This window comes from Paramisgurnus dabryanus, chromosome 4 (assembly GCF_030506205.2).
Source record: "Paramisgurnus dabryanus chromosome 4, PD_genome_1.1, whole genome shotgun sequence".
NCBI classification, from domain to species: Eukaryota; Metazoa; Chordata; class Actinopteri; order Cypriniformes; family Cobitidae; genus Paramisgurnus; species Paramisgurnus dabryanus.
This window is the reverse complement of record NC_133340.1, coordinates 20,308,616-20,410,713: the sequence shown is the minus strand read 5'-3', so window position 1 is coordinate 20,410,713 and position 102,098 is coordinate 20,308,616. Positions and strand designations below refer to the sequence as shown.

The window sequence follows — 102,098 nt, the reverse complement described above, 5'->3', positions numbered from 1 at the left end:
GCATTTATAGGCTGCATACGTCATCAAAACTTTCTTATTTCGTAATATTAACGATTATAAAGTGAACTATTATTCTGTGTTAATCGTAAATTGTTGTAATATGCTTATGAATTGCTAATGTAATGTTCAGTTAACTGAAATAAACCAGGCTTGATGACGTATGCAGCGTGCATATGCGACCTTGCGCAGGCTGCAGCCTTCGGATTGAGAAACGGCCAGTCAGTAGGCAACTTTTGGAAATGGTCCCGAAAAGACAGCAGGAGTCAGGATCGGAAAAAAGAAAAAGGAAGAAACTGCGGGATGATGCCCGTGCATCACTTGCAGGTAAGTCCATCATGTTTAATCACTCTTATATAAGGGAAATGCGCATGGGCTGCAGCTGCTGCTAATCGTAATGCGCCTCGAACTTGCTGTGCTGATATTAATGTTTAGCAAACTATGTTGTTATAATTTATAACTTCAGTGCAAGCTAAATTGAGAAACATTACTGTAAAACATTACCTATGCATATGCATTTTACAAATAACTGACGCTGCTGTTACTTTCTTTACTACGTTTCTTTAGATATTGAGCAGCAGTTTATTTTGTGGTTTATTTTGACGTGACGGTGGTTAAAACTTTCTCAGTAAAAGTTAACGTTAGCAGTCAGTGCACATGTTACAATTCATCACTTTAAATATATATAAATATAAAACGTCATGATATGAAGCAAACATTACTGTGGCACTTAGTTCTCTGAATCTTTGTTTTATTTAAGAATATTGAGTATTCTTGTTTACTTATTGATGTTTATTTAATGTAATTTATTTAAAGTGACATTGTACTTGGGAAAACCATGTCTGGATTATTTTGATAATTTAAGTTTGGTAATTTTTTTCTGTTTTGCTATTCTATAAAAGTTTGCACTTTCAAATGTGTAGTGTGTGTTGGCTAAAGCTGTGAAGATTTTACTTTCTGCTATTAAGTTATATGTTTGGCAATAAAAAATTAAACTGGCAAAAACAAACGTTGTTTTTCTCAGGGTCGGGGTGGGGGGCATTATAAAGGAATTATGCTTAGGGCACCAAAATGGCTAGCAGCGGCACTGTGTGTGTGATAAAGTGGATCAAAAAAGCCCATAATCGTGATGCCCCCAGTGGCATGTTGATAACTTTATGGTTTAATAACCATTGTTATAAAAAACAGTATACTGTTGAATAATATCATGAATTAGCCATACACTTTATATATTTAATCATACTCTTTATTATTAAACGTATAATATTTTTAGAAGATCAACAGCACAATACAGAGAGAATAGGGCTGGATTTATTGGTGCCCCACACCTCAATGTGCAGAAGCAAACAAGGTTCAAAAAGATTTATTGTCATTTTAACCATATAGCTGATGCAATACACAGTGTATCAACAAAAATAAAATATAAAGTTATAACATGCAAAAAACTAAAACATTAAATTATGCCAAATTGCTTGACTGCTTTATAATGATATCATACTTTATTAGCAGAAAAATTAGGTAAAGGGTTTTTCTTGTTTTTAATTCTGTTTTAAAGTTTTAGTGTCGCTGTAGTAAACTGTGTTACGTGCAAACAGTCAAAGATAATATCTGTAAGACTACATGACTGAACACGACACTTCCGAACCTAAAAGAGAAACGCTGGTTTTTGGACCAAATGAAAATCCAGTTCCCAGGACTTTTACCTCCACTCCATTCAGACCAACAGATGCACCCGTATCGACTCCAAGTCCCACCTTCACACCAACTGGACCGGCTTTGGCCGATGCACTGGCAACTTCGGCCCGAGCCATCGCGGCGACTCCAGTTACATTTGCTTCGGCACCGGCTGTGGCGTTTGGTCCTTTGGCTTCTGCTTCTAATACACTGAGTTCAGCACGAGCTCGACCAACTCCTGCTTCTGCGTAAACACCAGATCTAGGCAGTCTCTTCCCTGGTTCGTCTTTACAACCTGACTTATATTTTCCACGTCGAGCATATTTGCCCTCTTTTGTGGTGTCTTTTGCTCTGTCAAATGTGTCGATTATATTTATTGTGTCTACCAAATCAATATTAGCTGAGAAAAGTTGCACACTTGGTTTTTTGGAGGTTTCCATCTTACATTCCCATGTTTCTTTCCTGCATAAGTTTCTATTTATGTCACTTGAAACATTGAAATCTATTGGGTGTTTTCCTTCCCGCAGGCGTTTGGTGAAAATTATATTAGGGTCTTCATCTGTAAAAAAGACAAATCAACTTTAATGCAATGCTTTTAAAAAATTAGGATCAATCACAAAAGACATACAGACATTGGAAGACATGGCCTGAATAAAAAAATGCCAGTAATTATCCTATACAGTCAACATTTAAAATATCAGTGTAAATAACAATGTCAAACAGAAACCAGCATGCATGTTTCTTATAATGAAACAAAACTTCAAGCATTTAATCAATGTTAGTATTAACACTACTAAAAGCATGACTTACCATGTTCATGAACTCTTTTTACTTGTTTAATAGACACAAGTCGGCAGGAAAGATACAGAATAACCACGTCTGTCAAACAGTTTCACTTTAGGATTTTTATACTCTTGTGGTGGCGATGGGAGGATTTAAAGTTAAAGTTTGATATGACAGCCACTTTGGCAGATACAAAGCAATTCGGTTTTAGGGCTTAACCATAAAACTAACTGACCTGAGTGCAATTCAAGATCTGAAAAAAGAAAAACGTTTGTTGTTTGAAAGCAACAGGCAGAACAGAGAAGTGCATGTAAAAAGTGTGCCACATAGAAGATTTGGAAGTAACCGCCCACTGTTTTCATCGGGTAACAGTGTTACATATGTAAAAAAGTTACATTGCCCCCATCTGTGCATGTGTGGAATGCACATTGTAATTATTTCAAAGGGGTAATATTGAGATTTTTTTTAAAGATGTAAAATAAGTCTTTGGTGTCTCCAAAGTGGAGTTTTAGCTCGAAATACCCCACAGATAATTTATTATAACATGTTAAAATTGACACTTTGTAGGTGCAAGCAAAAATGTAATGTTTTGATCTCAGTGGTGGTGGTTTGTTAAAATTGAAACTCAATTATGTTGTCAATTATCTTATCTCTCTCTTTCTTTTTGCACTAAATGGCACTGCAGTGGTTGGGTAGTGCAGATTAAGGGGCGGTGTTATTATAACTGACCTTGATACCTACCTCACAAAACAGGCAAAATCTAATTTTCACATGGTTGCAGAAGAATGGTTTACCAAAATAAAATTACTGGGTTGTTCTTTTTCACATGTTCTAGGTTGATAGGAGCATTGGGGACCCAATTATAGCACTGAAAAGTCAGATTTTCCAACTATGACCCCTTTAAAAGGTTTGGATATTCTCCTGTCTTTCACATTACACAATTTTCAAAATGAGTTGTAGTCTGACCTTGGTTTAAATAACAGCAGTTTTTGAAATAACAAAGAAGTGTTTTGTTTTTAAACTTACAGGATATATACATCAAAGTAAAAAAAAAAAACACTTTACTGTTGTAAATCTCATAGTAAACTTTATAGTAAACTGTTAGTGAGGAGAGTTAATTCTTTAGCTAAAATATTTGCAAGAGACAAATTTGGTTGTTAAAATTTAAAACAAAATAATAGTAATAATAATAACATTTATTTAACATTTATGTTTTTTTCTGCCACGTCTTCTTGCACTTGTTTTATTGGAATTATGGACACACAGTCTCTTAACAGTCAGTCTCAAAAGATGTGACTCAAGACTCGTGGTTTTAAACACTTTTCATACTTTCTGTTTTACTTTCTTTCTGAGCAGAGCTCAGCAGCCCATATTTAATCTTCTGTTTGATCCTTTGTTTGAGATTTATTTCCTTTTGACATTTTATCTACACTGAAAAAAATGACTTTCTTACTTACTATTTTTGTCTTGTTTGTATTACAAATATTTAAATTTCTTAAATCAAGTTGCATTTTAAGTTTCATTTTAGACAAAAAATATCACATTTTTGTTAATTTCCCATTGATAGAATTTTTTACTTGATTTATGCACAAATTAAATTAATTTTATATTTTTTGTCTTAAAACTAGGATTATTTAACAATGTAAAAAAAATCTGTAGAAATTACAGTGGCAGCTGGTTGCAACTTCAATTCAAATCAAAATTTTTAATTTATTCACACTAAGCTTAAGTCTCATATAAATTAAATTGTTTAACTTAAATTACAGTAGTAATGTTAATTAAATATTTTTTAATAAGTTTCCTGTACGTAAAGACTTACATTTTACAATTTAACAGCAAAACAAATCATATGACTCCTTTTATATATTTAATACCAGTGAAAGTGTGTTGAAACTGAAATCAGTGCTTACTTTCACAAATGTTTTGTTTATATGATAAATAAAAACATTATTGACCTACAGGCACTACACTTCTGAACAATGGTAACACAAAAATAAAAAATAACAAACTCTTCTAAATCTCCAACAAAAATAAATGTTTAACACTACTGAGTCTTTTTCTTTACTAAAAACCACATAAAATATTACTTAATTTAAAAAAATGCTGGCGTATTGCGGGCTCATGCAAATCATGCTGGGAACTGGAACTTCCTCAACCAATCATGTTGATTTAACTGAAGTAAATTGGCAGTGCCAGACTCTTTCTTAGCTTACCTGTCAAATTGAACTCATCACAACCAAAAGTTTGTAATATTTGCATGGCATAAATGGCACCACATTTCTAAACTGATTTCAGATAAGTTAAGTGAGAAACCGAGGTCAGCAGCTGGAACAGAATTCAAATCAAGCCATGTGTCATGAGCTACTGAGCAGTCAAATTCACTGCATCTCATCATGCCATTTATGGTGTCTGTATACGTAAAAGTGTCTTTACGGATTTATAACCAACTACAATGCTTTCTTATTCTTTATTATAAACAATATTAATAATAATAATTCACTTATATAATTAAGTATAATTTCATTATAAATTAACAGTATTTACATAATGAGATGTGCAAAGTGAAATAAAAATAAATACATGTACAATATTTACAATAGCACAAACCACACATATGAGAAAGGGGACATAGAGTTATTATAAATAACAAATTCATAACTATTTACAAAACAAAACTATCACATTAACACAAATCTGAACTGCTAATGAAAGTCTTTTAAAACAATGAATACAAACATTGTAAGTGTTCTTAACTATTACCTTAACAAGACCATTTTATCTAATGCAACAATAAATGCCTTGATGTTTACTGTAGAAATGTTATATTGTAGCATTGTGATCTCATTGCCTTTGAGTCAAGTAATGATGTTTGTCCAGACTCCAATGCATTTTCTCCATTTCCATTTCCCCCATTCATTTAGTACAGATTAAACACTTGAGAGAAAAAAAAGATTCAGTATTGACATTTAATGTTTGTGCTCATAACATATTTATTGTCTCAATAAACAATTAAAATAATAAAAAAAACATCAATAAAGAAGAACTTTATGACAATAATTCACTCACCTATCAGTGCAACATTGTATAAGAATTTCCACAATGTCACAGCATCCGGGACAACAATCTGTGCAGAGTTCACATATCTCACACAACCCTGGTAGGCCCCAATGCATAGCTTGATGACAATGGCACTTGCAGTCACTATTGCAATTTTCATTGCAATTCTCACATATTGTTTTGCTGCACCCACAGCCCATTGCCTATTAAAATTAGATGATAATAAACTCCACCGGTCAATCTCCAGCAACGTCCAGATTTGAGTTTTGTTTGCTTTTTGAACGTACAGAGCAAGTCATACAGATGTATGCATTGTCACACAAAAACCAAAGGAAAAATCTCAAATACTTGAGTCTTTACTTGAGTGATCAGAATGTCATTTGCATCTAAGGGCCTTCAGAAAGTTCATGAGGCACTGAGCATGTGCAACAGGACTGTACAGCCAATCAGCTTGCATCACCAAACTGACATTTGCATGAAATGTGTGTCTCCCTAAACTGTATGCAAATGATTTATTTGTGCACAGATGTTTGGTGTGGAATAATACAGGTAACAAACATGAACTACTGCAGAGATTTTTCGGTGTCTCTTATTTTATTTTTTAAAGGACTTTAGTCATCTTGACATTACGATCTTGTTTATCAACATTAACTGACTGTCATTTTCCAATTAAACATGGTAAATATTAACTTGCAGTTGCTTAACAAAGCCCACAGGGGGCAGCAGTGTACTTTACTATAGTTTTTACATGATCTCTCTTATATACTGCCATCTCTCAACACTGATCCAAGAAAAATGCAATAATAAAAAACATTTCATTTAAATCCTGGGAAAGCTAACTGAAACTAAAAGTGAGTTAAAAAAAAACAATGATACTCAACAAGCAACTGACACATAAAACTTAAAAAGAAAAAAAATGCATTCAACAGTGAAACTTTTTTTATGCTGCAGTGCATGCTGGGAACGGAAGTCCTGCCTCTATAGTAAATCAGTCATGCAATTATTGCACATTTGAACAGACACAGACCAATTCCAACAGTATCACAATTATTTCAAGTCCTAACAGATGGACTACACAATCTCATGTAGGCCTAAACAAACACAGAAAGTCAAACAGGTTTCCTACAGGAATATTTTAAAATATTCAGAAATAATGTTTTATAAGAGTTAATAAAATAATAGAATCATAATAAATATGTAAAATAATAAAGGCACAAAATTTGTAAAATATGCAAAATATAACACAATCACATGGAGATTCGTACATATTTTACGAGTTGGCTAACCACACTTGTAAGTTTTTGTATGATTTGCCCTCGCCCCTGTGATGTCGGGGTTAAGGGTGAGGTTTCATAATTGTTTCGTTGTTTTATGATAATCCAACAATTTTGTATGATTCAGTTCGTACAAATTGTATATGAATTAGCGAACTTGTAAAATATGTAAAAATTCCTGTCAAAGTAGGTGTTAAAAGGGTAACAGAACATTAAACATGACATTGTCATAATGTTTGATAATGATAGAAAGTTACCTTACTCTAACTTTCACAGAAACGTTCTGAAAGCATTACAAAACTGGATGTTTTAAACGTTCACATATTGTTAATGGAAACTTTCAAGGAACGTTCTTCCACACTTGTAAGGAATGTTAATGGGAACTTTTCTTGAAAGTTCTTCAAAACGTAGTTTTTTTAGCTGAGCACACAGATATTTCAGTGTTGCGTGGGTGTACAATGGCCCTGAGGTGACGGGTGGTGCGGAAAGGGTGTCGGTGTGTTAAATTACTGCCAGCAGGATTGAGTAGAAAAAAATGAAACAAGTGTCAATCATGCTGTGTGCTGTGTTTTAATTTCTGTGTTCCCTCTAAGAGGATTAAAAGATTGTGTACAGTCTACAAAAGTAAATTAAATTAACTTCATTGTGATATTAACTAAGGTTTGCTGTGACCAGTGGACGCAGTAGGGACAGATGGAGGGTGAAAGACTGAACACATAAAAATCCTCGACCAAAAACTAATTTTGAAATCAACACCAGACCTTGCCATCAACAGTATATGACTGAAGTATCAATCATACTGTATATACGTGTGTATAATATTAAAGTGCCAGTCAGGTGCAATTTAATGACACTATTTTTACACCTATATCAAGTATGTAAGCTAAACAGGCCATAGCAAAACCGTAAACAGTAGTGCAACATGCTGTGGGCAGGTCAGAGGTTTCGTTTTTCCTGGGCAGGGCTGTAGGCGGACATTATTATGCAAAGTGTTCGTATCTACGCAAATAGAGACAGGCAGAAGATTCAAACTATATGACAAATCATTTCAGCGATTCATGGTCGACTCCCTACTTTAGAAACCAATAGCTTTATTAATCATGCACTTTTTGGTTTAACTATTTTGCGCATCATTTACATTGATGGACAGCTACATGATACACTGCTATAGGTAATTTTCGATTTTGGATCTGTCTGGCACTTTAACTTAAGCTTGTCAACTTTTTAAATGTCAAAAGCACCCAATATAATACTGTACCCTGTTACTTAAATATCAGCTGTATGAAGAGCCATTTATACTACTGGAGTAGAACATGTATTAACATACCTTATTTGCTAGAAATAATTAACTTTTACATTGTTATTGTATTAATATTATTAATTATTATTATAAAGTTACTATAATAATTTTGAATAAAATACTTTATACAATATAACACAATACAATATAATATTGCATTGTATTGTAATGTGTTGTATTGTATTGTATTGTTCTTATTATGTTATGTTATGTTATGTGTTATGTAAAAAATACAGTGGCAGCTGTTTCCCAGTAACTTGTTATTTACTGGCAACAGTTTGTTCAAAGTTAAATGAACATTAACAAATCTTTATCTTTACAGAACAAAACTACAGTATAATAACCTCATGCAAATCATTCTGGAAACCAAAATCTACAGTAAGTTACTGGCAAACAGCTGCATAACTACAGCAAATTATTATTTTACATTACATTACATTATAAAGATAGAAAACAGGGATCAGAGAACCACTTCTGACTTTTAACCCCCCAAAAAGGGCATCCATCATTCACGAAAGTAATCCACATGGCTCCAAGGGGTTAAAAAAGGTCTTCTGCGGGTAATCAATGCGATTGTAAGAAAAATATCCATATTTATAACTTTATAAACTATAATAACTAGCATTTGGTAACAATGCCATATTGGACTCACGCAGAAAGTTTTAGCGTAGTCATTTGTTGCCATATGCACTGAAAAAAATAACTCATTGAATTTAATCATTTTTTTAAGTTAAGTGGTTGCAATCAATTTATTTAAGCTACATTTAAACAAAATTTTTATATTTTATTTTACTTTAATTATCTTTTTTGTTTTAATGTAGCTTAAAAAAATTGATTATATCCAATGAATCATTTTTTTTAGTGTGTACGAGAATCACAGATACACATTAAAACAAATATCTGAATAATTATTTTGTATATACTTGAGTGTAGGATTTTTTAAGTACACTTTTATGATTTTTAAATGTAAATGTTTTGACAGACAGGCAGAGACAGGAGATTTGTCACATATTTAACTTTCTTTCTTTTTCCCCCTCGTACACAACCCCTTTTATATTCATTCTAATAGCATCATTAATCATTAAATCTTTATTAAGCAGTCAAGTTTAAATATAAGCCCAGGATAACAGCTATTAAATTCACAAAGACATCAATCCATCTTTTCATTTTCCAAAAACCTAAATCACACACATACTGCCACCATCAACTCTCATTTCATCAAATCTTTGTGCCTTTTTTAAATACTGCCATTTTGAAACCAAATGTTTGACAAATATCCGTTTAAAAATGTAGATTTAGCAAAATAGACAAGTGTCTTCTTTCTTTCAGGCTTACGTCAGGTCACTGATCTTATTTTTGTTCATATGCTTCACAACTGATAATATATTTTACCCACTAGTCTATAAACAGCCCTTCAGACAGCCTCGCTCCTCAAAGAGGGTGTTAAAGAACAGAACAAGTTAAAGAGTTATGCAAAATATTTATTATAAGATAGTTACCTAACAAATAAATTGTTTTAATAAATAAATAAATATGCCCTTAGGTGATTCTTATCTGCTGAAGCCCAAATAAAATAAAACTTTGGCCTGGAGTTAACATATTTATAAAGTTATGAGCTGATTATAAGCCATTGGAAAGTCCAAACCATAATAGAAAAACAAGATGTGGGTGTATGTGTGTGTTTGTTACTAAGATAAGTGAGGTGCAGTTATGAGGGTGAAATGAGAAAATAATACTTTAATCAAGAGAGAAAATGCACTCATTAATATTTTACAGCTCATTCACAGAGCACAAACAAACAAGCACACACAAATACACGCGCCATCCAGAAACTCCACCCTCTCCTATTAAACAGCCAGCATGACTGTGGATTCTTTTCTCCAAAGGAACATCTGAAGATTCCACTCAGATAATGAGGTCATTAGCTATATTTTAACTCATTCACAGGATTGCAATAAACACAGAATTGCGTTTCATAGGCAGATTGAAGTGTCCCTAAAGGCTACGGATAATGTTCTGTAAATCTACGGACAGTGTTCTATAAAACTACAGAATGTTTCGTTTTTGAATAAACGGAAATGTCTGTAAACATAACAGAAAACATACCTGTAATTTTCTACCAGGTCATTATCCGTTTTTTACGGATTATTTTTTTAGAGGGAAAGATTGCTTTTTATTATTTAAAAATTGTTATAAAATTTTTTTATTGTTCTTTAAAAATATTGCTGTAAAAAAACACAATTTGCTTATTAGGTTTTAGGGTTGTGACAATTAACCGGGCAAATGCGCGTTTTCTCAATGAATGAATTTGAATGAATTACGGTGAAATGCCACCACATTCAAAAGCCAGAGGGCGCTTTTGTGCAGAAACTCCATTTGTGCCACAGAAGAAGTATCATTACAAACACTATTCCAGGAAATGTCTTTAGGAATATTTATATCGCTGTTCTTCAGATTGTTTCAGGTATTTTCATGATAATAGAGAATATTTTGAATGATTGTGTTTGACGAGTGTTGCTTTTTTAAATGCACGTTATAAACCACTCAAACTCGTAGTGATTTTAGATTGATAAGGACTTCCTACTGATCACAAGCTGTGCATGAAACACTGAATCGGAGCCTTACGATTCAGAATCGATTTTAGACAGGTATTTTTAATGGGAAAGCGATGCATCGATGCACATCCCTATTAGGTTTAGATGTTGATGTTTTGTTTAATTTTAAGTCACCATTATGGTGATCAGTGTTTGTTTTAGTTGGACTCTTGTATACCTACAGGGTTTAAAACATCTTCTAATGCACATGAATATAAATGTTTCAAAATATATTTATTTTTAATATATTTTTAAATATACAAAAATAGCCAAAATAGATATTGGTGAAAATACATTTATGCAAGCATATTTCAAAGAATACTTCAGTACCAAGGTGAATTGTGGGATTGAAGGCAGCGCTCTGGCAGTATCAGCATCATTGTGCATTTTTCTTTTGTTACCGCTTACAGATACAATTGGAGGAGGCGAATGTATTGCAAATCCAGACTATCAGATAATTGATTAACAATTATATTTGAATGCCAATTTCGTAAATGAATATATCCAAATATCATACAGTGAATAAAACAATAATAATGAAAAAAAAAACTGAATGGCAGTGGTGCTCCAGACGGCCAGTCCTATGCTCACATATAAATCATGTTAAAGCTCATGGCACAGATGCAGCAATATATCCACAATGTCAAGAGCTGCCATGGGGGGAAATATTTTGAAATATTCATGACTTAATGTCTCGTAATAACCAAGCAAAAAGTTAGACTACATAAATCAAAATTGTGTTTATTTTACACTTCATCTTCTTGACTTACCTTGAAACAAAATCCTTTAAACATGAGGTCTGAATTGTAGTAAAATGCACTTGGATGTTAGTATTCTTCAGTCTTTGTGTAAAGGACACATTGAAATTATATACAGCACATGTACGTCATGAACCGTATACAAAAGGTTATCAGTGGTTAAATCAATAACGCATATATGTATTTACAATACAAACTCAGTGATTCAGGCGGGCAAAAGCTTTCAGCTCTATAGATCAGGGGTCCCCAACCTTTTTTACACCGCGGACCAGTTTCAGCTTTAAAAAAATTTGCGGACCGGGGGTTGAGGTTTGGGGGGGCCCAAAAGTTTAATGTCTTCCAGAAAATGTTCTTCTTCATATATATAAACATACAATATACCAAATGAAAGAACAGACCCTCTGCTTTCAAACAAAAAAACCGTTTCATCCTACCTTCATTAGTTCTTTTGTAATCAGCTTTTGAATATGGGTAGGTTTCTGCAAAAACACCACATTTTGAGCAAAAAGCAGAGATAATTCCATTTTTGTGACGGACTTCTCATAGAGATCCCACTCAGAGCGATTTTTAAAACAGACACGGACATGCAGCAGCTTGCCATAGGGCAATACTTCCAGGTTTAAAAAGTTGCGGATAATAGTGGTATTACCTAGTGGATAATAGCGGTATTGCGGAAAGACAGGAAAACTCGTAAATGGCGGGGAAAGAGTTAATGATGATTGACACAGGACAATTTAGGTTCCTTTTAAACCTACGTTAAAAGTGTAGCCGTTAAAATATTATTAATAGTTTATTTTGATCATGGTGCCACGTTCGCTGGATAATTCTGAAGTTTTTTTTACAGAAGAATAAAATAATTACTTTTCAGACATTTTCGATGTCACACAGCTGAACATCTCTGCGTATTTACATGATTTGCGTCGTACCCTACATTTGCAAATGATTCATAAGGTCATACCTCTGCAATTCTTTGATCGATTGTGTTTTAGAAGTAGCCTACTGTATGCTGGACTATAATGACAGCAATGTGATCGCCGACGCGCTGGTAGAGATAAAGAGAGACAAATAAGAAAGTGCGGCTCTGTACCAAAGTTGGTTACACTTTATTTTGATAGTCCACTTTAGACATTCTACTAACTATAAATAACTTTGCAACTACATGTCAACTAACTGTCAATAATTAGAAACTATATGTCAACTAACTGTCATTAGTGTATTAGTAGACTGTAAGGGTTGGGGTTAGGGAAGAGGTTTGGGTTAGTGGAATAAGTTGACATGCACCTGCAAAGATACTTATAGATAGTTGAATGTCTGTTGATATATCATCACAATAAAGTGTTAGTAGATATTAAGCAGACAGTCTACTAATTCTCTAAAGATTGGTAGTTGATAAGTAGTTGCAAAGTTACGTATAATTAGTAAAATGTCTAAAGTGGACTATCGAAATAAAGTGTTACCCAAAAGTTGAAATGATTTATGTTATTTCAAGTCGGCTCTTAAAGTACAAAATACCCGATTAAGCTATTACGTAGCTATTATTAAAAAAAAATTCAGGACGTTCTTGCGACCCGGTGGCAACTTGTCCACGACCCGGTACTGGGTCGCGACCCGGTGGTTGGGGACCGCTGCTATAGATCACATCTTTCAGAAGTAAAAAAATAATAAATTAAAATCATTTCTGCCCACATATTATTCCTACTAAATCTTCCATGCAAAACAAAATAAGTTATTGTGGAGAATATTTCAAAATAAAAGTTGGTATATCTCTTTAAATTATTAGGATTACACACCAGCAAACAGAAAGGCATTATTTTGTGGTAGCTCCTATTGATTTAAGTACATTGACAACATTGAATAGAATTGAATATCAGTGTTATTTCCTACTTGTTTACACAGTTTTATTATTTTCTTTGGTTGACATATATTTTCTTAATGGACACCACAGTGCTGTAAATGTATTGTGAGTGCAGAGCTTCTGTCAAGTATTGCAACATTGCATTTATAGCTGAAAATGTAAAAAAAAAAGATTGTTAAAGTATTTCATCCTCCCATATCTGTCTTTACTTTCTCATCCTGTTCAAGTCTTCTCTCTTTCTCATGAAGTGTGCGTGTGAATGACTCTAAATCACAGTCATTACACGTCCACTGAGAGCAAATAAACACTAAAGCTTCTCTTATCTCATCTCGGAGGACAAGAGAAGGAAGCTGAGAAAAAAAAGAGAGAGAGAGAGAGGTTCTGCTCTAAAACCTTGTGTGCTGCCTACACAAGCAGCATTTTAAGACATCATATGTGAGCTCCCACTGCAAAATGTAGAAAACTGTGTTGCTTTCTAAGATACGTTCTATAAGATAGATTCTAAGGCAACATTGCATGTTTTATTTTACATGCAATCCAAGAATTCATTGTTCTTCAGTAAAAGAAATCCACCCAATGTATTCCTTCAAAACTTATTACTAAAAGACTGTTCATTCCATTCACATATCCAAATCTTTCAAGGTATACATTTTTAATCAATATGCATGTTCCCTTGGTTGAAACCCATGACTTTTCGCGCTGCAAATGCAATTCTCTAACACTGAGCAATAATCAGACATTACTGTCAATGACAACCTCTGAATCAACGTCAATAAGCAACATTTATGAATTTCTGTGACCTTCAATGAAACAATGCATGATTTAAAAATATGTGTGCATAATAGTGTTATCATGTTCATATGAATCGTGTGCTCATACTCACATTTGCATAATTATGTGAAGCCACAGGCCAAGAAAACTGTTTATCATCAATTTTAAACAGTATAAACATTGACAAAGCGTTGGGCAAACACGAGGGAAATGGGAATATGTTGGGATTTGTTTACGTAGCTCCATGTTTTGAACGATAAGAACAGGAACATAAATCAGTCAGTAATTGGGGAATTTAAAAGGAAAGATCACAGGGGTTCCTATGACACACAGCTCTTTCTATTTTCATTGTTTTTAAATTGATTTTACCTCCTGCGATGATAAGAGGATGGGCATTGCTCCATTGGGCATTTGTCCATTCAATAAGGGCAAATTATTTACAGATATACTATAAACGATAACATTTATAAAACTATAAAATATAGTAGCGTCTAGACCTGCCACAAACTCATTATTCCAACCCGTTAACTCAACACAAGTTTGTGGTCTGGTGTAAATGTGTACAACAGCAAAATGACACAATCTTGTTCATTTCAATGGAAGCCTGGCGACATCCATGCAACAATAACCATTGCCGATAAGAAGTGGCCGTGTACAGCTACATGACAAAGTTGAGAAGAGTTTAACTTTATGCAATCGACAAGTGACTGTTATTTATTTATTTATATATTTATTTTTATGATAGGTGGCTTTCAATAAAAGTGAAGCAGTGGAATATACAGAGAGGATGCGTACTCATCTGTAGTTGTAATTAGGACAACCAGAATTAGGAATGACTCCTTATGACTATGAGTCATTTTATGAAAGTCGCATCACTCCGCCGCCATATTTGCAACACCAGGTATTGTTAGAACAAGGCCCTGTTCCAAATGGCACCCTCCGGACTTGTGGACTTTCTCAGGGTCCACACTTTGATGACATCATGTAGTGCAGATCTTAGGGACCCTTGACATGAGTCCACGAGGGCGCACTGGAGTCATATTTTGGGACAGACTCGAGTGTCACGTCAGAATTAGGAAGAGAAGTTGCCTGTCAGTGTGAACTGCTCTCATCCGTCGTCTGATTGATCTGATTTGTCTGATTGCTCTTTCACAAGGACTTCTGGGTTGGTAAAGTGCGTGTAGCCTGCAGCAGTGTGGGCTTCACCGAAGATCGCATCAAGGGGGCACAGGGGGCGCTGATAAGCACACTTTTAGAGCGTAGAAATGACAGATGGGACACCCTACGTACTAAACGAGCATACCCAATTTAAGGCGACCGGACCGAAATTCCACATGAAGTACACCATTTGGGACAGGGCCAAAGACAAACAAAACCCTCCCCCAGGGGATTCCGATTGATGATTGGCTCTTTTCTGGGAGGCAGGACGAGTGTCCAGTTCTGAACATTCTGAGTCGACAGTAATCTGCAGTAAAAGGAACAGTATATAAGCAATTTATATTGATTAATCTTAAAATAGAATATTGTCATTTAAAAAGTGGAGTCCCAGATAGCATGCAACCATTGGAACAATGTTAAAAATCGTTGATTTGTCAATGTTAAAGGGCCCATGGCATACAGAGGTTAGCATTGCTACTTTGTAGGTGCGAGCAGAAATGTGTCGTTTTGGGTGTGTCCTTTAAAATGCAAATGAGCAGATGAAGCGCAAACACTGATCACAATGATGGTGGTTTGTTGTAATTGAAACTCAATTGTGCTGTCAAGTCCTTCTTTTCTCTCTCTTTCTCTCTGCACTAAATGGCAGTGCTGTGGTTGGATAGTGCACATTAAGGGGGCAGTATTATTATAATAAGAACTCCTTATGAAATCATAAAGAGGGCTAAATTTCAATGACCTATTTTTTGCTCACAGCTACAAAGTAGCAATGCTAACCTCTGTATGACATGGGCCCTTTAATACCATTGAATCAATATCACGTTTGCACCCTCCATTAATATTGAAAAAATATTGACATTTCAACAAATCACCATTATTGTGATCAGTGTTTGCTTTAGTTGGGCCCTTTACTCTTGTGTTTTAATGGTAAGTTTTCTTTGGCTGCTGAAGCAGTGTTTTAAGATACATCTGCTATTACAAAGATAACAAAGATCTAATATTGTCAAGTAGTTTAATTCTTGTATGTATACCTAAATGATATTAATACAATATGGTTCAAGTTATGCAAAAAATTTATTTTACAGTACTAGTTGGAAACAGTGTCAGGTCTGTTATTTTGAGGATTACAAAAACATATTTAAAAAGCAGAGGTGTAAAGTACTTGAGTAATTTTACTTGATTACTGTACTTAAGTATTATTTTTGGGGATTTTTACTTTACTTGAGTACAATTAAAAATCAGTACTTTTACTTTTACTTAATTACATTTTTTAAAGAAAAAAAGTACTTTTTACTCCTTACAATTTTATTTACAGTCAAAAAGTACTTCTGTTTTAGAGATCTATTTTTGCTTGCTCTGTCAAACCAATTGAATTGCGCTGATGGTCAGTTTAATTAAAATGTTATTTATTCTGGAGCCTTTGGACCACACTGAGGAATTGGCCAACAGTTCATCTAATGATGAAGATTTTTTGCTTCTTTGAAATCGACAACACATGAAGTGTGACACGTTTCCTGCTGTTAGCAGCCTCTCTATCAAGACTTATACCTTGTTCACACTGTCAGTCCAAATTTTGATGCATATCTAATTTGACAGACTCACTGTCCACATTGTGTTTCACAACTGTTCAGATCCGATCTGTTCATCCTGTAGCCGTTTTCCAGATTATCTGCACTGTTTCTATGGGAATGACGTGGCGCTGGAATGACAATCTGCCTCGACGTCTGACTATTTTATGTTACGTGACAGCATGAAGTAACCGAAAAGCTACACAAATGCGATCAGGACGGTAAGACTGAAATGGATTTCCAACCACCTGTGGATGTAGCCTGAAACGGATTAGAAAAACAGATTTCATGTGGTTTTTAGCCGTTCACCGTTCTAAATGTGATTGGATTCCTATCGGATATGCACCAAAATCGGATTTGGACTGACAGTGTGAAAAAGGTCTAATACACCTTATCCTGCATCGGCTTCGTGTAAGAGGCTGGATAGAGCTTGAAATTTAAGTTAAGTTCGAGGTTTTACAATTTTGAGCAGCATGTTGCATACTAAAATTCATTGTCATTGTCACGGATCTCTGCATTTTTCTGTGTCTGTACCACAGACTTTCTTTTCCGTGTCAGTTTCACGTATTGGTTACTCAATTGTTTTTCCTATTTTCTTACCATTTTCCCGTGGGTTTGGGGTTAGAATGACTTTCTGCAACATAAAATGACATCCAAACCCAACTCCTAACCCTAACGTCAGGCGACAATTGTTTAAAAGTATGGAAAAAATAGTCTAAGCCAATAGCTAAAGTGACATCCTAACCCAAAGCCCAAATCTAACCCCAAACCCACGCGAAAATGGTTTAAAAATAGTAAAAACAATTGAGTAATCAATACGTGAAACTGACACGGAAAAGAAAGTCCGTGGTACAGACACAGAAAAATGTGGAGATCCGTGACAACACGGATAAATGAGCAATAAAATTCTGTGACTATACCACTGAACTTTGTGAGATCATGTTGGAAATTATGTAGTAGTCTTACAGTTTGATAATGAAATACAATTAAATACAAACAGTTGTAAAGGATAAAACCTTGTATGTGGTTCATTCACTTCATGTTTTTAGAGAAAGCTTAAACATGAATCTCTCATTTTCCTCCTTCCGGTTACTTTTACTTTTTTGATACTCAAGTACAATTTTAATGTGGTACTTTTTACTTTTACTCAAGTATAATTCTGGCCAGATACTTTTACTTTTAATTGAGTAAAATTTACACTCAGTACTTGTACTTTCACTTGAGTAACATTTTTGAGTACTTTTTACACCTCTGTTAAAAAGTTAAACTACTGAATCTATCTCTGACATCATGAATCGGTCTATGAATCTCATCAATGGTGACGATCAACAAAAGTAAGCTTCATGCTGCAATGCATGCTGGGTATCATCGTAGTACTAAACTAATTTATAACTCCCAGCATGCATTGCAGTTTATATGAATTTGTTTGATGATTGTCACCATTGTCGAGATTTGTAGGATGATTAATGATGTCTGAATGTGTCAGTAATTTTTCTGTTTGTCTTGTCACAGTGTGTTTACAAACCAAAACAATTATAAATGTCAAAACTGGATCAACATAATCATGTAAAGCAGCTTAATTTTATATATTCTTGACTTCTTCACATAAAGCAACCATTTTCAACTTAACTTTGAAACACATCTTTCTTTTCCAATGCAGATGTTTTTCTACATAAACACTAAAAAAAAGAAAAGAAAGATTTAACTTAGTGAATAACAAGAGTCAAGGACCCAACTAAAGTAAACACTGATCACAATAATGGTGATTTGTTGAAATCTCAATATTTTTTCAATATTTATGGAGGGTGCAAACCTGATATTGATTCAATGGAGTTAACATTGACAAATCAACGGTTTTTAACATTGTTTCAATGGTTTGCATGCTATCTGGGGTTGCAGCCCTCAACTGATGTTGATGTTGTCATGTTGTGTATTGGTCACCAGTTGTGTGATTGCAGTACCAGTTTTAGCCACATGTTTTATGATTGCAGTACCAGTTTTGGCCACAATCTGCCACTAATTCGGATCTCAAAAAAATGTCATGTTAGTAAAAAGTATCAGAACCTGGACGTACTAGAATCCCGCAGGCTTCCACACCAGGATGAAATAAGTTTGTAGACAGAGAAAGGGCCTTTAATGATAACAGATCTCTGTGTCACACATCATCTCCCCCCAAACACTGAAATATTTATTTCTCCTGATGATAAAATAATTATGGTTTGAAGTCTTAAGCTGCATTTTGATGTCTGAAAATTAGACACAAATTACCACCTTGTAATTGTGTTTTCAGATGTGTAAATGTGGCCTAATCTGCCGCCACAGCTGTTGTTGTTAAACTGATGTGTAATAAACAGTCGTGTTATAAAAGAGGATCATTTAGTGCTGATGAGCTTTTACATGATACATTTGTAACGCTAATATGTACAATGTGAAACCTTATTAATAACAAACGTAATTGTCAAAGTCTGACTTTTATGTTGAATGATGAAGATCAACGCAATTGGTGGACACATGCGTTAGCACCACAAATGTCATGGGTTCGGCAGGGAACACATACTGATAAGTTGCTTTGGATAAAAGTGTTTGCCAAATGCTAAATGTCTTGAGAGCTTTTAAAATGTGTTTTAAAGTAAACATCTTTGCTTGACTGTAATAAAATCCTCTGTAAATGATTGTAGGTTCTCACTGCTGCCATTATAATCAGACTATTTAAACTTTAAAAGGCAGATGGGTTAATGTCACACACAGACGTAGAGCAGCAGAGTTTAGGTTTAATTTAACTAAAGAATCTCCTTCTGTGTCTTCAGGCCACGGTCTGACAGTTAAAGAGATTACATCCCATCATGCCATTACAATCCCAGAGTCAATCAGTTCAATCAAACTACCCATTCAGCTGCAAATGAGGGTCGTAAAAGATGTCTTGTGGAAATGATGATGGAGGGATTGTGTGGCAGAATGTGAGGCTGTGTGATAAAAGAGATAATTCATAAGGCTACACGTTTACACGGCCCGCTGGAACATATGCGCTGAAAAGAGACTGCATCATAAATGAAGAACAAATCTGCTATAAATATCCATCTATTGCATTTACTATTTTGGCTTTCTTCATCATTTTAGTATTGATTATTAGTATTTTTAGTAGTTTCTCCAGAAAAAAAAGTTATCAAAGTCAAAAAATTTGAAACAGGAAAATTTCCAAAATTGAGTTGATTTGACATAGAATGACCCAACAAGTGTTCACCATTAATGACTCAATCATCACTTCATTATCTTATTAACTTCAACACTGATTCAATGTCACTTTTTTAACACTAATCTTTTTTAACATCCATCTGAGTGTGGATTATATATATAACATGGGAATTTGTGTTTACACTACAAGGTTTTCATCTGAAACTGGTAAAGTTTTTATGTGGATTGGCTGTTCGTTTACACGTCACTGACATTTATGGGTCCTAAAAACGCAAATCTTTGAAGATGCTAGTAAATTACATAAAACGCAAATGTGATAATGGTGACATCATGCGCATGTGTTAATTTAGTCTATAGGCATATGCCAGTTTAACCAAACAACCCATTATCACGAAATTACGTACCTATAGTCACGTAATTTTGTGAGTGTTTTCCGTGACACTGACACATTTTTTCCGCCTTTTTGCGTGAACATGTCACGTATTTCTGTGAACGTGTCACTGTCACTTATTTGTTACTCAACTGTTTTGTCCTATTTTCTTACCATTGTCGCTTCGGTTTAGGATTAGATTTACATAAAATTACATCTTTACCCAAACCCAACTCTAACCCTAATGCCAGGCGACATTTTTTTCGGTTTAAAAATCATAAATTATAAAAAATAAATCATGAAAAAAAGGTATAAACCAATACTTAAAGTGATTTCCTAATGCAAACACCAAATTTTACACTAAACCGAAGCGTCAATGGTTTGAAAATAGGACAAAACAGTTGAGTTACAAATACGTGACATGTTCACGCATATAAGTGGAAAAACGTGTCAGTGTCACGGAAAACACTCACAAAATAAGTGCCTATAGGGACATAATTTTGTGATATAGGGTTGAACTTAAACAGCATTGGTCGCCTACAGGGGCCTGTTTCAGTAAGGCACTTCAACCAACTCTGAGTTAAAACCTGGACTCTGAGTTGACTTACTCTGAGTTTTTTGTTACAAAACAGCTGAAATGAGTTAAGAACATGCAGGTAAAAATCTAATTAGGCATAGGACTTTGATATAAAAGGCTACGGACTTTACAAATGTTTGTCATTAATAAAACCGAAATACACCAAGCCATTATTCGAACTCAGATCCCCGAAAGTACATCTGCCCTGACCACTGCGCAAAACACTCCACTAGACCAGCGGCTCTGATAAGTGAAATCATAAGAAACATAAAGGCAACTGTTCGGATGTATGAGCACGGCCACAAAGGTTGGACTGTTGTTTATTAAAGCTTCTCCAACAAAGTTTACAAAAATTTGCCGCTTTATAGTCGTGGGTCACTAAACTTACATTATTGTCTCTTTAAACAAACCAGCTTGATTGCTTTTACTGTCTTGTGTTGCTGTTTGTATTTGTCACTCTGTGATGAAGAATGTGTATATGTACAAGTGTGTAGTGTCTTTTACCAAGAAAAATCACTATTTTTGGCCTGTCACGCACAATACAATATCACAGATCTGTGTAAACATTGATTTTTTTTGACAAGTTTGTTGTGTCTACATGTAATTTTTCAAAAACGCAAAGCATCCAAAATCAACGTTATTGCATCTTCAAAGTAGCCACCGTTTGCCTATAATTTGTGAAATCTTACATTTTTTACAGTTCTCCGTCAATGGGGCAGTTCACATTTCGCGTCTTTTGCATGCGCAAAAAGACATTATTTTGAATGTACTGTAGATACTGTATCAGGGGATAAAGTCTGTATATTGTTTTAACTATCATGTTTTAAAAAATCTTTTATTTTTTAATTTCTGAACATGCAAAATGCTTTACGTGTGCATCAGTTATAATAAGCTGTACTGTATATAAAAACAAGGCGTCTGTGGCATGTCCTTATTTAGACCATAAATTGTGTGTATATGTCAGTGGGCAATCGATGAAGGATGGATTTTTATTAGATGTTAGTAATAACACAATAATTTGTTTGTGTGTGTTTGGTGCTCAGTGATTTATGGAGAAGAAGTCCACAGTGGCTTTAACTCAGTGATTCACAGAGACCTCCATATGAAACAGTCATTACAGTAAAAGCAAACATATTTACTGTACAGCCCAAGGCAGGGAGTTTAATTTGTACAATCTTTCTTTATGTTTCTTCTTTAACTCCTTCTGTTCATCTTCTCACAGGCAATAGCGATATACACATACAGTGGGCCATATAAACTCTTTCATTATGAACAAATGTACATTTAAATGAAGCAGGACTCCAAACATAGCAAACTCCATAATATATTACAGACACACTTTAGTACGCTGTTACACAAGCTGAACAACATCAAACCTGCCAAACTTTTCTTTTTCATTTCAACAACTCAAGCTTTACATTTAAAAATGGTTGGCAACATTTTTAATACTGTCCATAATGCATCATTAACAGGAATGTAATCGGATTTAAAGTAAACAAACCCGTTTCATCTAAACATGGAAAGATTAGGCATGTAATTTTCCATAAGTAATAATTCTTACAGTCACTCTGAATGCTGTCTGAGGTTTTCCATAATCCCACGAGCCTTCCTGGCTCACGAGGGAACCATAAGGAAACATTCCTGAACAATCTCAGTTGAGTTATTTAAGGGGATCTTTGTGTGTTGAATGGCATACTGTTACTGTATACTGTATGCTTTACAAATGTCTTCCAGAGTTTACTCATGTATAAAAATGTCTGTCCATAATACAGTCTAATATCTCATATGAAACTTGAATCACAGTCGTATTTATCACGAGCATCCGATGATCGTTGACTGACAGCACTGTAAGCTGGTCTCTCGTCTGAAGATCTGACTGCGCGTGAGGTCAAATGTTCTGTGGAAGTGGATCTGAATTATGGATGTTCTGTCACATGGCTCAAAGTTTATTCCCTTCTGCTTTATTTGAGCATGAGAGGTTTTGGTGAGCAACTTGATGAAAGCGGATTTTACTGCAAGGTGGGTAAATAGCCGAGAAGCTCTAACCTAACCCCAACCCTAGTGCCATTTACTCTACAACCCAGCATCTCTAAAATATTCTGTTGGAAAGATACAGTATGGGTGACGAGGACCCAGATAGCATGCAAACCATTGAAACAATGTTAAAAACAATTTATTTGTCAATGTTAACTGCTTTGAATAAAAATCAGGTTTGCACCCTCCATTAATATTGAAAAAATATTGAGATTTCAACAAATCACAATTATTGTGATCAGTGTTTAGTTGTGTCCTTGACTCTTGTTATTCACTAAGTTAAATCTTTCTTTTCTTTTTTTTTGTGTTTGTATGTGTTTATGTAGAAACACATGTGCATTGTAAAAGAAAGATGTGTTTCAAAGTTATGTTGAAACTGGTTGCTTTCTGTGAAGAAGTCAAGATTATATAAAATTAAGCTGCTTTACAAGTTTATGTTGATCCATTTTTGACATTTATAATTGTTTTGGTTTGTAAATACGCTGTGAAAAGACAAACAGAAAAATTGCTGACACATTCAGACATCATTACTCATCCTACAAATCTCAACAATGGTGACAATCATCAAACAAATTCATATAAAACGATCAACTGCAATGCATGCTGGGAATTATAAATTAGTTTAGTACTACGATGATACCCAGCATGCATTGCAGCATGAAGTTTTCTTTTGTTGATCGTCATCATTGATGAGATTCATAGACCGATTCATGATGTCAGAGATAGATTCAGTAGTTTAACTTTTTAAATGTGTTTTTGTAATCCTCAAAATAACAGACCTGACACTGTTTCCAACTAGTACTGTAAAAATAATTTTTTGCATAACTTTGACAATATTTCATTAATATCATTTAGGCATATCTACAAGAATTAAACTACTTGATAACATTACATCTTTGTTTTCTTTGCAATAGCAGATGTATTTTAAAACACAGCTTCAGCAGCCAAAGAAAACTTACCATTAAAACACAAGAGTAAAGGGCCCAACTAAAGCAAACACTGATCACGATAATGGTGATTTGTTGAAATTTCAGTATTTTTTCTATTTTTATGGAGGGTGCAAATGTGATATTGATTCAATGGTATTAACATTGACAAATCATGATTTTTAACATTGTTTCAATGGTTGCATGCCACCTGGGGAGCTTTAACATGGTTACTGGTTTTAAGCATCAATTTCGCAAGCTTTTATAGCAGTAACAGCCACCAATAATGCTATTTTTGGTGGGTAATTACTAGGGGTGTCAATCAGACATTTCATTGCGATACGATAACATATCGGTCATCTCCGCCAGCGATGCAATATTTACCAAAACAACAAATATTTTGTAGCAATTACGATTTAATTTATAGATACTTTAATATTATGTGCCTCGTTAAGCAGTTACATTTTTAATAACTCATAAATGCAACCAAAATATATAACATGAATGTTTAATTAAATTCTTTAAAAAAGGCACAATCTCTGTCCCAATTGGGACATTTACTGTACAACAACAACAAACTAAACAAAAATACACTTTTTTTAATAGCTAAAAATAAATAATAAGGGAAAAATGTCACATAAAATCAAGCTTATGATGGCAACAGTAAATGTCTTTAGTTTTTAGTTGGTGCTGGCAACGGTTTTCTGTTTGTCCAATCCATTTTGCAAATACAAAATATTTCCAAACCCACGATTTGCGTCCGATAGCAGTCACAACGTCTTCTGTCTCTTTTGCTGTGTTTTTGCGGATACGACCACTTTGATGCCACTAGCACACGAAAATAAACAAAAATGCGAGATTGGAAAGAAATGCGTAGATAGACGTTACATCAAGAAATGAGGATGCGAGGAGTTTCAAAATAAAGGTACCTTATATCAATATTTTATGTGTGACATTGATGCATCGTATTGTAAAAAAAAAAATGTAATCGATGCATTGATCCGTATCAATGTATTGTTACACCCCTAGTAATTACCAGTTATGGTGAATGAAGTTTAACTTTAAAGCTTACTAGATATACAATTCACGGTTGTTCCCTATGTTGCCATGATGATTGGGGTGGAAATTGCAACATCTTGAACGTAATTTCATCTCATGAATTCATCATACTAGTGTTGAAAAAGCCGCTAACTCTGAACCTCAGTGAAGATATCATTTCATCAACATGTGGAGATCCTTCAGACCCTGGTTTCCGTTATCAATTCTTTAAGCGGGCGCTCTTCCATACAAACATCTTCCGTCAGAGAGCTGCAGTTACTACCGCCCTCCTCTGGCCCGGAGGACAACTGCAGCCTGACCCGGCTCTGGCTCGCCCCGTTCTGAAGGGCGGCCACCAGACGCTGGGACTCTGCAGAGGGCAGAGCTGAATTCGCCTGTTCTGGGGTGTCAGGACATTCATTTGCCATGGCCAGAGCGATACTGCCACTTTTGGCTTGGTGCGTCTGGCTGTGGGTGTGACGGTATTCTTCCTCAATGTCGTGCCCGAGTTTCCACCTCTTCCACTTTTTCAACATCTCACTCTGAACCTGTAATGAAATAATTTAGGGATTAAGTTCTGTAAGTTCACATCAAAATTATTCATAGTGATTAAAATCAAACTTTCATGTTCATAATCTTATAATCAGATTATAACCAACTGTGGTTTTGTGTTGGGGCACCATCTGATGTCCACCTTAAAGGTGCTCTAAGCGAATTCACGCGTTTAAGACCATAAAACATTTTTTGTAACATACAGCAAACATCTCCTCACTATCTGCTTGCTGCCTGCTTACTGATCAAACTGTAAAAAATGTGATCTCTGTAGACAGCCCAGGCTCCACAAACTGCTATAAAACAAAGTGGCCAATCCTACAAACAGAAACCATAACAAAGTGTTCCAGCCAATAAACGACAAGAAGGATTTGAGGGTGGGGGTTGGGCGCATTCATAAAAGCACAGAAGGGAGGGGGGTGGGGAGGAGTTAGCTACGCTCCGTTTGTTTGAAAGCAGTTCAAACATCAACAAAAAGTGACGTCACACAGATTCGCTTAGAGCGCCTTTAACATCCACAAGTTGTGAAGCTGCTTTGATTGTTGTTCCCAACTTTTTAGGGCCCTCCCAAGTACATACTGTATACAACAGTCTGAGCCCCCTCAACCTCTACATCCATCTTTCCATTTGATTTTGCAATTAGGCCGACATGCAAGTTGAGATGGAGTGAGAGATTTATCCTCAAATTGTAAGCATATGATTAAAAAAAGTAAAATATCTTTTAGGAAATTGTTTTTTGAACATTTTATGCATATTTATTTGAGTTCAAAGAATATCGGATCCTTCAAACCCCCCCCCCCCCATATGTACACTGGTGCCACCCTTATGGGGGACGGACCCCATGTTGGGAACAACTGCTTCAAGGCCTGTCTTCGTGATTTTTGTGGTGATTTTAAGCCGTCTTGCCACAAATGTTTATGTGAAAAATCAAATATTCCTCACCTCTTTGTTGACAAAGCAGTACAGGATGGCCACGAGAAGACCCTGCGATTTCAAACAAAACACAAGACTTTAAGAATCCCCATGGTAAGATCATATGATTCTAAAATCTTACTAAAATAAATAATTATATATCAACATATATCACTCTCACTGCTGTTAACATCGTAGATTAAGACTGAAATGATGTGAATGCTAATGTGAAGCTGGTGGGCTTCGCTCGACCTCTGACCTGGAAGGAGCTGAAGAGGAGGTCGTAGAAGAGGCGGATGAGCCTCAGAAGAGATTCCTTTGGCACGGACTCATCGATGACGAAGGTGAAGAGGATGGCGTGAATTCCCAGCAGCGGGATGAGGGTGAGAGTGGACTTCGCCAACCTTTAAATAAAAAGAGAGGGAGAGATTCGCTAAATGAAAGATCGCCGTCTGTCCTCCAGATGAGGATGAGAGGATCAAGGTTTTACCTGAATTTATAGTCAGTGTATCTCATCTGATGGGCCTTCAGCTTGGACATCAGAATCTTTATTATACGAATGAATATGAAGAAGTTAATCTATACACGAGAGAAAGAGAGAGAGATTTAGTTTGAGTAAGTACTGTATGTATTACATTATATCAGTACAGCTATAATGTGAATCTTTTATATATCTCATGGGCACATGAAAACTGATTTTAAAAGACTTGATGTTTTTGCCATTTTGGCACCACAACGGCATTAGAGTTTCACAGTTTTGTTTTATTATGTCCCTGCAGCAGTTGTATGTCTGTTTGTGAGCTCGCTGTACAAATTCTCAGTGACATGCTGAGTTCATAAAGCCTTTCTGAGCCTGCGGCATTCACAGTACGTGCCTTACAATATGACAGCAGAAAACCGTAAAAACACACACACACATACACGCAATTGATTTTGTATTTGGATCAGATGCAGATGCATTATTTTTTTTTTTTTGGATGAATCAAATCAGATCAGTATCTCTTACCAGATATGCAAACAGAATCGGAGAGCGGATTATCCACCAATAACCCATGTTAATATTTCTCTCCCAGCATCTGTATATGATACAGAGAAAAAAAAGAGTGTTTAACTTGTTTGTTTAAAGTCAACATCAATATGCATTTGAAACAGAAAATGTGGGTTGTTATCTTTCTGAAAATGACTGGATGTTATAAAGTAATTTAAAAGTCATTTCAGAGCCGAAGGAAGTTATTACATTTACACAAACCTGATTCAGTTTGAATGATAAATCATGTGCAATAAAACCAGAAAAGTGCATTAGGTAAATTAAGCCCGTTTTAATTTCGTTCACTTTAAAATGCTTCACCATGTCCTTTACTTAGATTATTGTGGATTCAGGTGTCTTAACGTGTTACCATGGTAACAAGGTGATTCATTTCTATGTGAATAGAGTTTGTCTCATAAATACACCGTGTATATGAGTCACTCGACTAATCTTATTAGATTTCTCAGGTACGTAAATAGATTATTTGACATTTTATTTCTGACAAGTAAACACCTTAACATACTGTTTGCAAGTCCTCAAATAATAGGGATGAATTTGCCAAAGCCTTTTTGGGGTTAATCGACCGCGTTCAATATTCAGTCAATCCTGACTGTTATTTAACAATGAAAAATTAATTTTGATAGCATCATTATTTATAAATGAATTAATACGGAGCTTATAGAAGCGGCACAGTTTGTATGGCACAGTCATAAATGCTCAACAAGTACCTAGTTATTTACTTAGCTATCTTTAAAAGACAAATTTGTCTGAGACGTTTGCTAAATATAAAATAAACGTCTACAACATTTAAGAGCTGTGAGTCAACGAGTCTATCTCACTTCCTTTAAAACAGAACAGGAAAACAATTGTTAGGGGAAATCAGCAGGTTAAGTGGGTCATAAAAATGATAGATTTACACCTGTTTTTATAGATCCTTCACAAACACTTTTACTACTCTATACTCAATCGGGATTTGATATGTTGGGTGTCTTTTACAGACCTGCATTGTACACTGGTGAGAGATCTGAATATACACCAAAAATCTTTACATTAACTGTCCTTTAAGAATACTGTACAGAGTATAGCATTTGCAGTAGGGATTTCAAATGCAAAACCCTCTAAGTGCATTCAAGCTTTTTTGCCTAAAACTACCACTCCTTTGGACAATTCATAGGAAACAGTTGCAAAATCACTACAAACATTGCATTTAAACAGTAGCCCCAACACTCGTTAAGATCACTTAAGATCTTTGCACATTAACATCCGACATTTTCACATATTTTTTCCTAAAAATGTGTTATGCACAGAATATGCACATTTTGTCAGATATGTATTAATTAATCCGGGGTGAAAATTCTGCAAAAAATAATCATCTGATTCAATTGTTTTAAGATGGACGAAAGTTTTGGAGGCAGTGTGTAAGCATGATTAACACAACATGTGGTCGTATTTATTTTTTAACGTGCAAAAATTTCGTATGCCATTTTTTATGCGCTTGTACGGTGGCCCGTAGTGGTCAAAACACCTCTTGAAATGCTTACGACAGATGCAAAAAGTGCAGAAAATTAAACCGATCCAATTTATGTAAAGGGATACTTCACCGATTTAGCATTCAGCTTTGTATCTGTAGAAACCCGGCAGTATTACTGAATGACCATGTTTCCCTCCCTCATTTCCCCCTGAGAGGAGAGATATCTGCATTTTGGTTCTGCAAAAAAGTCCTCCGATGATGTAATATGACGATTTTTGCATCATCGGAGGACTTTTTTGCAGAACCAAAATGCAGATATCTCTCCTCTCAGGGGGAAATGATGGAGGGAAACATGGTCATTCAGTAATACTGCCGGGTTTCTACAGATACAAAGCTGAATGCTAAATCGGTGAAGTATCCCTTTAAGACAATGAAGGTTTCGGAGGCAGTGTCTAAATGACGTCGTATTTATTTTTTAACTTGCATAAATTTCTGTCAAGAATTTTGAACACAATTTGCAAAGAGCTAATTATTTATTTATTTAAAGATAGTTCACAAAAAGAAATTTGGGTTGAACTAAAACAGATTTGTAATGTCAATGATAAACTACACCTGTGTGAAATTAAAAGCAACTAAAATCACCAGCTGGTTAAAATTCTCTGCAAAAATAGCTAGATTTTTGTTTAATGCAATGGTATATTCACTTCATGTAAAAACGAAACAAATAGCGACCTACTCTTGATTCTCATACAGGTATTTGACTGCGACCCACGGTAACACGAAAAAAAGAGGCGCACCTGCAACACAGAGACACAAGAGTTACTGCAGCAGATGTTGTGTTTCAGTGAATGATAACACTGACAAGCTCAAAGTCTGATTGGTGCAGAAAAAATAGTGTGAAAAGAATAACTGCATGTCAAGCCTCACCACTTACTACTACCACTCAAACTGATCCAGAATCAGTCTGAGTACAAATACATTCAGTTTCACTCCCTGGAGTGGTTTTTGGGAATTTTAACCAGTACAGATCTGATTTGAAAACCGAATCAGATTTGTGTGCAGTGTGAACAATATTTTAGTGGCTCAAACACACCCCAGCCGATGCACAGATATATATAGAAGTAATTCTTCTCGGAGAAAACGGCGATGACCAGGAGACTGTGTAGATACAAGCCCTCCACCAGCAGCCAATAGTTATTTGCAATGACGCTGTACTGCATCATCACCACGGCAACACGACACCCAGTGACGGTCTGAGAAACACATACAAGAGATACAAGTCTGCATGTGACCTGCGACAAAACATGACATCATCACTATTATTTCAAAACGTCTAATCTATGGCGATATATATCAAATTACAAACATGTTTATTTAAAATGACTGTTTAAAGCTGCAATCTGTAACTTTTGCTCTCTATTGCCATCTCTGTTCAAAACTTATGATTGCAGGTTACTTTACATACTTAATGTGATTTAAAGTCAAATGGACATTTCCTGTAAAATTATACCGATATCATAAATATATGCTTACTGTTTAGCCTGGAGTATAGTTGTTTTTACATGTACGCGAATGTACGCACAGGGGCGCATGCACTAGCCTGGCTCCGCCCTCCTACGTGCTTCCGCTTAATTTTCATTTCGCTTCAGTACTACGTCTGGGACTGCTCTATAGAGTTTAGTTTTCTCCTGCAAAAATCTGCAGGACCAATCAGCTAACAGATGGGGGTGGCTAAGAACGATGACGTTGAGGTCGTGCGTCAGTTTGAGTTGTAGTTCAGTAATGGCAGCGGAGAAAGACGTGAGAAAAGCTATTCGGTCCGTTGTTGCAAAACTGCCAAATATACAGAAGTTAAAGCCGGAGCAAGAACCAGGTTTGCTAAGTTTTGTTTGTCTGATTATTCATGACCAAACATTCGACACACATACACAGTCAAACAAAATGCAATGCATCTCTTGAGCTACATACAACATTATCCTTTACATGCATGCGTGACCTACGCATAAAAATTATGCGCGATTACAAAAATCCAACGGTACTATTTGGATGACGAAATTTTCGTAACACGCACTGTACGTGGATCTTCGTATATGCATAACATTTTTTTTAGATTTGAAAATTATGGATTGCAGCTTTAAAGCAAATGTAAATCTAGGTCACATTTCATGGTTTATTGATTTCAACCATCATGCACATTGCAAAAATTTATTTAAAACCAAATAATAATAATAAAAAAATGACATTACAAATATAATAAAATAAATTAGCTATAAGAACATAAATAAGCTTGTTCTTTACTCATATGATAGCAAATATAATAGTATGTTGACAGAGGATGAATCATTACTGAGTGTTGTACCTGCATGTCGACCCAACGCTGGCCCTGATAATGATGTGGTCCGCTTTGAGCGCTGTTCATTTGATCCAGCAGGGCGTCTTTGGTGAGAATGGAGAGAGCCCGCAGGATGAAGGAGCCAAACAGATTCATGTGGATGTTGTTCCTCATGCAATGCAACTTTCTGTAGAGGTGCATTATAAGAAAGCCATGGTTTCAAACGTGTGTAAATTTCATTGTACCACACTTTAAACTTATTGTCTTGTACATGCCGATTCGTACACATGGTTTCAAAATTAATCGTAAGGTTCATGAGGACCATGTCATTAACGTAGCAATATGACTCAATATGTACTATTTCATCTGGACTGGTTGTACTGGTCCTTTAAGAGCATAAAATTCACATTTGAATTAGTTTTTTTCAGGTAGTTACCGAAAGGTCACCAGAATGCCGAGGGCAAGAATTAGCGCTCCCAGAGACAGTGAGTATCCCACGGTGTACATGGCTCTGAATTTACTGAGAATCTGACCGTACTGCCTCTTCACAGAGAAAGAAGAAACGTTTCATCGTCCATTAGCATCAACCCTCGAAAACAAGCCATTATAAGTGACAACAAAAGCAAGTGTGTCACCTGTCCCGGATCATCTTGTTCACACTCGCTTGTGTTTTTACTGTGAGTCCATCTGCCATCAGCACCACACAAGCGATACACCAGACCCTGCCGAACTGCTCCAGACACACAAACACATGCACATAAACACACACACATTATTATTCAGATCAGAGAATTGAAATGCATACATTATTAACAAGCCTAAAGCTAAACAAATAAATCATTTAAACATATTTTCACCACATTCCCATGTGATCTAATTAGTATTTATAAATATTTGTTATTTATGTTCGGATAATCACGATGTGTCATATCGCTAACTGTATGAAAAGATCCTATGCCATTTGATAGACTGTTACAGAAACCTCCAGGACTAAAATAATGCAAAACAAATAAATACAAAGTTATTCAAATCTTTTGCCATAGATAAAGTCTGGCATAGTGTATTTTTACTCTTATTGTGCTACACTTCTTACACGGGCACAAGTTTAATGGCTTTTTCGCTTTGCATATGGAGTACATTTATCCATCCTGTGAGTCTCTTACCTTTATGATACCAGGGTAAATACCACGGGCAAGAAACATTAACAGTAGTGCCTGGAGAGCCATCGGGCCAGCACACATATTGATCAAATGTTCTGTTACAGACCAACCCTGAGCGAGAGAGAGAGAGCGAGTGAGCAAAAGAGAGAGAAAGAGCGAGCGAGCGAGCAAGAGAGCGAGGCAACGATGGCTTTTAGCATACTACTTGTAATATATGTGTAACAGTGCATTTCAATTTCATTTATGATTTTGCATGAATTATACAGACGCAAAGTGTGTGTGAGTCTTACCTGAGGCTGGTGGAGAAGTGATAAAGCTCTGAATGCATTCATTCGTGTAGCTCCTCCATTGCTCGTGCAAAGACTTTCCAGAGGACACCTACACAAACATTACACATTCACATCACACCTGTGTATGTATTTTATTACATTACATTACAGGGATATATCTTCAATGTAAGGTAAACTTAGTTAAAAAAGAATCAATTATGATCAAACATTGGCTTTTCTCAGCACAAAGCTAAATGAATATGTCATGCTCTCAATCCAACGTTTCTTTGATGTGAGAGAGACTTACTGTAAAAGAAAGATGATTATAATTGACTTTCATGTAAGAAAACCTTTGCGGTTATTAGACCTTGCGCCGAACACAGGCCAAGCGTCTTATAAATGCTTGCCGAGCACATAATCTAGTGCTCCTAGATAAATTACCTTTTACTTGAAAGCATAATTTTCATATAAAATCTCATTCAGGATAATTACGCCGTTTTAATCATGCGGGACCATTAGATGTACTTTGATATTCAAGGACGTAGATCAAATCCTTTGAAGAGGATAACACTCAAAAAGATTCATTTTGTGTTTTCTCATTTTTTCATAAATAATATTAACATGATACTTACAAAGAGAAAAACTGAGAGTTTATGTTTGCAAAGGAACAGCAATCCATTTGACTGTCATTTAGCTCGATTGGTAAAGAAATTATTCTTTTTAAGTCTTTGCCAAATAAAAGTCAACACCATTTTAAAGAAATATACTGTACTTTGATAAACAAATAAATCGTTATTGGAACGCACAAGGGTTATTTGAATAAAAGAACAATAAACGTAAAGTATAATTATTATATATTTATGCATTTGCAGATGCTTTTTTATCCAAAACAACTTACAGTGCATTACAACCTATACATTTTAATCAGTACTTGAGTTACCTGGGTTCAAACCCATGACCTTTTGCAATGCTCTACCACTGAGCTATACAGGAACACATCTAATATTTACTATTTAACATATGCTTCATTTTAAAGTAAAATACAAGTTACATTAACATCAGTATGTGTGTTTCCTGGGAATCGAACCCACAACCTTTTGCACTGCAAATGCAATGCTCTACCAATTGAGCTACATGATAAATATTTTAAATATACAGCCTCATGGGTGATTGTGTGTATGATGGTGGTTTCACCTCAGTGTGTGTGGTCAGTGTGAACAGGGCCAGGATCAAACAGACAGTCATTCCTCACCAGCAACCCGGCATCACTCATTCCACTGTCACACCACCTACAGAAGAAAACACACAACCATAACATCCATCACATTGATTACTTTCTTAAGAAAGTGTCGCTGCTTTCCCTCGATAATGTTAGAGTGTTCTGTGGTTGCTAAGGCTTTGTTAAATGGTTGCTAAGGTGTTCTGTGTGATATTTAGCAACTTGCTACAAAGTAGCCCCCAGGTCTCTGATCTTTTGGGACTGATGTCTCTCCTTTAATGTAAGCACACAATGTTCATTGCACATTTTATCCCTGACAACCAAAACTCTGATCCTCTTCATACTCACCCACACAATAATAATAAGATGATCCAGCTCATCAGACATCAGATCTATTTCAGTTTTTTAATGAGCGTTCTAACATGAAAGTTATGTAAATGTAAAATGTTTAAAGTCCATCAAAATAAAGTTCATTAAATTTTAAAGTTGGCAAAACCAACAAGCAAAATAAGATGCTGTTTACACAATAACTATTAAAACTGTAAACAGGAATGTTTTTTATGTGGATTGGCTGTGAATTGAGTTTTGGGGTCATTTTGAAGACGGGTTTCAAAGTGCACATGATGGCTTGTCGTCTCCTTATTAACTACATGTAAAATCGTGTATCTGTGATAACAGTGACGTCACGCTCATGTGAAAATGTAGTCTAAAGGCATATGTGGGTATAACCAAACAACAATGGCTTCCTACTGGGGTTGTGCCGATAGATGATAGTATCTTGTATTGACGATCATCAGACATATAGCCAAAATAAGCAGGCTTTCATGACGATAGTTGGCGATGGTTATTATTATTATCATCATAGTTTCACATTAACATGCGCATTGCGTGCTTTTCCTTGCATGAGAGGGTTTGTGGGATTCACTTTGCACCTGGACTAAATACGTGTGTCTTGGACTCTTCTTAGGATCTGAATGCGTGCGTCAAGGACTCCTTCTACCCACTGAACTTGTAATGCGCATGATTCGGACTCTTCCTCGCACATGAGCTTGTAATACGCACGGCTCTGATATTTTCTTGCACTGGAGAGGTTGTTAGCGTGCAAAGGGTTAAAACCAGTGAGTGTGTTTGTCCCGCTCCTTGACACGGAGGAAATTTCAGAGCGCCAGGGTTTTAATGACACGCACAGATTAATGGCACCAGTTTTAAAAAGGGTGGCGTCATGACAGTGTTACCCTTGCTTCTTTTTTGCCATTGAGTAAAAAATTAACAAATAAATAAATGAGTACTACTTCCCCCCCACGATACTATCATGTATCGTCAAACTCACAGGCTGACGATAGGATGATCTCCAAATGGGGCATATCGCCCAACAGATACTGAGCGCTTATTAGCTTTTCTTCAACAAAGTTTACATTTTTGGTGCTTTGTAGTCGGGTGTCACTTGTAGTAATTAACCTACCTCGTCGTTTATTAAAACAAAACTTTATCTTATCACTGAGGAATGAAGGATATGTGAGCAGACATAGTGTTTCTTTACAAAGTAATATTGCCATCTACTGGTCAGACATGTTAATGCAGGTTTTTTAGTCGTTTTCACAGAACCATTTAAACACAGATCTTTTTGACAGCGTTGTTGTGTATACGTAATATATTCACTGCATTGTTGTCATGTAAACATACATACCACATTTACGACTGATACAATCTGTATGTAGTGACGTTTCTCTAAGTCCTGGAAGAAAGGATGGCCAACCACAGATCCCAATTTAACCCATAAACCACTCACTGTAGATAACTTATCATTGCTTTCGTGTGATAATCCATTAGTGAGCCAGCAGGGTATGGTTTGAAAAGATGTAAATGTATTCCAGGCACATGCAAAAACTCTCCCATTCACTTCATGCGTCAGAGAGGATTTGTGATAGTTATGAATAAAACATCTGAATTAAACTGATTTCTCCATTAATGGTTTCTCCATACAGAAATGATCATGATCATCATCATAAAGAATAGACTAGTACCACAAGCGTATGGTTTACGAGATATCTGTAAACTCCTTTTTTTTGGCCGAATCCCTGTGGACCAATCCAAGAGGAAGAGATTAGCTCCTCAGATTTCCCACACTGACATTCCTCGGGTGACATGCCATTATTTTCCTCCTCTATCCCACAAACACACAAGCACACACACACACGCACACACACACTATTTTGTCTGGAAAACGCCAGTGATAATCTGTTCCAGAAAGATCCTCTTGCTCTGGTTTCCCTTCTTCTGAAGCAGGAGAACAGAACGAAATCTGAAACGTTTCTGCAAAAAACACCTTTAGCATGGCAACATTTTTAGCTAAAACGTTTCAAATTCCATTCTGTTCCAATCTCTCTACTGGATTTAATGGAGGTGATATTCTCAATCCAAAAGGCGTGTGTTTACATTCATCCTAAAATGAAGAATGTTAGAATGTAGTTGCACACATCGGTTTGTCTCATTTAGGGGACATATTTCCTTCCAACTGTCAATGATCTGTCAGAGAAATGATGAACTCATCCAAGTCAAAATGATCGGAAACTTCATTTTCAAAGATTTTTTCCTCATGTAAGTTTTGGGAAAAAAAAATTATGCTGCATTTACACTGCATGTTTGAAGTGACTTGTTTTTTTCTCTCATGTGGCACAGATCGGATATGACCCATGACAGTGCATCAAGATCCGCATTGTAAATGAAGAAGAAATGAAGATAGTAGAGAGGAACATGTCAGAAGTTAGAACGTTTAAATATGAAAATCTGCTTTTCGTTTTCTTCATTCAGTCCATCTTCTCATTATATAATGGTAATGTTTACAACATCAGCGCTTGTCATTTAATGAGCAAGACTTTTAAGTTTTACAGTTTTTTTCGATTGCTAAACGACAGTGGGCACAACTGGAGCTACATGTGCAAAACTCTAACTACAGTCTGCACTACCAAAAGTCACCTGAGCACAACTCTTAACATATGGCTCAAAACAGCTCCGTGCAGCCAAACACTAAACACAACCCTCACTGAGATAACACACACTGTCACTCACAACACACTGAGAGGAAAAACACTAACATCAAACACCAATACACAAAATACTAACTTTATATCTTTACAGTTTTAACAATTTCAGTGATATCACACCAAGTAATGTTTTCTTTAAAGAATGATTTATTTATTGATTTATCACAATATTTTTTTTAGAACATCATAATTTTTTAGGGTAAATGAAAATTAGCAGTTTGCTTCAGTTGTCTGTAGTAATTTACGGAATTACAGTAATGAGAAAAAGGTAGAAACTTAAAGTACATGAAAGGTAATATTATATATAAATGAAATATATATATGAAATTGGAATTTATATTTATATGAAATTGCAATCAGCAGTGTTTGAAAGGCACAATGCTGAAATCAATTGTGTTTTGAATGTGTGATTCACAGTTTTGACAGCAGTGTGTTAGCATTTGAACAAAGTGCTGTAAATCCACAGTGTTGTGCAGGTTGTGGTTAAAGTCATGGGATAAGTGTGTAAAGTTTTGAAAACTGTGTTCAAGCAATGAAAAACGAACTAGAGTTTGGTCCACATGAACTGCTGCTGTGCAGACTGTAGTTAGAGTTTTGCACATGTGACTCCAGTTGTGCCCACTGGCGTTTAGCAATCGAAAAAAACTGTAATGAGCAAGTTTAACTACAGTATTATTGCTGCTTATATTCAAACCAAAGATTTTAACCTGTTAGAAGATTAAACAAGTAAACACATTTATACTGGAGAGAGTTTCTGTCATATCTAGAGACCAGACAGTCTTAGCATTACCCTCACAACACATCAGAAAACCTTGGCAATATACCATACTATGGCATGGAAAGTTAACACATGGTCACATTAAATTGTGTTGTATTCTTATTGTGGTTGTGTTTATCTAATGGCTTTGATTGTGTTTCTGTACTGTCTGTATTTCTTTGTGTGTGTGTGTGTGTGTGCGTGCGTGCGTGCGTGCGTGCGTGTGTGTGTGTGTGTGTGTGTGATTATTGCAGGATGTTAATGCAGTATTGATCAAGAAATTGAGTCGACCTGAGCAAAGACAGAGTCATTAACTGGCGGTTTATTTTCTGTGTAATCAATCACATGATTTACACAGACCTGTTCACTCACTTGAGACAGAGAAAGAGAGATGGACAGAGATGAAATGAAAACAAGAAAAAAAAAGAAATGAAGAGAGAAGAACAATTGCCAACAACACTGAATAAAGCTTAATGGTAAAATGTGCTGGCAGAAAAAACACTGTTGTTGTAGTTTGCCGTTGTGTGTGTGTGTGTGTTTAATGGCTTGAGGTTGAATTAGGATTGATAAAATGAAGTGGACTGTGTGCTGAGCCTCTTAAGTTCATTGCATTTTAAATACTCCCATTAAAAGTTAATTGGATTAATAAATTAACACCAGGACTGAACGCTTGCCGCCTCGTGCTTAAGGATTATTCACACAGTGTGTCAATAAATAGCAAATAAATCAGTTGAGTATTGAAAACACGTCTTTCTTTTACGGCGGACATCAATAATCATGTTGCATATATTTGTAACATGGTATGTTTATATGATGAGATAAATTAAGGGACGTCACCCTGTACCTGTCTGTGCAACACAGCTAAAGTCATTTTTCGATATAAAATCATCTCTCAGAAAAAAAAGTACAAAATGCTACCTGGGATGTTAAAAAAGGTCATAATAAGTACCATATAGGTAAAGAGGTACCTTTGAGGTACCAATATGCAGATTTTATGTACAAAAGTACTGCCCCAGCAGCAATTTTTGTACCTTCATGCACCTTTTTCTGAGAGTGTAATATAAAGAACATTCTGTGAAAATATAACCTTGATATATTAAATATTGACTGAATAATCTCATCATTAGATTATAAGACTTTAGCTTGGATGTCACAGACAGAATCACATATTATTTTCATCACATAACAGAGGCCGATGTACTTTAATTTTGGGAATTTGTGGGAATGTTCAGGCTTCAGGGAAGGCCATTGCTCAGCATCAGTAGTGGGGTTTTCATTCATACGTGAAGTAAATCTTTCCAAAATTAGCAAAAAATTCAAACAAGCAAATGTGAATTAAGTGCATTTCCATCAAGTTGTTTGAGTGAAAAACGGGTATTTGTAACCTAGTAAGCAACAGTAAATAAAACAAGGCACGCTTAGAAAATGGATACAGGGCTGCATGTAGTTACGATTTGCAGGCATTAGCAGGAAGGGCATTGCCATGACGTCAAGCCCCATATATTGGTAAAGACAATGTCAGCTGATACGGCTAGACGATCAGTCACGTGGGTTTAATGTTCACCGTATATCATAATATATTCGACAAATGCATTTCCATCTCCAATTATTCACATTTACTCTTTCTCGCACAAGTCAAAAACCATCTCAAGCGAGTGTATAAACTTTTTTTGCAAAATAGGGGTTTTTAAAGCAACACCAAAGAGTTTTTTTTTTACCTTAAAATAACGTTTCCAAAAAAGTTTCAGTGGTTCATCCACTCAAAACAGGGTGAATGGCACTTTCACATTCGTTTTGCAGCCCTCTATCGGCCAAAACCGCACTAAAGAAGTTTCCAACCGTCGGGTAGTGGTCCTGTAGTTCGAGTGATAACTACAAAAACTTGCTTTACGGCAGACCTACAATCCAATCAGAGCCAGCTATGCTGCAGTATTTACGACAGTGGTAATGAACAATTACACTTCTAACCTGTAGGGGGAGCAAAGAGCAATAAGTCTTTAGTGTTGCTTTAATTCAAATTGGCATTTCCATCACTCGTTTCCTATGCGATACTTAAAATGTATCTTCACTGAACACGATCATTTTGACCTAGACAATGTATTGATGGCTTTTGCTACAAATATGTTGTTGTGGTACAGACTGGCACACATATTTTATTTAAAGGTGCCATAGAACCAAGGCATAGATGAATAATAAGAGTTCTGTTTAAGTAAATGACATATTGTGAGCCTCAAATGCATTTGTTTCCTCATTCTTATGCATGCAAAAAACTGGAAAACAGGCGAATCTCAACATAATGTTATGTAACAGTCGAGATGTACGTTTACTAATGTGAGCTACTGGTATGAGCCATAGAGCTGAGCCAATCAGAGCAGACCAGAGCTCAACATTATTATTCACCACCCTTCCAAATAGTGCAAAAATAGACCATTTCATTCAAAGGACAAATCTTAGGGTGGTAAATGGACATGCAAAAACGTTTCTGGATAATTTTTGCACTTAATATAACAACCATATAAACCATCTATGTAAATATAAAAATTTATATTTCACACATTATTTCCATGCATTCTTTGGCACCTTTAAATATATATTATATTTATACTTCCATGATATTATTTTGTCTGTAACATTTTGAAATCCTCCTTTCTCTGTTTCACAACATGCAGAATGCGCTTTGCTTACTTGATATGATATTATAAACGTATTTAACCTTTGTGTCCTTGAATGATAACCTTTTTTTCATTCTGTGAGTTTGTTTACATGCTGTAAACGCTCTTGAGATTTGTGTCCATTGTGACCACATGCAATCAATCACATGATTAACTCACATGAAGTGTGTAATAGTCTAAACTGCTAATCAGCGCTAAAACAGTTAGTTTTGCGAATGCTATTTGCGTGTACGAAGGATGGAGGCACGGGCTAATTTGCATATTCATAACCGAGCTGTGCATATGAGTAGAGGGCCAATTTGCATATTCATATATCCGCATATACTAAATGAGGGAATTACATTTAAGCAGTTTTAAAGCAATGACTGTTATAGTAAAAACATTTCAATATGCTTTTAAAATGCTTAAAGAAAAGTTTTAAGTTATACAATTACAAATGGCTGCAGTGAGACTTTAAGAAAGAAACTGTGATGCATCTGTTAATAAATGTTTTTCCCATCACTACCACTATGTAAGCCACTTTAGATAAGGCATCTGCTAAATAATTACTGAAAATGTATCATAATTTCTGTAGTGCCACATTACTGCTCAGATGTTTCGAGGGAAGACTAATGTATGTCTATCATCTGTAAAAACGTTAAAAACATAGTTTTTCTCTCTAAGTGCTTTATTGGCTTTATTCAAGCCTCTTGTAAATAATCCAAGAGCTGTGTTTCTTCTCCATGGAGGTTTCTCCCTGCGGTTCATCAAAGATTCACCACCATTAGGTTTCGTTTCGCAGTCCGAGTCATTATTTAATGGATCTTGTCTTTTAATTGAATGTGAGACCACTGATAGTCGTAATGACTTACTGGGTGACTGGTTAAACCACGTCTGGAAAATTGAAAACTGTTCTAGTCTAATATTCTGTTCCTGTACGCAAATGAAAATGCTGTGAAAGCCCTTAAAACTGTAACATGCAAATAGTTATAATTATTATCTTGCACTTAAATCTGTATTACTCAGAGACATCTGAGACGGAGCTTAATGAATAATCTAAAGCTATAAAAGTTAATGCCCTTTATACAGTTTCAACTTGACACCCAGTTTCCATTTCCTTTAAACAGAGGTTATGCAAGTCGTCTGCGAGGAAATCTGGACATATAAAGTGCAATTAATTGAATGTTACCTGACTAAGACTGTACAAACGTCTGGCACTACAACATTTTAAAAGCTGCTCGTCTGTGTCATCGGGTGGCTGTAGTTTTTTACGAATGGTGGTGTGAATCAAAGGTTATTACTTTAGAGGTGAAGGTTAAAATGATGCAGAGAGACATCATTCAGTTTAATTGGATTTAAAGGCAAAGTTCAGCTAAAATATACAGCTTAGATTTGTGTGAGGAACAGACCAAACAGTAAATCATTATTTATCGATAATTTCCTGTCCATTGCCCTTGAATCTCATTTACACTTAAACATATTTACATTTAGTGTGATGCAATCATTCACGTCATACGTAGCAAGAAATGCCATTTGGCATCATATTATATACAGAAGAGCTGTTCAGCCATGATGTATTTACATGCTGTCTTTTCCCCCCTAAAGGCAAATTCACTATAAATAAAAGTTTTTAAAGCAGGTTCAATCTGAAAAAAATAAGGTTATGGTAAACATACAGTACACAAAGAAACATTCATACTGTATATCACAAAGAAGCTTTTTGTCTTTGGTTGTTTAATGTCTCTGTTATATTCAGACTGTGAATTTTTGTGGATGGATGCAGAACAGATTGAAAAACAGTTAAAATCAAATGTATATCCACTTCTAGACACCACCAGAAATCTTACTTCTTCCAGGACTAATCTCACACTTCATTTGTCCTGTGAATAAACACTTATAAATGTAAACAAATGCCATAAACTGAAGTAAAAATGATTCACCAGTGAACTCTGAAACTCTCTCGGTGTGACAGAAGCACAGGTCAGCTCAAGACCGAAACGCTCAAGACCAAAATCAGTCACCGAAACGCTGATTGTCTATACATCACTGGTACAAGGTTAATGTGGGAGCTTAGAGCCAGAAACCGGCCGCAGGACAAGAGATGAGAGAGATGAACGAGCTGAAAGTATCAAACGTGAACAGAGATTAGACAACGAGGACAGCTATTCTCTGTTCTGGGATGAATGATGAAGAAAAACATTCAGAAGTATGTTAATGTGCAAGTTTTTGTTAACGACGTCTTGTCGTCCATGTGTAAACTATTAAAACATGAATCTGTGATAACAGACACGCATGTGTTATTTCAATCTATAGGCATGCGCGAATATAACCAATATAACAATGGCGGCCTACAGAAGTGTCTGTACTGCTCAAGGTAACGCATTTATTAATGCTTCTCCAACAAAGTTTACAAAATTTTGGTGCTTTATAGTCAAGGGTCAACTGTAGTAATAAAACTACTTCATCATTCGTCTAAACAAAACTGGTCAATGCTTTCACCAACTTCAATGTTTGTATTTTTCGCTCTGTAAATAATATTTATGTGCGCAGACATGCTGTGTTAAGCATGAAGAATAATTTAGTTTTTACACAAGGGTACGCGTAAAGTGCATGTGATGCAAATTTCGTCATCAGAATAGTCTGCACACACTATTCATGTACGACCATTTTTTTTTAACCGCACACACATTAAATGTGTTATGTACATGTAGTATGTAGAATGTATGCATTTTGTCTGCAATGCGCATGCGGCGAACGTCTGCGTACACTTAAGATTTAAATAAACTAGGTTTTGCAAAGCTGTGTGTTAGACCGTGCATTTACAGTCTCGTACGTTGGCGTACACGTAAAAAACTATACACCATGCTTTATTTTCGGCATTTACTTGCCTGCCCAGATAGCATGCAAACCATTGAAACAATGTTAAAAACAGTTGATTTGTCAATGTTAGCTTCATTGAATCAATATCAGGTTTGCACCCTCCATTAATGTTGAAAAAATATTGAGATTTCAACAAATCGCCATTATTGTGATCAGTGTTTGCTTTAGTTGGGTCCTTGACTCTTGTTATTCACTAAGTTAAATCTTTCTTTTCTTTTTATTAGTGTTTGTTTGTGTTTGTATAGAAACACATCTGCATTGGAAAATAAAGATGTGTTTCAAAGTTAAGTTGAAACTGATTGCTTTTTGTGAAGAAGTCAAGATTATATCAAATTAAGCTGCTTTACATGATTATGTTGATCCATTTTTGACATTTATAATTGTTTTGGTTAGTAAATCCACTGTGGCAAGACAAATAGAAGAATTGCTGACACATTCAGACATCATTACTCATCCTACAAATCTCAATAATGGTGACAATCATCAAACAAATTCATATAAAACAATCAACTGCAATGCATTCTGGGAGTTATAAATTAGTTTAGTACTTCGATGATACCCAGCATGCTTTGCAGCATGAAGCCTTATTTTGTTAATCTTCACCATTGATGAGATTCATAGACCGATTAATTATATCAGAGATAGATTCAGTAGTTTAACTTTTTAAATGTGTTTTTGTAATCCTCAAAATAACAGACCTTACACAGTTTCCAACTGGTACTGTAAAATCCTTTTTTTTTTGCATAACTTTAACAGTATTTCATTAACATAATTTAGGTATATCTACAAAAATTTAACTACTTGGTAACATTAGATCTTCGTTTTCTTTGCAATAGCAGATGTATTTTAAAACACTGCTTCAGCAGCCAAAGAAAACTTACCATTAAAACACAAGAGTAAGGGGCCCAACTAAAGCAAACACTGATCACAATAATGGTGATTTGTTGAAATTTCAATATTTTTTCAATATTAATGGAGGGTGCAAACGTGATATTGATTCAATGGTTGACAAATCAACGATTTTTTACATTGTTTCAATGGTTGCATGCTATCTGGGTGACCATGTAAACACACATATTTTTGACAGTGTTTTCGTGTATGTGAATTTTTTTATAAACGCAAACGAAAAACATTTAATTTTTTACTACATTGTTGTTGTGTACACAAAGCCTAAGTAATTGACTTATTGTATAACAAACAAAACAAAATTGTGTGTATCCAGATTATTAAGTGGTCTTAGCGATGTCCTCAGTTTCCCAGTATTCCGCTCTTTTTAATATAACCTCAAAAACTGCATTAATCTTGACATTTTCTATCCCCCAAACATGACCCTCGCACATATCGTATAGCATTTTTACATTAAGATACGTTTAAAATGTTTATTGACATAGCCCACAATTATGTTTGGAGACTTACTTCCAACCTTTCAACATCAATTAGAGAAACAAATTAATATTTTGGAATAAATATCAAAATAGTGCACATATATTTGAAAGCACGTTTTAAAGGTAATCGTTGCAGGCTTGTGTAAGATACAAGAGTTAATGTGCTGAACTAGACCTGTGTGATCTTGTGAACAATCAACTTCATCATCTACATTACCTTGACACCAGTTAAAGTCAATACAAAAACATTTAAGCATTCCCTTGATGAATCACTGGCTTTGAGATTTTGTTACATACCGCAATACCATTCAGATATTTTGAATGAGTTAAGTGCTGAAGTACTTCTCAAGGTCACTGTAGATTGGATTTTAAGTACTAGAAGGGTGTGAGGTCATTACCTCTCTGTTTGTTTGTGCATTGATTTTTTTCAAGCACGAATCGGGAAGTTTTTCTCTGTAAGCTAAATACTAAACTGTGTGCATTCAACTGCTTGTTTAGGAGTGTGTGTACAGATGGTTGGAAGATTCTGGACTGATTCTCAGAGGTTCTCATGGGTGTTTGCTGAATACAGTGTGGGCATAAATCCAACAACACCCAGCTGAGAGCCATTAAACTGCAGCCTCTACTGTATATACCCGCTTCAATTCTCTATGGAGCACCTCAAGAATGTCCAGTGTGTATAAACAACTGTACACGTCCAAATCCCATACACATTTTACATTAGATACGGCTGGATATGTGATGCTATCCCATACACATAAAATCTGCTAATTCATATATTATTATAAGTAATGTATAATCATTTCCGAGAATTGTTTCGAAACACATTATAAATGTTAGAAATGTATTTCTGAAACACTTTACAAGACTGTGAACTATGTAGTACTGAATTCTGGACTTAAACTGTTTTTCCACATTTGTGTATTCAGAATTATTTGGGCGGGGCTAAAACGGTGGCTTGATGATGCACTGGAGCCACAGAGCATGGCCCCGCCCCTTAAACAATTGCAAGCATCCATTCAAGTTGTAGCGGCATTTGAAAGTTAAAAGAGACGGCAGCTTTTCTGTGAGTGTCCGTGGTTTCAGAAGCCAATCCTGCCTCTTTTTCCAAGACTGTTTTTGATAACTTATTTTATTTGATAACTTATGTTTTTTTAATCATTCAAATTTGGTAGTTGGTTAATCAATTTTTTCTGTGGTGAACACATTTAACATCAGACATTACTTTAATGATGCGTTCAAATCATGTCGAATATATTGTATTAACGAGATGAATGCCATGAATGACACCACAAAGGCGTCTTTAAGCCCAGAGTTTACAAGTTGGGGACGTCTCAGCAAGAAACATATAGGAACCAATAGAAGCAACGGCTGTAGTTGACAGATGAAAGGCTTTTATTTACAGCTAAATATAAGCTGTCTATACAAAATATGATACACTGTAAAAAAATTCCGTAGAAATTACAATGTTATTGCAGCTGGGTTGCCGGTAATTTACCGTAGATTTACATTTATGTTATTTACTGGCAAGAATTTGTTCAAAGTTAAATACATTTTTAATATTAACAAGTCTTTATCTTTACAGAATAAAACTATACAATTACAGCCTCATGCAAAGCATTCTGGGAACCAGAAATCATCATCAAACTTTTTCTGTTTTTTGCTTCAGATTTTGTTTCCCAGAATGTTTTGCTTGATACTGTTTTTGTAGTTTTACTCTGTAAAGACAAAGACTTGTAAATGTTTAATGTTCATTTAACTTTGAACAAACTCTTGCCAGTAAGTAACATAAATGTAAATCTACGGTAAATTACCGGCAACCCAGCTGCAATTTCTACGGAATTTTTTTACAGTGTAGCACTGTAATATAACAGTTAATATGTATAACGCTACAGTTTACAGTTTTACAGTTAAATGCTTGATCTGCATACAGTACTTTGTTTTTTATTTTATATAAGTAAAGTTAACCAACCTTGCTGTATTTTGGTGTCATTCATTAAAATCAGCTACACGCCATCTTGCGGCAAAACATGCTTGCGAAAGTGACTTGGACACAACTGATGTCGTAAACAAGACTTACCAGCTCATAAATATGAAGGATGGATTTCTGTGTTAAGTAGTGCAGGTGTGTGCACGAAAACCCAAAAGCTCCAATATTCTTAGTCACAGCTGTAATTAACTTCCAGTCTCACACGTGAACATGTGACGCATGTGCATGAATTATTATTCAAAAGTCTGATAACCAAACACCTGCCTCACACACCAAGAATAATTGTGAATGAAAGGAGGTCAGAACCGGGTTAAATTCAAATCTGAGATGAGCGGATACGCCTCAGCATACATCACCTCAGAATTACAATGTCTTCATCAAATACTGGTTATTACAAAAGTTTCAGATATTGCCTCATTATTAAACCAGCATTTTTTTTTATTTCAGACTTTAAATGAAATTTTGCACACCAGAGATTCCAAGAAAACAATCTGGGTTCTAGACCTCTATTGTTTTTTTTTTTTTGTTTGTTTTTTGGCTCATATTATCATGTATGTGTGATGTTTACTGATTAAATCTTAAAGTTTCAGTAAAAGAATCACAAGCTCGTTTTATACAAAAATGCAATCTTCCTTCTAAATGAAAGTTGAAGTGAACGAGACGTATTTGCCACAGTATGGTAACCTAATGTGACCTCTGCATTTAACCCATCCATTGAATACATGCACTGCAAATAGTGAATACACACACATCCAAAGCAGTGGGCAGCTATCACTGCAGTGCCCGGGGAGTAATTGGGGTTAAGGTGTCTTGTTCAAGGGCAACACAGTTGCAACCTATCAGTCGTGAGCCCCTAACCGAGTCACGAGCCTCACACCCTAACCATTAGGCTAAAACTGTCCCTAATGTCCTTAAATGACAGCGATTCACATGCATGTACAGCATTTCCCTGTATTCAGATGCTGCATGTTGCTTTACAATAATCCAAGATGCTCAGTCAAACACACACACACACACACAGTAAAACCAAACCCTATTCATTCACCAATCAGACCGATCATTTCTCTCCTCTCTCTTCCTCATTTGCGGCGTTCTGCTGTCACTCGCATGATGTATAGCAAGGCGGCAGACCTACACAAAGTCGGTTTACTTGTTGGATTTCACGAAAAAAGAGAGAGAGAAATGAGTGTCATTGCGGAAAATCCAGATGGCAACAGAAAGAGTGACAATGCAACAATGTTGGTTCTGAAAAAAAGGCAAGAAAAATCTTGTATCACTGCCACAAGTTCCCCATCATTTTATTATATTTTTGTGGAAAAAAATTAGAATCCTAAATTCATTTCCCATAGAGAAAAATTGTGATTCACAGCCTTAGCTTCCAAATATGGTTGCAAGCAAATTAAGGATGCACTGATCATATCAAACCTGGATTATAACATCATCAGTACTTTCACAATAGCCAATGAGAGACAGAGGTGAATGACAGACCTTTTGAAATAGCACAAACAAACTCCTGTATGTATCCGGTAGACAGTGGAAAAGATGAAACAGCTTGTGTAAATGTAGTAACAACACGATTGCCTGAATAACACATCTGTGAAAGCGTATCACTCCAGTTGCCTCACAAACAGCTGAGGAGGAATCATCTGGGTTTTAACACGGCAAACATCCTTGCTTCCCTTTTAAGCTCTCTTGTGAATGAAACTGGCCTCGTAAGAAGCGTATAAGAGCCACTCGGCCTTGAGTTGGTGAATCTAATACGCATGTTGATGATTTTCTGCATCTCAAGTGCTTGTTCACTGTTTAATTTCATTTCCTCGTACAATTCCATCACGATCAAGCACTCCAAGCTTTATCTGTATGTCTGTATAGGGCGAGATCACTGAAGGCCAACTTCATTAGGAAAAAACGACTCCCACTCATAGCTTATGTGCATGTGTCATCTGCATTGACTTAACATCCAATTTGCTAAAGTAATTATGCAAATCCGGTTCAACAATGCAAAAAATTTTGGCTAAATACAATTTACATGTTGCCAATTCTCATCGAGAGGGTCGGCTTTGAGATCTGGAGGTTTTGGTCATGACCTGGCATACTTTACTGGGATCAAACAGAATCACTCTCCTATATGAAGATGTGCTCTCAGCTGTACCAGGTTTCTACATGAACATCATAGTAATATAATTTAATACATTTATGCTGCCATGATCTACATAACTGGCCCCTAATGTTAAGAGACAGATCTGTTTGTTATTTGTATATATTTATAATTATATAGTTTCATGTAAATGTAAACTGTGTGGAGGAAAAATTTGATTGATTTTAAAAGTTAGTTTACAAAATAATAATGTGATGTTATCGAAACCAAAAGATGTAAGTCAAGCGCGTGAGCGGTGCAGCACATGGTTGGTCTAGAGAGCGCACAAGCACCTCCAGTGAAGCCTACGCGAGCAGTGAAAAAAGAAAAAAAACATCAAATATGCTTACTAGTTCATCGAGAATCGATTCGGAATTAAATCAAGACTGTCCAAATGATTCCCACACCTAATGTAAACTAAAGAAATAATACACTACAGTACTTATAACATGAGCAAACTGAATATGAAATCTATTAGTTACAATTAATTCCTTAATTGATTAATTCCCTGAGCATCAGGTGTAAATACCATCTGGATGGGGTTAAACATAAAAAACGTCACAGTATTCCACAACATATGGCATTCTGAGATCCTGACGCTCCATAGAGTCAATAAACAGTAAACATTCTGTATGTAAATCAGTTTCTGGAGAAATGGAAAGACTTCACAGGTTTGTGAGCAGATTGCTTGCTCCCGAACAGATGGGGCTGGGCAAAGTGCAGAAATGAGAGTTTGTGTGCACACCAGTGGGGCTCGTACCCCAAACGGCCACATTACAACATGATACTATACCCACAATTCCTCAAAGAAATCCACTGGGGAAATCGAAGAAAGGATGAAATAAAATAAAACTTAATGGCCAAGAAAGTCTTTCTAAGGAAGTACAGCACTCATTACTTTAATATGATTCACTTTATTCTGATGACAAAGAGACATGGTCACATAACTCCTATATAATATAAGCTATGTTTGAAAGAGATTGGAGTATGACATCAAAGTACATCGAGAGAGATTCAAGAGCCTATGAAGCATTACGTCAATGGATCTGTGCAGCGCTGCAAGCGCAATATTTAAAAAAAATGCAATAAAATAAAGAAATAAAGCTCTGACTTATAAGCAAAGTTGTTTGCTATTGTAAGTCAAGCAATGTATTTAAAGTTAAAGCTTGTATTATTTTATATATAGCTTTACTTACTGACTTTATTGCATACTACATTGCATAGTTTGATATTTCAAGCAAGCCTGGCTATTTTCTAAGCATATGGTAGTGCATAATTGTGTGCATGTATATGGCCATGTAAGCATGTAATGCACATATATTCAGATGATAAGCCTATTAAGCTTAATTGTAGAGAACAGAATTCGCAATTCATATAAAGGCTCATTCCCTTGACAACCATTGCTATGGTGATGGGATGCAAAGGAACTGGTTGAGTTGGTGGGAGGAACCAGTAGGGATGATCAAAGGGCATATACTGTATGGTGAACCAAGTATAAAGGTATCTAATGGAAGACAACAACATCAACTCATCACTGCACAGCTCTTTAATGTGAGACAGACAGGCAGAGAAAGGGAGACGGGATGACACGACTAAAAGTTTTAGAGGTAATTCTGTCTGGTCACTGCAAATGGTTTTGGCAGGAAGTGAAAGATCAATGCATGTTGGTGTCAGAAACCATGAGCAGGAGAAACCTGAGCCTTTAGAAAACCCGAGGGTGTAAATCTAAATGCCATCTATCCATTAAACTGTCACACATACACCCAAGACCATTGCTATAGCAAGCGAGCGAGCGAGAAAGAGAGAGAGAGAGAGATAAATGATAAAACAAAGCCAAAACATCCATCATTTTCAGCACAGCTCTTTAATGTTAGCATTAAAGACAGAGAGGCAAGGTCTAAAGAGGGAGACAGGCCGATAGTTTTAATAGTTTTAGTGGTGTTCAATAAGGTAATACTGTCAGACCACAGCAAACAGTTTTGGCGAATCGATGTGTGTTGAAGTTACAAACAGCCAGCAGAAGAAAGCTGAGCCTTTGAAGAAATCTGAACTACTGAACACTACTGCGAAACTCTAAAAAAGACAAAAGCAGCAACATATAAATACTCCATACGACACCCAGGAGGACACAAAGAGACCAGAGTCCGTTTTCAAAGCACGTTTGCACAACTGTACATGCGTCAGAAAACTTAGTTTTAAAATATATAAAAGTAGGAGTCACTTCTATCAAACTCTCCATGAGTGATCCACTGCCAACAATGACAGATCATTGGCTGATTCAACAAACTGAGATGAATCATTTACAACTTCAGCTACCAGCTAGATAACAGAAGACCATCTGTGGGAGAATATGGCCAAGAAACATTATATAATCAATGTTAAACAATCAATACTTAACACCCCAGGTCACGGTACAACCAAAGAGACATCTGAGGAAATAACATGCATGACCAAAGCTCTGCTTATATGAAATAACACATTCAGAAATACAGATCTGAGAATGTCACGCTTTTAAAGAAGGCAAAGTGCAGCCTCAAGGCTTTGGTTTTATAGTGTTTGTTTGTGTGTGTTTCTACAAACAGGCAATAGAGCCTGACATTTCCACAATAATATATGGCACTGTGTTTGGGAGTAACTAACTAAAAGCAGCATCGTGTTTTTCTGAATTAACCACATTTGTCTGATGCGTCACGGTTAGTTTAGCATTTTTTATACTAATATGCAGCTCAGAATGTTGCTTTTCCAAGTACAGTGTTTGTGCACAGTTTAAAACAGAGAACTAAACATTTTTAGTTAATTCAACTTAAAAATATTTTAAGGCAACCAGGTAACTTACTTTTTCCAAGTTGAACAATTTTTTTGAAACTATTTTTAACCAAAAACACAAGACAGATACATTACAGTACTTAAAGGTGAAATGTGTAAAATTTAGTAAGATATTGAATATAACATACATAACTATATTATCGTAGACCTCACTAATAATCAGATATGTTTTTTTTTTTACCGTAGAGTGAGCCATTTTATTTACATACGCGGGTCCCGTTGCATGGAAGTTGACATACCGTAAATCCTCTAATATTGGCCTGTATTCCATTAGCGGCCGGGTCTCTAACATTGGCCGGTCTCTTTGTCAGCGGAGGTAAATAAAGGCCGGTCTCTAATAGTGGCCGGGGCTATTATTAGAAGTAACATTTTTCTGGGCAGGCCACAACATTATGCTTGTCATACATGCAAATACCACAGGGGGGCAATGTTTGCTCACGAATCCAAGCCATCGCAACGGTAGCCTGGTCATGTCAATCAATCAATCACTTCGCGTTTGAGGTTTGACTCGCACGTGAGACTTCAGTCAACATTGTTTACCATGGCAGCTGCGGAGCCAAAGAGGAAGAGGAGGAAACTGAGGAGGAGGAGGATTAAACAGAATTGGAGGATTTTTTTTACTTCAAACCAAACGAAACCGGACACACAACAACATGACATAGGACTATAATTGAACGATCTGAGGATGGTTAAACTTTGGAGTGGTAAGGTGTCTAAACCAGTAAGTTGCCTTTTGTTATGAATACCGGTAGCCTAATTATCACAGTGTATGGTTAAATGTTTAAAATGCACCACCGTTATGTTCGCTATGTTTTTGCCAGTAGCCTGAATTACCATTATTTTTTGTAAATGTTCTGTATGCATACCATAATGTTATATGGTAACTGTACATTTTCCATAAATGAACCTAGTATTTTATAGGTTCAAATTGACACAAAATCTCGTTTTTATTCATTCTACTGGTAGTCCGTTTTGCTCAAATAGAAATAAAGGCCTGTCTCTAATTCTGGCCTCCTTCCAATAAAGGCCTGGGTCGTGATGTGCTTGAGTAAAATAAAGGCCCGGGCCTATATTAGAGGATTTACGGTAATGTTCCTACAGTAGCCCTAAATGGAAAAAGTCCCACCAAGTGAAAAGTTGGGTCAACTTAAAAAACTACTTCAATTGGTAACACTTACAAATGTTTCAAGTTTTTCACCTAAAGTGAAACTAAAGTGAAAAAATTGAAGTCATTTTTTAAAGTTGAACCAACTTTTTAATTTGTAGATCCCACAACAACAACAGATTAATAAAAAAATATAGGCTTCTAAATAATGTCTGAATATGAATTTAAAAGTGCAGAAGGGTAGAAAGAAAATATTATCAGCTAAGTATAAGCCAGCAGAAAAGCTCCACCATAAACTGTATCTTCCCTTTGGAATTTTATGATGTGTGATGATGTCTTGTAGCGGTCGGACCACACATTTTTATGTTCATTATAACATTACAGTATGTGAACTTATTGGATGTTACTTCCTTCACACAATCTCATCACTTCACAGTTCTGTAATCTAATACAAGGTCTTAATTACATATTGTTCATAACAAAGAAACTAAATGATTTAAGATTGTATCCATGAGGCGTAACAGACTCTTTTCTATGCAATAAAACCACAGAATACACAATCACACATATAACAATAGAGAGGTGTTCTGCTATGATGATGTTCTGAGGGTTTTAATTAATGTGTTGAAATGGACTGCTATGATGCTAATTTTTGGTTTAGATAAAATTGTGAAATCTCTAACATATTCTGGACTCGAGATATGACCCAGATCCATATTTCAATGCAAGTCTATGAAAAGCTATTATTGCCCATCACTTTCCTAAAGCACAGTTGATTAATCATTCATATAGCAATAACTTTTCCAATATTTAATAACTTTTCCAACTTTTCCAATTGCCTATTCTGTCTCGTGTTTCCACATTGTCCTTTAAAAGAAGACACTCACATCTCAGATCTTTCATTACTGACTCATTTAGCAGACTCTTTTACTGTATCTTACAAAAGAAGGGCATTTAAAATTATGTCTATACACTCAAAAATATCCTGGGTTATTTTCAAACCAGCACTGGGTCAAAAATGGGTGAGCCCAACCGTTGAGTTAAATTAACCGTACAGAAAATTTGTGAACCAACAATGAGTTTAAACAGCCCAGCATTTCAGTTTGAATTACAACCCAACATGCTGGGTTCCTCTCTTTATCACCCAATGCTGGGTTGAAAATAATCCATTATTTTTTAGAGTGTAAGGGGCCAACTTTGCATTAAGTCAGTGGCTCTCAAACTGGGCGGCCCTAGATGGTGCCAGGGGGCACCAGTTTTAGGAAAATTTATTAAATACATTAATTTATCATAAATTCTGTATAATCAAACTTCAGAAAAATAAGGCTACCAACCAACCGTACTACATTGTTTAATTCAATATGTTTTGTTTAATTCTAAGCTTGAGAATTTTCTTTGGGAAGGGGGCAAAAAGGGATGCGCCCTACAGAAAGGGGCGCATGGCAAAAAGTTGAGCAAAGTTTAAGTTCAACTCTTAACAAACAGATCTAAACCAACTATTTAAGAGCTTCAGGATTACTTGAAAATAATAAGCAGGTGTGTTATATAATAAGTGTTGTAATACAATAAACAGTAAATGAAAAGGCCAAGATTAAATGTTCTCTCTTCCCCCACCTCTCTCTCTTTCTCTCGCTCTCATTCCCTTTGACTTTGGAGAAGAAACTTAGTTATTCAAAACAAGTTAATTAACAAATATATCAGTAGTAACCAACCCAGATAGCATGCAAACCTTTGAAACAATGTTAAAAACAGTTGATTTGTCAATGTTAACTTCGTTGAATCAATATCAGGTTTGCACCCTCCATTTATATTGAAAAAATATGGAGATTTCAACAAATCACCATTATTGTGATCAGTGTTTGCTTTAGTTGGGTCCTTGACTCTTGTTATTCACTAAGTTAAATCTTTCTTTTCTTTTTATTAGTGTTTGTTTGTGTTTATGTAGAAACACATCTGCATTGGAAAAGAAAGATGTGTTTCAAAGTTAAGTTGAAACTGATTGCTTTTAGTGAAGAAGTCAAGATTATACCAAATTAAGCTGCTTTATATGATTATGTTGATCCATTTTTGACATTTATAATTGTTTTGGTTTGTAAATACACTGTGACAAGGCAAACAGAAAAGTTGCTGACACATTCAGACATCATTACTCATCCTACAAATCTCGACAATGGTGACAATCATCAAACAAATTCATATAAAACAATCAACTGCAATGCATGCTGGGAGTTATAAATCAGTTTAGTACTACGATGATACCCAGCATGCATTGCAGCATGAAGCTTTCTTTTGTTAATCTTCACCATTGATGAGATTCATAGACCGATTCATGATATCAGAGATAGATTCAGTAGTTTAACTTTTTAAATGTGTTTTTGTAATCCTCAAAATAACAGTCCTGACACAGTTTCCAACTAGTACTGTAAAATCATTTTTTTGCATAACTTTAACAGTATTTCATTTATATTATTTAGGTATATCTACAAGAATTAAACTACTTGATAACATTAGATCTTTGTTTTCTTTGCAATAGCAGATGTATTTTAAAACACTGCTTCAGCAGCCAAAGAAAACTTACCATTAAAACACAAGAGTAAAGGGCCCAGCTAAAGCAAACACTGATCACGATAATGGTGATTTGTTGAAATTTCAATATTTTTTCAATATTAATGGAGGGTGCAAACGTGATATTGATTCAATGGTATTAACATTGACAAATCAACGGTTTTTAACATTGTTTCAATGGTTGCATGCTATGTGGGAAGAAAGCACAACAATTACAATTCATTCTGTTATTGCACAAATCTTTCTCATTGCGTCTGTAAAACAGCTTGGAGCAAACTCATGAATTACACAATAAATTGAGTGCATGATTAGTTTTGTACAGATGTACCAGCACGGGACTAACTGATAGATAAGATAGAGAATTCAGATGAGTTAGTTTGACATGAGCCTCATTAGACTTCCAGACCTTTCCTTAGAAAGACTTGAGGCAAGAAAATGTGTTGTTTATAAGCATGTGTTATCTTGTGTTCACAACTGGTTGAGTGAATTATGCAAATCACATGAAGGTGCAAAAAACGCCTCCCAAAATAATGCTGTTTGCAATTTTCTTTGGAGAACTTTCCAGTTTGCGAGTGCTGGATTCACCTCAATCTGTGACTCTACAGCAACGGTAGTCCACCACTGTCATCCCTTCACCTGAATCATATCAATACCAAGAATGATCATACACTGATTAATCTATAGAAAATATAAACAAATTACTCTTTAAAATTAATCTCTGTACGCCACCTTTCCACCAAGTCATACAACAGATTTGTGTGAAAAAACAGATCAAAATTAATTATGGAAAATTATCCCTCCCACCTCATCACAAGGGGTCAATCTGCTTTGCGTCGTGGTTGTGCATCATTTTCGAATAATTCAATGGCCTGTCGTCAATTATTCCTTACATGGCTATTGTTAGTTTTAGTCCCAGTCCTAGCAATATACAGTATGTGCATCCTATCCTAGCAGGCAAAATAAAGGGTCATGTATATTTTAAAAGTCCTCAGGCTGGTGACGACCCTACAAAGTTAAAATATTTCTGTTCTCCCTAGACCTGCATTTCTATATAAGGGAAATTGTATAGACCTGAATACAAATATTTTTTCAATGGGGTGAGTTTGAGATGAAAATGATTGGCCCACACATCTTGAGCATGCAAGGGTTGTGTTGTTGTGTTTCTGGTGTAAATGACTCGTGACTCAAACTGTGCACTGTGTCTGAACCAAAGATTACAGAGAGCAGATATCAGATGTAGTTCAAAGATAACTGTTTCAAAACATTGTTAGCTGCCATACTGTCTACATCAGCAACTACTATCAAGGCAGCACTAGTAAGTGAAATCTAATAAATGACTTGTTTGAAAGGCTCTTAATAGGAAGAAACGTTGCACGTCACACAAACCAGTGCTATGCGTAAGTGTGTATGTAGGTTAAAGGGGCCACGTCACAAAATCTTTTTAAGATGTAAAATAAATCTTTGGTGTCCCCAGAGTACACATGTGAAGTTTTAGCTCAAAATACCATATAGATAATTTATTATAACAGGAAAGTGCATATTAAGGGGCGGTATTATTATAATATGATCTCCTTTTGACATCATAAGGAGAGCCAAATTTCTGGTTTACCAAAACTAAGTTACTGGGTTGATCTTTTTCACATTTTCTAGGTTGATAGAAGCACTGGGAACCCAATTATAGCACTTAAACATGGAAGATGTTTATGCCATGGCCACTTTAAGACCATTGCTGTAAAGCAGATGAATTTAAAGTTGTTATTAAAAAGATAACAACTCTTGAAATAATGATTATTCACGAAAGAGTGCAGGGACATATTTTGAAATTGTTGATAGACATTTGGTTTCTAAACCCCTAGTAAGACACCAAATAAGGACTTTATTAAATATTGAATATGTGATATGCATTAACTTAATGGTTTTTACACTGGGCATGTTTGCTACTGTCCAAGCCCAAGTATGAGGACTTGCGTAAACATCACGCATCTATTTTTTTTATGCACAGCAGAGCGTGCGACAGCTGCACATATTTGCATCACAATGCACAATTCATCATTTGTGCATTGTGGAAACTAATTACGTCATCATCGGCTAAAACGCATGCAATTTAGATGAGTGCACATCCAAGTGCGAGCTAAATCACACCAGGTAGTCTTGGGTTCTGTGTGGCTATCAAAAGACTGTCTGAAAATTCAGGATGACAGAATGTTGCAGAGCAAAGTTTGTTGAGTTACAAGCTCAACGAATGGTGCACATATAAAGGCACCCATTATGCAAAGTCCACTTTTACAAGATGTCTGAACACCCTACGATGAAAAAAATCACCAGTTTCTTGTTTATTAAATCCCATTAAACCAAAGCAGTCTCATTAGACATGTCATTTTGATTCTCTTATCAATGTGAGGTCACACTGATAAAGCCCCGCCCACTTACACTCTTAAATTAAGTTCCACCCTCACAATTTGTACTCTGTCTACTACTGCAGAATCTAGTGTCTCATACTGTATTAATCAGATCTAGTTGAACTAAAAGCACTCACTGTTTGTTGTAAGGAAGTTAGGAGCTGTAGCTCATTTGCATTTAAAGGGTACAGGCATTAAAACAGTGCGTTTTTGCTCCCACCCAAATAGGCGCATTTTGGACATGCTATAATAAATGATCTTTGGGGTATTTTGAGCTGAAACTTCACAGACACATTCTGGGCACACCTGAGACTTATATTCCATCTTGTCAAAAGGCCATTATATGTGCTCTTTAATCTGTTTAACCAACCAATGGAAGACACAAACAAGAGAAAGTAAAACAAGAAGGTAAATGTATGTAAAGCTCCTGCTAGAATATATTTCTGTGTACTGTATACATGTGCTGTGTTTGTAGTTTATTCTGCCACACTCACAGGCACCTTGCCAGTCCAACCCAGCACACACACACCAACCCAAGCAAATATTAAATCTAAGCACGATTAGTACTGAAATAATCCCATCGCACATCAGCTCCAGCACTGCTATTGAACTACTAAATGATAATCATGTTTACAATGTGTCAAATATAAACACTCCAGTAACATAATGTCAATTTTATGGCCCTGCAATTCTCCACTGTTTGTTTAAAGCTCTGTCTGCCTGCTCCTAATTACACATCAATTTGCTTTACTAAACTGTCTACACACACAAACACAGTTTATTATTCACAGAACAGCAGGCCACCCCTTAATGTGAAGCACACCCAAGGGAAATGACTTCCACATCTCAAGAGTTTAAATAAACACTAAACACAATAAGACCGGTCAAATGAGCATTACCCAAGAAATTGTCTTGTTCTGCATTCATGTGCCATTTAGAGGAATTATAATGTAATTAATTAATTAATTTATGTGCACTTCACTTTAACTTTGGACAATAAAAAGATCTGCCATGAATGCTTCAATAACGAAAAGTGCCTTGTTAATGGCATGTATTTGTACACTGGAATAACATTGTATTACCATGGTACTCTTTTCACCCTGGACTCAAAAAGGAAATTAGATTTAATAAAACTTTATATTATGGTAATATTTTATTCAATGCAAAAATGTTCGATTATAATAAAAGGACTCCCTTGTCCTAAAGCAGATATCTTTTGGACATTTTATGTGAGATTGCCCTGGGCATTAATATGACACTGTAAAAAATTAAAATGGTTATTACTTCCTGATATGACCCATCAATATTACATTGCTTTTACCCATATTTACATTGATTCAGTTAAAACAACATTAACGTAAACATATCAAGCTGACAAAACACTTACTGCGTGCGTGGTACCATGGTGTTATGGTATGGTATTACCCCAAAAAAGATTATTTTATGTGTTGAAAATCTGCAATTTAGATTTCAATTGTGCTGTAAAGCAATATTTAGATATAAAAAGTGCCATGTCGTGTAGGTGACTGTTTGGACACATGCGCAGTGAAATCCTCTCAACGAATCACTTATAAAAATTAACCATGGTTTTATTATTTTAAATGTGTAGGTTGCCTGGTTGTTTAGCATTGTATTATCATACTTTTACTACAAGTTAACGTGATGACACATACAAATCTCAAGCGTATGGTTCAACCGCAATAAAACCTGTTAAATCATGTTACCATGGTAAATTTAGGTAAGGTACATCATCAGGAACCATCTAAGTGGTTCATACATCATATTTCATAACTAACAAAAACATGTTTTTATCTCTGTGAAATGAACTCAACTCTGATGACTGTAGCAGTTGTAAGCGCGCGCGTAACGAGACCAGAGTGTCTGACAGAGTTAAACAACTTTCATAAATCAATAACCCGCACGAGTGTCAAATCTTAAGCACTTACATGAGAAGCTTTGTCCAGCAGACGGCTCATCCTGTAAATCCAAGAGTTCGTGCAGTGCGCTTAATCCAGAGATCAGTGATGAAGATGGTGATTTATAAAGGGCACTCTTCGTCCCGTGCGCGTCCTTTCCTGCTGATGAGTGCAGAGCGCGTGCGGGATCAGAGTCGTTCGCGAGAGCCCGGCGTGACGTCACCACAGGGTCCGATCAGAGCCTGCGGGCGGCGTGTTTACTAAAGCAGATCAATATCTGTTAAAATGTGATTAAGTCCTCACTCAGCGAACTCACTCACTGTTCTTCCTAAAAATAAATACAACACCAACAGCTCATAGATATTTTCATGCGTTTCAATAATAATAAAATTGTATATAGTTTATATACTATATACAGTGGTATGGTTTAAATTGTTAAAAATAAATAATTCCAATAATTTATTTTAGTATTGCTAGAGATAGTGAGTGAGAGAGAGAGAGAGAGATAGAGAGAGAGAGAGAGAGAGAGAGAGAGAGAGAGAGAGAGAGAGAGAGAGAGAGAGAGAGAGAGAGAGAGAGAGAGAGAGAGAGAGAGAGAGAGAGAGAGAGAGAGAGAGAGAGAGAGAGAGAGAGAGAGAGAGAGAGATGTTTTGATGCTAATTATGTCATCATTCAGCACTGAATTGAATATCATGTATTGAATATCACTCACAATAGAGAAGCACATGGAAATATGATACTGTGTAGCCACATTTAGAAAGTATAAGTCTCACCCCTTAACACACACACAGGACAGACAGTGTATAGTCATGTACATCCTTTTAAGTGTTTACAGATGATTTTGCGTAAATGAAACATTATTAGATACACAGTAGAGCAGCTTATCATCAAATCTGAGAGATCTTTGACTGCAGCTATAAACATGTATGAATAACAAGAGATGATAAATGTTATCAACATTAATATAAGCTGTCACATGGCCTAACTATGAGTTTTAGAAAAGATCACAAACCGATCAGACAATATACCAACGTTTAAATTCTTAAATTTTACCAAGAACAAAATATTTGATCTATGCAATCTACATTTTGAATTGCTGTACACTCAAAAAAAAAAAAAAAAAAAAAAAAACATGCTTTCAACCCAACGTTGAGTCAAAAAGGGACGAACTGAACCCCATGATGGGTTGTTTCAACCCAAAATTCTGGGCTGTTTTAATCAATGGTTGGGTCAAATAAAAAAAGTTCTGGGTTAATTTAATTTAGAAACAATGTTAAATTTTTTTGATTTGTCAGCGCTAATCCCATAAAATTAATATCATGTTAACACCCTCCATTAATATTGGAAAAAATATAGAAATTTCAATAAATCACAATTATGATGATCAGTGTTTGCTTTAGTCTGGCATTTCAATGCTTTTTAGTGTTTAAGTGTTTACCTAGAAATGCATGTGCATTGAATAAGCAAGATGTTTAAAAAATAACCCAGCATTTTTAGACTGTACTCTTACTGCACAATGCATCATATGTGTATATTTTTCATTCTCAATACCAATTTCAGGAGAAACGTCAGATAAATAATTATACATTTACATATAGAAAACTGCAGAGTATTGCAGACATATCCAGTGACTACAAATATGTGTCTATGTGTGGTTTAATGCACTTTGGTCTACTCTGATATAAATTCACAGCACACGTATATTGCAGGCACGCACTACAGATCTTAAATGAATGCTTGGAGAGCTTTAAAGATCAGATAGACTCCAGGCAGCCCACTTCTCTGCATCTGTAAGGAACACAGAGGAGATACGATCACATTTGATTACGAGATAGATGGACAGAAGGTCAGTTTGATATACAATCACCTGAGAAATGTGTTCGTGCTGATTTGGTAAACATTAGCTGCCTCCCACAATGAAAAATGTGTTTCTGTGTGCTGATGCAGGAGAATGTGCATTAAAGAATTCAAATTTGCTGAACAAATGGAAAGAAAACAAGAGCGCTCTTATCGCTTACAGGCTCACGATAAAACGTCTCTCTTTTAAGTATCCAGTTTGTCTTCGTTAAAATACCTCATGGACAAATCTCATCTTATTACACACACATTCAATAGTGGCAGCCCTATTTTATCTCTAAATCTTCCTACCTGAGGCTCTTTCTTATCTCAAAGGACTCATGATGAATAATTAGTTATCTATTCTATTTGGAGACTTCACCATCACCATCTGTGCTCTGTGTACTGTAGGTTTGTTTGACACAGAGTCAAAGAGATTTGCAGTATATATGACTGTAGGGATGTGAGATTCAGTAACTATTTCGAGGGCACAATTTTACCCTTAATTACCCAGATACCATGCAACTATTGAAACAATGTTAAAAACAGTTGATTTGTCAATGTTAATACAATTGAATCAATATCAGGTTTGCACCCTCCATTAATATTGAAAATTGTTTGAAATTTCAACAAATTACCATTATTGTGATCAGTTTTTGCTTTAGTTGGGCCAATTTTTAACATTGTTTCAATGGTTGCATGCTATCTGGGTACTGTTCCAGTTCCTCTGTCAGCTTCAAGTATTTCTGAAATTCCTGGAGAAAGCAAAAATAAATGCAGATATTATTTTATTGAATAAGCCCACATGTTTTGTCCAGAGGTTTTCATCAAAAGTCAAAAACATTCCTACTTCTGTGTAATAAGAAATAAGTATAGTTTTTAATGTTTGTTTGTTAGAGATCATTAGAAAAAGACAGATGTTCAAGAAACAGTATAACTGACACAAAAGTACATCAAGCTTTAACTGTACTAAATCATGTTTTTTGGTTCACAAATAACAGTGAATACTGTGAGAAATGAGATCTGTGTATCATATCTGCCCATCTAAGGCAGTGGAAAAGATTTTCGAACCACAAAGTCTCCAGGTCCGCTCTTTACAAAAAACATCATCAACCATCACGGCAGAATCTGTACAACATTGTGAATTTACTCAAGTATTTCTTCAGAGAATTTACAAGTTACTTAAATCTACAATTTCTGTTATTAAACTTTATAAACTTTGCTTTATCAACCTTTGCAACAAATAATATGTTTAATAAACACTGTTGCAAAGACCTCAAGGCAGAAACACGAGTCAAACTGCCCAACTAAAGGAACCACGGATCACCATAATGGTGACCAAACAATTTCAATGTAGACAAAATTCAGTCTGGTTTGTAATAAGAGATATGTCTTTTCAATTGATTTTATCTAAGGCAGTGGCTGGAAGTTGTAGTTGTAGTTTTGCTCATTATCACCAGGTGTCTTCAATAATCAAATAATCACTCAAATGATTGCTTAAGTATCTTATTAACTCTAACACTGCTTCGGTGTTACTTTTAACACCCTGCTGGTGGTACCCATATAAACACAGAGCCAGTGTTAATTTAACACCGGGGATTTTGCTGTGCAGCGTCACATTTGTCATTTTCACATCATGTACACTTTCATAAATATATAGAAATGTGCAATAAAAGCAGAGAAAGACCAAATATGAAGTACTATACTGACACAGCACCCAAGCATTATTTAGAAACACTGAATAATTCAGTTCATATGAGTATATGAAAATAAAACTCATGAGTCGTGGCCATTCTTAACTAAATCAAAAACAACATCAATAGGCTAAAAATAAAATCTTGATTCAAACAGGTCATGCTGGGTGGCTTGAAGGTGACTTCTTACACAAAACAGGATGACAATCCAATTCTCCAGTGAGTTTGTAGGCCGTTTCTGTGGAGATTTAGTGCCATAGAAATGCAGGGCGCACAGTGGGAGAGTTTATAACAGCTAACAGAAAACTGAGAGTCCAGTGACAGATATAACTTATCGCTATAGCATTCAGAACAAAATTCACTCTGCCCTAAAACTTTACCAATACACATCCACCTCTCTCTCTCTCTCTTTCTCTCTCTCTCTATCAGTACAAATGTCTCGCTCTCTCGAAAAGTTCACTTTCCTTGCACCTACAACAAATCATTTCATTCTGGTCTTGTTCTTTATAAGTTTGTAAGTTGTTCAACTCACTGGTTTGATGATCTATCTTAACATCATACAGGGATTTGGACTTTAAAGCAAGAAATTCATAACTACAATCTAGACGTGCATTGACATGTTTTTTATGTTCTGAATGTTTTCAAGCAATAAAACAAAGACTTGTGAGATGCAGTGTCAGCTTGTCATAGCTCCAGACAGAAAGTCATTACGAAGATGTTTTAGTGCCTTTGCCAAACCTGGAAGAGACGCTTTATCAATCAAAGCCAAGCCACATGCAGACAATCTCCTCTAATGGAATAATAGGCCTAGTTGAGGGCTGATAATGAAACTTCATTAGCGAAAAATTGAATGTGGCTGCTGGATCTCTTTTCTGTAGCCTGTAACAGATACAAAGCGTTTTTAGAGATGCACCCTGATAGGCATCTTATGGAAATGAAACCTATGTGATATTTACCTGCTTGTTATACTCATACATTCAACTAATCGTTTATGAATAAACATTTAAAGGTGCATTGTGTAACTTTAAAAAGGATCAGAAATGCAATATAATATACATAACTATATTATCAGTGCAAGACCTATGAATTGTATTGTTTTATTACCTTAGAATGAGACGTTTTTATCTACAAACACCTTACATGGAAGTCGCTGCCATGTTTCTACAGTAGCCCTAAATGGACAAACTGCTTAATAAAGCATGTTTCATCCCTACGTTTTCTCAGATGATGACATGTTTGTCCTGTGGCAGCTACCGTAGCTTCTCATTGTTGTTCAAAATTGAGGTTGACTGTAATTCGCAATCTCACCACTAGATGCCGCTAAACATACACATTAAACCTTACCCTGGTTATAAACACATATATTGTTTAATCGATTAACACTGGGATTGGCAATTTGAATGTAATAAAGTACAAATCTCATAGTTTACATACTTGAAAAAAATCTTTTTAACTGGAGACTACCATTTAGTTTTTCATCACTATACATTACTTCAAATTTTTACAAAAAAACTTTTTCTATTAACGCTAAAGTGAGGTTAACATATATTATAAAATGATGTAAACAGAAGACAAGAATTATATATGCACACAGGCAGCAGGTGGGGAACTTTTGATTCGCATTTCATAAAAAACAGCTCATCTTCAGTTCTTTTTTGTACAGCCCTTTCACAGAGAGTAACATAAATGAAGAAGAATACAGAAAAAATAGTAATGAAAGAAGATCAAAATAAAGGCGGTATGAGAGGTATGTGTGAGTGATTAAAAATTCTCACATGAAGCATTATAGAAGATAACTTAGTTTTTAGTAAACTGTAGTAATATTTCACAACAACCATTACACATAAATTTCAGAATGCGGCGGCCTCCATATGTTAAAATGAGTATTACATGTTGTTGTTGTTTATATAAGGCATGAAAATATATTTTTATGTGTTTCTATTAATTAATTTTATAGTTGAAGGCAAATATTAAGTATTAAAGTATACAAGTCTTCATAGTCAGGATACGTTTCAAGAGAACGTTAGATTCTTGTGGTTTTCTTGTGGTTTTCTGTTTCTGTGGTGCTTACTGTTCTGCTGTCAGCATGGCATGTTGGTCTCCACTGGGTGAATGTGTGTGTAAAGGTCATTGTAAATGACTGCTCACCGCCTTTGATACTGTTTTAATGAAAAATCTACAATCCTAAGAACTTTTACTTGTTCTGTGTTGACAAACTCCCGAACAAACAAACAAACACAGAAAAACTTGATTAAATGTGACCATGCTTTCCTCATTTATCCTATACTGTGGCAGTCATAGTGCTTATGTGACACAGTCTATTATTTTCAATCACTTGAACCTACAAACACTTCTGAGTTTAAAGTGGTGAGGTAAAAGAAAGTTTCATGCAGCGTTCTAATGATGACACACGAGCAATTCCAGTCGGATGTGACATTTGCAGTCAAAACTTGAAAGATGGATTCTTAAAGAATGTCTTCATTATATTGAACCATCTGTTAATATTTTCCTAAACCCCTGATAATAGAGTGGACATCAGAAAAATATCAGTCTATACTCATGTTTGCTATTTTAGTTGGGGGAAATGTGCATGCATTATGTATGTGACAAAGAAAGGACACACGTTTTTGTTAAACAGCATACTTTGTAGAAAATCTTTGAAATAAATGCACAAACCAGAAGCAATAATACCCAACAAATGAAAAAGGATGGCTCTTCAAAGAACATATAACAAATATAAATGACATTGTTGTTCAGATCTATACTGCGATATAAAAACAACGACTAATTTCAGCACATTAAACATGTTTACTTCATTTAAACAATGCAATGAACCACCATTAACACAGATTCTTAAAAAAATAAATGTGATTCTGAATTCTACTGTATGTGAAATAGATTAATTCAGATTGATGCAATTTTACCCTTTGTAACCAGAACCACAGTTATTTATCACATTTATCAAACACATTTCTCTACAACTGAAAGCTTGTCTGCTACTACTGTCTGAATATTTGGAGTGGGGATTTTTATCTTTAAAAATTTCCTACAACATGTTTGTTGCCAAATATATAGGCTGAAGTTAAACCTGCTATAATCTCGTCAAAAATATTTATGTAGTCAATAATATTGCACACTGCAAAAAATGACTTTATTACTTAGTATTTTTGTCTTGTTTTCAGTAAAAATATCTAAATCTGCCAATGGAATAAAAATAATCTTGAAATAACTTTTTTTGCTTGTTTTGAGCAGAAATTCACTTAAATTTTATTTTATTTATTAGACTTATTTTCCTAGGTCATTTTGCTCATCAAAAATACATCTTAATTTAAGAATTTTAAGATATTTTTACTGAAAACAAGACAAAATACTAAGTCATTTTTTGCAGTGCATGTGTGGAACATCAAATGGCATTCTTGAGTGATAATTGTCTTATTTTAATATGCTTACAATGATGAACAGGCATGCAAACATGTGTTTTCATTAAAAGACAGAGAACAGTAACATGATACTGTATTAATAATGATTTTTACCATACCCAGGGCACTTTTAGACACATCACATTGATGTTTTTTTTCTGAGACAGCAATAAATGTTTTGCAGTTCTCAATGCGTTTTTGCAAATGATCTTATTATATTATGACTGTAATTGACATCATAAAGAAGCAGCAGCAAATGAACTTCATTATGACAAGTATGACAAGTTTAGGCTACATTTTGCTAAAAGCATCAAAACATTTTTGAGTTTATAATCGAAATAAGAATATGTTTTTGTGTGAAGAGTGTTGCATTAAAGACACTTGAACATATCTGACATAAGTAAACAGTGTTGTGTGAAGTGTAATGTGAAGTGTGTAATTTATTCACCACCACTAAAACAATGATGGTCAAGTGTTTGTTTATGGGGCGTTTAAACAGGATGTGCTTTTGCATTGTGCATACAACAGAATGTGGATGCTCTTCAACTGTTTTCTTAAAAAAGCAATACTGACAGAGTGAGAAGCTGACTATAGCAAAAGGATTAAATGGCCAAAGACATCTGTATAATGCACGTGTGCACAGAATCAAAGCAACAATAGCAAATCTCCTGATTTAGGATTATCTCACAAAAAGTTATTTTATCTGTAGTTATGAAATCCTAAATCACAATCATCAGCACTTACATTCATTACATCAGACACTTTTATTCAAACTGATTTATTGCTTTAATTTAAAAAGTTACCTGGTTACCTAAAAAAAGTAAAAATTGTTATGTCCACTAATATTTTCAAAATAAGTTAAGTCAAAATATTAAGGGAACCCAATAAATTACAATTTTAAGTTGAACCAACTTTGTAGGAAAGTGAAGGGTGGCCGTTTTAATATGTGCCACTTTTAATGTTTATGATATGAGATTATAAAGTTAGGACCTTTTGTAATACACCATGAAAGGACTGTAGCCATTAATTTATCTGTGAAAACATGACAGATAATGCCATTATGCTCTTGTTGTTTTATTTGAATACATTGAACGTTCTCTTAAAATAATAATCAAATAAAACAATACAGAGAAAACGAGAATACAGTACAGTATGTCAAATGATTGGCCAAATACAGACATCTGTTTACACAAGCATTAAAACTAAAAGGACTACTGAGTATATAGCTTCAAAGTTTCCCCAATACTTTTTACAATGCAAAAGTTTATATTTTGTCTTTCTCTGAAGAGATCACTTTATGGGAACTAAATTGTTAAGTGATACCAGATATTTTTGTTTCTCTTGAGGTTTAAAACACATAAACCCAAAATCTCACTTTTGACAATTCTCTTGATGCATGTAAAACATCTTGACTCTATTCAATGCTTACATTTCTTTTTGCTTGTTATAGATGCAAAAATATTTCATTGTTATTAACCTTAATATTATAATCAAATATCTACAGATTTCAGATGAATCATGGGGTTGCCTAATAATATGTATACATTCTGTTAATTTCGGTCAATGAAATGACATGCTAAAGACTGCGCTTAGATTAATAAACAGTAGCTTGTTATGCATTAAAGCTTCAGTGTCTCCATGGTGAAAAGAAATCAGACAGAAGATGATCACTATGATCTGAAACACAGTCAAGGTTAGCTTAGTTTTTACAAGTTTTTTTTTGTGCACAATCTTGTCAAAAAGCTTTAAAGGTGTGGTATCGCCCTCCTCTGGCCAGATAAAGAAAACGCACAGCTGAAACACTCATATTAGTGAGGTTATTTCTTAGACACACAGACCTCAGAGATCTGACATCATCTGGCTGAACTGTAGATCACATCAGTCAACCTGGGGGAAAGTAGTGAAAAACCCTTCAGTGAGCCATTTAAGATCTGTTTATCTGAAGGTGACATCTTTCATTCAAATGTTTAATACACAACAGCTTTGATTAAGAGATCAGTGAATGTTTCTCACCCGTGAGGATCAGATGTATGATGCTTTTCAAAGTTCATATACTGACAGTCCTTCTCTCCAGAGTCATTCATCTTTTTCTTTCTGAAGTGTTGAACACTGGAATATTGAACCTCAGCAGCATCAGTGGTCTCTGACGCCCCATTCTGTTTGGTTGATATTCGTGAGTAAAGTGGAACATCGTTGGCTGAAGTTGCTCCTGCTGATACGTTAAAGTCATTGTCCTGCAATAAAACAATCACATTATATAAGTGAAAGAAAACATGCAGTCAGTCAACCATTATTGTAAAATTAATGAGATTAAAACGATTAGATCTCCTAACATCCTGATGGATAAATCACAAAAAAAGATATATTGTTACAGGATTGAGGTAAGCAGAATGTGTTGTGATTGACAGATTTAAAGGGATCATATAATGCAATGTCCTGTTTTCATAGTCAAGGTACCCTTTAAGTCTGTTATTGATGTTTGCAGTGCAGTTTTTGACTGGACGGGTAAACACTGGGTCAGCTGGCCAATCAGAAAACACTGTGGACATCTGAATAATGCATTTTGTAAAATTCGATACATCTTAGAAAGAGCAAAAAGGAGCTGCAATAATATATGTTATGTGAATACTAATGTGTTTTTTATCTTAAACCATGTTAAAACTTTTATAACAAATACACAAATAATGTTTTTAAAATCATCATACGACCCCTTTAAACAAACAAACACACTGTAACTCTGGTGTGTATTTGTTGAATTACCTGATTTTGCCTGTAAGCTTCAGATCCACCTGCTCTTCTCTTCTTCCTGATAAAAAAACAAACTTGTTTATTATTGTAAAAAAACGGTATTCACAACAAATTCACTACAAATTTGAGCAGACCTATAACATTGAGGAACAGCTCTATATGTGAGTAGTTTAATTTATATTCTGTACATATAAACCATGATGATTGCTATATTTATTAAAATCATTGTTTTTATTATAGCATATTATATTATCACTCACCGTATAAACAGGATGATGAAGATGATGATGAAGAACAGACCACCACATCCTGCCACAATCCCAATAACTGTGTACAGAGCAGAACCCTGAACCCCTGAAACAACATAAATATGAAGATGACTTTATACAGTAAGAGAAGAAGTACAGCAGTCATATCTGTAATGTAAATACCTTTAACAATGACTAATACAGCAGCAGATCTCTGAGATCCATATTTACTCTGAGCCTCACAGTAAAACCATCCACTGTGACTGGAGTTAATGTTAGTGATGCTGTACGTCTGTCCAGATCCAACAGATGATGTTTCATTCACCTTAAACCAGCTGTAGATCTGAACAGGTGGATTTGATTTACTGCTGCAGGTCAGAGTCACTGAATCACCCTCCATTATTTCACCAGATCCACTGATGGACACTAAAGTTTTCTCAGGAGGATCTAAATGTAAAAGTCATTTAATGTTATTTTATTCACCCATGATATCCCACAAATGAAACAAATGCGTAAACAGAAATCCAAAGAAAATAGATTTTTTATAATTGAGATCAATAATGTTTATATATAAAAAACTACACCTGGACTGTTGCAAAGTTGAGTCTAATATTTACTGAACAAGATGAAAACCAAACAAAGCAAACACAATCATTTTACACATCACTACAGTAGTATTAATGATAAATGTCTAAAGAATGTCATACACTTAGTAAACTGACCATGACTGTATAAACTACACTGAATTCAGATGAATGTAAATATGTTTCATATTTGTTTGTGTATGTTAATGAATCAGTGAGTACTTACACTCAACATTAAAATAAAAATCAGGAGATGAGAGACGTTCAGATCCTCTTACAGCAGCAGCACATCTATAAACTCCTGAATCATCACGACTGACTGACTGCAGGTGAAGTTGATTCAATTTAATTCTTCCTTTAGTGAATCTCTGTGTGTTTCTGTACCAGATGAATGTTGTTTCTTCAGTCAGACTGCAGGTGGTTTTACATGTAAGAGTCACTGAATCTCCCTCTTTCACTCTCTGATGATTTGTCTCCACCTGCAGGTCTGACAGCACAACAACAACAAACTCTCTGTTAGTCCATCATTGTACTGAAATCATCTAAACAATGTCATTACAGAATGAAGAATATCAAAATCATCACAACCTTAACTTAATGAGTTTATATCAGACTAAAGTTATATAATCTCTCATGTCCTCTGTGTGTTTATATGATTCAGGTTTATTTCTTTACCTGTGACAACAAGCTGAACTCCAGGAACTCCTGTATATTTACCACCTTTATCTGTTGTAAATCTGCAGTAGTAGATGTGTTTATCAGCTTCTGTCACATCTGTCAAAGTGATGCTGTGAGTGTCTTGAACGTGACACTGAACTCCTCTTCTGTTTTCTGGGTCCAAACACAGCTCAGGTGGTTCTGCATAAGGTGTACCTGTATATGCTACTTTTGTCCAGAAGGCTTTATTCACCACATGGCCAGATGGATATTTTAAAGTACAGGTTATTTTCACTGTTGATCCTCTTAATGCACAAACATATGAAGGGCTGTAATTCACTCCCCAAACCTGCTGACCATCAACATCTGAAACACAACAATAAGGAAACAACTGGAAAAATAGAAAAAATAAATAATGCATAAACAATTCCTAGCAAATCCTTATGCTTATTTCTAACCCTAATGGGGCGATTTTCCAGACAGGGATTAGACTATTCCTACACTAAAATAAATGTAAGTGCTGTCCAAACTCAATACACTTTGCACTGACATATCATTAAATACATCAGTGCCCTTTGTTTTGCCTCAAAATGCACACAAGTAATGTTTTTAATAAGGCATTTTTGTTAAAAATAGTTATATTTCCTGATAAAACTAAGGCATATTCCTGGTTTAAGATAATCCCTGTCTGGGAAACCACTTTGATCATGTAAGAAATGAAGAGAAGAAGTGTATAAAGTGAGTCTGTGAAGAGTGAAGTGTGATCTGCACTTACCAGCAGTCATGAGCAGAAACATCAGAGATATTCTGAAACACATCTCCATATCAAACCTCTACAATCATAAAACATACACTTACAGTCATGAGATCAACATATACACATCATGACATCATCACTAACATTCATTTCTTCATCATTTTATTTAATGAGAGAAGATTATAGTTTCAGTATAATTTACTGCTCATTCACAGGCTGATGTGTATTCAAGATGTTTTTCATCTTAGAGTTTCAACAACTACAGTAATAATCACAAAAACATTTGTTGAGTTTATGAAGTTAAAATCTTTTCTTTCTTTTATAAATCTTCACTCTTTCTCTTCTCAGATTGATTTACTCTTAAAACAAAGTAAAAATCGTCTTACCGTGCTGTAATGAGCGTCTGTGTCAATGCATGAATAAGAAATGAACAAAATGGACAGACGTTGTTAACCGATGGACTGTTGATGGTTTTCACACTTTATTATGAAACTAAAAATACTGTGAATATTTTTGTCTTCCTCTTCCTGAAAATTTGGGCCCTGCATTTAAACACACATGAAGGAGACTCAAGAAACAAAGATAATGAATCCTTTAATGTCTTCATATTTTAAATCACATAACAACAAACATCATCATCAGTAGAGTTCACAGGTCACAGCTTTATATGAGAATATGTCACAAAATATTGAGAAGATCAGGAGCTGTCAGAAAAGGATCGGTTTATAGACGCTTACATCACTTCCTCATTTAGACTCTGGCCCTGTCTAAGATAGCAACATCAGAATATACAGAAGCATAATATGAATATTTTTACACTTCAGCTGTGATGTACTTTTAAAATAAAGAGTTTTACTAGATGTCTAAGAGATGCATTGATGTGCTAGCATTGATCTTTAATTGATGTTGTTTCAGTCTTAGTGCTCATCTCACACTGCATGTACAGAGAAGCCTGTTCAGTTTCCTCTTATTATTTTCACGTTTTACTCCTTATATTAATTCATATTGACTGCTCTGTTTCACATAGACATGAATCTGTTTAGTAACACAATCATCAGTCCTCTAGTGGATAAAAGAGATTATAACATCCATCTATACTCAACACAAAGACACCATCAACACTTTAGTCCTCTTACTAAACTCTCACATTACAATCATTGAAGAATTTACTTTTCCAGAATCATCAGAACAACACACAGTTAGAAAGATAAAAAGTGTTTATTAACATTTATTAACACTGCTTTAACATGCTGAATTAAATTTTTACAAATAAGATATATGAATAATCATTGATCATGTGACTCAAACTGACCAATCAGAAGATCACTTTTAACCTTAACTGTACTGAAGTGTGACAGACTCTCAATATGCTGAACAATCATCTCAGTCAATCATCTTTAATGACTATCAGCATCTGTGTGAACTTCAGAGAATGAGAAGTCTCTTCGGGGATACAGATGATATAACACAGAAATTTTGTCATTATGATGATAGAAAATATATTGTAATGTACTTAAAGTTTTAACTATGTGTAAATCTGTGTAAATCTTAACAACAAATCACATTACATCGGTTCAAAGTGCCGTCTGTCAGAGTAAGAGAGAGTTTAATGTTTGTTTACTGTAAGTGTGTCATATTCAGAAGATCTGGACTGAAGCTCAAGAGTCGTGTAGACGCCATCAGCAGCCCTGCACTGATCAGACTGTAAAAGAAAGATGAACAATAGATCTTGTGTTCATTTGGATCAAGTGAATTTAAGTGTTGAAATGTTTGAGAGATTTACTCTGATTGTGTTGTAAATGTCATCAGATGTTCTGGACTCAGGATTCAGAGCTGTGTATTAGAGGTCTTCTCGGGTCCAAAGAAATGTACCCGACCCGAAATAACCCGAATCACTTCATACCCGCACCCGACGTGCATAAATAAAAAAAAATTAAAGAAAGACCCGACCCGAGACAAACTCGAGAAAATTAGACCCGAGTCCGACCCGAACTAGTGAACATTTTTTTTAACCCGACTGGAACCGAATGTAAACGGCACTGACGTGTGTGCATTCTGCAGACCCACGCGCAGCAGTCAGACAGAAAGAAACTCTGGTGGCCTTGCAACCAATTTGGCGAGCTGCTCCATTCGTTTTACTTTGTTATCTGATGATGACACCAACGTAACCGCTAAAATGTACATTTATAATTGACTGACATGTTTGTCTCAACGAAAATGAACCTTCCGACAACCACACAATGTCGCAAGCGCTCTTGGCAAAAAGATGAGAGGTTTGAAAAGGACATTGACGCACACAGGCAAGAGAGTTCGGGTCTTCTCGGGTCCGTTCAGAAAAAACACATTCATTTTTAAATTACCCGAGACCCGATGCCGCTATTATTGTACCCGACCCGTGTCCGAGGCACATGTGAAACTTTTAGACCCGAACCCGATCGGGTCTCGGTTCGGACCTCGGGTTGTCGGATCTAAGTGGACCCGTGAAGACCTCTACTGTGTATGTATCATCACTCGAGTCAGCCGTCTATAGAGAAAGATTTTATCATTATTCAGAAACAAAATGTAATTCAAGTTTTGAACTTGTCCTGTTAATGTAAAGTTAATAGTCCAATTCTGTGGTGACCATCATCTAATTCAATTATTTACTCACATATCAAAAGTTTCTTTCATGGCATAATGAAATCCACCACTCTTGAAGCAGTTTGCATTTGTGAATTTTTAAAAAGGAATGTTTTACACAAACATCAAGAATCAGAGTATGAATCTCAACCATGGTGACAATTAAATTAAAAACTTAATGCTGCAATGCATGCAGGGTATTAACAAATAATAAATCTCATCCAGGACTCCCAGCATGCGCTGCGGCATGGATAAATAATTTTCTTTGTCACCACTGTTGAGATTCTGTAAGAGAATTTGGGAGATTCATATTGCATTTATATTCTGTATTTATTTAATTATTATATGGTTTCATATACTGAGTGTTTTCATTTCTTAAAGTAGAATATTAATGTGTCTTCTGTCACCTGAATAGAAAATAGAATAGAAGCAAACCTAATTGTTGATTGGTGGAAACTAAATGGTTGAAAACTAAAAACCAGACATTTGGTCAGCTCAAGTTAGTAAAAGTGATGGACACAGAATTAGTAGCTGATGGAAAACAAAAGGTGTTTAAAAAAAGGAAATATGTGCAAATTACAGGGTAGAATTAATGCTACATTCAACTACACTGTAAAAAATGTGGAGAAGAATTTACTTGGAAAAAGGGATTACATTTTAAAGCATTGTCAAGTAAAGGCTAAACACAATTTTAAACAGTTTTAACTAAAACTTTCCAAGTAACATATCTGGGATGCAAACATCAAGTTCAATTATCATCATCTTTTTGATGATCATCAGGCTGAGCCAGTATTGTGTTTATGCTGTCTAGATATACAATTCTTTAATAAAACAAATTATTTTACATTTCTCTCTATTGCATCCATTATTCCATAGTGAAAATTCATGACAATTCATACTCTGATTCTTGATGTTTGCATCCCAGATATGTTACTTGGAAAGTTCTAGTTAAAACTGTTTAAAATTGTGTTTAGCCTTTACTTGACAATGCTTTAAAATGTAATCCCTTTTTCCTAGTAAATTCTTCTCCACATTTTTTACAGTGTAGTTGAATATAGCATTAATTCTACCCTGTAATTTGTTTTGTACATTTGTAAATTAAGTTAGCATTATCTAAGTATTTTTTTACTAACAAATACTATTTTGTCTTTCAACTTCAAAATGTCACATTTATTTTATTGAATTGCAGTTGTTTTTTATTATTTGTGCTCAAATAAATACGAATTTCTCATGTAATATTAATTATTAAATACGTTTCTGGGTTGTTTAATTATAGGAATGTTACATTCACAATGTTTAAAACAACTGTTTTTGCTTGATATGTAAATAATAGATAAATATTGTATTTTCTTACACAGCAAAATCCCCAGAGTTGAATCAACTCTGCTGGTTGTACATATTGTCCCAATCTTACAGAGAGTTAAAAAGTAATTCTGAATTTGAGTTAAAAGCTGCAATCTGTAACTTTATCCTCTCTATCACCATCTCTGTTTGAAACCTAAAATTGCATACTTGTAGTTATTTTCTTAACTTAGGTTTAGATGTTTGCTGTTTCATTTAAACTCACCATTATTGTACTCAGTGGATGTTTTAGTAGGACTAGACTCTTAGTTGCTAGTTTTTTCCAACTGCTTTAATTTTATATGGTTAAGCCATGTTGTGTTATAGCAAAGAAAAAACAATACTGCAAATCCATAGTGATTTTTTTAGTACATAAATTCAAAATATTGTCAGCATCTAGAAAACTTTTGTGCAGGTGTAGTATTTACACTCTTATCATAAGTATCCTTTTCCATTAATCATGTGAGACTGTAGTATAATATCTAGCACTCTCATGGCAGTTTGTCATTCTGAACGATTTTGAGGGACTTAAAAATTAACTGCAGCACAATGTAGACACACAAACATCAAGAATCTGAGTATGAATCTCAACAAGGGTGACAAAGAAAATGGTAACAATGTTCATTATTTATTCCTGCCACAGTGCATTCTGGGAGTTTTGGATAAGCTTTGTAATTTGTTGATACCCAGCATGCATTGCAGCATGAAGCTTTTCATTTTATTTTCACCATCATTGTGATTTATACTCTGATTCTTGATGTTTGTGTGTGTACGCTACACTGTAGCCAAATTTTAAGTATCAGTGTTTCAAAATCATTTAGCATGACAAACTGCTATGAGGGTGCTGTATTATACTAGAGTCTCACACAATTAATGGAAAAGGATACTTCTAATAAGTGTGCAAACACTACACCTGCACATAAGCTTTCTAGATGCTGATGATGTTTAGACTTTATGTACTAACACCACTATAAAATTGTGCTGTTGTATTTTCCTTGCTATAACACAACATGTTTTAAACAAACATAGTTTTAACAGTTGAAAAAGTTAGCAACTAAGAGTCAAGTCCAACTAAAACAACCACTGATCACAATAATGGTGACTTTAAATGAAACAGCCAACATCTAAACCTAAGTTAAGAAAATGACTCTACAAGTTAGATGTAAAATGCAATTTTAGGTTTCAAACAGAGATGGTGATAGAGAGGATAAAGTTACAGATTGCAGCTTTTAACTCTGCTTCAGAGTTACTTTTTAACTCTCTGTAAGATTGGGACAATATGTACAACCAGCAGAGTTGATTTAACTCTGGGGATTTTGCTGTGTAGACGCCATCAGCAGCCCTGCACTGATCAGACTGTAAAAGAAAGATGAACAATAGACCTTGTGTTTATTTGGATCAAGTGAATTTAAGTGTTGAAATGTTTGAGAGATTTACTCTGATTGTGTTGTAAATGTCATCAGATGTTCTGGACTCAGGATTCAGAGCTGTGTATGTATCATCACTCGAGTCAGCCGTCTATACAGAAAGATTTTTATTATTATTCAGAAACAATATTTGATTTATAGTTGAATGTAACATCAGCACTGAAGGATTCACTATAGATGAAGCAGAATAGAAATCTACTGCAGGTATAGATGAAGGTTTGTGTTTGCTCACCTGCTTCTGCTTGAGCTCCCTAAAACAAAAACAAAAACATTTTAATGTTTAAATAACTTGAGTTCTAACACTGAGCTATTAATAAATCTGACAAAAAGGCCAAACATCATTTTGAACCATTACTGAATATTTTTGCTGTGAATTGATCACATTAAAAACAGAGCATGTGATAAACTAAATCCATAAAAAAAACACTTGAACTGACATAATAAACAAAATGATGTAGTAGAGAATGAAGAAGATGATAGTGATGATGATGGCGAAGATCAAAGCCCTGTATCCTGCCACAACTAGTGAATTAAGAGTAGAAGCCTGAACCCCTGAAACAACATAATTATGAATTAACACACAGAATGAATCAATAGTAAACTGATCATCTGTTATTGTTACGGTGAGTGATACAGCTGCAGATCTCTGAGATCCACTGATGGTGGTCATTGACCTTTTCCCAGCAGGATCTTTAAGGGTTTTGTCTTGTTGGTCCTGTCATGTCTTTTATTTTGAAGTAAAAAATTGTCACGTTTGTCTCTTGTGTTTACTTTTCATGTGTTATGTTCCTATTGTCCTATGTTTGATTTTATGATTGATTTTTGTTTTTTTATCGTTCTGATTGGTCCACTGTTTATATATGCTCTGGTGTGATTTTGGTTCACGTCTCTTTCAATCTCCTCCACAGTTTGGTGACTGCAGTGGGTTTCTTAAACATATTTTCCAGAGATTTTTAACCGGGATTAGATCAGGATTTGTCACTGGCCAATTTATTATTTTAATATTTTCAGCTTCAAAGAACTGCTTTACCTGTTTGGCTGTGTTACAAAGAGCATTGCCCTGCATGAAAAGGTATAATGATGTGTCTTTAAAATCCTCTTTTAAATAGAGAATTACTTTCTTCTGCCACAGATTCGAAAGCCAGAATGACAGGTAACCCTTTAATATGTTTGTTTTGAATGTCACAGCTCAATAGACGTAACAGTCGTTTCTCAATATTACTGTTTCTGGGTCACAAAATGTAGTTTTAAGATTATTAATATGCCAGAAAATTGATGGATGATCTTCCAATCTGCAGTTCATTAGTAAAGATGGCGCCTATTGAAAAGTGTGATAAAACATATTCGGAAAAGTGAGTACCAGGGCGACCAGCGAGTGTCAGTGCTCATTTAGTCCTGCTGAGCACAGCCTCATCTCGACCACACCTATTGTATAGTTAGCTGCTGGCTCTGATATATCTGTGTCTGATGGTCAAAAATGATAAAATAGGAGATTTGTTTTAGGTATATCTATCCAACAGTCTCTGGTCTCATAAATTTATAATTTGTTTCCTTTATTCATATTTAGTCACTTATATATTTTTAATGTTTTGGCAGAGATAAAAGTTAAATTCCATAACTGGAATAATATATATATATATATATATATATATATATATATATATATATATATATATATATATATATATATATATATATATATATATACGTATTTTCTTTTTAATCTTAACGATGTACTACATCACTGTCTTTTTTACTTAACTTTGTTCTTGTCAATTGCATAATGCTTATCAATTTCAGTGGTGTTTTCTCTTGTTTTAATAGTCACGTCATGGGAAAATAACCCAGCAAGTGTCCCGATGTGTCCTTACAAGTGCCCAAACCCCTGATATACTACTTGGGTTAATTTGAAACTGGGTTTTTGCACCCTTTTAAGGGCACTTCAGGAAGGGGACATATGTAAAAACACACTCCAGATAAATAAATAAAATATTATTTTCATTGCTTTATTCGCCAGTGTATTTGAATCGGCCATGCTATGTGACACAATCTCGCAACTCTCTAAATAGTTTGCACACCAAGAACTCTGAACTTTGAAGGGAATAGGGCATAGGGATGATCACTTCACCCTCTGATTCTTGATCTAGGGACTGATTAATACACACAGAAAGTGTTTAAAAACAGTGTTTGTGCAATTTATGTGTGAGCGTGTGACCATCCACTCTGGTGGCAGCATTGTCCATTTGCCATTTTAAAATAATATAATGTAACATATCTCTAGATAACATTTCTCTTCATTTCTCTTCAAACATTCTTAAAATATACAGTCTCTAAGTGTGAGAAGTGAAGTGTCATCTGCACTTACCAGCAGTCATGAGCAGAAACATCAGAGATATTCTAAAACACATCTCCATATCAAACCTCTACAATCATAAAACATACAGATCAACATATACACATCATGACATCATCACTAACATTCATTTCTTCATCATTTGATTTCATGAGAGTGAAAGATTATAGTTTCAGTATAATTCACTGCTCATTCACAGGCTGATGCGTATTCAAGATGTTTTTCATCTTAGAGTTTCAACAACTACAGAAAAACATTTACTGAAATTATAAAGTTAAAATCTTGTCTTTCTTTTATAAATGTTCACTCTGTCTCTTTTTAAATTAATTTACTCTTAAAACAATGTAAAATTATCTTACCGTGCTGTAATGAGCGTCTATGTTAATGCACAATTAAGAAATGAACAAGATGAAAAGACATTTACTGTTGGTGGTTTTCACACTTGAATATGAAGTATAAAAAACTGAATATTTTTGTCCCCCTCTTACTGAGAATTTGTGCCCTGCATCAAAACCAAAACCAAATAAACTCAGAAACAAAGATAATGAATCCTTTAATGTCTCCAGATTTACAGAAAATCATTTATCATCAGTCACAGGTCAAAGCTTTATAGAAGAATATGTCACAAAATATTAAGAAGATCAGAGCTGCAGGAGCATGAGATTGTCATATAATGTGTGAATATATGTTAGTGTCACTTCCTCATTGAGACTCATACTCTGTGTTAAGTGTTACATTGAAGCTTAAAACAGTCTGTTAGCAAGAAAACAACATCAGAAAATATAAAAGCACAAAATGTCCACACTTAAGGGTTTAAGCTGTATCATCTTGAGCAACAGACTACATCAGGGGCCTGTTTCAGAAAGGTGGTTAAGTTTTAACTCAGAGTTGGTTTGAAAAGGGCCCCTGGGCTGCTGATAGGAAATGGCACAAAACGAACAACCCTGCTGACCTCTGTCGCTTTCAGTCACTTCTGTTCCCCCTACCACTCCACCAACTTCCATTCATTGCAAAAACACTTGAAAGAGCTGTTTTCAATCAGGTATCTTCATTTTTATCACTGAATAACTTGTGGATAATAGAGATTATAACATCCATCTATACTCAACACAGAGACACCATCAACGTCCTGTTACTGAACTCTCACATTAGAAGAAAGAATTTACTTTTCCAGAATCATCAGAACAACACACAGTGAGAGAGATAAAAAGTGTTTATTAACATTGATGAATTAAATGCATACTGGTTAATTTTTGTCCATAGTTCCAAAAAATCTTTAATGACTAACTGCTGTGACAGTGCTGGTGATGAGTAAGTAAATCATTTAATTAGGTGATGATCTTTACCCACCACATAATTGCACTATTAACTTTACATTAATACAACAAATGTGCTTTATGCACACAAAGATAATGCAACCAGGGAAAAGCTAAAGGGTCAAGAGTCCAACTGCAACAAACACTGATCACCATAATTGTGCCTTTACCTGAAAGAAAACATCATCATCTAAACCTAATAAACAAATTGTGTTTTCCACAGCAATATTTTTACTGAACATTCAAAAAGAATGTTTTACAAGAGTTTCAAAATAATAAAATTCAATATTTCTCTATTATTTACATAACAATCAAATTGTGTGAGCATTAAAACATGACATTGTCAAAAACGTTTGAAAGCCAGTGTAGAGATTGAAGTATAGGACTAATATGGTATTTCTTTCTCACCCCCGTTAAAAGCCTTGCCGCTGCATTCTGCACTAACTGTAAGCGGCCAAGCAGAGTGTGGGGTAGACCGATATATAGCGAATTGCAGTAGTCAAGCTTAGATGTTATAAAAGAGTGAACCAAAATTTCTAGGTCAATAAACAAATTGTGTTTTCCACAGCAATATTTTTTCTGAACATTCAAAAAGAATGTTTTACAAGAGTTTCAAAATAATAAAATTCAATATTTCTCTATTATTTACATAACAATCAAATTGAGTGAGCATTAAAACATGACATTGTCATAACGTTTGAAAATGGTAGAATGCTACATTCCTCTAACGTTTAAACAACCCAGAAACGTTCTTAAAACATTAAAAAACCTGGACACTTTCTATGTCATTGACATAAGTCATTGAAATAAATGTGACATTTTGAAGTAGAAAAATAAAAGAGTATTTCTTTGTTAAACATACTTATGTTATGCTAACTTTATTTAAAAAAAAAATCATTTTTTACAGTGTGAGTCATATTTAGAAGATCTGGACTGAAGCTTAAGAGTCGTGTAGACGCCATCAGCAGCGCTGCACTGATCAGACTGTAAAAGAAAGATGAACAATAGATCTTGTGTTCATTTGGATCAAGTGAATTTGAGTGTTGAAATGTTTGAGAGATTTACTCTGATTGTGTTGTAAATGTCGTCAGATGTTCTGGACTCAGGATTCAGAGCTGTGTATGTATCATCACTCGAGTCAGCCGTCTATAGAGAAAGATTTTTATCATTATTCACAAACAATACTTAATTAACACACTGCAAAATAAAATATTTTTTAAAACGTGTTGTGTTAATGTAAAGTTAATAATGCAATTCTGTGATGATCATGATTTAATTAAATGATTTATTCACATATCAAATATTTGTTTCATGTCAAAACGAAATCCATCACTCTTGCAGCAATTTGCCTTTAAGAATTTATAGAAATATGGACAAAAGTTAACCAGTACACCATTGGGACGCACAAACATCAAGAATCAGAGTATGAATCTCAACAATGGTTACAATTAAGTAAAGAACTTCTTGTTGCAATGCATGCTGGGCATTAACAAATTACTTCTCATCCAGGACTCCCAGCATGCACTGCAGGATGGATAAATAATTTTCTTTGTCATCACTGTTGAGATTCGTACTCTGATTCTTGATGTTTGCATCCCAGACATGCTACTGAAAAGTAAAGTTCTAGTTAAAACTGTTTAAAATTGTGATTAGCCTTTATTTGACAATGCTTTTAAATTTAATCTTTTTTTTTAAGTAAGTTCATCTCCACATTTTTTACAGTTGAATGTAACATCAGCACTGAATGATTCCCTATAAATGAAGCAGAATATAATTCTACACTGTAATTTTTTTCAATTTGTAAATAAAGTTAGCATTACTAAGTATTTTTTTTACTAACAAATACTATTTTGTCTTTCTACTTCAAAATGTCACATTTTTTATTGAATTGCAGTTTCTTTTTTTATTATTTGTGCACAAGCAAGCAAGCAAGCAAGCAACTTTATTTATATAGCACATTTTTTAAACAACAGACGTTGACCCAAAGTGCTTTACAAAATAATAACATTAAAATCATAGGTTACACTTTATTTTGATAGTCCACTTTAGACATTAAACTATTTACAAATAACTTAGCAACTACATGTCAACTAACTTTCAATAATTTGCAACTATATGTCAACTAACTGTCATTAGAGTATTAGTAGACTGTAAGGGTTGGGGTTAGGGAAGAGGTTTGGGTTAGTGGAATAAGTTGACATGCACCTGCAGAGATACTTATAGACAGTTGAATGTCTGTTGAGATATCATCACAATAAAGTGTTAGTAGATATTATACAACACAACAAACATACTTCATTCAAAAGCTAAAGAAAATAAATAGTTTTGGTCCAGAGTTTTGGACCTACCACGGAAAAAGCACGATCTCCTTTTGTTTTAAAATTACAATGAGGTACCTTTAAAAGCAGTTGATCAGAAGACCTGAGAGTTCTAAAAGGAGAGTAGGGAACTATAAGGTCACTAATATACCAGGGGGCAAGCCCTGACAATGCCTTGTAAACAAACAAGAGAATTTTAAAATCAATCCTAAACTTGACCGGAAGCCAGTGTAGAGATTGAAGTACAGGACTAATATGGTCTCTCTTTCTTACCCCCGTTAAAAGCCTTGCCGCTGCATTCTGCACTAACTGTAAGTGGCCAAGCAGAGTGTGGGGTAGACCGATATATAGCGAATTGCAGTAGTCAAGCTTAGATGTTATAAAAGAGTGAACTACAATTTCTAGGTCCCTACTGGATAAAAAATTCTTTACTTTAGCAATTGATCGCAGGTTAAAAAAGCTTCCTCTGACAACAGCACCAATCTGTTTCTTAAAATTAAGTGATGAGTCCATAACTACCCCTAAACTCTTTACATGATTCTCAGTCTTTAGGGATAAAGAACCCAAATGATCTGGATAGGTAGATAAAACGGGAGAGCCTACGATCAGAACCTCAGTTTTACTCTTGTTTAATTGGAGAAAGTTGCTAGATAACCAGAGTTTAATGTCACTTTAACATTCCTGTGCTTTATCCAACGAACAGGTTTTATCTAAGCTCACAGGAAAGTAAAACTGGAGATCGTCTGCATAGCAGTGATATGAAATGCTATACTTCCGAAAAACACTTTGTAGAGGAAGCATATATAGTGAAAACAGCAACGGTCCCAATATCGACCCCTGAGGGACACCACAAACCAAAGGGGACGATGTGGAAGAGAAATCTCCCAAGTTCACAGCAACTGTCCTACCTTTCAAATACGAAGCAACCACTGAAGAGCTGTACCCCGCACACCAACCCAATGCTCCAGACGACTGAGGAGAATTTCATGATCTATTGTGTCGAAGGCAGCGCTCAGGTCCCATAAAACCAGAACAACATTTGATCCAGAGTCCAACGATAGTAATATATCATTAGTAACCTTGAGCAGTGCCGATTCTGTGCTATGACAGGTCCTAAAGCCCGACTGGAATGTATCTAGAATATCACAAGTATTTAAAAATGAATATAGCTGTAAATAGACCACTTTCTCTAAAATTTTAGAAATAAAAGGCAATTTAGAAATTGGCCGATAACTGTGATAAATTGTATGATCCAAATTAGGTTTTTCAACAAGGGGTGAAGAATTGCATGTTTAAAACTACTAGGTACCACTCCATTCATTAAAGAACTGTTAATTATAGCTGTTACACTGTAAAAAAAATCCGTAGAAATTGCAGCTGGGTTGCCGGTAATTTACCGTAGATTTAAATGTATGTTATTTACTGGCAACATTTTGTTCAAAGTTAAATGAACATTTAACATTTACAAGTCTTTGTCTTTACAGAGTAAAACTAAAAAAACAGCATCAAGCAAAACATTTTGGGAAACAAAATCTGAAGCAAAACCCAGAAAAAGGTTGATGATGATTTCTGGTTCCCAGAATTCTTTGCATGAGGCTGTTATTGTATAGTTTTATTCTGTAAAGATAAAGACTTGTTAATATTTAAAATTTATTTAACTTTGAACAAACTCTTGCCAGTAAATAACATACATTTAAATCTACGGTAAATTACCGGCAACTCAGCTGCAATTACATTGTAATTTCTACGGATTTTTTTTACAGTGTAGGCTAGAACTCACAGTGGGAAAAACATCTTTAAAAAGATGAGTGGGTAAGACATCCGTTTTACAACTTCCTCCGTTTATTTTGGAGACAACATCTGCCAGCTGTGCTGATGAAACTGGTTCAAAATTAGAAAAAGTGTTGGACAGTGCAGGATTAATTTGTAAACAGGAATGTACAGGTAATATTTCACTTCTAATCCTATCAATTTTTTGAGTAAAAAACAGTAGAAAATCTTCACAAGTTTCTTGTGTGGCATCTCTCATAACATTCCTTGTAGGATTTAAAATGGAATCAATTGTGTCAAATAATACTTTTGGCCGATTTGCGTTATCTGAAATGACCTTAGAATAAAATTTCATTTTCTCCTCCTTTACTACTTTCTGATAGTTAGCCAGATAATTTTTTAAAATTTCAGAGGAAACTTGAAGTTTATCTCTCTTCCACTTTCGTTCAGCTTTTCTACATTCTTGTCTAAGAGTGCGAGTTACATTATTCAGCCACGGTTGAGAGATTACCTTTTGTTTCTTTAGTTTAAGAGGGCAACACAATCTAACACAGAAGTACATGACTTTGTAAAAGCCTCAACCTGCACTTCAATGTCTTCTCCGACAGCAGTGTCTGTAACATGCGATGAATACATTTCGGAGAAAAGTTCTGTTCATAAATTCAAATGGAATTTCTCAAGTAATGTTAATTATTAAATATGTTTTTGGGATATTTAAACGTGGTTATAGGAATGTTGCATACTACCATTCTCACAAGATGTGACAAAGTCATGTTTAAATGTTCACACAATGTTTTAAACGACAATGTTTTAATATTTACATTTTTGCTTGTTATGTAAATAATAGAGAAATATTGTATTGTCTTACCACCACAGAACTGCACTGCTAACTTTACATGTTCATAACAAATGTGCTTATACACATAAACTTAATGCAACCAAGAAAATGCTAGCAAGCAAAATCTTAAGGGTCAAAATTCAAACTAAAACACACACTGATCTAGTGATGGTCGTTTTCGAAGCACTGCTTCATGAGGCTTTGAAACATTTACAAATCTTTTGTTTCGAATCAGTGGTTCGGAGTGTGTTTCAAACTAGCCCAAGTCACGTGATTTTAGCAAACGAGGCTTCATTACGTCATAACTGTTTCGAAACGTTTCGAAAATCCGATGGTTCACCACTAGGGGGAGTTGATCACAACTGACCAGTGTCTAATATGTTTAGGTGAACTCGGATCAGTTTCATAAAACATTTATCCTTCTGATTAATAACACTATCATTTTGTCTACTTTTTGTTTATAGACAGATTTAATGACAAAAATGTGCATAATTAAAAGGGTAGTGGGTTTTAAAGATTTGTTTTCCCCAAATAAAACTAAAAACACAGAATGCATTTTTAATTAAGTCTAAATTAAGTTAAATTTTTTTAACATATTTTAATAAAAATCTTGCTATTATTTTGAAAAAAAGTGTCAAATGTTTGGACATATCTGCTTTTACACTATTTTGACCAGCAGGGGTCACCAGCGTGTGTGGTGTTTCAAACTGCTTTGAAAAACTAAATCAATTTCCGAAGTAATTGGTTCAATTGATTCGAAAGCTTCGAAAAGCTTTGTTTCTCCCATCACTACACTGATCACCATAATGGTGACTTTAAAGGGCCCATGGCATGAAAATGTTAGCATTGCCACTTTGTAGGTGTGAGCAAAAATTTGTCTTTTTGGGTGTGTCTTTTAAAATGCAAATGAACTGATGAAGTGCAAACACTGATCACAATGATGGTGGTTTGATTTGGAACTCAATTGTGCTGTGAATAATTTTTTCTCTCTCTTTCTTTTTATGTGCACTAAATGGCAGTTCAGTGGTTGGATAGTGCAGATTAAGGGGGCGGTATTATTATAATAAGATATCCTTATGACATCATAAGGAAAGCCAAATTTCAATGACCTTTTTTTGATCACACCTACAAAGTGGCAATGCTAACATTTTCATGCCATGGCCCCTTTAAATGAAACAAAACATCAACATCTAAACTGAATAAGTAAATTGTGTTTTATACAGCAATATTTTTACAAAACATTCAGAAATAATGAATATGCAAATAATAAAATGCAATGTTTCTCTATTATTTTCATAACCAGCAAAAAGGTAAATATAGAAAACAGTTGTTTTAAACATTGAGTGAACATTAAAACATGACATAACGTTTGAAAATGGTAGAATGTAACATTCCTTTAACATTCAGACAACCAAGAAACATTACAATAAGGTGACATTTTGAAGAAGAAAGACAAAATAGAATTTGTATGTAAAACATACTTAGATAATGCTAACTTTATTTACAAATCATTTTTTACAGTGTGTGGAGGTTTGTGTTTGTTCACCTGCTTCTGCTTGATGTCTTCTGCTGTATGACCTCTTCTGTGCTTTCTATAAAAGGCAAGGAAAAATAACAGAAAATAACCTTTTAATGTTTAAATAACTTGACCTCTGATACTCTGAGCTTCTGTGATGATCACAAAACTCTTCCTCATCACTGTCTTTACCGTCTACAGTTGTGCATTTGTGGCATTAGAAGCAGAGCATGTATTAAACTGAATCCATGAAGCAAACACTTGAAATATAAACTTTTACTGACATAATAAACAAAATGATGAAGATGATGATGATGAAGAACAAAGCTCCACATCCTGCCAGAATCCCATAAAGTGTATAAAGAGCAAAACCATGAACCCCTGAAACAATATATTTATGAATTAGATTATTTAACAGGTAAGTCACACAGTGTTAGATGAAAAATAAAACACACAGAATTAATGAATATTGAACAGATCACCTGTTACTGTGACTGATACAGCAGCAGATCTCTGAGATCCAACTTCATTCTGAGCCTCACAGTAAAACCATCCACTGTGACTGGAGTTAAAGTTACTGATGCGGTACGTCTGTCCAGATCCAACAGATGATGTTTCATTCTCCTTAAACCAGCTGTAGATCTGAACAGGTGGATTTGATTCACTGCTGCAGGTCAGATTCATTGAATCACCCTCCATTATTTCACCAGATCCACTGATGGACACTGAAGTTTTCTCAGGGGGATCTAAACGTAAAAGTATTATTCAGTATTATTTTAATAACCCATTATTTTACACAAAGTGTCAAAATAATTTTTTTTTATACAGATCTGATTTTATATCAGATCAGTAAGGTTTATATATAAAAAACTACATTTGTACTGTTGCAAAGTTGAGTTTATTTACTGACCAAGATAAACCCAATTAAATCATACAAAACAATTTTACACATTACTACAGAAGTATTAAAGATAAATGTCTAAACAACATCTAGGGGTGGTTTCCTATAGATGGCTTAAGCCTAGAAGCTTTGCAGACATATGCTGGGGATACCAGATACTTTTTATATTGCTGAAAACACTTAGTGGCCATTTATATATAATGTAAAGCTGCTTTGAAACAATTGACTTTTGTGAAAAGCGCTATATAAATAAAATTGAATTGAATTGAATTGAATTGAATTAAGGTAATGCCTGTCCGGGAAACCATCCCCTAATGTCATACAATCAGTAAACTGCCTGACTGTATAAATCATACTTAATTAACTCATGTAAATTTGTTTCATATTTGTTTGTGTATGTTAATAAAACAGTGAGTACTTACACTCAACACTAAGATAAACATCAGGAGAGGACAGAAGACGTTCAGTTCCTCTTACAGCAGCAGCACATCTATAAACTCCTGAATCATCACGACTGACTGACAGCAGGTGAAGTTGATTCAATGTTTTTATTCCTTTAGTGAATCTCTCTGTGTTTCTGTACCAGATGAATGTTGTTTCTTCAGTCAGACTGCAGGTGGTTTTACATGTAAGAGTCACTGAATCTCCCTCTTTCACTCGCTGATTTGTTTCCACCTGCAGGTCTGAAAGCAGACAAACTAAAACTGTTAGTCAGTTATCATACTGAAATCTTCTAACCAATGTAATTACAGAATAAAGTAAATCAATATCATCAGAACATATTAGACACAGTTTCATAATATAATATCTTATGTTCTCTGTGTGTTAATATGATTCAGTGGTTTATTTCATTACCTGTGACATCAAGCTGAACTCCAGGAACTCCTCTCCATTTACCACTTGTTTGGTTTGTTATAAATCTGCAGTAGTAGATGCGTTTATCAGTTTCTGTTACATTTGTTAAAGTAATGCTGTGAATGTCTTGATTTTCTCTTTGACAAACTCCTCTTTTGTATTTTGGGTCCACACACAGGTTTGGTTCTGCCGTATGAAGTTCAATAGCTTTGGTCCAGAAGGCTTCATTGACCACATGGCCAGATGGATATTTTAAAGTACAGTTTATTCTCACAGTTGATCCTCTTAATGCACAAACATATGAAGCACTGTAATTCACTCCCCAATCTGGCTGATCAAGATCTGAAACACACAAATATAGGCAATAAATAAATCTTTAGGAAACAAGTACAAGAATTTGTCACAATTAATCCACTAAAGACGATTCTTGCTATTTCAGTCATGCAAGACTAAAGTCCTATCTACTTGAATGTGAAAAGACAGATATCTCTAAAATCATGAGCTAATTACAATTAAACAATGTATTTCTGACCAAGAATTAAACCTAACATCAACTATCTTTTGTTTCTTAAGCTCAAATTGCAAAAAAAAAAAAAAACATGTGACATCATGTAACTAATTCTAGTGACAAAGTCGCAAAGTTGGCAAACACTGCTTAGTCCTGCTGAACCAGGGTCATGCCTTGGCACACTTTCTCAACATTTAACTCTAAATGTGATGTTAAAACATGCTCCTTTTATCCCACAACACAAATTGTAGTCAGAGTTTAAAATCAAACTAGTTCACACTTTTTTAGTTCACACAACTCCTAATTTTTCAACTCCAGAAATTTGCTGTGTATTACCCATACTTTTTTAGTACCACCTCGGTTGGGGTTCCAAGTGAGCTGAGCTGATACTAAAACGTGACGTAAAAACACTGTAGATCACTGATTGGTCTAAGAGAATCTTCACTACCAGCATCATCGCTAGACGTAAGATCAGCTTTACCTCCGTGCTTGCACTGTCTCAAGCAAACCTGGGGCCCGTTTCAGAAAGGTGGTTGAATGAAAACTCTGAGTATGTTAAAGGGGCCATGTCACAAGACTTTTTTTAAAATGTAAAATAAATCTTTGCTATCCCCAGAGTACACATGTTAAGTTTTAGCTCAAAAAACAATATAGATGATTTATTATAGCATGCTATAATTAATACTTTGTAAGTCTGAGCAAAAATGTGCTGTTTTGTGTGTGCCTTTAAAATGCAAATGAGCTGAATCAATTCAAACACTGATCACAATGATGGTGGTTTGATGCAATTGAAACTCAATTGTGCTGTCAATTATTTTCTCTCTGCACTAAATGGCAGTGCTGTGGTTGGATAGTGCAGATTAAGGGGGGGTATTATCATAATAAGATCTCCTTATGACATCATAAGGGGGGCCAAATTTCAATGACCTAATTTTTCACGTGCTTGCAGAGAATGTTACTGGGTTGATCTTGTACTCATTTTCTAGTTTGATAGAAGGACTGGGAACCCAATTATAGCACTTAAAGGGCCCATGGCATGAAGATGTTAGCATTGCTACTTTGTAGGTGTGAGCAAAAATGTGTTGTTTTGGGTGTGTCCTTGAAAATGCAAATGAGCTGATGAAGTGCAAACACTGATCACAATGATGGTGGTTTGATGCAATTCAAACTCATTTGTGCTGTCAATAATTTTTTCTCTCTCTCTTTCTCTCTGCACTAAATGGCAGTGCAGTGGTTGGATAGTGCAGATTTAGGGGGCGGTATTATTATAATAAGAGCTCCTTATGACATCATAAGGAGGGTTACATTTCAATGACCTAATTTTTGCTCAAACCTAGAAAGTGGCAATGCTAACATGTTCATGCCATGGGCCCTTTAAACATGAAAAAAGTCAGAAGTCTGCATGAAAATTATTAGAATAACTTACAGTCCTCAGTTAATTTACATCTTATATTTTAAACGTGATTAAAAAATTAAATGTACACAAGTAGCAATTTACAACAACAACACTTTTCTTTAAAATATATGCTCGTAGTATAGTTGCTGTACACTTGCAGCAACACTTTCAGTTTTAGTAGTAAAAAGGATTTAGATCTCTTTTTTACGTGCTGTTGCCATGGTGAATCGTAATATAAGAGCTCCATTGATGATGGCTTTTCATAGTGGTTGTGCATGCGCTAAACTCAGAGTTAACCTACTCAGAGTCGATTGAACTAACTCAGATCAGCTGTTCTGTAACAGAAAACAGTTCTGTTGCATTTCATAAAGTTTACTGAGTTGGTTTGTGCAATTTTCGGTTGGAGAACTTCCAAAAAGGTCACATATGATTTCGGGTAAGGAAACATAGTGAACATCAATGCTCACTGGTTTTTGAGTTGCATTGGGAAAATTTTTAGGAAATGAATATTCTTCTTTTGCACTTTATACATTAAACCAAATATTTCAGTTTAAGCATTTTATACTTTCAAACTTAATTAAGAATGAGTTTAAAGGTTTGAAATATTTCAGTGTTAATAAGCGAGTGTGAACTCACGATATACTGTAAGATGAATACCAGGAGAGAACAGAAGACTTTCAGATCCTCTTACAGCAGCAGCACATCTATAAACTCCAAAATCATCACGACTGACTGACTGCAGGTGAAGTTGATTCAATGTAATTCTTCCTTTAGTGAATTTATCTATGTATCGGTACCAGATGAATGTTGTTTCTTCAGTCAGACTGCAGGTGGTTTTACATGTAAGAGTCACTGAATCTCCCTCTTTCACTCTCTGATTTGTCTCCACCTGCAGGTCTGACAGCAGAACAACAACAACAACAACAACAACAACAACAACAACAACAACAACAACAACAAATTCTCTGTTAGTTCACAATCATCATCATTATCATAACCATGCTGCAATCTGAATTAAAATCAATATCAAACATGTTTGGCAATTATTGTTTTAACTAATTCTAACAACACGGTTATTGCAAATATTAAGTCTCAGAAACTGCATGATCAGATATCTAACCTAACAAATCAAATAAATTTTTATATAATCTCAGTCCAGAATAACTGCTTACAGATGTTATCAATAGATTGACTGCAACAATATAAAGATTACATTAAGTCTGGATGAAACAAATCTCATTCACCTCTAATCATTAAAATCAATGTACAGAAGAGGAGGAAAAAAGAAAATCACACACTGATCATAATGAGATTCTTTTAGCAATATCATTACATCATCAACTTTATAAATTTATATCAGGCTATAGTTATATTTCATGTATTCTGTGTGTTAATATGATTCAGTGGTTTATTTCATTACCTGTGACATCAAGCTGAACACCAGGAATCCATACATTATATTCACAGTTGTATCCACAGTTTGTTGTAAATCTGCAGTAGTAGATGTGTTTATCAGCTTCTGTCACATTTGTCAAAATGATGCTGTGAGTGTCATTATATTCACTGTAAACACATTGAACCTTTCCTGTGTAATTTGTGTCTGAGCACAGGTTATGTGTATATGCTGATTTGGTCCAGGTGGCTGTGACCCAAAATCTATCAGATTGAGTTAAAGTACAATTTAATCTCACTGTTGAGTCTCTTAATGCACAAACATATGAAGGGCTGTAATTCACCCAAACCTGCTGACCATCAACATCTGAAACACAAATATGAAGAAACTAAAGATAAAAAAATAAAATAATGCATAAACAATTCCTAGCAAATGATCTTATCCCAGCAAACATGAGACGTCTGCCCGACGTGCAGATCATGTCTACATTAGGTCGGTTGGTCCAGGCCCTTATCTGTATGACTACACAACGTACAAATCTGGACTTCTGACTACGACCCCTCTTGGACATCAGATAGACGTCAAAATCAATACAGAAACATTTTATACAAATTTGGTCTATGAGTTCTGAGTCAAAAAAACGTAATCATCACATGTATTTTTGTAGAAAATTTTTATCTTTATATATGAATGTGTGTTCAAAAACATAGCACTGCTCATAGATAAAGTTGTCTTTCTATTTCTCTCTCTCTCTCTCTCTCTCTCTCTCTCTCTCTCTCTCTCTGTCTCTCATGCGTGCAGTATATAATTGTTAAATGTGCCTCATGTCTGTTTAACTTAAACAGTAATCTGTAAAATCAATTACAATGTTTAGAAGTAGAACCAGACAAACCAGACTGACTTTACTTCTTTGTTTTGTCTTCGTAAGTGTGTTCGCTGAACATGTTTTTTGTTGCAAAGAAAGTTCACATGGGTCTTATACCTTACTAAATGTTTACCAACAATAATACACCATATGTAATGTCTGTAAATTCATTTCATAAACAGTGTAGTATTGTCGCAATTTCTCAGTTGATTTGAGGTGTCACATCTTATTATTTAGGTGCATACGATCACGGGGAAACACTTTCATAAAATTACAATACTAGATTTTAATCACATGCAGACATCAAGAATCAGCCCATGAACCACAACAGTGGTGACACTCTCTGGACTCATGAGTTTTTATAATAAGCTGGTGCAGTGCATTGCAAAGTGTAGAAAACTTACCATCGTTGTGATTCATGGGCTGATTCTTGATATCTGCATATGTGTATAAATCTACTCGTTTTTACATTTTTGAATACATAAATGAGGTTGCATTTCGCATTACAGTAAATAACAGTATGTTGATTTTATCTCCAAAGAATATGCACTTACCAGCAGTCATGAGCAAAAACATCAGAGATATTTTGAAACTCATCTCCATATCAAACCTCTACAATCATAAAACATACAGATCAACATATACACATCATGAAATCAACACAAACATTCATTTCTTCAAAATTTGAGAGAAGATTATAGTTTCAGTATAATTCACTGCTCATTCACAGGCTGATGTGTATTCAAGATGTTTTTCATCTTAGAGCTTCAAAAACCACAGTAATAATCACAAAAACATCTATTGAGTTTATATAGTTAAAAAAAATTCTTATTTTATAAATGTTCACTCAAACAATGTAAAAATCATCTTACCGTGCTGTAATGAGCGTCAATCTTAATGCACAAATAAGAAATAAACAAAGTGGAGAGGCGTTGTTATCTGATGATCTGCTGGTGGTGTTTACACTTTAATATGAAACTTAAAAAACTGTGAATATTTTTGTCTTCCTCTTTCTGAGAATTTGTGTGCTGCCTCAAACTCAAAAAACAAAGATAATGAATCATTTAATGTTTTCATATTTAAAATCACATGACAACACGCATCAGCATCAGTCACAGGTCAAATCATTATAAAATGTCACAAAAAATTGAGAAGATCAGAGCTGCAGGAGCATCAGTTCTGCATATAATTTATGTTTATAGATGTTAGCATCACTTCCTCATTGAGACTCATACTCCGTGTTAATGGTTAGCCAGACCTTGAAGCTCGGTCTTTAGAGGTCAGCACATTATGAATACATTTACACTTTAGCAATGTGATGCACAAATAAAGGGTTTATTGAATGTCTAAGAGTCCTGAGGGCTCATCTCACACTGTATGTACAGAGGAGTCTGCTGATCGGTTTGCTTTTGTAATCTTTAAAGGGATCATAACGTGAAAATCAGACTTTTCCCATGTTTAAGTGTTATAGTTGGGTACCTAGTGCTTCTATCAACCTAGAAAATGTGATAAAGATCAACCCAGTAACTTTGTTTGGGTAAGCCATTTTCTGCAAGCGTGTGAAAAATTAGGGCGTTCAGATTTTGCCTGTTTTCTGAGGTAGGTAGCGAGGCAAATTACAATAATACCGCCCCCTTTATCTGCACTATCCAACCACAGCACTGCCGTTTAGTGCAGAGAGAAAGAGAGAGAAAAGAAGGACTTGACAGCACAATTGAGTTTCAATTACAACAAACCACCATCATTGTGATCAGTGTTTGCACTTCATCCGCTCATTTGCATTTTAAATGTCACACCCAGAAACGGCACACTTTTGCTCAGGCCTACAAATTTGCAATTGTAACATGCTGTAATTAATTATCTGTGGGGTATTTTGAGCTAAAACCTCACTTACGCACTCTGGGGACACCAAAGATTTATTTTACATCTTAAAGGGGACATATTATGAGATTTTTTTAAAGATGAAAACTAAGTCTAAAATAGGTCTGAGCAAAAGTGTGCCGTTTTGGGTGTGTCATTTAAAATGCAAATGAGCGGATGAAGTGCAACCACTGATCACAATGATGGTGGTTTGTTGCAATTGAAACTCAATTGTGCTGTGAAATATTTTATCTCTCTCTTTCTCTCCATACTAAATGGTTGTGCTGTGGTTGGATAGTGCAGATAAAGGGGGCGGTATTACCTTATTCTGACATCACAATAAGGGCCAAATTACAATGACCTATTTTTCACATGCTTGCAGAAAATGGTTTACCAAAACTAAGTTATTGGGTTGATCTTTTTAATATTTTCTAGGTTGATAGAAGCACTGGGGACACAATTATAGCACTTACACATGGAAAAAGTCAGATTTTCATAATATGTCCCCTTTAAAAAAACTCATAATATGACCCTTTTAAGACTTGATAATAGTGTATAGAGGTCAGAAACACAATCATCAGTCCTCTAGTGGATAAAAGAGATTATAACATCCATCTATACTCAACACAGAGACACCATCAACACTTGAGTCCTCTTACTAAACTCTCACATTACAATCATTGAAGAATTTACTTTTACAGAATCATCAGAACAACACACAGTTAGAAAGATAAAAAGTGTTTATTAACATTTATTAACACTGCTTTAACATACTGAATTAAATGTTTACAAATAAGATATATGAATAATCATTGATCATGTGACTTAAACTGACCAATCAGAAGATCACATTTGACCTTTACTGTACTGAAGGTGTGACAAACTCTCAATATACTGAACAATCATCTCAGTAAATCATATTTGATGACTATCAGCATCTGTGTGAACTTCAGAGAACGAGAAGTCTCTTCAGGGATACAGATGAGGATTATAACACAGAAATGTGCTTATTATGATGATAAAAATATATTTTAATATACTTAAAGGTTTAACTATATGTGTGAATCTTAACATAACAACTGCATACATGTTAGTTTATTAGTAATTATATAAACAACAAATCAAAAGATTACATCGGTGTCCAGTGGCGTCTGTCAGAAAGAGTTTAATGTCTGTTTACTGTAAGTGTGTCATATTCAGAAGATCTGGACTGAAGCTCAAGAGTCGTGTAGACGCCATCAGCAGCCCTGCACTGATCAGACTGTAAAAGAAAGACGAACAATAGATCTTGTGTTCATTTGGATCAAGTGAATTTGAGTGTTGAAATGTTTGAGAGATTTACTCTGATTGTGTTGTAAATGTCATCAGATGTTCTGGACTCAGGATTCAGAGCTGTGTATGTATCATCACTCGAGCCAGCTGTCTATACAGAAAGATTTTCATTATTGTTCACAAACAATATTTGATTTATAGTTAACATCAGCGCTGAAGGATTCACTATAAGTGAGGCAGAATTTAATTCTACTGCAGGTGTAAATGGAGGTTTCCCAGATAGCATGCAACCATTGAAACAATGTTAAACAGTTGATATGTCAATGTAAATTGCATTGAATTAATATCAGGTTTGCATCATTCATTATTATTGAAAAAATTAGAAATTTCAACAAACCACCATTATTGTGATCAGTGTTTGCTTTAGTTGGGTCCTTGACTCTTGGCATTCACTAGGTTAAATCTTTATCTCTTTTATTTTTTGTTATTTGTATGTGTTTATGTAGAAAAGCATGTGCATTTGAAAACAAATGTGGTGTTGAATGTATAGGAGTTTTCATTATTCAAACATGTTCTCAGGGCAGAAAGAAATATGATTGGTTCACAAAAACGATCTATAAAAGCCCTCAACCGAGACTTCAAGGCAACTTCTGCAGTGAAGCAGTTTGAGCTAGCGCAGATTGCTTAAAATAGGAATGTAACTGTATTAGAACTCAGCTCAAAATATTTTGAGCATTTAAAGGGGACATATTATGAGATTTTTATTTAGATTATGAGACGTAAATTAAGTCTTAATCTAGGTCCGAGCAAAAGTGTGCCGTTTTGGGTGTGTCATTTAAAATGCAAATGAGCGGCTGAAGTGCAAACACGGTAACACTTTACAATAACAGTACATGAATAATCATGTACTAATACATAAATTAATAATTACTTTAATATGAAGTAATGATAAGTTAAGCCATGTACTAATCAATAACTAACCATAACTATGTCATGAGTCATATGAATTCATGCATGAATTACAGCCACCTTAACTACACATTAATACATGTTTGTTAGTTAATGCATTAATTAACACTTTGGGTAACCGAAATCAAACATGCTCTAGAACAGTGGTTCCCAACGGTTTGCAGGATCTGATGCTTTGTTTGAGGTCAAATAAAGATGTATAAAATGTTCCACTTATAATTTTAGAAACAAAAGATATTTTTCAAATTCATGTGCTCGCAATACCAAGATAGCAGGTAGTTAAAGTATTTTATTATGTAAGATAATTGTTCTCTATTTTTGTGTGCTTGTCAATGTAGATTGCAAAATCAAAAGGAAGGTTGATGTAAACATTACGGCCTACAACAGGCTGTCCGCTCGTTACACTTGTGGTCTGCTGCTTTTGGCGATGTCAAAATATTTCAGTTAAAATCATTCTAACTATTCCTCAGAAATGACAAACATGCTAACCAAAGTCACAATGCCAAATGTATAGTGTTCATATAAAGACCATCAAACCGTCAATCATACCAGTTTATTTGTGAAAGCTATTAAAATGTTATCTTTATGTTATTTTAATTATTGTTTAATTAATTTTTCGCATTGTATCAGGATCAGCGTTCAGCCAGGGGCGGATCTACGGGTGGATTGACAGCTTGCCCACCCAATCAGATTCATGGAAATACATTATGTTTTTTCATTCAAACCGTAATTCTTCAACCATTTGAACTATCAAAAAATTAGAATTGCTCCTAAAGAAAACAAATTGCGCTTTTTGGCAATATATGGTTTATTACGGTAATGTCTTGCTTTCCGTCCACCAATCGCTGCTGTCATCTAGAGCGGAAGAGGCGGGTTTGAAGAGAGCGCGGTAGGTTAGATTGCACTGAGTAGCAGATTCGTGTGTGAACGAGCGGTAAAGAAAAGACTTCTAAATAAAAACGGTGTACACCAGCAACACTAAAGTTAACTCGCTCTTGGTGGCTCGGGACTCGACGGCCCGACTGGACTGTTTAAGTAGATTTTCAATAAAGCAGTGTTGATATTTTTTGCTTCTGGGTCCTCTTATGTTTCAGAACCAGTGCTTAGGTAAGCCACGTGCGTTTAGCTAAATAAATGCTCAATGCTTAAATAGTTCATCGTAAATCGTTGTAATATGCTTATGACTTGCGAATGTTATGCTTATTTAATTGAAATAAACCAAGCTTAATGACGTATGCAGCCTGTATATCCGACCTCCGGAGGATGCAGCCTTCTGTTTGATGCCCACCTATTTAAAAACACTTTCTGCCTCCGCCACTGGGTAACTTATATTTTTATTTGTTAATGTATGATAAGGTCATGACTTTACTAAGGGGGCACATCATTACTAACTCATCGTTAACTACTCATAAACTAACATAAATTCATGATTTGTTATGGTATGATTAGGTCATGACTTTACTTGAGGGGGCACATCATTACTAACTCATCGTTAACTACTCATAAACTAACATAAATTCATGATTTGTTAATGTATGATTAGGTCATGACTTTACTTGAGGGGGCACATCATTACTAACTCATCGTTAACTACTCATAAACTAACAAAAATTCATGATTTGTTAATGTATGATTAGGTCATGACTTTACTTGAAGGGGCACATCATTATTAACTCATCGTTAACTACTTATAAACTAACATAAATTAATGACTTGTTAATGTATTATTGTGTAGGCCCTACATAATGACTTTTCTTGGAGGGGTACACTGTTAAAAAGTTATCAATTACACATTCTATACAAATTCAGCTCATCAAAATCCAAATTTTTGGTGGTTTTAAAGGAGAGGAGCAAATGTGAAAATTAGTCAGACATTTGGAAGGAGCAATAATGGCTTAAAAGAAGAACAAAACAAATACTGTATGTGCATTTTGATAATAAGACAAGCCAGTTGACACAATAACCATCGTCTGTAGGCTAACACTGATTTAAATTTAGAAAGAATAGCGTCTGTCACTCTTAATGGCAGCAGTGGAACTAATTTTAATTATTAATCCATAATTGCATATTTAATGATTAAGGTTAACAGTAAATGTTGCAAGAAATCCAGTGCCATTCAATGTTTTTAGCTCAGCTGCAGGAGCAAATATATAAACAGTTTTGCATTACAAACCTAAACATTTTGCATTAACAAAAGTTATTTTCGTTCTTCTGGAGAGCTTGTTTGATATGGAGTACGCAAAGTGTTAGTTAATGCATTAACTAACAAACATGTATTAATGTGTAGTTAAGGTGGGTGTAATTCATGCATGAATTCATATGACTCATAACATAGTTACGGTTAGTTATTGATTAGTAAATAGCTTAACTCATCATTAGTTCATATTAAACTGATTATTAATTTATGTATTAGTACATGATTATTCATGTACTGTTATTGTAAAGTGTTACCGCAAACACTGATCACAATGATGGTGATTTGTTGTAATTGAAACTCAATTGTGCTGTCAAGTCCTTCTTTTCTCTCTCTTTCTCTCTGAACTAAATGGCAGTGCTGTGGTTGGATATTGCAGATAAAGGGGGCGGTATTACCTTATTCTGACATCACAATAGGAGCCAAATTACAATGACCTATTTTTTTCACATGCTTGGAAAGAATGGTTTACCAAAACTAAGTTACTGGGTTGATCTTTTTCACATTTTCTAGGTTGATAGAAGCACTAGGGACACAATTATAGCAGTTAAACATGGAAAAAGTCAGATTTTCATAATTTTTTCCCCTTTAAAGGGACCATTTAACATGTCCGCCCCCCAAAAAAATCAATTCATACTCCACACTCCAAACAGACGGGGGCAGTATACCTCCAGAAAAGTGAGTTGGTCTATTTTAATTTAGCAGCTGCAAATTTAGCAGCATATCAAGTTTGATTTACATTAGCAACTAAGTTATCATTAGTCAAAAAAAACATTCGGTCTCATTAAAATTGCAATGTTTTCCGCTACGTTCCATTTGGTGTTCATTATAATCGAAGACATTTCAAGCTTCTTAGCTAATGTTACATTTTAGCATCAGCTTGGTAGATAACGGGTGAAAACCGGATCGGATCCGTGGGTAGAGCTAACTATTAAACGCTAAGAGCTAAGGATGCGCAATAATTTGCATGCGATAACGTTAGTCATTGCGCTTCTCGTCAGTGAAGCCGGTTTCTTGATTAAAAGTGAATCGCCATCAGCTGCTTTCAGATGGAGTCACATTTACTGCACAAAGCCGTAGTTCATGTACAAGCTGAGCATAGGTTATCGCAATGCCTATTATAAGTGAACTTCTAGCGAAATACTAACAGCATCTTACTTACCAATCGAAAAGAAATGTTGTCATTTCGGAGTCAAACATAATTTCTTTCATGTCCATTAGTTGTCTCCAGCGATGAAAAGCAGTGCCAGTATTTACTCTGGTACGGTTACTTTATTTATCATATTTTATTTGTGATTCCGAGCGCGTTGTTCCCTGCAGCAAATGTTTGTGGTAGTGGTAAATGTCTCTTGCTTTAGCCATTCTTCCGCTCTCTTCCCTGAACTGAAATACGTCCGAAACCCCTATTGCAAGGCAGGAAGGCATAAAGGCATGTCCGAATCCATGGCTGTCCGAATTGCATTTCTCTGAGCTGCCTTCATGAATCTTAAGCCAACAAGTCAGGTGCCTTAGTTTTCGGACGCAGCGGTAGTAGTAGAGGGCTGTACTCCCACACATGCGACTTATTCGTGTATTGCAGTTTGGCTGGCGGTTATGTGCGCGGCCCGCATACCGCCTCCCATGGTTGAAACTGGTATTACAACACCAGTCGGGCTGTAGCTAGTAATTTAGCATGCTAATTCAGATTGATATTTCTGCAGCACTATACCTTGTCATTTTTTTAATGACATCTTTGCCCTTATTTCTTCTCATTCTTTTGATGCGTGTAGCTAATTTTTTAAAATCTTTTACCTCAATTATTACAAATGGCACCTTTAAATTATGTGTTTCTGCATTTTCACGTGTCCGTGGTATGACTTTCTTTTTCGTGCTAATTCATTTATTGGTAATTCCTTTTTTTTCCTTTTTTTTAAACTATTGTCGTTTGGGATTGGGATTAGATTTGTGGTTTTTATCAGATTTTTAAACCGTTTTTCATGCAGAAATAAAGTTGGGTTTGGGATAGGATGTCATTTTAAGTGTTGGTTTATACGTTTATTCATCAGATTTTTAAACAGCTTTCGCTTAGTGTTTGGGTTAGGATGTCATTTTATGTCGTTCTAACCCCAATCCCAAACCACAATAGTTTGAAAAAAGGGGGAGAAAATGAGTAACCAACATTAAACTGTCAGGTGTTTCAAATAAGAAGACATTTAAAATGTTAGGCGTGTTCGACATCGGCTGTGGCTGATGTAACCGATCGGCGAGATTAGGGGCGTACAGGCGGGGAGAAGCTGAAAATGGAGACGTGAAGTCGGACGCGCTGTGGTTCCCGTAGTTTGCGGCATTTACGTCAAGCATGGCTGATCACGTGCCGTTTGCTTGCTTTATAGCATTAAACATGATTTGAAAGATGTAAACTACATAAATTTTGTTTTAATGTCCGTGTATGAGCATGAGTGGAACTGAAGAGGCTTACAGCATCTGTTTTTACATGAATAAAGTTCAACATAAGCATATATTATTTAATACCAATGTAGTGGGGTCTACATTTTTTTATCCATTTTATTTTGATGAAGATGACACAATATAACATCGCGACTACATGAAAAGAGCTTTAACTGTTATAAAAATACAGATTTGTGAGCATTTGTGGAACTGAGGGCGTGAAAATACAAACGAAACACACGTGATTGTTGTCATGTGGTGAATCCGACCAATCTTGAAACAGCTGTGTCGTCATTACAGCCCGTGCAGCTCCTCTTCGCTAACTGCGCTGGCTCAAGGTGTGTTCGACATCGACTGTGGCTGGATGTAACCGATCGGCGAGATTAGCCGCGTGCAGGCGGGCAGGAGCTGAAAACGGAGACGTGAAGTCGGACGCGCTGTGCTTCCCGTAGTTTGCTGCATTTACGTCAAGCATGGCTGATCACGTGTCGTTTGCT

General features: G+C 35.2%; 4 protein-coding genes across 6 annotated transcripts; all 4 read right to left on the bottom strand.

Moving 5' to 3' along the window:
* Positions 1-21,889: 21,889 nt before the first annotated feature.
* Positions 21,890-59,705, bottom strand: gcgrb (glucagon receptor b). 2 transcript variants are annotated; one of them, XM_065274364.2, is made up of 14 exons: positions 59,551-59,705; positions 33,841-33,935; positions 32,668-32,755; positions 32,381-32,488; positions 31,853-31,947; positions 31,654-31,760; positions 31,245-31,404; positions 29,979-30,177; positions 29,622-29,682; positions 27,394-27,463; positions 26,878-26,966; positions 26,647-26,791; positions 26,418-26,459; positions 21,890-25,471 (listed from the first exon to the last, which is right to left on the bottom strand). In XM_065274364.2, exons 2-14 carry the CDS (start codon positions 33,889-33,891, stop codon positions 25,124-25,126), a joined length of 1,563 nt encoding a protein of 520 aa, XP_065130436.1. In that variant the 5' UTR covers positions 33,892-33,935; positions 59,551-59,705; the 3' UTR covers positions 21,890-25,123. The 2 variants fall into 2 exon arrangements, with proteins under 2 accessions (XP_065130436.1, XP_065130439.1); XM_065274367.2 differs by having other exon boundaries at positions 21,891-25,471; positions 29,979-30,138; positions 59,551-59,704.
* A 7,804-nt stretch (positions 59,706-67,509) lies between these two features.
* Positions 67,510-69,906, bottom strand: LOC135760444 (uncharacterized). Its single transcript, XM_065274428.2, has 5 exons — positions 69,649-69,906; positions 69,478-69,571; positions 69,230-69,275; positions 68,483-68,703; positions 67,510-68,356 (listed from the first exon to the last, which is right to left on the bottom strand). Exons 1-5 carry the CDS (start codon positions 69,863-69,865, stop codon positions 68,323-68,325), a joined length of 612 nt encoding a protein of 203 aa, XP_065130500.2. The 5' UTR covers positions 69,866-69,906; the 3' UTR covers positions 67,510-68,322.
* A 346-nt stretch (positions 69,907-70,252) lies between these two features.
* LOC135760426 (cell surface glycoprotein MUC18-like) lies at positions 70,253-71,987 on the bottom strand. Its single transcript, XM_065274412.2, has 4 exons — positions 71,850-71,987; positions 71,482-71,539; positions 70,725-71,072; positions 70,253-70,536 (listed from the first exon to the last, which is right to left on the bottom strand). The coding sequence occupies exons 2-4, from the start codon at positions 71,528-71,530 to the stop codon at positions 70,253-70,255; spliced, it is 681 nt and encodes a 226-aa protein (XP_065130484.1). The 5' UTR covers positions 71,531-71,539; positions 71,850-71,987.
* A 722-nt stretch (positions 71,988-72,709) lies between these two features.
* Positions 72,710-93,842, bottom strand: LOC135752280 (B-cell receptor CD22-like). Of its 2 annotated transcripts, none has more exons than XM_073814285.1 (11): positions 93,752-93,842; positions 93,434-93,491; positions 92,042-92,380; positions 91,258-91,518; positions 88,718-89,059; positions 88,285-88,545; positions 87,444-87,707; positions 87,246-87,342; positions 86,992-87,037; positions 76,861-76,941; positions 72,710-73,165 (listed from the first exon to the last, which is right to left on the bottom strand). In XM_073814285.1, the coding sequence occupies exons 2-11, from the start codon at positions 93,480-93,482 to the stop codon at positions 73,070-73,072; spliced, it is 1,836 nt and encodes a 611-aa protein (XP_073670386.1). In that variant the 5' UTR covers positions 93,483-93,491; positions 93,752-93,842; the 3' UTR covers positions 72,710-73,069. The 2 variants fall into 2 exon arrangements, with proteins under 2 accessions (XP_073670386.1, XP_073670387.1); XM_073814286.1 differs by lacking the exons at positions 72,710-73,165; positions 76,861-76,941 and adding exons at positions 80,465-81,503; positions 81,585-81,665.
* Between the last annotated feature and the right edge of the window lie 8,256 nt (positions 93,843-102,098).

Bases quoted from the DNA above. Each gene is read 5' to 3' on its own strand.
- gcgrb (XM_065274364.2), bottom strand. From the start codon at position 33,891: ATGACTGTCTGTTTGATCCTGGCCCTGTTCACACTGACCACACACACT. The intron at 31,948-32,380 runs GTAAGAGACTCA...TGTCTGGAGCAG, and splicing joins TTTACCCTGGTATCATAAAG to TTCGGCAGGGTCTGGTGTAT. The intron at 26,967-27,393 runs GTAAGAGATACT...TCTCGTGTATAG, and splicing joins CGATTCTGTTTGCATATCTG to ATTAACTTCTTCATATTCAT.
- LOC135760444 (XM_065274428.2), bottom strand. From the start codon at position 69,865: ATGGAGGGTGATTCAGTGACTCTGACCTGCAGCAGTAAATCAAATCCA. The intron at 69,572-69,648 runs GTATTTACATTA...ATGTTGTTTCAG, and splicing joins TGTATTAGTCATTGTTAAAG to GGGTTCAGGGTTCTGCTCTG. The intron at 68,704-69,229 runs GTAATTCAACAA...GTTTTATTGCAG, and splicing joins AAGCTTACAGGCAAAATCAG to GACAATGACTTTAACGTATC.
- LOC135760426 (XM_065274412.2), bottom strand. From the start codon at position 71,530: ATGGAGATGTGTTTCAGAATATCTCTGATGTTTCTGCTCATGACTGCT. The intron at 71,073-71,481 runs GTAAGTGCAGAT...GTTGTGTTTCAG, and splicing joins GTTTCTGCTCATGACTGCTG to ATGTTGATGGTCAGCAGGTT. The intron at 70,537-70,724 runs GTAAAGAAATAA...TTGTGCTGTCAG, and splicing joins AGTTCAGCTTGTTGTCACAG to ACCTGCAGGTGGAGACAAAT.
- LOC135752280 (XM_073814285.1), bottom strand. From the start codon at position 93,482: ATGGAGATGAGTTTCAAAATATCTCTGATGTTTTTGCTCATGACTGCT. The intron at 92,381-93,433 runs GTAAGTGCATAT...TTTGTGTTTCAG, and splicing joins GTTTTTGCTCATGACTGCTG to ATGTTGATGGTCAGCAGGTT. The intron at 87,708-88,284 runs GTAAGTACTCAC...TTTTACGTTTAG, and splicing joins TGTTTATCTTAGTGTTGAGT to ATCCCCCTGAGAAAACTTCA.